Source organism: Ptychodera flava, unplaced genomic scaffold (assembly GCF_041260155.1).
Source record: "Ptychodera flava strain L36383 unplaced genomic scaffold, AS_Pfla_20210202 Scaffold_28__1_contigs__length_4768798_pilon, whole genome shotgun sequence".
Taxonomy (NCBI): domain Eukaryota; kingdom Metazoa; phylum Hemichordata; class Enteropneusta; family Ptychoderidae; genus Ptychodera; species Ptychodera flava.
This window is the reverse complement of record NW_027248350.1, coordinates 2,137,252-2,241,447: the sequence shown is the minus strand read 5'-3', so window position 1 is coordinate 2,241,447 and position 104,196 is coordinate 2,137,252. Positions and strand designations below refer to the sequence as shown.

The 104,196-nt window shown below is 36.9% G+C and overlaps 3 protein-coding genes across 4 annotated transcripts in view; all 3 read right to left on the bottom strand.

The window, feature by feature from the left end:
* Window positions 1-18,997: 18,997 nt before the first annotated feature.
* Window positions 18,998-58,636, bottom strand: LOC139127064 (uncharacterized). Its single transcript, XM_070692989.1, has 9 exons — window positions 58,502-58,636; window positions 48,791-48,896; window positions 47,071-48,332; window positions 46,524-46,619; window positions 45,782-45,871; window positions 45,185-45,298; window positions 44,119-44,502; window positions 43,173-43,853; window positions 18,998-21,800 (listed from the first exon to the last, which is right to left on the bottom strand). The coding sequence occupies exons 2-9, from the start codon at window positions 48,823-48,825 to the stop codon at window positions 21,448-21,450; spliced, it is 3,015 nt and encodes a 1,004-aa protein (XP_070549090.1). The 5' UTR covers window positions 48,826-48,896; window positions 58,502-58,636; the 3' UTR covers window positions 18,998-21,447.
* A 4,842-nt stretch (window positions 58,637-63,478) lies between these two features.
* On the bottom strand, window positions 63,479-86,567 carry LOC139127063 (tripartite motif-containing protein 2-like). 2 transcript variants are annotated; one of them, XM_070692988.1, is made up of 7 exons: window positions 86,301-86,567; window positions 76,506-76,608; window positions 74,805-76,060; window positions 73,525-73,614; window positions 69,177-69,560; window positions 68,236-68,916; window positions 63,479-66,503 (listed from the first exon to the last, which is right to left on the bottom strand). In XM_070692988.1, exons 3-6 carry the CDS (start codon window positions 74,932-74,934, stop codon window positions 68,672-68,674), a joined length of 849 nt encoding a protein of 282 aa, XP_070549089.1. In that variant the 5' UTR covers window positions 74,935-76,060; window positions 76,506-76,608; window positions 86,301-86,567; the 3' UTR covers window positions 63,479-66,503; window positions 68,236-68,671. The 2 variants fall into 2 exon arrangements, with proteins under 2 accessions (XP_070549089.1, XP_070549088.1); XM_070692987.1 differs by lacking the exons at window positions 69,177-69,560; window positions 73,525-73,614; window positions 74,805-76,060; window positions 76,506-76,608; window positions 86,301-86,567 and having other exon boundaries at window positions 65,600-66,503; window positions 68,236-68,685.
* A 7,812-nt stretch (window positions 86,568-94,379) lies between these two features.
* Window positions 94,380-104,196, bottom strand: part of LOC139127030 (tropomyosin-1, isoforms 9A/A/B-like) — a 109,220-nt gene continuing 99,403 nt past the window's right edge. The window contains exons 6-12 of the mRNA XM_070692957.1: window positions 104,148-104,196; window positions 103,034-103,207; window positions 102,111-102,236; window positions 99,540-99,706; window positions 97,950-98,040; window positions 97,347-97,571; window positions 94,380-95,767 (exon numbers count right to left, since the gene is read on the bottom strand). The exon at window positions 104,148-104,196 is cut by the window's right edge and continues 129 nt beyond it. Coding sequence (XP_070549058.1) covers window positions 97,443-97,571; window positions 97,950-98,040; window positions 99,540-99,706; window positions 102,111-102,236; window positions 103,034-103,207; window positions 104,148-104,196 — 736 coding nt within the window. The 3' untranslated portion in view covers window positions 94,380-95,767; window positions 97,347-97,442. The remainder of the gene's footprint in view (window positions 95,768-97,346; window positions 97,572-97,949; window positions 98,041-99,539; window positions 99,707-102,110; window positions 102,237-103,033; window positions 103,208-104,147) is intronic.

Genomic DNA, 104,196 nt, shown 5'->3' with positions numbered 1-104,196 from the left:
ATAGCCCTTTTCATATCTTCAGTACCCGGTTGGATAGGAGACAGACTGCTAATTAGGCCACAGGCGAACTGGAAATAGATAGTCTAAATATGATATTATTTTCATAATTATTAAAATAATAAATTGCAATTATGAAACATTGATATCACTAAAACCGCGCTAGTATGTCATCCGGGTTGAGCTACTATGACGCCCTGGCCGGCCGCCGGACGGCCGTCTATGTCATACACAACTCATACACATACAGCGTTTTTATCGAGTGCTGCTCCTCAGGTAAGGAACTCAACCCGGATGAAATAATAACGCGATTTTAGTGATATCAATGTTTCATAATTGCGATTTATTATTTTTAATAACTATGAAAATAATATCATATTTAGACTATTTATTTCCAGTTCCCCTGTAATTAGACTACATATTGTACTGTCTTACCAAATTGGCTCTACCATATGTAAGCAGGACTCGGATGCTTTCGTTGCTGACAGTACTTTAATTAATTTCAAGAGTGCGGCATGTTTTCAGTGCATAACAATAATAATACTTTGTTTGGCACAGCGTCATTGTACAGACGCTTACAACTTTATTTTGTTTTCTGAACTTTGATTGTTTGAAATAGTAGAAGGCGGAAACAGATGACAACAGTTTCATTGTTTTTCGTGAGTAGTCGTGTCAGGTTGTCGCACGTGTGTATAAAACTGCGCATGCGCTCTATTTCCAATATGACCTGATCGGATATAGAGAGGGCGATATTTTCATCCCTCTGCTTGTTCTTTGCAGTTTGTATTCACTGACATTCGCCTCATTACATCTGATCAACTGACATAGTTAACATCCCATTTTGCACTTTTTATGAGCCAATTTGTTGTTTCAAACGAGATATGCGTGTTAGTAGATGTGATATAGCAGTTTCTGTTGTTTTCTTTTTACTTTTCACACCAGCTAATGTATTTTGGGTTTTTGCCGTTTTAGTCCTCGGTCATTTAACGTCGAACTTTGATTAAAAAGAAAATTAATGTAAAATAAAGTTTTCCAGGTATATTTTCCTGATTTATTGGTAGGAGTACCCGTACTGTAATATATTTTATTGCAATATATTTTATTGTTTTCCTCTAATAATCACTAATTTTGACTGTGATAACTCGGCAAAAATTAATTGAGCAAAACCCAAAATACATGAGGGGTGGTTTTAACACAGGCGGCGTGAAACCCAGTCTTGTGTAATCTGACGTTGTTCACATTTGTGACTTTGCCAGACACCTTGCAGTTAAAATTTATGAACTATTCATGCGTAATTGCCCATGCACCAGTCTCCCGGGAATTCCAGAATCTGCTTAATGGACTGTTGTGAAAAAAACTTGTAATTAGTGTAAGGATTTATTTGCCATTCTAAACGGTATCTATGCGGTTTAACGTTGAAAATCCCATTTTGCACTTTGCATGAGCCAATTAGGTTGTTTGAAACAAGATTCGCGTGTTAGATGTGATATAACAGTTTCCGTTGGTTTCTTTTACTTTTAACACCAGCTAATGCATTTTGGGTTTCGTGCGGCTGTAAAAAAGATGTTGAATCTCTGTCCAATTTGCTGTTAGGGTTAGGTTTAGGGTTGATTTTCACGAGTGAATTTCGTTTACTGAGCCAATGTGACATTCTGAGACGGGGCTTGGTATTATGGGCCAGGGAAGCTATACTACGCATAACGGAACTCATTTCGTTTATTTTATAAGGAAGGGTCTACTTCTATTTAGACATCGTGTGTAAATAATTCGCGCGAACACGGTGTCAGCCAGTGAAATCGTGTGCAGGGAAATTGTGTAGCATTCGATCGCTTTCCAGAAGTTATTTTCAAATTTGTTCTTTAAATATAAACACAGTTTAAACGGCTTACGAACTATTTCTGCAATATACTCTGTTGAAATCATAGACTATAGTTTCGCCATAAGATTTTCAACCTTTCTAACCTTTCTTGTTTATGAATGGGAAGGGGGAGGGTTTACGTCAAAATCATGGAATTTCGTTTACATTTTGCTTATCGTGATTACCCTCGGTGCCTAACGCCTATCACAGGCGAATGAGGAGTGTGCTGGATTTTCAAACAATATGAAATAATAAAATAATAGCTCATATAATAATGACAACTATTGCCGTTACTGTTATCATTTGCTATACCTTTGAGTGGCCGTAATATATCTCCATGGCCAGCGTGTTTCCAGGCACCTACTTGACATGTCTATAATGCTATCCAGCACATACATGAATTATAGTATTAACACCGTTAATGTAAAAATATGTTGCATATTTTACAGACAAAACGTCGAAATGTCGAAATCAAGTGTTATAAAAATGGGTCATTTTGTCAAGCCCCATGCAGTGTAGAGACGATCAGATGTAGTTCTGTGATTATTCTCATCACTTTACACTATATACATACACATGCACACTTATCATGCATATGACATACCTTCATATATTTATATAATGTACAATTGCATAAATGAGACACACTTTTATAAACATCGAGCTATTTCTGTATTTGATATTTTAAGTTAGCAATGTATTCAATAAAATCATAAAATATGACACCATCAAAACAGGAAGAATTCAAATAGTATTTACTTTTCACTTTGCCTTATCCTATCACGCCATTATCGTATGTTGCACGATCTCATGAATCATAAAAGCTTTTCCCGTTTATTTGATTGACACTTGTGCGCAAACAATTCGAACAACGGGAAAACCAAAAAATGGTTGGATTAACTGATTCGATCAGCAGGACAAACTACTGTGACGGCGAAGTAAGTGGAACGTGTAGTTGTTGTAGGTTGTGAAAGCAATGACTTGTTCTCAGGATTAACAACGTTCGTAACGTGTACATGGATGATGGCAAATCTGGTCGATCTTATTACGGAAGTAGACACGCAGATACTTGATTGGTCGCTTCTGGTCCATTTGGTTGGATATGGGTTTATAAATGCTGAAAATATTGATTGAATGTGGAGTGTGCAAATTGCAGTGTCATTTTGTACAACGTCACTTGTAGATCAGAGGTGTAGTATGAGACCCTGTCTAAGCCCTAGACTTGGTTCAAGTCTGTGATTTTTAAATGTGTAAGTAGGGTTAAGGAGATGATTTGAGTTCTGTTTTGATATGAAACATATGAGAGGCGTGAACGCAACACATGGGAATTTCATAGTGGGTTAACGCGATACAAAATCCGTCAGAAACTAACTCACTACAGCGCAGACTCAAAGGTATCGCGTTCATTCGCTAGGAAAATCTGACCAGGGCTGCTAAATTTCAATGTTTGCATAAGATAAAAGAAACACAAGAGAAACTGGTGCTAATAATTTTTAAAACTTCACTGACTTGATCCAAGTCTATAAAGTTCCCGCTCGTTATACAAAGTCAGAATCACACATGAATTTTCAGGCCATTCCTTTGTTTCGTCGTTAGGCTTCGTTAGGCTTCTGCTTAGTTTTCCCTTTTCTTTATTGAACTCGTCCACATTACCATGTATTCGGCCTACTCCAAAAAGACCAAAAAATGGCCAAAACGGTAAAAAAGTAAATGCTGGCCCACACATGACGTCACTCTTTGAAGGTCTTTGAAATCCCGATGACAACGCGGGTAACGGAAAGTGTTCAAAATTTGCATGTCCATTCCAGCGTCTCCTTTTCCTAGCCAACATCTAAGATCTCCAAAGGTAGTGACGAGTCCAAAATTTCAGGTAAATCCACAGAAATGCACAATTTCAAACAATCATTTGAAAGTCCTCATACTATTAATGTCTTTCAACAGTATTTTCTTACACTGTCTCAGAAGCTTTAGGTGTCTCAAGGGGAACAATCAAGTCTGAAAAATATTTATCTTGTTTATTCAAGAAAAATTCAATTTTGAAACTTAATTAGCAGTTATGTTTATATTAATTGACAGTCATCGCTTTATGGCTTTGATGGGGAAATTGCGGAAGTGAAAGTAAAATTAGATAGTTCCCAAACAGGAATTTCCGTTCGTGATCTTTTCTATGGCAGACTTCTTACAATTTATCAGATTGCTTTTCTAACATCAGTCACCTATACCAGATGTGTAGCCAGATCCCGCTTATTCTATCAAAAAGAACACTGCGTCTAGGTCAGTTTTCATTTTGTTATTACGGAGCCATATTTGGAACATTTTTCCAGTTACTATTGAAAAACATAGAAAATAGAAATCAGTTTACGCAAGTTCTTAAATCTTGAATTTTAAATCACAATGATTGTTGTTTTCTGTCATATTATCCTCCGCCCTCGTATAATTTAGATATTCTGTTTATTTAATTCTCAGTTACCAGGCACCAGGAGCTAGGCATTTATTAACTATGCATTAGCTATTTTCTAGCTCCTATACACATTCATTACTCTTTTGTAAAGAGAATAAATATCTCATGAGCATTGTGTAATCTGACGTTGTTCACATTTGTGACTTTGCCAGACACCTTGCAGTTGAAATTTATAAACTATTCACTCGTAATTGCCTATGCCAGTCTCCCGGGAATCTGCTTAATGGACTGTTGTGAAAAAAATCGTGTATTAGTGTAAGTGTTTATTTGCCATTCTAAACGGTATTTATGTGGTTTAACGTTGAAAATAATAAGTGGGACTGTAAAAAGGGGTTTAATCTGTTTCCGATTTGCTGTTCTGGCCGATGCATGACATTTGAAAAAGGATTGTGTTAACTTACTTTTTAACATTTTACGATGGGTAGTTTGTTTCTCATTAAATGTCAATCATACCTCATTAGATTGACAGCGTTCATATTACTCTAATGCTATACATCCAAATTGTCACGTTCTTTGTACTTATGCGGCATAAAAACTTTGGAGTTAGGCTTGATTTTCATGAGCCAATTTCGTTTACTGAGCAACTGTGACATTCTGAGGCGGGTCTTGGTATTATGGGCCAGGGAAATTATACTACCCATAATGGAACTCATTTCGTTTACTTATAATTAAGGGTCTACCCCCTCCTCTTTGAGGAAGGGAGCCTAGAGAGCGTCCTCTAGGGACGAATCTTTCAGTCCAGGGACTTGCTGGCCAGGGAAAATTATACTACGAATGACGGAACTCATTTCGTTTATTTTATAAGGGAGGGTCTTCCTCTATTTAGACATCTTGTGTAAATAATTCGCGCGAACACGGTGTCAGCCAGTCGTGTGCATGTAAATTGTGTTGCATTCGATCGCTTTCCAGAAGTTATTTTCAATTTTTGTTCTTTAAAATATACCAGTTTAAACAACTTACGAATTATTCATGCAATATATCCTGTTCGGTTGAAGATAAAATCATAAGATTTTCATTTCAAAATTTCAACATTTCTAACATTTCCGTTTTTGATGAATGGGAAGGGTGAGGGTTTACGTCAAAATCATGGAATTTCGTTAACATTTTACATGTCTTGATCACCCTAAGTCTCTAACTTCTACCATAGGCGGGTAAGGAGCTCGTTGTGCTATATTTTCAAACAATATGAATAATTCATGTAGTGTTGACAGTTATTGCCGTTACTGTTATCATTTGCTATACCTTTGAGTGGCCGTAATATATCTCCATGGCCAGCGTGTTTCCAGGCACCTACTTGATATGTCTGTAATGCTATCCAACACATACATGAATTATAGTATTTACACAGTTAATGTAAAAGTATGTTGCATATTTTACTGAAAGCAAGTGCTTTAAAATGGGACATTTTGTCAAGCCTCTTTCAGTGTAGAGACGATGTGATGTAGTTTTGTGGTTTTCTCATCACTTTATACTGTTTATATATATATATATATATATATATATATATATATATATATATATATATATATATATATATTGAAGATTGGAGGAATATATACATATATATATATATATATATATATATATATATATATATATATATATATATATATATATATATTCCTCCAATCTTCAGACAGAAGTAAAAGATTTGATGATAATATTTGTTTGGTTGCGACATTTTGAAACAAACTCAGAGTTTTTGTTTAACAGCATAATTTATTAGTTAGCATTGATAATGTGCAGCTTTTCTGATAAACAAACATATAAATGAGAGTGTAGAGATAAAAAAGTTTGTATATCAGAAAAGCTAACTAACAAACAATTCGAACAACGGGAAACCAAAAACTAGTAGGATTAGCTGATTCGATTAACAGGACAAACAATTGTGACGACGAAGTTAGTGGAACGTGTAATTGTTGTAGGCTGCGAAAGCAATGACTTGTTCTCAGGATTAACAACGTCCTTAACATGTACAGGGATGATTGCAAATCTGGTCGATCTTATTACGGAAGTAGACACGCATATACTTGATTGGTCGCTTCTGGTCTATTTGGTTGGATATGGGTTTATAAATGCTGAAAATATTGATTGAATGTGGAGTGTGCAAATTGCAGTGTGATTTTGTACAACGTCGCTTGTAGGTCAGAGGTGTCGTATGAGACCACTGTCTAAGCCCTAGACTTGGTTCAAGTCTGTGATTTATAAATGTGTAAGTAGGATGAATGCAATGATTTGTGTTCTGTTTTGATATGAGACATATGAGTGGGATGAACGCAATACAAGAGAATTTCACCTGGGGTTAATGCGATGCAGAATCCGGCAGAAACTAACTCACTACTGCGCAGACTCCAAGGTAACGCGTTCGGTCGCTAGGAAAATCTGACCCGGGCTGCCGAATTTCAAGGTTTGCATAAGATAAAAGAGATATAAGAGAAACTGCTGCAATTTTTTTTAATTCACTGACTTGAACCAAGTGTTTAAAGTTCCCTAGTTTTATACAAAGTCAGAATCATACATGAATTTTCAGGCCATTCCATTGTTTAGTCTTTAGGCTTCTGCTTAGTTTTCCCTTTTCTTTATTGAACTCGTCCACATTACCATGTACTCGGCCTACGAAAAAAGTTCAATAAATAGCCAGAACGGTAAAGATGTAAATGCTAGACCATACATGACGTCACACTTTGAAGGTCTTTGAAATCCTGATGACACCACGTTTACGGAAAGTGTACAAAATTTGCATGCCGAGTTTTTGTCTCCTTTTCCATGCTCACATCAGATCTACAAAGGTAGCGACGAGTTCAAAATATTAGTTAAGTCCGCAGAGCTGCAGAATTTTTAACCATGGTTTGAAAGTCCTCGTACTATAGCTGTCTTTCAACATTATTTTCGTACATGTCGCAGAAGCTTTAGGTGTCTCAAGGGGAACAACAAAGTCTGAGAAATATTAATCTTGTTTATTCAACAAAAATGGAATTTTGAAACTAGCATTTATGTTTATATTTATCGGCACTGGTATCGCTTGATTGCTTGGATGTTGACTTTTCGGAAGTGAAAGTAAAATTAGATAGTTTCCAGACAGGAATTTCCATTCATTATCTTTTCTATGGCAGACTTCTCACAATGTCTCAGATTACTTTTCTAACATTAGTCACCAGTACTATACCAGATATGTAGCTAGGTCCCACTTATTCTATTTAAAAGAACTCTGCGTCTAGGCTGGTTTTCATTTAGTTGTTACGGGGCCAAATTTTCGAACAGTTTTCCAGCTACAGTTGAAAACATAGAAAACAGACATCAGTTTTACGCTGGCTCTTGAATCTTGAATTTTAAATTACCAGTGATTGTTTTTCTGCAATATTATGGTATAATTCAGATAGTTTGTTTATTTAATTCCCAATTACAACCCATCTGAAGCTGCACACTCATTAACTCTGCATGAGCTATTTTCTAGCTCCTATTCACATTCATTCCTCTTTTAAAAAGAGAATAACTTCCTCAACAAAGTTGCGCTTTGTAACATCATTTATTCATCTTTTGATTTATTGATAAATCTATCTATATACTCACTGAGGATTTTCGAATTCCCTAGTATTAACTTTTGTAAGTCAACTACACAGTAGGTGTTTATAACGTTAGGTCTTTATACTTCAAAAGAACAGCAGCCTTTATAACTTGAAACCATAAACCGCGATACAATTGCACTTCTTGTGATTATGGAAATGAATGAATGAATGAATGAATGAATGAATGAATGAATGGATGAATGAATGAATGAATGAATAAAGTAAACTGACCCATTAGGCATTTTGTTCGTGGAAAATACACTATAGACATGATTATCTATTAATATCAAACGTTAGAATAACTGGTTGTTGATTGTCTATGACCATTGTGCATCACGCCCACCACATCATTTCCATGCTGAGCAAAAATGTGCCATTATTTATATTTGCCATGGCGTTGGACACGCATTCCGTATATGAGTATATGCCTTGATACCAAAGACATAAAAGCTGATCAGAAATGTAATCATCATTTTTTCTTGCTCTGTCTATCTTTGATGAGATTAATTATTCCATCGTTTTTGGTACTGCTTTTTTCATATTATTACTTTGAGAGTCTGTTTTGGTTTCTGTTTATTAACTTCCTCATTTGTTTTTAAGCTTTTTTTCCATTCAGAGGGAAGTTGTGTGTAATCTGTGTTTTAAAATACTGAAGTGAAGTTAATTTTAGGACTTTTTCTCTAGAACTTCGCTTATTTTGATGATCCCAAAAGACGAATTAAATGCTTTCATTTCTCTCCGACATTCCATGGGTCACTACTTTTCTGAACAGTTCAAACATTGACGAAGATGTAGAACTTTTCTATGATATTTTACAATCGGCTATAGATGACACTATTCCTAAAGTCCGCATAAAAGAAGGACGTTACCCAGTGGTTCGATACTGACCTGGTTTCCCTTGTTAGGGAGAAGGAAATCGCGAGACGCCAGTACAAACGTACTAAGTCTCGTACCTACTAGTCTGTTTCCTCGCGTTTGCGTGCGCAACTTAACCTAGCCAAGGACGTACGTTATCGGGAATATCTCTCAGATGTCCGGGCCTTAATCCACGATAACAGCAAACGCTTCTTCTGAGGTTATGTGAAATCAAAACGTAAATTGACCCTGAACTCTTTGAACTTTGACTTTAACGGTAAGCATTCTGACTCGAGCTCTGAGGCTGTTCAAGTGTTTGCGGATTTTTTTTGCCTCTATGTTCACTGAAGACAATAATGCTAATCTACCTAAGATTAATTATCCATGCTGTGGACAATTATCGCAGGTTAATATCAGTCCGCACAGTATTTTGATAGTCATCGCTTCTCTTGACTTGAACAAAGCGAGAGGCCCGGACGGTATCTCCGCCTGTGTCATTAAACACTGTACTGCGTTTTGTTCTCCCTCTCAAAATTTTATTTCAAAAATCCATGTGTCTTGGTCAGTTTCCTGCTCAGTTTAAACAGGCCAATGTTGCCCCTGTGTTTAAATCTGGTCGTCAATCAGTTGTTGACAATAACCGACCCATCTCCTTGTTGCTTCTTTTTGCTAAAATATTCGAAGTACTTATTTTTCCTCATATCTATTAACATATCAAACCAAATATATCCATCGATCAGCACGGATTTGTTAAAAACAGATCCATATATACAACTAACGTAGTAGATTACACAGATTTCATCTCTGTTTCACTGAACAGTAAACAACTGGTAGATTCAATTTACATTGACTTTAGCAAGGCTTTTGATAGTGTCTGTCACACACTTCTCCTGTACAAAGCCGCCAAATTTGGTATATGTGGCAGTCTGCATACTAGTTGGCTAGCTTCTTATCTCCATCTTAGACGATATAGGGCATTGTTTGGCAGTTACTCGTCAAACTGGTTCACTGCTACGTAAGGTGTACCCCATGGTTCACTTAGAGCCACTGCTATTTGTTATTATAATTAACGATAATTCACTGTTAGACATTTCTTGCAAAGCTCAGCCAGTATGCCGACGACGCTAAGATTTATCTTACCATCGAATCCTTCGCTGAGTGTGTCATGTTACAGCAAGGCATTGACAAATTTGCTCAGTGGTGTTACAACTGGAAGCTGTCACCTAATATCAGTGAATGTAAATTTATCAGTTTGATTACTCCATCAATGGTATATATATATATATATATATATATATATATATATATATATATATATATATATATATATATATATATATATATTACTTTACAAGTTTGCACTTCGCGTACTTTGATGATCCCAAAAGATGAATTAAACTGCTGTTATTTTCCTGCAAAATTCGCTGGGTCACTTCAAAACATAGCAATATCACAAGATACAGTCGCAAAGTACACACCATGATGTTAAGGCAGTTCTATGGGGAAGAACGTAGAGTCAATCTTGTTTTGATTGAAGCCCAATCAAGTGATTACAAATCTTTCTGTGGTAAAAAAACGACTGTTCGGTATTTTACCTAACAGGTTTCATCGTACCAGTATGTATAAATGATGAAGGGGACAAATCCGAATGCATTAATTAATGCAAAATTAAAAACAAAACTTGTTGCCCAAATTGGAAATATAAAAGAGAGACAATTGTAATCAGTTCAAGCCCCCTATCTTCATACCAACCATCGGTTTGATATTTTTACCTGCCCTCGCCGAGAGAGCCTGCCTTACCCTTGTGTCTTCAGATAAAATACGGGAGCGTTCCGGGAAAGGGGCATGCTAGCTGAACAACATATAGCCCCTAGGTGGATTTACCAACATGTGAGCACCTATCTAAAACCTACCTTGACTCTCCTCAACAATCAACAGGAAAGTTTGTGACTTATTTATGTGTGTGATTGGATTTGGTGCATGAAATGATATTCACTTTTTGTGACGATGATGATGATTATGATGCTGACGGTAGTGGTGGTAATGGTGACGTAGACGACTAGGCCATTGATAATAAAATAGAGGAAGCAATTATCAAATGCATCTGACAGTGAGTACTCAAACCATGAAGAGTAGATATACACCAATTAAACGATGCACATTCATTTTTGCTTATTTCATGGAAGACTTTAATCGCAATCATAGATATCGTTCGATACGTATGTCGAATATATTGTATGAGTATTTGCCTTGACACCAAAGATATCAAAACTGTTAATCTGAGTTTAAAATATTGAAGTGAAGTTAATTTTAGTACTCATTTCTGTCAGCACTTCGGTTATTTTGACGAGCCAAAAGGTGAATTAAATGCTTTCATTTCTCCCAAACATTCCTTGGGTCACAGCAAAACAGCAATATCACAAGTTACAGTCACAACGTGCACAGCATGTTGCGGAGACAGCTCTTTTGGGAAGGACAGATGGTCGTTCTTGTTTCGATTTCAAATCACATGAAATACAAACCGTTCTGTGTTAATTAATAAAAATATAAAATGTGCTTTTTCCGCATACCAGTATGTATAAATGACGAAGGTGACATTTCGGTCAACCTGCCATGTCAAATCCGAATACATTAATTAATGCAAAATCAATATAAAAACTTGTTACCTAAAACGGAAACATGAAAGAGAGACATCAGCAATCAGTTCTTGTACCGTGTCATCATAGCATCGGCAGATATTTCTACTATCGTTGTCGAGAAAGTCTTCCTTGCCTGTCTTCAAAGAGCATGTTAGCTTAGCAACATATAACCTCCTAGGTGGATTTTCCAACATGCGAGCCCCTATCTAAAACCTGGTTTGACTCTCCTCAAAAATCAATGTTTGTGATGATGATGATGATGATGATGATGATGATGATGATGATGATTAGTGTGGATGTGGTGGTGATGACGACGAACTAGGCCATTGCTGATAATATAGAGGAAGCATTATTGGGCATCTGACCGTGGGAACTCAAACCGTTTGTTGAAGAGTAAATATTCACAGAATAAACGATGCACATTTAAGTTTTTGCTTTGTTCAAGGAAGACTCTTATCGCAATCACCAATCTTCGTCTGTGTCTTTGAATTCCCACTTGTGAAATACATGAAAGTCTTGCTGTATATGGTCATAGTGTTTTCATACTCTCGCCGTACACAAAAGTCAAAAGTCTTATTCTTTTAACAAATGCTGCATTTTCCAAACATCATTGGCTATTATAATATATTGTGTATGGTAAGTTTTTGTATGATTGATTATTCATATAATACAATTTACGCGAAAATGTAACTGAAGGTTATTTGCAATGCAATGTGTTCCAAAACTGTGCGAGCTTACTTGAAGCACGGCCTTGGTGGTGAGAGTTGTTGATTTATGGCAGTGTCAACTCTCACATGCCTTGATAGTCTCCTGTTTACGGTATGACGTTTTGTTTCGTGTAGTCATTGCGTCTGTACAATGACGAACGGTTCGATCACGTGAAATAACAAGAAGTTCAGAGGTTGATCTGTCTTGGTGTGGTGTGATACTAAAAATGAGGAACACGTGGTCTAGAGTTCAATTATGTGTTTATTGCACCAGGCATCTGGACCGAAGTTGCACATTCTGGCCCCCGGGTTACTACCAATATTTTCATACGGGGGTGTGCCGACTAAGTTTAAAATGTCTTCCATGAATGTTCAAGAATATGACCCATTGTTAGAGATATTCTTGACAAATTTGAGTGACTTTGTACCGTTACTCTGCTACATGTGAAGGTTTCATTGAAGTATGGCAATATTTCCCTTGTTACTGACTCAAATTTAGAGAGTTTTCATGAAAAGTGTCCCAAGTTAAGCAATTTTTTCGTGAAAAGGCGCCCCCTTCGGGAGACACGTGCCGCACTCCTTCGTATGGGAGTAACACCCCCCCCCCTCGAGCGCTGGCCTGGTGGCTATAATATATAACGTGGTACGAGGAATAAAAAAATCAAATGTCCAATTGTGAAGATGTCGCACGTGTAAACTTTTTAAATAATTCCTAGCTTAGGGTGTATTAAGGAAGCTGCAAAGTTTATAATAGTGTAACGTTGAGGATACTTCAACGTTACGCTCTTGTAAACTTCTCAGCTTCCTCAATACACCCTAAGCATTATTTAAAAAGTTTATAATAGTGTAACGTTGAATTAGCCGCATCACTATACACCTGTCCCTGTGAGATATATGCTACAATTCTTTTATTTTAAGAAGGAAGCCAAGCTCCGCGAAATATGACAGTCGGTTCTGGTACAATTAAATTAATTACTGAGTGGACTTTTAAATATGTGAAAAAGTAACGCGATGTTGATGATACTGTGCTGGTATTTCGCGGCGTCATTATAGTCGCAATCAAGTGGAAATGGACTTGATATTGCTTCCAAGGACGCTAGTTAAACTAGAAATATCGAAATTTGTTGACTTGGAACCTGTTTTAATTAACCAAAACGACACGAAAATTTTCAACCGTAATAACACAATTTCTTTTTCACAAGCATGCGAGATATCAAAATTATTGTCAATTTGGACAAATTACCTTATTTGGTCATGTGCTATTGTGAAGACATCAATTTGACAAAAATATATATTTATTCAATAGCAACTCTAAATTATCAGCAAAACTACGATTAACTTGAAGAGAGTAACGACAAAAACAGCAGTGAACATACATCAACTTTTCCAAAGAAATCACCAACAGAAAATAGGCAAATGTAACATACAAGGGACTCTGCTACCAGCGTTATTTTACAAATACATTGATACGGAACTTAATGCAAAGTCATTTACATTGTGTAATGCAGCCATTTTATTTTGTAGTGGAAACAAACACCAAAACAAAAGGACTAAGGGGCATAAGAACTTTTGCATTTAATAGAAATCGAAGCTCGTTATCGCCTTTGGTGCAGCCAGTGATTATCACTCTGTACGTAAAACGTCGGGTATGTTTCACTTTCGCTGCAATTGAACGCTATTCAATGAATGATAATCCACTTTCTCTGATGAAAATGTGAAATGAAACACAGTCGCTCTTACGTGGCATTTAACTTCAGTTGAAGATCCCAACTTGTATACCATCTATTTTTCCTATCGATTAAATAACTCACTTTTGTCAGACATGCAGTTTGTTACGGCAGAGTCTTCCCGTCGTTTCCTTGTTTAATACAACTTGACGCCGACGAAAATTTCCTTATTTCCATTATGGGTGGAAAGTACACGTTAAATTCAGCAAACGATTATTGCTTCCAATGATTTTACTTTATATAAAAATTTCACTCAAGCTCTTCTCACCTACACAAACCTCCAATGGTGAGTTTAGCACAGCAACTACACTCATCGCGTACCCTCGACGCTCTTCTTCTTGTGTTCAAGGAAAGACAGCCTTCAACCTGAGTGCGCCCTCTATCACGCCGATGGTGTAGTCTGTTCCAGAGTCTGTTCCTCGTCAAATTCACTACCACTTGCCGCGCGCTCACGAAAATATGGACTCTTTACGGTGAATGCGCAGCCTGCAGCGGAATGTGGCGTCGAGCCTCACCAGACTGTCAGTCATTCCTGCGGGCCCGCAAGCCATACTTAGAAGCTTCAGTCAAAAGAAACAATTTTCTAATATACCACTTGTAGGGGTTCATTTTAAAGCTCTTGGTGTAAGAAAACTTTTCACCAGCTTAGTTTTTCGAAATTCGAAAATTTTATTTTTCTCTATAGAGTTAACACTGGGATGGCGGCCATTTTGAATTTTCGATATCAGTAAATCTTGGGTTATTTGCTTCTCTGGTTCCAAAATTTGCACGGTGACCCCTGATTTTTATTCTTGGTTTTGAAAGAGAATGGTTAAAAGATTCCTTTTGGGAAGTTCGAGCAAAAGTTTAAGTCTTTCACTTTCGAGGTGCATACTACCTTAATTCCAAACACTAATACACCTACGTAACAGATAAGACATCCCCAGCAAAGTTGTGTGATAAGCCTGGGAGTAAAGGAGATTAAAATAATGATGCAAGTGAATTTGTAGTGAATTTTCGGGTCCCGTGAGATTTGATGGGTAAGGACTGGACATAAATTACAGGGGGGGGGGGGGGGCCGGTGTTTTTCGAAAAACCGCTGCGTAAAAAATAGTGACCCTTCAAAAGTTCATGCACAAAAATTAGTGACCCTCCCCTTATCCGTGCATGAAAATAAGTGACCCTCCCCTGTTACTCAATACCCCCCAAAAAGCCCGCAATGTGTTAAAGACCCCCTTCTGACTTGCTATACTTTTTAAGTCGCCCTCCCGAAAGGAAGGCAAAATGTGGCCGATATAACGCGTTGTCCAAAAATATCAAATCATATGTGTGTTATTCATGTAAATGTACTTTGCTTGAAGTGGCAGGTAAAAGTGCATGCCTGTACAAAAAAATGTAATTTTTAGATTTTATCGATAATGTTGATTCACTATACATGTAGTCGACTATAAGAAAACTACGAACGTGTATTTTCCAGTATAAAACTAGCTATATCTGTTCATATACAGATGTTTAATAACTGATATAGATATACTTGATTAGCATGGGTTGTTTACAAGTGCACATGTGAACAAGATATTTGATTTTGGAATTTCTGTCAAAATGTTGATCCACTATACATGGGATTCTATGACAAAACTATACATGGAGTCTATGACAAAACTGTCAAAAATTTTCAGAATTAAAATTTGCACTATTTGTGCATATATGGACCCTGAATAATTGACATAATTGTGCTTGATTAGAAGAGGGTGGTAAAATGTGCATCTGTGTACAATAACTTTGTTTTTGGAATTTCGCATAAAATGTTGATCCACTATACATGGGAGTCTATGACAAAACTGTAAAAAAAAATTTTCAGAATTAAAAATATGCACTATTTGTGAATATATGACCCTGAATAATTGACATAATTGTGCTTGATTAGAAGAGGGTGGTAACACGTGCATCTGTGTACAATAACTTTGTTTTTGGAATTTCACATGAAATGTGGATCCATTATACATTGTAGTCTATGAAGAAACTATGAATAATTTTTTTTAAATACAAAACTTGGCAAATCTGTGTATTTATGTATGCTTGATTATTGATATTTATGTTCTTGATTAGACTAGAGTGGTTACAAGTCCAGTGTGTGCAAGAAATTTTATTTGGAATTTCACCGAAACGTTGATTCACTATACATGGCAGTCTATGGTGAAACCCTATGAATAATTTTTTTCCAATACAAAAATAGGTAAATCTGTGCATTTATGTACACTCAATTATTGGTACTAATGTTCATGATTAGACTAGAGTGGTTTCAAGTCAATGGTTGTGCAAGAAATTTGATTTGGCATATCACTTAAATGTCGATTTACTATACATGGCAGTCTATGATGAAACTATGAATAATTTTTTTCCAATACAAAAATAGGAAAATCTGTGCATTTATGTACACTTGATTATTGGTATTAATGTTCATGATTAGACTAGAGTAGTTGCAAGTCAATGGGTGTGCAAGAAATTTGATTTTGGAATTTCACTGAAATGTCCATTCACTATACATGGCAGTCTATGATGAAACTATGAATAATTTTTTTCCAATACAAAACTTGGTAAACCTGTGCATTTATGTACACCTAATTATTAGTATTAATATTCATGATTAGACTAGAGTGGTTTCAGTCCATGGTTGTGTAAGAAATTTGATTTTGGAATTTCACCAAAATGTTGATTCACTATACATTGTAGGCTATGAGGAAACTACAAATAACTCATAGGTTATCTGATCCTAAATTGTTATTCAAAAGTTGTTCGACCTGAAGCTTCCAGTTGTTATTGATGACACTATGCACTATTCTGAACAGTTTGTATTCTGTCAATGTCCTCAAAAATTAAAAAATGTACATACAGCGACATGAACATTTGACACCGACCTATACCCAATGTATTGTCAATGGGAGAATGATGTCAAATAAGTAATCTCCCAAATTGTTATTGAAAGAGTAATTATAGGGGACAGTTATGTACAATAGTGTTGAATAAGTAGAAATCATGACAACTTAAATCAATGTGGCTGCTTGGATCATCAATACATTGTTTCTATACCTGAAATTTGCGCCCGAAGGGCGCGCCGAAAATGGTAATGGCAGAAAATGAAAGTGCCAGGAGGTATTTTTCTTTTTTCAGTATTCCATAACGTGCACATGCAATTTCAGCTTTGATGCATGAAAAAAGGTGACCCTCCCCCATAGGCTTGCACAAAATTTATGACCCTTCAAAAATGCTTGCGCGAAAATGGCGACCCACCCCCAAAAAACACCGGCCCACCCCCCCTGTAATTTGTGTCCAGTCCCTTAAGGATGCGCCTTGAACTCATTTCACTGTAACCATGGCAAAAAGTCATCAGGAACATAGAATGGTTAATAATGGGAGATCAGTAAGCTCAAATCTACTGTTGATTATAATACTCTTGCTGAAGGGATCGATAATTATTGGTCGCGGAAAGTAATCGTGAAAATCTTCCATTCAGATCTGTGTGGTTATATTAGAGGACGGGAAAATTGTGATAACATTGTCTTCATAAAGATCAACAAGTTTCACTCAAAAATCACTGAACCTTTAATTGCTATCGGTCTAGCCCTAAACGGAAGCTTTCGATAGATCAAATGGAGAATCCCTTGAAAAAAACCCACATTAACTTCACCTCGTTGACTACACATCGGCGTGGCGTTGTCACATGACAGGCAAGACATGCTGGTGAAAGAAAGACATTTATAGACTCGTGTCTTCTTGAAGTTGCTACTGATGATGAACGAATGTTTTAAATTACTCCGATTCAATTGATCATTATCTTGTGATTTACACTGAGGATGTTAAATTAACTGTTGTTTTACTTTCTCGATAATTGTAGAACAGAACCCTGGAATGCGGAGATCTCGTCATCACTGTGCTCAGAAACCAGGGCGGCATGATTACGCCCGCTACCGCTCGACCGATCGCGACCGTGCGTTTTTTCTTCAGTGAGGGCGCCCCAGCAGCGTGAAGAGCAGTAGACAGCACTGCGGCCGGCGGCCGACACTATTTGCTGAGATCTGGAACAAGCCTCTACAACCTGTGTTAGGTATACTAGTCTCGGCTGAAATATACATGTGCTTGTACCAAACACGTTAGTTATCGTTTTCTAAGACTTTTTGGGCATCGTGAGAAAAATATTTGCCAATTTTGAGCCAGTTTTGAGGAAAGTAAAAATAAAACTGCTTTTTCACGGACCGTTATCATGATCAACTGACGGCTTATTTGAAGGAACATGAAAATCCACATAGACATGTTTCACGCGAAGAGTATTGCTATTGGAATTCAAGAAATAGCTTTGCAGACTGTCAAATATTCCTGTACAAACTGAACACCTATATTTGTGTAATTTGCAAACTTTGAAACTGAAACGAACATCGATGGCAGCAACCGTGGGGCTACGGCGCCTCATCTCTCGTGAGAATAATTATCAGGCTTAAGCTTACATGACCGTTCTCTCCGACACAGGAAGGCAACCATATTTGATATCGATGCAAAAACTCTCTAATGAATTTCTCTGCCGCTGATTTTGTTTTCTTTAAGACGATGTGACGACTTATTTTTAAAATTAATGTGCACTCAGTAGAGCTGGCAAAGTCACGCTGTGCGGTGAACTAGAGACACTAGTCGCTGGACGATGGTACATGCTGACAATATTTCAAATCTTAGAGCAAGTCACATGTTTATTTATCACGACCACTTCACCGTTAAATTCACTTATTTTTAGTCAAGAATTCTTTTAAATAGAAGGACAGGAAGAAACTTAGATAGAAAGAAATGGTGACCATTATTGCCCCTGAAGTAAAAGAGCGATAACACATACTCTCTCTCTCTCTCTCTCTCTCTCTCTCTCTCTCTCTCTCTCTCTCTCTCTCAGACCATGCCTTCTCCTAAGCTTTTTACTAGGGATGAGTACAGCCACTGGACCATGGAATTAAAACAAAACCGGGTGGGGAGGGGGGGGGGGTGAGCGGCGATATCGACGATTGGCGCTGCAAACCTTGGGCTTTACCAAACTCCCATAAAGTGCAACCTCGGAAGATATTTGTACGGTCCAGTGTTAACACTATTAAAGCTTACTCCGTGTCCTTCCTGTCTGAGTCGTGCCAGCAATCTTATCATCAAAATTATCATGAGGGTCATCATGCTTAATTAACGTTTAATTAATTCATTTATTCTTCAAACTAATGAGCAAGTCAACATACAGATCTAAAATAAAACGACAAAAAAGGGACAAAACACACATGCGGATAAAAACACAACCATACCCACGACAAAATCTCCTATAAAAGAGAAAAAGTAAAATGAATGAAAATTGATATTCCTGATAAAAAAGAAATAAAACTGTACAAGGAAGAGAATGTGTCAACATCATGGGAAAAATGTCGTTGAAAGCTGACATTATTTCTGATACAAACTAGTTTCTTCTCAAATCGACTGTGCTACAAACTTGTTTGCATATGCAACAATCCTGAACACATCAGTTTGTGAAATTATATCGTCTGATATACAGTACAAAGTCAGTTTTACAAACAAATTATTGACAAACAAAACAATATACATGTCTGGTTAAGTATAGCATATATATCAATGAAAATTAACATTTCTCAGTCGACAAAGTAAGACCAATATTATCAAAATGTATCTGTTCACAGGAGACGAAGTTACAGTAATAATATCACAACATCGCTGAAAGGAAGAGGCAATAAACTACAAAACTGAATGTCCAATACCTAAAACCTAAAATACAGCTCCTCTCAACGGCAAAACCAAAATACATTCACACAATCGTTATATCTTTTTTATTTTCTCATCAATGTAGCTATCCTAGAAGTTGTACCTAACTTGTTGTCTTCAAGTGAATGGTATGCTTGAATTTATTAATTTCCTGAATGAATATCTGTAATTTTATTGGTTTTTGTTTTTGTACACTAGTGACAAAAATAACACGTCGATATGTGATAGGACTTTTCCGAATACAATAGCTGCTGTGTCGCCTAGCAACCAGCTGATCCATGGACGTCGGGCGGTGAGGGTGCAGACAGGTTCAGTGACCTGGCGGACTAATTTGACAAAGTTTACAAATTGCCGTACAGCTGTATTCACGATCAACACAATCTGGGGAGTGATTTTGTATTAATTGATTGGTGTACAAAAGTATTGCACATTTCGGTTACAAACATAGCTTACATGGACAGAGCAACATTTTTCATGTGCACTATTTTTTCACGGCGGATGCAGTCCGTCAGGCCGAAGTACACACCTCACGCCAAAACATGGCATCAGTACTGGCGACTCGATCACATTGTGATCTCCCTGGAAATCGTAAAATCTGGATATATTACTGACTTTAGAAGAACGATTTTGACAGATTCAAGCGTGGTACACTTTAAAGAATCTACAGGTAAAGTTTGAACATTGTATCTATTGATTTGCAGCAAATATGACAAGATTTGACAGCGATGCTTTGATCAATGGTTTCAATGAATACAACTGTCAATGCAATCATGTATAAAATTATCAAAACACAACTTGTAAAAAATATGAAAATTTCAAAAAGCTTTGATTTTCACTTTCTCAGCTTCATTACATTCTGACGTGAAATTCTAACCCTAACATGCCATGGAAAATTTCAAGCATTTCCAAGAAAAACCATGATAATGTTTACATTTTGCAATGCAATCATCTCAAACCATTGAATACAAACAATACCTTCATCAATTTTCAAAAATATTCTTTTAAACAAATATAAAATTTCAACTGATCATTAAAATTTCCACTTTCCCAGATCAATTACATCAAGACGTAAAATTCTAACCCAAACATGGCAGGGAAAATATCAACAATTCTCAGAAAAATGAGAATATTTGTATTCTTGCATTCATTACAATTGCTCTTCAACAAACCAGAATACAATTTCTTGACAGTTGTACAAAAATTACTCTTTTAAAAAAGTACAAAATTTCAAGCAGTGACTTCAATTTCACTCAGCGTCTTTTCTTTACGTCCTAACGTAAAATTCTAGCCCAAACTTGGCTGAGAAATATTGAGAGTTTTGGTGAAAAAAGAGGAATTTTCACTTTGGATGGTGTTGTTGTGTTGTAGAGTTGTATTTGCTGCAATACTTGCATAAACTGTCTTCTCATATTTCTTACGTGTAAATTACACGCACAGTGTCATCACTGTAATCTGTATAAACTATTCTACCGTCTGCAAACACTGCAATGAACCCAGGCTTTCCATCTACAGTTACATCTGTCAGGTATTCACCCTGTGCACTAAAGATCTTTACTTTATTCTCATCTGCTACATAAATATTTTCTCCAATTGCATCAACACTGACTCCACGTGGCTCTACTAAGTGTTCATGTCCAAATGTGTGCAATGTGTTGAGATTACTGTCCAAAACATAGATACAATGTTCATCATTACATGACACTATGAGTTGATATTTGCTATTCATGGTAATGCAGGGTCCTCTGAGTTGTTTACTTGAAATCATTTCACCAGCCTTGCTGTATTTGATCACACGGCCACTATTATCGTCTGCTATTGATACAAACACTGTGTTGTCTGGACCAAGACATATCACAAAACCTTCTTCAGTTGTCACCAATATCTATTATTTGTTTCAATCTACTCTTTGCATCGCACACTAGAATGCATTTGTTGCCATGGTCGGCAATGTAATACAAATTGTTTTTAGACATTTTCACATCTGTTGGTCTGAAAATATTTGGCAAGCCATGAAAAGTGATTGTTGATATGATCTGTGCAGTGTCTGCTGTTACTGTCTTCACACTGCCAGGCTGCTCATCATCATCATCGTCATCTCCATAGTCACTGACAACTACTTGTTCATTCTGGTTTATTGTCAATCCATATGGCCTCCAGACTTCTCCTGGTCCATTGCCTTGCCTTGACAATCTTCTGACTGTGTCTTTGGGAACAATACCTGCCATTACAAATGTAGGTCAAAGGTCATCACAGCAGACTACCTTCACAAAAGCTATTTTTTGTAATCAAAACATGACCTTGACCAAAATTTGTTACCATGGCAATGACAGAACATGACTCTCAACCCATAAAGTAATAATTTAAACCCCAGTAACCATGGCAACATAATGAAAACAATATTTTCATTTTCTTTTTTGTAAAAATAATGCCAATGTCCTTGCATTTGAAAGAAAATGAGAATAAATTCAAACAGTTGATTAGAAAGAACTGGTTGGTTAGAAATAAAATGTTCACTTGCAGTTGTGTTTCTCTTGAACAGAGGGATTGTTTTAATTATGCAATGAACAATTACATTTTTTGATAAGTTCAGTACTCCTTTATTTTTGAATGAATTTCAACCAAATTTCACACAGTTGATGTTCAGTGATATGTTTACACAATGAAGATGATTTTCTGCCTGGACTTGTAATTTTATGCAAATAAGCTGATGAATTAGGAGAATAATGGAAAAGGCCACAACTGTTTCATGTTTGGCTGAATTCCAACCAAATCTGATACAGTTAATGTTCATTTGGATATTTACACTGAATTTGATTTTCGTGACAATTTTTGAATTTTTATGCAAAAACTGATTAATTAGTGTGAATATTAGAAAGGCCACAAGTGCTTCATTTTCTGATGAATTTCAACCAAATCTGGCACAATTGATCTTTTTATTTATGTAAACTGGCTAATTAATTAGGATTAAAATGGAGAGGGTTGCTTCTCGTTCGGTTTTTGATTGATTTCAATCAAAGTTGACACAGTGGATCTTTGTTGAGACCCTTTATGATGTCCTAATCAATTTTTTATTTGTGCAAATAAGCTGAGTAATTAGCAGAAATTAAAATTTATGCAAATCAGCTAATTAATTGAGACAGGTTGAGACAGATATCACTTTTCAGAGTTTGGATGGATTTTTAACCATGTATATTTACTGTTGTTTGATCAAACAGTGCACAAAGCATTGCAATTATTGATATCAGGTAGGATGGCCATCAACAGGGATAACACTTTTGTCCTTTTGAACAGATTTTGATTATAGCTTCAGCGGTGCGAGTACAGGGTACTTCTATTTTTTATTTTGCAGTGTTCAAGTTATCTTATTTGATGGGTGAAAATTACATCCTTTTGAATGAATATTATGAAGTGTTGTCCACTTTGTCTCCTCTCATATTTTAGGTTTTGCACTTTTTGAATTATCACTCTGTTGCTTTAATGCCACTCAGCTGATTGATGTCAATAATTTGTCAAAAATGGTACTCTACCAATATTTTAGGTCTTGCTGGACATTTACACAGTTGTAAGCTAGCGGTAACTTTTAATGATTTTTTTCACTATCACGTGTTTTGCATATCAATTGCAAGTTCTTGTTCTACTCCCCTCAATAACGTTTAAGCATCAAAATCAATGTTTTTGTTTACAGTAATTCTAAACCAGAATTCACTTGTCAACAATACCAATGCAGTTTACACATGTACAGGCTGAGTTGACAAACTGCAAGCAAAGTATCTCAACATCCTTCTTGAAGCTTAGCTACTGGCCCATTCAAATAGCAACTGAGTGTTTTGATATTATACTTGATGCAATACTAACCAACTATCCATGATATTGTTAGTTTTTCATATTGCAAGGTTTTCCTGTTCTTAAATCAGGCTAATAATTGCGCCATGGTGATTTATTTTGTGGGCTGGTGATTATTTAAGTCCTATGAAGTGTGTCCAGTTGTGAGAACATAAACTGTTAACAATTTTCAGCAAATGTAGAATTGAAATATCAATTGACATATCAAAATCACTCCCACATAGGCAACCAACTTCCTGTAAACAGCTGTTCACAAGAGGTTCAGTGGTGGAAGGGCATTTATTTCATTCTATTAGTTGGATGGGAAGAGGACAGATCTCTTTCATAAATTCTAACAGTAGGCGGGGAAAATGTTTTTATTTTTATTTTCAGCGGACTTTAGCAAGAAGGAAAAACTCAATGACATGTGTTTATGTGAACGTAGGGGAACTTATGTCATGTGTAGAGGGCAATGGGATGTTCTTGTGATGGGGAGAGGGGCACAGTCGCACTGGAAAATTTGGTTATGGGGAGGAGAGTGAGAAAAAAGTGTGGTTGAGCTCCAAACCCTAATTTGTGGAGAGTATCAATCAGCTTCCTTTCTCCCTCCAATTTATTTTGCCTAAAATTCTTTTAAATTCTTGAACTAAACTTTGAAAAGCTGAAAACAAATTTTAGCAATTTCTTGAAAAGGCTTGGCTGCCCCTGTCAACAGATACATGGTGCATGATTTGCCATTGAACGCAATCTAGGCTATGCAGGGATCATGTAACGGAACACATTTCACAGAAGTGTTTCCAGCTGACATGAGGTCAGGCATGGGTCATTGAATGGGACATGTTTCACAGAGTTTGCAAAATGTACAAAATCAAACAGCTGCAGCCAGTTTCGTAAAAGACCAAGAGTTTTGAAGAAAACGATCAGACATGTTGATTATTTTTTTAATTTGGCCATTTAGAAGTTAGTCATCATTCTTCCAGGAAAAAAAGTTGGGTATTGTATTTGGTCAACCAAACAAAGTATTTATGCAAGGAAATATTGAAGTAACAATATTGTGTAATTCTTTGACTACAACCAACACAGTTGGCTCAAGAGTGCGCCCAAGGTGACCCACAGTACAAGAGAATGAGGGACAACAGGTTCCGTCTTGTCGCAAGAGCGTGTCCTGGCTGCAAGATTGCCGTTGTCTTTAATATTAGACTTGGTAAAATTTGTCTGTTCTTTGTCAATGTTGACAGTTTGCTGGTGCTTTTATGTTGAAATATAAGGAGTTCTTGCAATGTTAAATCTCACTAACGTTTCTTTTTACATATTGGAAGTCGGAATGTTCAGGGTTTATCTAATAAGTGTTCTGACACTGACTTTGCAAGAGTTATTATCAATTTTGATATTGCATTTATTAAAGAGACTTGGCTTTCCAGTTCTCATGATCTGAATTTATAAGGTTACAGTTATTTTCGTTTGGACCGTAATACTTGACACAGGTGTAGTAAGAGAGCTACTGGGGAATATTATTTTCTTTAAATCTAGTCTCAAAAAGGGTGTTCATAAACTTGGTTCAAAAATTTCTGATTTATTTTGGATAAAGGTAAATAAGAATATTTCTGTTTGAAAAAAGATATTTTCATTTTTTGTGTTTATATTCCTCCACAAGGGTCTGTTATGCACACTGGAAATGACTATTTTGAGACCCTGCAGTCTGAATTGTTGTATTCCCTTTTAGGAGATGTTATTTATTGGATGGCTTTAATGCAAGAACAGGTAAACTGCAGGATTTTATCAAGTATGGTGACATTATTGTACTGTCATAAAGAATTTCATAAATTTTATTCAATATTTTAGAGTGTTTGATTTTATACATATCTTTCTGATCACTGTCCTATCAGCGTTGTGTCAACAATGAGAGGGTCGATGACCTTCAAAAGTGCTGGCAATGGAGTATGTCCAATCTAGGCAATATAAAAATTGATCAGATACCGTGTAGCTCAGGTGTTTTCTTACTGGTAATTTAAAACACATTCTTTGAGTTCACTGTACTGGCTTTTTATTGGTGTCCATGCTCAGCAGTAAATGACATTAACTCTGAAACTTGAGTATTTAAGGGGAGACAGAAATTTACCTTTTCTGAATTAAGGAAAATACTCTGATCTGAGAATGGATTAAACATTGGATGGCCCATCCTCCTGTGATAGAAATGTTGTCAATTAAATGCCATAAAGATATATCATTGTGAAATTCTGAACAATCATGTAACAATTTTGCCCTAAAACAATCCAAACCAAAGGCGAAATGGTCAAAGAGAAAAAAATTAGCCTACCGATACTAAGGTCAGATTCATTGAATTAAAGAATAATACAAAGATAATAATAATGCATTTTGTTTCTGTCATTGACTTCAAAATGTTATATTTGTGAACATCGATGATTGCTTTTGAGCTGAGAAGTTTGAATGTTTGGTGAGTGCATTCAATTGTTTGAGTCATAAATGATAATTTTGGTAATTAATAGAACTATACTGTAATGTATAGTTTCCAGGCCAGTCAGTTCTTCATTTGCCAAGGATGTAAATGTGTTATTGAGCCAAAACCTGTACATTTTTTCACATTGTGCAATATTAGGTGATTAAATCATGTTTACATTTTTTTCAAGGGCATTCAAATGTTCATGTTTCTGTCTAAATCAGGATATGGGATAAGAAATGCCATGCCTCACTCTTTTTTGACCAACCTGATCATGGTGACACCAGGAGCTATGTAGAGTAAGGGTAAAAGGCATATTCCCTTCAATTTTTGATGAAACACACCCTAGCAAGCACATTGTGCATAATGTACAATATGTAATACTATTGATGATCACCTAAACTAAAATGTGACCTAGTGTTATTGGATTATGGATTGGTATGATTGCGATTATTTTTTTATCCAGTATTCAACAATCACATGAGACAGGACATACAGGCTGCCATCATGAGTTGACAACTTAAATCATGGGCAGGTTAACACAAATAGGGGAAAACAAGACAATGCATTTTACCAACTGAACAAAAAATTCAAATGTTTTTCAGACACAAAGAAAGCAAGATAAATTAGATGACAGAAAAATATATTGTAGAATGGGATCTGAAAATCATATAAAACTCCATCAGAATTACACGTAACTGTCGTTATATTTTGAAATGCTGTGCTTTGTTTTGTATTATTCATTGCATTTGCAAAAATTGTCATGACTGCCCGGTGAAAAAATATTTCTCAAGGTAAAAAGTAACTTGCATGATTGTTTTGTGCTTGTGGGAGGGCGCTGTTCATAGATTTGCATCAAGTGTATGTATGGTGAGACAGGATCAGTCTAAACACTGCCTATCACTACTGTTTGCAATAAATATCTGCATGCTAGGGTAGCCAAACTCATTAGTATGTTATCACTCCAAAAGATTCCAAATTGGGATGCAGCAACAAGAGGCATGGCAAACCTTACAGTTTTGTTATGTAGAATAAATGAAACTTCAAGTTATGTGATTAAACTCAGAGTTGACACACACACACACACACACACACACACACACCACACACACACACATATATATATATATATATATATATATATATATATATATATCTGTGTGCATGTACACAGTTATTGTAAATGCCATCCCAGGCAAGACAGTGCAAGATACAGCTCTCTCATACACACACACACACACACACACACACACACACACACATATATATATATATATATATATATATATATATATATATATATATATATATATATATATATATATATATCTGTGTGTGTGCATGTACACAGTTATTGTAAATGCCATCCCAGGCAAGACAGTGCAAGATACAGCTCTCTCATACACACACACACACACACACACACATATATATATATATATATATATATATATATATATATATATATATATATATATATATATATATATATATATATATATATATATATATATATATATTATATATATATATATATCTTGTGTGTGTACACAGTTATTGTAAATGCCATCCCAGGCAAGACAGTGCAAGATACAGCTCTCTCATACACACCACACACACACACACACACACACACACACACACACATATATATATATATATATATATATATATATATATATATATATATATATATATATATATATATATATATATATATATATATATATATATATATCTGTGTGTGTGTACACAGTTATTGTAAATGCCATCCCAGGCAAGACAGTGCAAGATACAGCTCTCTCATACACACACACACACACACACACATATATATATATATATATATATATATATATATATATATATATATATATATATATATATATATATATATATATATATATATATATATCTGTGTGTGTGTACACAGTTATTGTAAATGCCATCCCAGGCAAGACAGTGCAAGATACAGCTCTCTCATCACAATTGTTCCCTTAACTCCCGTTCGAAAAGGCCCGGGATCGGGATTAACACGGGTGTGAAGAAGATTATGAGGCATTTCTGTCTTTTGTCTTCTATTGAAATTGCAATTTTTATATATTATATATGCTTCTACATTTTTGGATTAAGTCTGCACGGGGATTTGAGGTTCAATATGTCAGATGAACTTGATTGATTTTACTTGCACCTTTGCTTTTATAATTTACAAATTAAACAAGATTGTTACAACCGCACTTATAAAACAGTTGTCAAAAGTTGAGCTATTTATGGTCATTAATGAACAAATCTGTCCTCAAAGTAGTTTTAAATATGTAGCTTCATGGTATAATTCATTAATCAACCCAAGAGCCCATTCTGTTAAATTGTCAGGTGTCGGAATTTCCGCCCACATTAAATTTAATATATCTAATGGTTGATTGTGCTGCGAAGTTCACATATCCTGCATTTTGATGTGGCTGAAGGAGCAGCGCCCTCTGTAGGCTGACATGCACTGTAGTTTGAATGTAGGTTACTTTCCAAGTGACAATAGAGTTGCATGCTCTCCGTTGATTAACTTTCTCATAGTTACTGCTTAAACATAATGAAATTAAATTATAAGACAGTGAACCAATGTATATGTTTTTCTACTTGATTAATTGTGTTGCCTATTTTTCTGACACTTTCAAGGTCATTGTAAACAGGAGTTATTGTACAACTTCAACTATTTAGTTTCATGCAATGAATTTGTAAAACATCTCAATTGTGAACATGACATTCTCAAAGAAATGAGTTTTCAAACTTCAGAATATTATTTGGAATAGAGCAGGTGACATATTCAGATCAAAAAATTTTTGCAAGAGATTATGATCTGCACCATCATAAATAATGGAGATATACTCAGCGTTACCTTTTGTAAATAGTGGTTAATTAGGTGACATTCAATGAGTATGTAGTGAGGTTTGCCTTTGCTGGCTTCAGCTTTCTTCGTCGTCTTCTTCAATTTTTTTTCTGGATATTCTTAGCCCTCTTTGAAAAAAAGCTCTTGCATGTAACTATTTCAAACTTTCAGGGCTTGTTGGGCCATATGAATACTCATGCACGTGACTCTTTCATTTATTCATTCATTCAAGGATCATGCAACTTGCATGAAATCATGTATTTAAATTTGGTATGCCACCTCATTTGAATAAAAATTGACCAATCATAATATAACACTCTTTTTGGGCCACAACACTAAGATACCACATGCCCAATGTTAAGGTCATTTATCCTATGTTTATTGAAAAGAAGGTTTACAAAATACTTAATTAAAAAGCATAATAAATCTATCTAAGCAACTACAGTGGCTAAAGGTTTGATCCCAGTGCTTATGAATTGATTGGATAAATATTTCTTTTGGTAATTTTCGGCTGACAAAGTTGAATTTTTCTCTGCAAATATCGGGACAATATAGGTTTGATTCATTAGGAATATTGGTAAGTGTGGGACCACATAGTATATTCCAAACATTTTTGATGACCTTGGATGACCTTAGATGAACTATAGGGGCTACAGGTCCTGTTTATTGGACATCAGTAAAAGCATGAGCAAAATATTTTCCAAATTTTTTTTTGGATGACCTTGGATGACGTTTGGCTGACTTCTGTACTTCCCAGTAACTACAGGGTCTACAGGGTTTTTTCTGTGACCAAGTGGTAAAAAGGGGCAATTTTCCCCAAAACCTTGTGGATGGCCTTGGATGACCTTTAGCTTACTTCTTTGCTTCTTAGCAACTAAGGGGTCTACAGGTCGTGTTTCTGTTTCAAACTTTATGTATAAATGTTCAAGAAATTTTGATGACCTTTGGTGCCCTTTGACCTACCGGGTATTTGATATATTTCAGTAAGAAATTCCAAAATTCCAAAAAGAAGGACTAAAATATTTTCCTGACTTTTTAGATGACCTTGAACGACCTTTGACCTTCTTTTACACTAGCTAAACTACTACAGAATCAAGATGTTTTGTTTCTGTTACATACACTTGGAAAAAGTATTTTTCCCAAACTTTTTAGATGACCATAGGTGACCTTTTACCACCTTTTGCATGGCAACAGACTTGTTTGTTATACGTCAAACTGGTGGCAGTGTAGTAAAAAAGTGCTGAAAGAAAGAACAGTGAAAAATATTGCAAACATACAACTGGTGGCCCTTTAATTGTGTATAAATCAAATTTTAAGCTACCCAATAGGGTTGAAATATTTTTCTTGCATATAGACAAGTCTTTAGTGGGATCAAAGTTTCTTCTCAGGTTTCTTCATGACCTTTGACATCTTTCGCATATCTCTGCAACCATATTAGATGCAGGACTAGTGAACAAGCATGAGGCATCTCATGGATATCCTCTTGAATGACCTGTTTACATCATTATTTTTACACATGTCGGATTGTAGGTTAAGTATCAGGCAAAGAGGTTTGTGTTGTTTTTTTGCACTTGGAAGAGGGTTTGACTAAAGTTTTAGATGATGGTTGATGACCGTAGCGCACATCCGCGTATTAAGAGGCATATAATATCCAAGCATACAAAGATTATTTTTTACTTTCAGATGATGTTTTGACCTGCATTGTGCCTTAAGTTTTGTTGAACACAATGCTAAACAAATTTTTGCTCCAGATAGAGCTGTTTTTGTACGTTGATCATTTTTAGATACGGGTTTGGTTTATTACTACTTCAATCAACAAAGTTTTGTGGAGAAAATCAATGTAAAATATTAAATCCTTTTTAATGGACAGTTTCCAATGTGCACATCGGTTGACATATATGTTCATATTATGATGAAACCTGCACTACATACCAGTACGGGTACCTGTAGAATAGAGGTAACCAAAATCAGGAAGAAAATGATCTCAATATATCTTCTGTAACAGTATGGATATAACCAGTGATTGTCTTGTATTCAAACAGGATTAAACTTTTAATATTCAAAAGTTAGATTTACCGGAGGCTTGAGTTTGTAACTTTTCATGGAGAGGTTGTGTAATGATATGAAACTTAACTGATGATAAGGCCATATATCATACTTTATTTTGCATGGATTGTTTAGAGGGCATGGACATCTACAGGTTGTTGTTTTTGCAAATGTCATTACATCAATGATATGATAAATACCATCAATCAGCATATTTGTGAAAAGTCACAGGTCCAATTTTTCACTACTGCGCTCTCATTGCGACACAAGTAAATGTATCTTTCTTTCTGTAATGTGTGTTTTTCCACATCTAATTTTTGCAGACAAGATGCAGCTAAAGCTACAAGGGTGATGCCAACTTGATTGAAAGGCATAATTGTGGACTGGTAGCAGTATGATGAAATGTTTGTAGCTGAGATTCCTCAGAAGATAGATATGGATCCGATTGTGCTGGTCACATTGGTAATGGGTCTGGAGTCATTTTAACTCGCTAAAAATGATTCATTCCACTGGCTGTCATTTCGACACAATAGGTTCAGTAGGCTGCACCATCTTTTCGTCTCCAGGAATGTGATGAATGCGGCAGGAAATCTTCATCAATTGCTAAAGTTATAGTAATTTATGTTGATGCCATAACTTAATTTAAGCAACCTGCATCCTGACAGTCATGCCAAAACTAGGCTCTATGGGCATCTGGAGATCATATTTTAGGGATTAATTGATAGTTCCTTGTGTAATACTTCCACCAAAAACATGCCAAATTGATAAATGTTATATTCATGTGCCAAGTAAATGTTATGTTCATGTTCCAAGTAAATGTTATAGTGTCTATTTATAGAAGAATGTATTTAAATCTTGAACACAATATATCATTTGATAGAAATATGCATCCACTGAAATGACTCTGTTGTAGAACATATACGTCATCATACTGACATCTGTAAATATCCTAGCCTATATAAACCATGCTCATGTGACATTTCAATTACGACTAGACATCAAGTGTCACTCTTTGAATGAGAACATCAAAAAAATTTTTATGAAGCTTGGGTACTTATAGTTTACGTCTTTTATGAAATTTGATTTTTTGCATATTGGTCACTTGTATTTTATGTAGGGAACAATAAAACCTTTAATATAGGTGTGTATGCACAGTGTAAGGTGTATCTACTGCAAAGCCTGATGCAGTGAATTATGTGGAAATAAGAGAATATTAAACTTGAGTACCGAATTACGCTGACTGTTGGCATATATGCTAATGCACTCACCAAAGAGGACTAGTCAATAGAGGGATATATGTATGTGAAGCACATTAAATCTGGTAATGCTGATGTTCCTCAACATTCCATCATCATAAATTTGGTAAAATGGCATGTCATTCAGATAACTAGAATGTAATATTTGGCTTGCGATTTTAAATTTTAACTCGTATGACCACACAATGAGCTATTGTAGTACAAATGTCTGCCTGTCTATCTGCCTGTGTGTGTCTGATGGTGTGATCTCGAGAAAATCATGGGATTGGAATCTAATCTGGTAAGGAGATCCTTTTTGCAAATGGCAGAACTGGTTTACATTTTGTAGAAGTTGCTTGCACAGTTGATAATCATTGTTTTACATAGCTCTTTTTTATAAATGATATTCTCAGAATGATAGCGTCATATCTGATAAATCTTTTAGATGCAATAAATGAATAATTGCACATGACAAAGTGATGCCAACATAGCAGTTTTATGACATCTTGGCATTGCTCATTTGCATATTAGACAAACATTATTCATTAGGAATATGTCTATGGTTTGGCTTGACTTAAGTTATTGAAACTTGCTACAGATATTAATGATACTATGATATAACGTCAAAGAAAGTGAGGTAGCATTTGTATCTGCATAATTACTAATAAGTGAGCGATTTAGCATTTGTACTTCATCTTATTACTTTAACATATACAGTATATATATATATATATATATATATATATATATATATATATATATATATATATATATATATATATATATATATATATATACCAAAACTTGTTTGTATCTTCTCAGAGGGGTAAAGTGCTCGATGCAGGGATGTAGAGCAATATTACAATAAAAATGAGAACACATCAAGTATGTTTGGTACCTATTACTCGAGTTTCACGCATACACGCGATCGTCAGATAGTTAAATTTTATTGTGTGAAATTGCTTCAGGTGCTTACATATAAGTATCAGGTTGGGTCAAACATTTGGTGTTGTGGGTTGGATTGAAATTTGACAAGTAAAATTTGTTTTCGTGTCGGCACTTGGAGACCAACTCGGAACGCTTGTTTAAAAGGCTAGATTTATCTTCATTGATTATGAATAGCTTCTCTGTAAGGCAAAGGTTGCATTTCTTTGACACATTTGAGTAACTGCTTGCTTTTGATAGGATTGACCATGATATTAAATGGTTTGCCCTGAGATTTCAAGTGGCAATTCGGCTATTTATAACTCATGCTAATTAGTCCCCATGGACACCGCCCGGGGGGGGGGGACTTATAGGTTTTGTCATGTCCGTGCGTGCGTGCGTGCGTGCGTGCGTGCGTCCCATGTATAAGACCAAGTAAAATAAAAATTTAGTTTCTCATCGTATTCATATCGCAAAAAGGATGCAGTGACACAGTTTTTAGCCGCAAGGATGAAGTCCAGGGGGCTTATAGATTGGGTCATGTCCCTCTGTTCACGCAGATATCTCAGATATTTTTACAAAATGTCACGTGACCTCAGTGACCTTTGACCTCAAATATACATATTTGTCCATAACTCAGTAACCACAAGTGCTACACCCTTCATATATGGTATGATGGGACACCTTATGACGCCACATATTGTACCTCATTAATTATGCACATATCTAATTTTGAGCGAGCCAATAGAGCTAGAGGTCTGATTTTTGGTATATAGGGATAACTTAGCAATACAATTTTTTTGACAAAATGTCACGTGATCTCGATGACCTATGACCTCAAATATACATATTTGTCCATAACTCAGTAACCACAAGTGCTACACCCTTCATATATGGTATGATGGGACACCTTACGACGCCACATATTGTACCTCATTAATTATGTGCTTATCTAATTTTGAGCGAGCCAATAAAGCTAGAGGACTGATTTTTGGTATATAGGGATAACTTAGCAACACAATATTTTTGACAAAATATCACGTGACCTCAGTGACCTTTGACCTTAAATATACATATTTGTCCATAACTCAGTAACCACAAGTGCTACACCCTTCATGTATAGTATGATGGGACACCTTATGACGCCACATATTGTACCTCATTAATTATGCGCATATCTAATTTTGAGCGAGCCAATAGAGCTAGAGGTCTGATTTTTGGTATATAGGGATAACTTAGCAATACAATTTTTTTGACAAATGTCACGTGACCTCAATGACCTTTGACCTGAAATATACATATTTGTCCATAACTCAGTAACCACAAGTGCTACACCCTTCATATTTGGTATGATGGAAGACCTTATGACGCCACATACTGTACCTCATTAATTATGCACATATCTAATTCTGAGCAAGTCAATAGAGCTGGATGTCTGATTTTTGGTATATAGGGATAACTATAGGAAAGAAATTTTTTGACCAAATGTCATGTGACCTCTATGACCTTTTACCTAAAATATACGTTTATGTCAATAAATAAGTAACCACAAGTGCTATGTCCTTTATATTTAGTAGGATGGGAGACCTTATGACAACACACGCTTTACCTCATTAATTATGCATATATCTAAGTCTGGGCAAGTGAATAGAGCTGGAGGTCTGATTTTTGGCATATAGGGATTAAAGGTATACTATCACCTGTTCCATTTTGCCACAGTTACCATGGAAAGAGAAAATCTAACCAATCACAGATTTTAAGCGGGTGGCCGCTTCTTAAAAACAGTGCCCTCACATGGACATTTTGAATACCAAGGAACGCCCCTTTGACCATATATGGGCATATTTAGATTACAGGTGACTGTATACCTTTAATTAGCAATACAATTTTTTTTAAATGTCACGTGACCTTGATGACCTTTGACCTTGATTATACATATATATGCATAACTCAGTAACCACAAGTTCTATACCCTCCAATTTTGATAGAATATTAGACCTTAAGATGTCACATCTTGTACCTCATTTATTATGCACGTATGTATTTCTTGGCTAGCAAATACAGCTAGAGGTCTGATCTTTTATCCCGATTTAGAACCATAACTTGGACATGCCTCAAATGTTTCAAATTGGGAACAACAACATAGACCTATGTGCCCATAGATCTCAACATATACACTCCAGTGATACTTCTTAATGACCACATTTCCCTGCCCCATCAAGACTAATACTCCTATTACAAGTAGGGGACTATGTCATTGTCAGTGACTTGTTTTCACAAAAACAGAGAAAAATAGTGGCAAATGTTGCATTACATGACGTCATCAACTCAATGTCTTTTGACTCATGAGAAAAAAGTGCCAAGCTTGGCGCTTTCATCACAGGATATGGCATGGACCGTCTTCCGATGGGTATGACTTTGTCATTGACAATCACAAAAGGTTGTGCGTATTTCATAACTATTATTTATGTTACACAAATATGCACAGCCTGGCGTGAAGTTGAGTGAGTGGACAATGCCATATTTGGTGTGATTGAGGGAGGCGGTCAATTGGGAACTTTACCAAGCATAATTTGATTGGTCATTTGACTGTATGGCAATAGTGTATTTCAATTAATGCATACATCACTTCTTCTCTGGAGCATTTAAAGCTTTGATTTTGCAGAAAATCGCGAGCAAGCCACATCTCCATTTGAATTTAACATAGCCGCATTATCTTACGGTAATTTAAGAAGATTGTGAAAGTGGCTTCTATGTCCAGTAAATATTAAACAACGTAAACAATTCTATTCATCACTTGTGATATTGTGTTGCAAATGTCATAAGTCAAAAACTTAAACATTTGCTCATTGCATATATTTATCACATGTTTTTACGGGAATCAAAACATCTTGGAAAAAGTCAAATACTATTCAAAAGTCCTAAGAACTAACACATCTCATGAAGTTTAATATTTGCATCATCGCTGGTCACCTGAAGTGTTTTGAGGTTGGGACAGCATTTGAGTTTGTCTTGAAGTTTGATGGGCATATTGTAATTTACCAAAATGTAAATCTCAGGAGCAACAGTTTACATGCATTTTCTTACTAAGGTCAATGGTTGATGAGAAACATTAAACTCTGGAAACATATGACAGCTGTATTTCAAATTAGACTTCCTTGATTTATGAGCTAATTTAATTTGAGATTACCTAAAAATGCTCAAAAAGTGCAATGTTTTGTAAATAAGGTAGTCTTTGATTAAACTGTTTCAGCCTTGTGTGTGGAATAGAGGCTCTATTACTACGACACTCCTGCCCTTTGCAAATGGGATTTGTACAGAGTCCTGTATTCAGATTTTTTATTTGATGTCTATGATAATCCTATTTTTTTGTTTTCGAAGCCTTAGGGTAATATGTCCTTTTTAGGTCGCTTGTGCTCCTATTGTGTTTCCTGCAGTTCTGCTTTCTACCTCATCTTCTTCTGTTAATGCTTTGCCCTTGTTGAATTAAAAATCCGTGACTAGCAACAGTGGCAAGCAACTGTCTCAAACTTGCAGCGCTTTTTAGGCCTGATGTTTACTCGTAAATATGACTATTTCAATAAAGTTGGTCACGTGACTTTGCTAGCCTAATGTTTTGAATTTCACATTTTGCCGAATATGCAACGACTTTTTTCTTTTTCTCATTAACAAAAGGGTCAATGGCATTGAAATGTAGAATATAACATCTTGGTACTGTGGCCTAGAAAATTTGCTTACAGATTTTTGATTGTCACGTGACTTTTCCAGCCTAATGTTTTGAATTTCACATTCTGCCGAATATGCGTCGATCGTAACCAATAAAAAATCTGTAAGAAAATTTTCTAGGCCACAGTACCAAGATGTTATATTCTACATTTCAAGGCCATTGACCCTTTTGTTAATGAGAAAAAGAAAAAAAAGGTAATTAAATTAAAACCTTCCATTTATTACGTAAAATAAGTGTATTTCAGCAACTTAAGGGTTTACAGATTTCGACGCTGTTGCTTATGAGTCAGTGTATGACAAAAATTGTTTTCGACAATTTTTGGATAACTTTCAATAACCTTTGACCTCCTTAAATCTACAAGGGCTATAGAATTTATTCGTTTGTACAGATGTAAGTGTGACCATTAACCTTTTCAACATTTTTAAATGAACTTTTAAGTAAACCACGAGTTACAGGTTTCATTTCTATTGCGTATGATTTAGTGTTGGACGTAAATATTATATTCAGAATTTTTGGATGACACTTACCTTCTTTAATGTATCTCAGCAAATCTAGAGCAACCAGTTTCTTCTTATTGAACACTGGTAAGTATTTGACTGTTAAATTATTTAAACATTTTGGATGACCTTTGCCTGCTTAAATATATGTTAGCTGATAAACAGGCTACAGGTTTTGTTCCTTTTGATTATGGCCCATCAAGTCATCCTATCTTTTAATCTTATGATCCCGGATGAACTTTGAGCTACTTTAACGCATATCATTAACTCCAGGGATAATGTTTCGTTTTATTTTGCCTAATATAAGACTAAGAAAATAAATATTTTCTAAATGTATTGGATGACCTCACATGCCCTTTTTTGTCTCCTTATTGCATGTCAAAAACTTCAGGGACTACAAGTTTTGTTTCTACTGTTGAATGGTATGCGTAAAACCGTTTTTTTTCCAACCATTTTCTTGACCTTGAATGACATTGCCCGACTCCAGTGTATCTTAGGTACTTAAGCGACAAAAGGCGTCTCTCTGGTTCCTTTTGCCTTGCTTGCGGCTTTAATGTTATAAATTGCTTTGGACAAGAAAAATAAGCATACAAAATATACAGACTAATGGGCTAGAAAAACACTTGTATACATGATTAAGGGACCGTTCAGTTTTTACGGCCGGGGGGCCGGCAAAATCCAGGGGGGGGGGAGGGTCATCGTAATTTTGGAATCCGCAAAGGGGGGGTCATCGCTTTTTCACTGGTAGGAAAGGGGGGTCACCACATTTTCAAAAACATTATACCAACAATAAAGTTCACTTTATGCCATGGCCATGATCGACCCTCTTTACCGGCGGGCCGCCTTCGGTGGCCCACTACAATAAATATACATTATGTATTACCCATGACCCTCTTAACGGGCAGACGCCTTTGGCGGCCCACTCCATTAGGTTTACTTCATGCAATGGCCATGATCCGACCCTCTTTACCGGCGGGCCGCCTCTGGCGGCCCACTACAATAAATTGACTTTATGTAATACCCCACGGCAATCTTACTGTAAAATTCCCAATTGAAGCCGCGGCTTGTACATTTTTGAGGGACCCCTGGGATCACGCACTGAATAATGGTAATGGCCGCGCGCCTTCAGCGGCCCTGTCCAGTAAAGTCTACTTTATGCAATAGCCATGATCGACCCTCTTTACCGGCGGGCCACCTTTGGTGGCCCACTAGAATAAAGTTGACTTTACGTAATGGCCCATGACCCTCTTAACCGGAGGGCTGCCTTTGGCGAACTACTCCAATAAAGTTTACTTTATACAATGTCCATGGACATGAGTTGTCTATGGAAATGAAGTTAAAAATTGCCTTACAGTCGTCCTAATAACAGACGTTTCAATGGATGTGGCTGAGAAGGGAATGTGGCATCTCTGCTACACGAATAAAGTAAAGGAGTTCAAATCCAAACCATGCGGGTAAATTTGACATATGGGTTTTGGTTATTTTTCAGGGGGGGGGGGGTCATCAATTTTTTTCGTCTGACAAAGGGGGGGGTCATCTTTTTTTCACAAAAATGCAGGGGGGTCTATATTTTTTTGAACACCGGCGACAAGATTTTGCCGGCCCCCCCCCGGGCCGTAAAAACTGAACACTCCCTAACTGGTTATTAATCTCACTCTGTGATGGTGTACTTGAATAAACTGTACATTTACAATGAGTAACTTTTTTATTTCGAATTTCCTTTGGATGCAATATCCAACAAAATAGTAAGTGGTGCATAAAAGAAAAGGAAGATAAAAAGCGTTATGTCTTCCATCAGATCCATACTCTTTTATTGCAAACAAATCTTAATCCCTACCGACTTAAACACTTTTCTAGTGTACTGCCACATGGCTAGTCAGGAAATGGCTACTGTATTCAAAGCCCGTGTAATATACGATTGACTGAACCAATGCTGTATTTATTACCAAAATTAAGGCGTCGTTAAAAACATATTACTGTTGGGGAACATATCTTCACCGTTACCAACTAAATCGGTATGATGTTGTTTAGATGCGGTCAATAATCGTCAACTTGCTAATCAGACAGAAGAAATATGAACTTATGTTTATGGAAGAATATCATTGATACAATTAACAGGTAAGCAGAAGATACACGAGCAGTACCAGCTAACGAAACAGGCCTGTCACTTTGTTTGGGAGGAGAAAAGACAAAGCAAGAATTGAAAGAACTGCTAAATGAAAGTACCACCTGTAAATATCATGCTTCAAAAGATTCTACCCCGATACACGTAACAATAGCGTCAATGTTACAGTATGCAGACAAGGGAGGATGGATTTAAAAGAGCATTGGAAGCTTATCCAATCGAATAAATGTTATCAACTTAATGATCTGCGTAAGGTCCATAAACGTGACTTTCCCCTTGGTAGATAGTCAACAGTGTCAACATTATGACATTAAAATTGCCAAATTTCTGTAGGAATAGACCACACACAGTGTCATTAAATTCCTGCATTTTTCTGACAATATGAAGAATACGTGTACTAGGGAATATCGAATGAGGTATTCTGAGGCAGATGCTCTGTTTACAATGTATCCTGTTTACAAAGCCCAATACAGTATTTGACTTTAATGACAATGATTACAATACACCTCCGCCTGTAACCTATCGTACAGTAAGTTTCGGCATCAGAGGGCTCGTAGTCCAACAACACTGGCGCAGAATACAATATCTTGGGGTTTTATTGAATGCTCTTTGGCCATTGTCCTCATAAGTTTTATATAAACACAAAGATAAGAAGTAGACAATAGTGGTCGACCCCATTCCTGATTTTGAAATTATATTGCCGAAGTACAATTTCTAGCACGTGCACTGCGCTGTGTGGGTCGAACTTTCGTTCTGTGCGCTTTATGAACGCGCTGAACACGGTTCCAGTCTGCTCGTGATCGCGCGACGCAGTGTGTGACAGGGTATTCTCAAACACTAGACTTTAGGCTATTTCACTTAAATTCGACAAGAAAAGGTGTATAACAATAAATTATTTGCAAAATACTCGGTTTTTTGTCCCCATACATCCACTATAGGGAAAAGGTGCGTGACCAGAGCGCCGTTCGGAGTCTTTATGATTCTCGCCAATGAACGGCGAGTCTTGATGATTCTCGCCAGTGAATTTCAATTCTCGCTGTACTTAGTGAGAATTTCCATTCTCACCAGTGAGAATTTGTTCTCACACTTGATTCTCGCCAAGGAGTGCATTTCTCACCAATCTCCAGTGGAGATTAAAATTTTCTCACCGACAGCGGTGAGAATAAGAACAGATTCTCACCGATTGCGAGAAAGCATCAGTTTCTCGCTCTAGTCACGCACTTTTTCCCTATAGTGATCTTACACTTTGGTATTGTCCTAGACTCAACGTATCACGTGCAATGTACTTCGACATAAATTACGATTTACTAGGACATAAATCTCGATGCTTTGTGAATAACTTCATATTATTAGGCCAGACTTGATGTTATTTATCAGAAGTCGGACAGTGATATGAAACATAAAATTTGCCTTACAGCAAGAAATATTATCAAAAGGTTGCATACAGGTATGTGTTAGTTGCACGTATTTCACGATCAGCACCGGCTTGGAAAATGCTTTGAGCGGCAATAGGTTCTCCTGCGTCGCCCCTTGTATGAAATGTAAATGTGAACCATCCAGTAAGTACAGATGTCTACACATAAATCATTCCTCAAATATGATTGTGCAGTATATTACAAATATGCATGTATGCTAAAATTTAAAAGTGCTATGCTAATAAAGTGATAGCCCCTCTCAATTTCCTTGCTTCCTATAAAATTTATGACAGGACATGTTCAGAGAATATAAGTCCCTTACATTCATGGATAGAGCGTAAAAGTTATCGAACATGGGTATTTTAGCTTTCCTTCCGAACGGTCATTACAACATAAATTTGAAGTAGCACAAAGTCTGTTTCTTCCAGCTGATCATGTTATTTTACCGATCAAACTGACGTCAAAGCTGCGAAATACCGCGTAAATTTTGATAGACAAAGGATGGGAGTGTCATGCATTTGCAACAGGACATATTTGGTGGAAGGAACACACACACAGACAGACAGAGACAGAGACAGACACGCTCACACACACACACACACACACACACACACACACACACACACACACACATATATATATATATATATATATATATATATATATATATATATATGTATGTATGTATGTATGTATGTATGTATGTATGTATGTATGTATGTATGTATATATGAACTTGCCCGTATCTCTACATGTGTGACGTACACCAGCACAGATAAGAAATCCATATTACCCCTGTAGTACGTCATCAACCGGAACTTTTTTCCTGCATGGTACCGTTCATACATGAACGTCGCGACACAGACGATTTGTCATGATCGCCATGCCGTGCTCTTATGACATTGTTACAAAAAGGTGACCCGATAAATCCAGACATGGAAACATAGAAGGCATGTCCAACGAAATTTCGAGTCGCTAAAACTATAGCTATTCCCGAGAATCGAATGGGGATACCGTCGATTGCTTTATTTTAATGGCTCAGTAACGTCGCGGCTCCAGTCGAGTCGTAAGGCTCAATGTGGACGTCGTACCTGGCGATCCCGGTTGGCGATAAACCCGAAATCTACACCTTAACGTAAGTTCAACTGAAGAATTGAGTACCGTATTATCTTTGGGAAAGCAACATAAGAGGCACAAGCATAAAGTCATTCGATTAACAACGATAAATTCCCTTCATCACACAAAAAGCTCCGTAAATTCTCGCTTGGAATCACACCTGCAGTATAAGGCTTTAGCGAAGACATACTGTAAGCTGCAGTACAGCGCTGTGGAATCCGACATATTTCGAAAGTTGACTCACACAACACTCACAACAGAACATAAGCTTAGTGTCCGTCAAGTAACAAAATTAGGAAGTATCTACGGCGAGATATGTGTCACTGCAAAAACCTAAGTCCGTTAGACGAAAACATAGACCACCTAGATCGGGATTGACGAGTTGACACCGGCGGAGACCGGTGACGGCAGCGTTGTGGCCACAAACATGGGGGCGACTCGCAGCGATTTCGAAGCTGTTATCCAATTGGGTGGCTGAATCTTACCAATATAATGAAAACAATACAAATAGACTCCCTAAGTGGCTGTGAATAGTGACAATCGACCAATCAGATATAACCTTGCAAACACGCTGCGAGTCAGCCACAAACATGCAGTGTGGTACTATGTGTGTCATCAAACCGAATCTTTCGCGCTCGCCAAGGTCGAAACTTGTGTGATATTTTCAAAAGCCACGGCATCTCTAAGAATGAAAAGTACTTTTTCGATCGTGTCGTTGCATTTACTTCAGAAATCTATTTGTAAATATTCTAAATAACTCTGAATACTAAGACTATCTGCCGCTAGCGCGATAAAAGCTATGTCCGTCGATGGCTGACTTACCTTGGCATCGGTACAGCACAAGACAATGATTGACACGTTCACGTGACCGAATTCGTATGTCTGATTGGTGGAGATACCATTCAATGTATCAAAATTTCAACTTGATGAGATTTATGTATGAAAGTATCTCCTGGGTGACAGGCCGCTTTACCCGTTAAATGAAAGTAATCCGCATAAATAAAATACAAATCTCAACGAAATTCATGCAATTTGTTACAATAATTTCGATCCATCTACGTCAAAAAAAATAAGAAGACTGTTCATATGATAAATATATAATCCCATGAATTTTTTTCTGTTTGACGTCATCGTATACAGGTGTTTTTCGAGGAGCCGTACAACTTCGAGGCTTGGGCTCAAAGTTGTACGTCTCCGCGAAAAACACTCGTATACGATGACGTCAAATAGGGAAAATAATATGCGATGATATATATATATATATATATATATATATATATATATATATATATATATATATATATATATAATACATGCAATTTTTCCCATTGCAGGTCAACAAACCTTGATTGATTTGGCTAAGACTCAGTATTAGCTCATCGATTTCTGCAGTCTTTGCAATCCTCTCGTTGACAAGTGAGACGTCTTCTGTCAGCTTCTTTTGCAGCTCACTTAGTCTCTTCATTTCATCGTTGAACCAGTCCGTGTGTGAAGTCAGCTCCTTCTTCACGTCACCAATCTGATCAGTCACTGTCTTCCTTGTAGCCACATCACTGTCTTCCAAGAGTGAAAGTTCCCTGGTAAGTTCATCAAGCTTAGTTGATAGCATCTCTTTTGTAGTCAAGCTCTGCTCTTCCATGACCGATATTTCCTTCTTAACCCCCTCAATCTGACCACCTAGTTTCTGCTTTTGTGCGTCCGCCTTCTCCTTTATTAATGCCAGTTCCCGTTCTAGCTCATCCCTCTGTGCGTCAAGCTTCTGGCGTATTTCCAATTGCTTTATTGTACTAGAATGTCGTGATCGGACCTTCAGATTGAGCCATTCATCTAAGGTTTTACTCCCGGTGTCATAGAGGACTTTACCTTCCTCGATGAAAGTTGTGTATACGCGCCTTTTTTCAGTCTGCCGCTGCGTATTGTGACGCTGTTTCGTAATGGCCTTTACTTTGATATGCTTTACATCACGGTCCAGTATTTCTCTTTGATTGCTCAGCAACGTGACATCTGGTGCTCCTGTAGCTGCCTCTAAATAAGAAAATGATAATTCAATATACAGTGAATAAATATACATATGAAATCTGATGTATATAAAATATACCAATATATGAAGTATTTATTTGTATGAAATATTTATTTAAGTGCATGAAAGCAATCTACAAGTAGGAAGTTGTTTGTAGTTATTGTACAAAGGAAAACCATCATTCTCATGCATCACAAATTGATTGGACATTGGTACGATTTTACGTAGGTTAGGTACGTTTCGTTTTGGTCCGTGCCATGGTAGACTTACCTGTCTCTTTGATATCCTGTTTGCACAGCAAGTATTCTTGATAATCTATGAATGTTTCCAAGGACAACATCCTAGCACCGATATCATCAAGAATTGGTATAGACAGAAAGGTTTTATCGGCCATTCTATCTAACCGTCCACTGCTATAGGCATCCCACAAGGCATCAGCTGCATCCGATGAACCACATCTTACAATGAAATTTAGACTTCCTTCCCGAACTTCTTGTCCCCGAATATCGGAATGAATGCTAGTAAGTCCATCCATATAGTCATGTACATTTGTCTGAGTGCTTGCATGCCTGAATAGGTCAGCCTCTATTTCAGATATTGGTTTGTCATTCTCTGGTGCACCATCTCTGACACCCAAACGTACAACCATGTGACCTGGCAAATGTCATGATAGGAACGAATTGATTAGACAGTGAAATTATAATATTTTCTGATAAAAGATTCACCAGCAAATTTTGCCACCAACCTCTTACAATGCAAATTATTCTAACAATATACACCCAAAAATGTTATACAGTTGGTTCAAGTAAATTGCACTTGATTTGGTGCATTTCTAAGAGCATGTCAAAATGTTAACAATTTGAACCATTGCCTCATAATTGTTTTCAAAATGTTAGTCAAAAACCATGCCAAAATGTGATATCAATGAAAACAATCAAATCATTTATCGTGAAAGGAGAAAACGACTTAATATCTAAAATGGCCGACACAAGTATCCATTGATTTGTGTCGGGGAAGTACTTTTCACTTATGAAAAAGGTTTCACTATCGACATTTTTATTACGACGTCGCCAAGAGACGACTGAGCCAAATCTGCTATATGGCACTTTACCCGAAGGTGCCTTCAGTGGTGAATATATACAACCACACCCTGCAAGACAACTGTGAATTGCAGTACAGACTAGAACTAGGACAGTACTCTTGATTCTGCTCGTGTGTTGCGTTTTGTTTATTCAATAGTTGAGCTTCATGGGTGGGAATAATTAACAGCATGGTCATAACCTAGTTGACTTCAACATAACTACTGAACCAACGATTTGGTGATTGTGATACCTACATTGTCTATGTTGAAATTGATTTTTACTTTCAGGAGGGAATCCATTGTCATCGCCTCTACTGTTGACTATATTAGATGACTCATGACCATGTTTTCCACCTTGTGTATTCCCATCTAAAAATATGACATGTCCAATAACGTTAATAAAAATGACAAATCTAAGGTCCTTTTTTGTCATAACCACAAATAATAATAGATTTTTGATTCGTTGCCGTTTTTTGTTTTGTCATTTTACAATAAGAAATCATTTCTCTAAGAGACTCGAGACTTTACGAGAATCATAAAGATTGTTTTTCCTGTAACAGTCCTTCGTAGCAAACTTTATTACAAAGCTTCGATGGAATAGAATAGCATTTAAGAAACATTTACCATTCCAATAATACCTGGGACGAAAATAAAAACTCCTTTTAATATTTGCTGAACAGGAACAGTCAACAACAACCGTATGTAAATAATATATAAATAAGAGCATCGCGAATGCCTAATCACTGTACTTTGCCGCTTGATAATACGTTATTTCATTACTGCACAAAGATGGCCTGAAAGTCCTTCCACTATCTTGCAAGCGGCTTGAACGGAAATACATATTATTCTTACCACTTTTAACTTTGCGTCTTTTACTGCCTTGGTGACTTTCAGATTGACTTTGATTTGATCCGTTGTTTTCATCTCGTGCAGAGGCTTCACCTGGATACAGATTCAAAGAGTGAATTGTAAAAGGTGAATGCCTCACTAAAACAGTTAAAGTGCTGGCAAGCATATGGTGAGTGTTAATAGCCATACAACGCCATGTCGCTAATAAATCTCCATTTGTATGTCATTATTCAATGACCGATTTAATACAATAGGTGCTAACACACAAGATCTGTTACATATCTCTGGATCTGAACCGTTTTGGTAATATTAATCATAGTTGTGTACTGTACAATCTCACTGAGAATACATTTATAGTTTTATTAAAGTTCAAATCAAAAATTGACAAATTAAAAGAGGATCCCGAAGGCCAAAAGAGATGGTCGTTTACAACTACTAGGGGAAGTTTCAGGATACATACTGAGCACATGCCTAAAGGCTACTTGTTCCTGTTAATTACTCCTTGTCAGGACTCGGAGTTAAATTAGGGAACCAAATACAAGTGCAACTTTCAGTGGAGGTACATTGTGATCCGCGAAATGTCCGTAATTATGTTTGAACACATATTAGAGACTAGCTCTTTTTTGATCAATGCAACGTTATACGTACATAAGTTTGTACCAAGGAGTTTACATGATGATAAGCTATCTCTCACCGAAGGTTATTCCCGAGTATGTCTTCATACAATCGAATACTCTGTACTTACGAGGTTTTTCCTGACAGTCAAGATCAGCTGAAAGGATTGCAGGACTTGTATTTGGCGTAACGTCTGCTTGTGAATCATCCACTTCTGGTCGATTGTCTAAAATTGAGTAATTCAAACGTTCAATGGCAACAATCTACAAAGCAGTCCAATGTGGAGGAATGTCACCTTTTCCCATCGTATATTTCTCCAAACTTTCTCCCTATTTGATGCACAATTTTCAGCTTCGAGTTGCGGTTTATAAAATGGCGTAGAAAAACTAAGGGTATTAGGTATGTCGTTATCTATGAGTGCACATTTTACTGCCAACTTTGGTTACTTGTGTTCTGTTTTGGAATAACCACATTTAAAAGTGGTATTTTATTATTGACAGGAGGAGCAAATTCTAACGCTATAAAATGAATGTTAAGAAAATTAACACCACTGAGAAGGAAGAAAATGAAGGTGGAATGATTGATAAAGGCGATTCATTGCATGGTAATCAAACAATATAAAATATACAATGATAACTTACGCGTTTGTAGGAAACACTGAGATGATCCTTGCTTACCTAGTGCAACAGAAGTTACTTTCGATTGGTCTGCCTGCTCGATACCTTGACCCTGACAAACCAGCTCAGCCAACATCACTTTCATGTCCCGTGCTACCTCATCGGCCTTTACGTGTAGCTTATGCCTCATTTCTGAAGCTCTCTTAAGGAATGCAGGATAATTATTCACCACATCTATTATTTTATTACCGAGGATGGTGTGGCTACTCTTCATATCGACTGCTAAATCTGTCTGGTCTAGGTATGGTAAGTATTCAATAACTGTCTTATGACTCGGAGAATATTGTGGTACAAGAAGAGGGGTTCCGGTCGCGATTATAGAGAGTGACAGATTAATGGAGTTGATGGAAGATGGAGGAACAAGGGCAAGATGTGATTGCTGCAGAAGAGTGATGACTTCGGAGGCTTTGAATGATTTGTAGACAATTTTAAGCTGGGAATGCGGGTCAAGGCGGTTCTTTATATCATTCTCGCGTCCTTTTGAGAGGGACACAATGATCCATTTCGGAGGTTCTTGGGACAAATTGTGAAACGATTCAGCCACATGATTCATAGCTTTTGCTACTACAGAATCGTGTGACAACTTTTCTATGTCATTGTCGTCAACGAACATCAAAATTTGAAAATTGCCACTTTTCGGTTTTATGGATGGGCGCTTAACTTTGAAAAGGTTGTCAGCTGGCGCAAGTTTTAATGAACGATGATTTACGACTGTGTCCAAACATTGATAGTATGTCTCAAAATATTCAAATATTTCAGAGCCGACGGAAAACACAGCTTTTGCATTCTTACTATCTCGCATTGTTAAATCTTTCCAGACTTCGCGCTGGTGTTCATCATATCCAAGGACACCTAAAGGAGTGTCGAGCTTATACGGGTTTATAAGGTAGAACGACGCATCACGAAAGGCCGTGTCTCTAATGGCTACAGCTGGGTACGATGTTACCATACTGAAACCAAAAACCACTTTCACCCTCTGAATTTTGCCTATGTCCGGAAAGCATAACTCGTGCTTATGAAGCCAGCTAATATCTTCCTTGAAGAGACGATATAATTCCGGCGGATCCGGATAAATGACCTTAACATCAAATTCGCGAAATTCATTTTGATCTTCGTTTTTTACTTTGAAAGCAGTGCAATAAATTGCATATCCTGCAGCGTGTAAGAAATAAATCAGTTGCCAAATAGCAGCAGCCACACCACCAAAGATTGGCCAGCCTAGGTACGAGCAGACGACCAATGCAGCTGGGCGTTCATTGTCGCTGAAATGTGCAAGTAAATGACAAGTATCAAAATGTGATTTATGTGATTTGTAGGGTGGTAATGTTGGTTAGTTTCATACGAAATGTTGTTTGATTGCACTGAAGAACAGGTCGAAAGGGAGCGACTCAAAAGTTTCATGTATTTGGGAGATTAAAGCTTCTCTTTGTGAAGTTGTGTTCATGATTTCAAGATACCTGCGGCATTTAGTTTTTACATAGTGTCTTCCTAAGCATAGCAAAAACTTAATTTGGGGAAGGCTACAATCTCACAAATAAATTATTCCCTATTCTTCAGCAGACATCTGTTATTTACCATTCGCAATTAAAGTCTTAACATGCAAAGCAACAGAGGCTGACGAAACATAGCGAACATATGGACCAGTGATACAGATTAGTAAAACTTTGGCATATTGTTTCAACATTTTCAACATTATAGGTGTACTTGCAGATGTACTTACCTTGTACTTTGAGACGCTTTGTCTTTAGAGGACATTCTAGAAACGATATCACCTCGAGAACAATTGAAATTGAGCAATATGTCTTACTTTGGTCATCAACTGTGACCTATATTAAAGCAAGTAAAAAAAGGTGGTTTAGCTTAACAAACCACACCCTTCTTAAGTTCTACGCTATATATGTTGCATGAAAACCTTTTGGAACGAGTAAGAATTTGAAGGCATTCATCTACCTTTTCTAAATTGTTTGTGTACAACAATATGTATTAAATGTATAGTCGTCTGTACACACCTGCATGCATGCATACACGTATGTATGTATGTATGTATGTATGTATGTATGTATGTATGTATGTATGTATGTATGTATGTATGTATGTATGTATGTATGTATGTATGTATGTATGTATGTATGTGTGTGTGTGTGTGTGTGTGTGTGTGTGTGTGTGTGTGTAGGTGTGTGTGTGTGTGTGTGTGTATGTATGTATGTATGTATGTATGTATGTATGTAGGTATGTATGTATGTATGTATGTATGTATGTATGTATGTATGTATGTATGTATGTATGTATTTATGTATGTGTGTGTATGTATGTATATGTATGTATGTATGTATGTATGTATGTATGTATGTATGTATGTATGTATGTATGTATGTATGTATGTGTGTGTGGTGTGTGTGTGTTGTGTGTGTATGTGTGTGTGTGTGTGTGTGTGTGTGTATGTATGTATGTATGTATGTATGTATGTATGTATGTATGTATGTATGTATGTATGTATGTATGTATGTATGTGTGTGTGTGTGTGTGTGTGTGTGTGTGTGTGTGTGTGGTATGTATGTTGTATGTATGTATGTATGTATGTATGTATGTGTTTAGGTATGTATGTATGTATGTATGTATGTATGTATGTAGTGTGTGTGTGTGTATGTATGTATGTATGTATGTATGTATGTATGTATGTATGTATGTATGTATGTATGTATGTTTGTATGTATGTATGTATGTATGTATGTATGTATGTATGTATGTATGTATGTATGTATGTAGGTAGGTAGGTAGGTAGGTAGGTAGGTAGGTAGTAGGTAGGTATGTATGTATGTATGTATGTATGTATGTATGTATGTATGTGTGTGTGTGTGTGTGTGTGTGTGTGTGTGTATGTATGTATGTATGTATGTATGTGTATGTGTGTATGTATGTATGTATGTATGTATGTATGTATGTATGTGTGTATGTATGTATGTGTGTGTGTGTATGTATGTATTGCATGTATTGTATGGATGGATGGATGGATATTCTAACGATACAGATATTTTGGCCTTCTAAAATGGATAAGCTAACTACTATGTGGCACTACCTTGCGACTGACTCCAAGTATCCTACTTGGGCCAAAAATGTTTTCAAGAAAAGGAAAATATAAATCGCCATGTTCAAGAAAATGCACAATTGATAAAGTTGAATGTCACCTTGGGTTTTGGGAACGCACCACAACTTTTCTAAAGAGCTATTCAAATTATGTGTGAATAAAAATATTGACTACCATGATATTCGGAGGGGCCCCTTCAGTCAAGTAAGTGGAGTGAAAGAGGGCAGTTGATGACCAAAGCCAAGCAACTCACCATAGGCTATAATCCACCCTGCGATGCCGAAAGTGTGGGAACTGGCAGAATTCCCGAAGAATCTGAAGAATGGGGGACAGGATGGAATCCAATACCAAAGCGATGAAAGAATAACCGAATGTACCCCGGAGAGAGGGAATGTGTGGCGATAAGCAGGGTGACAGGTTCTGATGTTGAAAGGTATTTTTCCAATGCGAGGAATGATAGAAGAAAGATGCAGGTTGGGAGTGTTTAGTCGGGGGACCAGGGCATGAGAAGACAAAATGTGATAAGCATGACAATCCGGGGGGGGGGGGGGGAGGGGGTAAACTGTGCGAGCCCAGATGGAAATATGATATGATGAAAATAGAATGTCGGTCCAGGGGTCCATATGCGATATGATTCGAGCCTGTGGAGAGGGACTCAAGATGACTGTGAGAGCCAAGGTGGAAGCATAAAATGAAATACACAGGCAAGCTGGAGCCCAGGGGATCAAAGGTGTTATGATACGAGCCAGGGAAAGCAAATTCCTGGGGCACAGATCGACTGTGCGAATCCGGGCAGAGACATGAAGTAACGAGACAAGTACTGGGAAACTCAATCCCAGGAGATCATAGGGATCATAGCAAATATAGAGCCCGTCAAGAACTTACAAATCGATACTAAGGATCAGGAATCAAATACAAAGTTTCCTAAAGTACTTTCTCCTGGTCAAATTGGATTTCTTCCCTACCATAGCAACTTTTCAATGTTGAAAGGACCGGCCTCCTTGAATCCTCTACACCTACGTCGTACCATGCTTAAGTGGCATGAGTTGTTATAGCAAATATAAGTTACCGCCCCGCCAAATGTAAAGAATTTATGGAATGGGCTGCTGAATCAAAATGTTATGCACATGCGTTTTTCGCAAGGAAAGTCTGCAGTCTTCCGAGATAACCATAGTCATGCTAATTATAGAAATCTGCCGTTGCAACGTGATCGTTATAAACAAATACCGATGAATCAGCCGTTTATAGGCATACTTGTTGACGCGGGTAGAAGTCGCATGCAGTTCAGCCTGCATTCGTGCCTGGACTTTGCAAATTTAAATATTTGCGACCTCATGAGGACCAATCACCTATGTAATGCAGGTATGTGTTATTATACAAGTTTGCCTGTATGATTTTCATCCTTAAATTGAGGAAAGGAGTTTTGACAGTGTGTGCATATAACTATTATTTCACAGCACTGTGTAATAATTGTCGTTTTTCATTTTCATATACCGTATGCATGACTTATTTTTATGGGCAAGCATGTCTTTATTGAATTTCATTACACTATGCACTCGAAAGTTTACACAAGCGATTCACAAATGAGTGAAATCAATGTAATGTGTAACACACTAGATTAGACAGAAGTTCATGACACAAGGAGTTGATTGAATCGGTCACCAAGTTATTCGGGCAAGTAATATTACCAACTTAATACTCCATTCACCTTTTTGCTTGTATTTCAAGCAGTTGTCCCGCCCATAGGTCATTTAAGGTAATTAATAACGAAATACATTGGTACCTGCCACTTATTGGATTTCTCATTGCGGCTCCAGGTACAAGCTATTCAAAGTGACATTGTTTTGGTTTTTATCCATTTACAAACAGGCAAGTCATAAATACTATTACTGTCGGGCGGTTATCATTCAAAGTAAAGTGAAGTCGGGGAATATGTAGAATATGAACCATCAATCAACTACATTGAATTATTAGAAAGGTCAGCGGGTTCATGTATGCCTAAGAGTGTGCAGTATTGGCGGCAAATTAAGGACATACTTTAGACGCAATTCAAAAGCTTTTGACTGCAATCGTATTAGATCCGTAATTCCCTCCAGTAAGTTTACATTTGAAATTTCAATACTGTCACATTATCATATGCTAGTCACATCATCTGTCAAATCAGCTGATGCATGGTTTACTCAGCAGTTTAATCAAACCTTGTACAGTCTGACTGATAAAGTTAGAGTAATGTTGACTCATGCACGCCCCTAGGAGTACAGGATCCCACGTGCTAACTCGGTCATCTGTAACCTATGCCGGCTTGATCATAAAAAAATTAATTTGTTTTTTATGTTTGGGCTGTGCTTACAAATCTTAGATGAAGGATAACAGGGCTACTTTGTTTTGAAATATGTTAAGAAAACATTATAACCATTTTCACCCACCCTTTCAGCATCAAAAGTGCTTTTGTCATAATCATGTATCAGTTAAGCGATGACTGAACTTTTCTTCTAATCATCAGAGGTGCAGTGTATCACATCAACACCTGTGCCGTATTTCTAGAGACTCTTCGGCGTGTTCTAACGAACATCCTACTGTAGGAAATTATCGCTAAAAAGAGAGAGTTTGTCCTTTCAAGGCGTTGGCGAAGAATTCAACCGACTTAGTGACGATCTTTGACATTCGAATTCCTATGAAAACATGAATGTTAAGATATAACATGGGAAAGCCACAGTTCTTTATCCGAATAAGTTCCGTGTAATATTTGCTATTTACACAGTGCTTGGAAGTCGAGTCATTATATCACAACATACTGTACAGAACATCGGAGTAAGGATTTCGACGATAATGTCACTTAAAGCGTTCCACAAATGTCCACCTTGCACCTGTATCAAAATATAACTACATCGCCGTGTAAAATCATAAAACCAATAAAAATCCAACTATGCGGTTGTTGTGGTATGGTTTGTTAATTTATGACAGTAGTAGCCTTAGGTCATTGAGAACATTGTAACCACTCTACCAACCACGCACATTGCAGAGCATGCAGAGAGTGCTGACAGGAATTGGATGTTCTGTTGACGGGCCATTCTCAGTGTTGCATAGTTGACCGTACCTAGCAATGCCGAACACCTCAATACGCTCTATTCAAGGGGATCGAATACATGCTGATAAGATCTTTTAAATGGCTATAGGTTGACATTTCCTGTAATAAGGGATCGTCGACAATGAAAACTACAACACAACCAATATAATCCCATCGTTCAGGTGATTCCCTCCCTCCCCCCCCCCCGAACGAAGTACATATGCGCAATCTAAATATCAATGGCGGCAGCGATGTCTCTTTTTACGAGCACAGATAATCCTATACATCTTTGATCATGAACAAGTCCAAAAACACAAAAATACCGTAAACAAACATTAATCCAATCCACCTCATGATAAATTTGCTTTTTCAAAAATGATAGAATCATTTAATATCTTTCAGGCTTGACAGCTCAACAGAGCAAAATCGTGTCAGTTCTCACCTCACGTTTATGTACACTTGGTAGTTCTATTCAATTTGTCTTCGTATTTTGTGGGCTTTCACTTCTAGTTGAACTCAAAGATTGTAGATGGTATCAACGTAAATCAAATAATACGTTCATGTACTAATTCTATTTGTAATAAATATATGCTATAACTCATTTTTGTCACTCCCTGGCTTAAGTAAGTATATTGCCACGCAAACCGAAACCCAAAAGCCAAACTACACCCCCCAAAATGAGCTCTTACGTTCTACACAAGGGAATTGCGCAAGTCTTACGTCTGCATTTATTGTCGACGGCCCCTGAACGAGTTATGTGCCTTTCAATTCACCCAATAAAGATCAACCTGCGTAGTAGCCTTTTAGTGACATTTCACCCCAGTGATGACTTGACATAAGGGGTACATTGGTGAGGTTTCAGAAGGATCTCTGGATCAGCTGATACAGCGATAGCAATCTTGAAATTCTGGTCTTGCCATGTTCAGCGGAAATTAATTACTCTTCACATACTCATAAAGTATAGTTTGCGCCTTCACTGAATTTATCGAAATATCTTTAAAAACATCAATTTCAGTGGAAATATTTTACCAGTAAATAATCCCAGTCTATACCAGGCTTCTTGGTCTTGTCTACTTTCGGTTTAAGAAAGAATGCGCCGAGAAAGTGGAAAGTCTTAGCCTGTTGATCGAACTTTAACCAAAGAACTTTTTGAGCATTCTCTTTCACAATCAAGGATAAAAATCATAGTCGCTGTGCTTATTTAGGTACAGCAGAAGCACATATAAGCTTCAATTTATTGATATTTCATGTGTTAGCCGTACTGAAAAGATGACATTTTGTTAATTTTTTGCCTATTGTAAATAAGATATCTGACTTGCTACAATTATTGAATGTAAAACCGAGTCGGACAAATAGTCTTCCTTTAAAAGCTAAGGATATTGAAGCATCATTTATACAGTTCATTGATATTACTAATGAGCACGTACTGTACAGAAATATTTCAAATACTTGAGCTACAGCACTTATTTGGTGATCTTATTATACTTGGCATGTACATTTTGCAAGTCAGCCTATATGTTATATACAAGCAGATTATAAAAAGATGTCTATGTATTTCCTTTCAACAGATCGATATTTTCGTCAACATATTCAGCTTTTTACAACATTTGCAGTGTTATTTTGAAAATAATATAATGTAGCGTGTAACACTTTGAAGTGTCTCTTCGACAAATACGATTGTAATCATTTCCCATTGTGTTTATCCGTCTGAAATAGTATTCCTGATTTTAAAAGAACGGTTTGAATTCATTGCTCAGTTAGTAAAATAACGGAGCTGGTATAATATCACAATGACGTTCATTTATCTATGAGAAGTTGCCAGCGCAGTAAAAGCAGAAAGGTAATCACGAGGGCTTATCGTTAAATTAACTTATGTCCCAAAAATTGTGTCTGTGCATTTCTACATGACATGCAACCTATACGAAGTTGTGAAATTCTTTTCCACCGCCATGGATAATGAATCACCAAAACTATAAATACACTAGCAAGCCCTGTTTCTGTGATTTATAGTTTCAGTATCACGGCAAATATATAAACCACGCTCTGCGATGTTGTTCACATTTGCAGCAATGCGCAACATAAATCTACCACTGCCATCTGCCACCTAACTGCAATTATTATCCAAAGGCTTCTTCATATTAGCTGACGTCAAATGGTACTTGGAAAACCGTTCCACCGAGATATGTCCACCATTGTATATTGATGTTGAATTTACAAAGTGTTGATATTGACTTCCATGATTAAAGCCTATTTTTTTAAGTTCACAGCGTTTGTTTGCCCCTGTACTCACAATAAGACTGTAAAAGAACGGTTTGAATTCATTGCTCAGTTAGTAAAATAACGGAGCTGGTATAATAACCGGCTTATATATCACTTATGATCTATATAATGTAAGTATGAAGTCTTGCCCTGGGAAACATTATTTAAATAATCCTGACCTGATGGTATGTCTTTGGCAAATTAACTGCTGGGTGTAAGGTGTTGTGACTACAGCACCGTGTGTACTGAATAAAACGTTGCGTTGCCAAACTTAGACGGATTTAACGGAGACGTGTATTCCGAATAATGGGTAAAGCTTGTGAACGAAACACGTCAATAGGGAGTAGTGTATCACAGCTATGTAAACAAATGGTGATTACTTAGCTGAAAAATAAACGCTGGACAAGTTTCGGGGTCATAAGGTCACTGAATATGTGAAAAGTTGTCGGAATATACTGCACGAATTAGTATTCAATTGACATATTTTGTTTTCCAGTCAACATTTACTATTTATAGCACAATTTTCAAGCTGCTTTTCATGCAGCTTCAAGCAAGATTAAGAATTTTTATTTTTTCCGCCAAAATGACACCATCCATAATTGTGCTTTTATCTAAACCAGTCGTCCTAACTACAGTGTATTTCATTAATGATTAAAGAATGGTACTTGTCAGCTATGGTAACAGAGACGTGCGACCTATTTCTCACAGTGCGTACGTCTGTCGGTCATGTTATAAGGTGCATGCAATCCAAAATGACATTGTTTAGGGTTTTACTCGAACAACATTATGATATTTTTGCAAAGAGGCACGTTATGGAGATTGATTAGAGTAGGGTGGTTGCCACTCCCTAACAGTTAAGAGCTGCCAGGTTGGCGAATAACAAAAAATGTGTTGTTGTCGGTCTGACCGAAAAATAACAACTTGGTTCTCAATTTTCATCGTTTCAATCAATTTAGCGTATCCAAAAATGGCTGAACTCGTCGAACTCCAAGGGAAGTGTGATAGCATTGCCTGTTCAAATAAAGCAGTCAAACTGACAAAATGTCTGCGAACTCGTAAAATACGAACCATCAATCATATTAGTCGACGAACTAAAGAGGTCAGCGTGTACGTGCTTTCCTAAGCTGACATTAATGGAGGCAAACCGAGGGTAAATTGGATCTTTACACGCGATATAAGAGTTTGAGTTTTCCAATAAAGCTCTAGATCTGCGACTTCCCTAAAATACCCTTGCCTTCACAATTTCAATATAGCCACATTCGTATATCCATCAACTGATTGATAATTTATTTTAATGAAGTTTATCCATACTGGCTGATAAAGTCGGTGTACTTTTCATGCATGCACGCCCCTTAGAGCACAGTAGGGCCTTGCATGCCAACTATGTCATTTGGAATCTATGCCGACTGGATCAAAATAACCGGAATTTTAAATTCAGGCCAGGTAGTTCGTGCCTCCACTAAAATTTATCCAAATATCATTAAACCATCCATTGCGGTTGAAATATTGTAACAGTCAGTGGAAAGTGTTGAAATGTAATTAATCCCAGTCTATACCAGGCTTCTGGGTGTTGTCTAGTTTCGGTTTCTGGGTTGAAGGCGCTTAGAAAGTGAAACGTCTTGGCTTTTTTATCAAACTAAAACAAAAAACATTTAAGGCATTCTTTTTTAAAATCAAGGATAAAAATTAGAGTCATTGTGAACACCTAGGCAACGAAAACACATAAGCTTAAATTTATTGATATTTGATCGTCAAAAAAGAAACACCCGTCCATTTGTTAACTATACTGAAAAATTAACATTTTAGATGTTTACAAAAATAAGACCATGTTCATTCTTTGTTTAATGTACCTGATGTAAGCTTATCTGATTTGAAATAATATTGATAGGCCTACTTTAACGCTATTATCATATATGGACTGTCAAAACCACGTGGGACAAAAGGCTTTTCTCAAAACGCCGAGAATGTTGAAATCCATGTATACAGTTCAATTGATTTTGCTAATGAGCATTGACTGTAAAGATTATTTCACATACTTGAGTTAAAAAAATTAGTTGGCGATCTTGTATGAGACTTGGCATGTACATTTTTCAAATTAGCCTCTATGTTGTATACACGCAGATAATAAAATATTGTATTTATATATATATATATATATATATATATATATATATATATATATATATATATATATATATATTTCATCAGACCGATATTTTCGTGAAAATTCTCGAGTTTTTCATTGCAGTGTTATTTTCAAAATAATATTATGCAGCGTGTAACACTTTGAAGTGTCTCTTCAGCAAATATGATAATTTTAATCATTCCTCATTTAGTTTATCACTCTGAAAATAGTATTCCTGTTTCACAATGCCGTTCATTTATCTAGGAGAAGTTGCCAGCAGTAAAACAGAAAGGTCATCACAAGGGCATATCGTTAAATTAACTTATCTCCCATAAAATTGTGTCTGCGCATTTCTACATGCAACCTATACGAAGTTGTGAAATTCTTTTACACCGCCATGGATAATGAATCACCAAAAGTACAAATATTCTAGCAAACCCTTTTTCTGTGATTTATAGTCTCAGTATCACAACCAATTTTATATATACCACGCTCTGCCATGTTGTTCACATTCGCGCCAGTGTGGTACATTAATCTACTACTGCCATCTGCCACTTAACTGCAATTATTATCTAGAGGCTTTGACATATTAGCTGACGTCAAATGGTACTTGAAAAACCGTTCAACCGAGAGATGTCCACCATTGTATATTGATGTTGAATTTACAAAGTGTTGATATTGACTTCCATGATTCAAGCCTATCGAACACTTTTTTAAGTTCACGGTGTTTGACTGCCTCTCTACTCACCATATGATTGTAAAACAATGGTTTGAATTCATTGCTTAGTTAGTAAAATAAACGAGCTGGCATAATTACCGGCTTATACACCACTTATGAACAATAAAATGTAAGTATGAAGTCTTGTCCTCGCAAAAATTACAAAAAAATTCTCACCTGATGGTACGTCTTTTGGCAAAGTAACTGCTGGTTGTAAGGTGTTGTGGTGACTATAAGCACCGTGTGTCCTAAAATAGAAGGTTGCGTTGACAAACGCAGACGGGTTTAACGGAGACGTGTATTCCGAATTATGGTTATAAAGGTTGTGAACGAAAACAAGTCAACACGGTTTTGTATCGCAGCTATGTAAACAAATGGTGATTACTTTGCAGAAAAAAAAAACGGCGGACAGGTTTCGGGGTCATAAGTTCATTCAACATGTGAAAAATTGTCTACAGAAACTGCGCGAATTAGTATTCAAATGACATATTTTGTTTTCCAGTCAACATTTACTATTTCTAGCACAATTTTCAAGCTGGTTATCATGGAGCTTCAAGCAAGATTAACAATTTCAATTTGTTTCCATTAAATTGACATCGTCCACAATTGTGCTTGTATCTAAACCAGTCGTCCAATCTAAAGTGTGTTTCATTCATGATTAAAGAATGGTCCTCGTCAGCTATGGTAACAGAGACGTGTGACCTATTTCTCACAGTGCGTACGTCTGTCGGTCATGTTATAAGGTGCATGCAATCCAAAATGACATTGTTTAGGGTTTTACTCGAACAACATTATAATATTTTTGCAAAGATGCACGTCATGGAGACTGATTAGAGTAGGGTGGTTGCCACTCCCTAAAAAATAATGTTGTTTTTTCACCAGTTCTTTGTTGTCGGTCTGACAGAAAAACTAACAACTTGGTTCTCATTTTCCATTGTTACAATCAATTTAGCGTATCCTAAAATGGCTGCACTCGATGAACTCCAAGGGAAGTGTGATAACATAGCCTGTTCAAATAAAGCAGTCAAACTGACCAAAATGTCTGCGAACTCGTAAAATATGAACCATTAATCATCTCCATAGACGAACTAAAGAGGTCAGCGTGTACGTGCATGCCTAAGCTGACATTTATGGAGGCAAACCGTGGGTATCTTGGATCTTTACACGCGATATAAGAGTTTGAGTTTTCAAATAAAGCTCTCGATCTGTGACTTCCATTTCAATATAGCCACATTAGTATATCCATCAACTGATTGATAATTCATTTTTCAGAAGTTTATCCACCCTGGCTGATAAAGTCGGTGAATTTTTAATACATGCACACCCCTTAGAGTACAGTAGGGCTTGCATGCCAACCAAGTCATTTTGAATCTATGCCGACTGGATCAAAATATCCGAAATTTTAAATTGGGCCAGTAATTTAATCATGAGCTCTGTATCACGATCCTTTGCTTGAGGATATCATAAATTTCCTGATATTGTCAAGACTTTATTTTATCCTCTCTGTACCACCTTTGCCACGGTCAAGTATCAGTTACAGCGATGAGTGATGTTTTTTCTCTGTGAAATCATGTGACATGCAGTGTCAGTATCACACCAACACTTATATCCAGTTTCTTAATACACACACCCTCTGCGTGTTCTAAATTCGGGCAACTATAATATAAATCTTAAAATACAACATAATTATCACACAAACAGAATCTTTCATCTTCGAGAAATTGGCAAAACAATCCAACCGACTGAGTTATGAATTCTTTGGACACTGTTATCCACAAAACCATTCATTTTCGTGATCTCATTTTGAAAAGCCACCGTCAGTCGTCCCAATTAAAACATGGTGACGACCACTATGTATACTGTGCTATAGTCATTTGAAATTTGTGGAACTTTTATCAAGACAATCGCTCTGCTTTGCAATAAAAGTGATAAACTGCTTGTACGTGAAGCGAACGGACGGTAGCTCAGGTGTACAGATGAGCTGTTGATATTTCTAAAACCTGTGAGGTCAAAATTGCAAATGATATATCAATGTACTCCAATACTAAATTTCATCAACATTCGCTGAAACTCGAGACATTATTTCGCAGTATACACGTACAGGGCATAGGATATAGGTTTAGACAAAAGCGTCAGTGAACGACCATCCCGCAAATATTCACCTTGCAATGTTGTTCAAGTCTGACTAAAACTGAATAATTTGTTGAAGTATAACTGAGCTTACAATGGAGGGTAAAATCTTATTTACAACAAGACATTTTTAAATTCCAGTTTTTTGCGGTTGTGGTATGGATGATACAGCTCTATCAACTAGTGGTCTGAGAAAAAAATACGAGGAAAGTCATACTCAAAGCGCAAATTTCCAAATGATTATATTTAGTGCACTACCACCACTGTAACAAACACGCTAGTCGCACAGCATGCAGAGATTGCCCGCATGCATACAATTGGAGGCTTAATACGTGCCATTCTTAGTGTGTCAAAGTTCACCGTACCTGGCCATGCTGAATACATGAATACGCTCTATTCATGGCGATCGGATACACGCTGATAAGACTTGTTTACCGTCACATGTTGACATTCTGTATATGAGGGGTCGTCGAAAGAAGCAGCCGCACGGCCAATGGCATTCCATTGTTAAGTTGAGATTTCTTCCCTCCACCTTCAGACGAAAGTTTTTACGCGCAATGTAAAGTCAATGACGTCAGTTTCATGCATTTACGTACAGGAATAGAAGCTTCGACTGATCCCGAATACTAAACAACACACATACACACACACCGCAAATAAACACCAGTGTAACTTAGCTCACAATAAATTCACTTTTCAAGATATTGAAACGTTTTGATATATTTCTTGCTTTCAGAATGCTTGACATATGTAAATTTCCACTTCACATGATCTTTCGTTACTTTTGTCTCCTTTGGTCGTCTCATTTTGTGGCCGTCAACTTGTCGATGAACTTGAAGATCGCATATTGTATAAATTTCAATCGAAAGACAAAGTCAAGACATAATTTTCTTTGTGGTTAATATTTGACAACTCATTTTGGTTTCTCCTCAAACCATCAGGTTTGGGTGTACATGTCTTTCAATACTCTCAAACGGTCTGGTTCTAGAAAACGATACGAAAATCCCTAAATGAATTATGACATTTTCCCTTAAACGAGAAAATTACGTTGGCCGTGCGTTTGTATTCATTATCAGTGGCTCATAAATTACCAGTGTGCCATTCAGTTCGCTAAATAAATATCAGGCTATTCATTTATTAAGCTTTTCTACGGACAGTTTGACCTCATTTATTTGATAACTTTACGTGAGGAGTTCAGAGGTGCCTGTTTTGTGAAAAGATATGTGAATAGCTGATAGCAGAGAGCTGGCAGTCTTAACATTCTTGTATTGACATGTTCAGTAGAAGTGATTTACGCTTCGTTGCCCAATAAAAGAAAGTTGTTACTTCGTGCCGTCACTAAATTCACATTAATTTTATAACCTAACCGTTTCAGCGGAAAGGTTTTAACAGTTAATAATCCGTGTTATACAAGGCTGTTGTAATGATAGCGCTGAGGACTCTCAATACAACACCACAGGGCTGATGGATGTGTCTCTGCAGTGTTGACTGTTGTGTGGACACCGTGGAGTTTCGAGCGAGACAAAAAGACCTTTACACCAATATATACGCATTCAGCACCTGGTGACACAAGCGTGAATCAAAGGAATTCTCTTATGTAACGAATAGATAGTAATTATATGCTAATCTTCGAAACGCATATAGTTGTTCAGTGTTTGCCGAGATGTGGAACAAGCCTCTGCGACCTTTGTTAGGTATACTAGTCTCGGCTGAAATATACATGTGCTTGTACCAATCACGTTAGTTATTTTTTGTTAGACTTTTTGGGCATCGCGAGAAAAATATTTACCAATTTTTAGCCAGTTTGAGGAAAGTAAAAAAAACTCTGCTCACTGTTATTTAACTTTCATCAATTAACTTTCATCGGTAATTGTAGAACAGAACCCTGGGATGCGGAGATCTTGTCATCACTGTGCTCATAAACCAGGGCGGCATGATTACGCTCGCTACCGACCGACCGATCGCGAACGACCGTTATCAAGATCAACGGAAGAAACATGAAATCCTACAACTTGTTTCACGCGAAGAGTATCGCTATTTGAATTTAAGAAATAGCTCTGCAGGCTCTCAAATATTCCTGTACAAACTGAACACCTATATTTGTGTAATTTGCAAACTTTGAAACTGAAACGAACATCTATGGCAGCGACCGCCGTCATCTCTCGAAAAAAAGAACCAGGCCCAAGCTTACACGACCGTTCTCTCCGACACAGGAACGCCACCGTATTTGATATCGATGCAAAAACTCTCTACTGAATTATTCTGCCGCTGATTGTTTTCTTTAAGACGATGTGACGACTTGTTTTTAAAATTGATGTGCATCTGTACAGCTGGCAAAGTCACGCTGTGTGGTGAACTGGAGACACTAGTCGCTGGTACCTACTGGCATTATTTCAAATCTTAAAGCAAGTCACATGTTTGTTTATCACGACCACTTCACCGTTAAATTCACTTACTTTAAGTCTGGAATTCTTTTTAAAAAGGGCAGGAAGAAACTTTGATGGAAAGAAATGGCAATCATTATTGCCCCTGAAGTAAAAGAACGACAGTGTTCATCATTATTGTACGAAGAAATCTGATTGCCATTATCTGGGAAAATTTTCCTGTATATTTCTTTCGCTCCTGTCTGTCACACACACACACACACACACACACACACGCGCGCACACACACACACACACACACACACACTCTCTCTCTCTCTCTCTCTCTCTCTCTTCTCTCTCTCTCTCTCTAAGACCATGCCTTACTTTTTACTAGGGATGAGTACAGCCACTGGACCATGGAATTAAAACAATAACGGAGGGGGCGGTGAGCGGAGATATCGATGATTGGCGCTGCAAACCTTGGGCTCTATCAAACTAACTACCAATAAAGTGCAACCTCTGCCGATATTTGTACGGTCCAGAAGTGGAAATTGTTCTCAGAGGGCTACTTCGTGTTAGCACTATTAGAACTTACCCCGTGTCCTTCCTGTCTGAGTCGTGCCAGCAATCTTATCATCCACATTATCATGAGGGTAGTCACGTTTAATTCACGTTTAATTAATTCATTTATTCCTCAAACTGATGACCAAATCAACATAACAGATCTACAATAAAACTACAAAAAGGGACAAAAGACACGCGCAAATAAAAAAGAACCATAAAAAGAGAAAAAGTAAAATTGAAAATAACTATTCCTGATAAAAAAGAAATTAAAATGTACAAGGAGGAGAATGTGTGAACATCATGGAAAAAGATGTCGTTTAAAGCGGTTATTATTTCTCATACAAGCTAGCTTCTTCTCAAATTCACTGTGCTATAAACTTGTTTGCGTATACAACAATCATGAATAAATCAGTTTGTGAGATCATATCGTCTGATATACAATACAAAGTCAGTTGTACAAATAAATTATTGACAACAATCCAATACACATGTCTGGTTAAGTATAGCAGATATATCAATGACAATTAACATATCTCAGTCGACAAAGTATACGTAAGACCAATATTATCAAATTGTACCTGTTCTCAGGAGACAAATTTACAGTTGTAATACTATCACAACATCGATGAAGGGGAAAGGCAAAAAACTACAAAACTGAATGTTTTATACCTCAAACCTTAAATACAGCTCTTCTTATCGGCAAAACCAAAACACCTTCAAAAAATCGTTACAAGCTTATCTTTTTTATTTTCTCATATCGTAGAAGTTGTGCCTAACTTGTTGTCTACAACTGAATGGTATGCTTGAATTATCAATTTCCTGCGGAGATATTTGTTATTTTATTGGTTTTTTGTATTAGGACTTTTCCGAATACAACAGCTGCTGTGTCGCCTAGCAAACAGCTGTTCCATGGACGTCGGACAGCGTGGGTGCAGACAGGTTCAGTGTCCTAGCGGACTAATTTGACAAAATTTACAAACTGCCGTGCAGCTGTATTCACGGTCACCACAATCTGGGAAATGATATTGTATTAATTGATTGGTGTACAAAAGTATTGCACATTTCGGTCACAAACATAGCTTACATAGACAGAGAAACATTTTTCATATGCACTATTTTTCACGGCGGATGCAGTCCGTCAGGCCGAAGTACACACCTCACGCCAAAGCATGGCATCACGACTCGATCACGTTGTGATCTTCCTGGAACTCGTAAAATCTGGATATATGTACTGACTTAAGAAGAACAATTTTGACTGACGCAAGCTTGGTACACTGTAAAGAATCTACAGGTAAAGTTTGAACATCGTATCTATTGATTTGCAGCAAATATGACAAGATTTGACAGCGATGCTTTGATCAATAGTTTCAATGAATACAATTGTCAATACAATCATGTATAAAATTATCAAAACACAACTTGTAAAAATTATGAAAATTTCAACCGATCGCTTTGATTTTCACTTTCTCAGCTTCATTACATTCTGACGTGAAATTCTAACCCTAACATGAAATGAAAATTTCAAGCATTTCCAAGAAAAAAAAAACATGATAATGTTTACATTTTGCAATGCAATCATCTCAAACCAATAGCTCTGATATCGCAACGGTACTTGAGGGGTATATCTAACGCGCTCGGGTCATTGGGGTCATGGCCACAGTTCCGCTGCGAGCCAACGCACTGGCTTTTTTGGCAGTTTACTTGTGGCATATATAGAGCACGCTCGGGTCAAGGGTCATCGCCACCTAGTAAACTGCAAAAAAAGCCCATGCGTCGGCTCGCAGCGGAACTGTGGCGATGATCCTTGACCCGAGCGTGCTCGATATACGCCACAAGTACCGCTGCAATATCACACTACTCAAACCATTGAATACAAACAATACCTTCATCAATTTTCAGAAATATTCTTTTAAGCAAATATCAAATTTCAATTGATCATTAAAATTTCCACTTTCCCATATCTATTACATCAAGACGTAAAATTCTAACCCAATCATGGCAGGGAAAATATCAACAATTCTCAGAAAAATGAGAATATTTGTATTCTTGCATTCATTACAATTGCTCTTCAACAAACCAGAATATAATTTCTTGACAGTTGTACAAAAAATTACTCTAAAAAAACTACAAAATTTCAACCAATGACTTCAATTTCACTTGGAGTGATTTCTTTACATCTAAACGTAAAATTCTAACTCAAACTTGGCTAGGAAATATTGAGAGTTTTGGTTGAAAAAGAACAATTTTCACTTTTGATGGTGTTGTTATGTTGTTGAGTTGTATTTGCTGCAATACTTGCATAAACTGCATGTCTTCTCATATTACTTTCGTGTAAATTACACGCACAGTGACATCACTGAGATCACTGATATCACTGACTGTATAAACTATTCTACCGTCTGCAAATACTGCAATGAAGTCAGGGCTTCCATCCACAGTTACATCTGTCAGGTATTCACCCTGTGCACTAAAGATCTTTACTTTATTCTTATCTGCTACATTAATATTTTCGCCAATCGCATCAACACTGACTCCACATGGCTCTACTAAGTGTTCATGTCCAAATGTGTGCAATGTGTTGAGATTACTGTCCAAAACATCGATACAATGTTCATCAGGACATGACACTATGAGTTGATATTTGCTATTCATGGTAATGTAGGGGTATTGGAGTTGTTTACTCGAAATCATTTCACCAGCCCTGCTGTATTTTATCACACGGCCATTGTAGTCTGCTACAAAAACAGTGTTGTCTGGACCAAGACATATCTGAGGTGATTCAACTTCACCAATATCAATTATTTGTTTTAATCTACTCTTTGCATCACACACTAGAATGCAACTGTTGCCATCATCAGCAATGTAATACAAATTGTTTTTAGACATTTTTACATCTGTTGGTCTGAAAGTATTTGGCAAGCCATGAAAAGTGATTGTTGATATGATCTGTGCTGTGTCTGCTGTTACTGTTTTTACACTGCCATGCTTGTTACCAGGTCCATAGTCACTGACAACCACTTGTTCATTCTGGTTTACTGTCAATCCCTGTGGACCCCAGACTTCTCCTGGTCCATTGCCATGCCTTGACAATCTTCTGACTGTGTCTTCAGGAACAATACCTGCCATTACAAATGTAGGTCCAATGTCATCAAAGCGAACAACCTTCACAAAAGCTATTTTATGTAAGCATAACATGACCTTGACCAAATTTTGTTACCAAGGCAATAACAGAATATGACTCTCAACCCATAAGGTGATAATTTAAAACCAGTAACCATGGAAACATAATGAAAACAATATTTTTATTTTCTTTTTTTGTAAAAATAATGCTAGTGTCCGTGCATTTGAAAGAAAATGAAGATAAATTCGAACAGTTGATTAGAAAGAACGGGTTGGTTAGAAAGAAAAAATGTTCACTTGCAGTTGGGTTTTTCTATAACGAAGGGCTTGTTTTAATTATGCAAATGAGCCATTACACTTTTGAAGAAGTTCAGTACCCCTTTTTGAATGAATTAGAACCAAATTTTACACAAGTGATGTTAATTGATATCTTTACATGATGAGGATAATTTTCTGCCTCAGTGGACGTTTATCTTTATGCAAATTAGCTCATTAATTAGGAGAATAATTGAAACAAGGCCACAACTGTTTCATGCCATTTCAACCAAATGATTTTCATTTACACTATGAATTTCATTTTCATGACAATTTTGAATTTGTATGCGAAATAATAACTAATCAGTGTGAATATTAAAAAGGCCACAAGTGCTTCATTTTTTGATGATTTTCAACCAAATCAGGCACCATGGAACTTGGTACAGATTTCACAGTGTTATAATAGCATGCAAAGACATTTAGTGATATCATGTCGATTAAATGGTGATTTGCTTATTAATGAATTTTGATTAAGATGATATTTCTAAAAATAATGCAGCAAATTCAATGAAACTTGTTATAGATTCTGAACACACAGTGCTTTAAAAGTTTGCAAAGACATTTAGCTGTCTCATGTCAAATAATTGCAAACTTGCATTTTACTGAAATTTCCAATCATGTGATATATATATATATATATATATATATATATATATATATATATATATATATATATATATATATATATAATGAATGTTGTTCTGGATTTTGTAAGATGATATGACATTAATAAAGGTATTTTTACAGTGCATTTCACCGAGGTACCGCAACTCAGCGTATGAGACAAACACAATCCACATACAAAACACATGATTAGCTTATGTTCACGGACACTTTTCAAAGCCACCGACTCGTTTATTATTACCGTAAACCAGCATGGGGCAGCCGCTGTCTGGACTGAGAGATAAACAGTTGACTAGACTTGATCTACAATGTAACTGTTTCTTTCAAAATTTCAGCTAAGAGTGCAAGAGGTGAAGGTCTTCTCAACAGAAACTAACTAAAAAGCCACACATTGTAGATCAAGTGTATCTATCTGTTTAGCCAAGCGGCTGCCCCATGCTGGTTTACTGTAATTAATCAATGAGTAGGGACTTTCAAATGTGTCGTAATACCCGAGCTTATCGTTTGTGTTGAAGGTGAAATGTGTCTGTCTCATACGCCGAGTTGCGGTACCAAGGTGAAACACACTGTAATTTCTTTTTCATCAGTTGATCACTAATCGATGTATTATACTTTCCTAATGAACAACATAAAACTGGAAGGAATTCACAAGTTGATTAAATCTGCTATCTTTGTGGATAATGTAAAATGCCAGAAGTAAGGTATTATCTTACCAGCATATGTTTTTTTTACATTTCATTAACCTGTGAAAGAGGGTACATAATAATTTATCCTAATTAAAGGTTGACAAACCTTGATTAATTCTGTCAACACTGAGTATGAGCTCATCAATTTCTGCAGTCTTTGCAATCACGTCATTGATAACTGAGCGGTCTTCAGTCAGCTTCGTTTGCAGCTCTCCTAGCCTCTTCATTTCATCTTTGCACCAATCAGCATGTGAAGTTAGCTCCTTTTGTACCTCACAAATCTGATCAGTTAATGCCTTCCTTGCAATGTCATCACTTTCTTCCAAGAGTGAAAGTTCCGTGGTAAGTTCATCGACCTTTGTTGATAACATCTCCTTCCTGGACACACTGCGCTCTTCAAAGGCTGATATTTCCTTTTTGACTTCCTCGAACTGATTGTCAAGTTTCTGTCTCTGTGCATCCATCTTCTCTTTTACTAATTCTCGCTCTAGCTTTAGCTCATCCCTTTAGCGCGTCAATCTTATGATTTGCTACCAATTGCTTCATTGTACTGAAAGATCCTGATCTGGCCGACAGATTGAGCCATCATTGAACATTCTGCTCCAGGTTGCATTGAAGGCTTCACTTTCCTTGATGCAGGTTAAGTGTAAACTATCTCTGCTCACCTTCTTCTGCATAATATGTTGCTCTTTTGTATTCACTGAGATTAAGGTTTGCTCCACTTCACCATCCAGCGTTTCCGTTTCTTGTGTTAATGACGTCACATTAGGTGCTTCTGTAGCTGCCTCTGAATACAAAAAATGTACAATATATATATATATATATATATATATATATATATATATATATATATATATATATATATAATCTCAACTCAATAATTATGATAAACAGTAATTAAAGATTGTAATGTTAAGAGTGTAATACAAAGGCGATCAAATCCGTTTGTTGCAAATTGCTTGCATTTGGTAAGATTTTACATTTGATAAGGTGTATTATTGTTTGTTGTGTACACTGGTAGACGATATCAGCAAAGTTATTCCCTACCTTTGTCTTTAATATCCTGCTTGCACTGCACATATTCCTGGTAATCTATGAATGTTTCCAAGGACAACATTCTGGCACCGATATCATCTAGAAGAGGTATAGACAAAAAGGCCTTATCTGCCATTCTATCTAACCGTCCACTGCTATAGGCATTCCACAAGGCGTCAGCTGCATCTGAAGAATCACATCTTACGACAAAGTTTGGACTGTCTTTTTCGATGTCTTCTCCATGAAGTTCAGGATGGACCCTGGTAACCATGTCCATAAAGTCATGGGCATTGGTCTGGGTGCTTGCATGACTGAATAGATCATTCTCAATTTCGGACACAGGTTTGTCATTCTGAGGCGCAGCATCTTTGACAACCATATTCACGCTCATGTGACCTGGCAAAAGTCAATTTAAAGATCATACAGCAAAAGTATGTGAAGACCTGATAAATTTGCATTAGCAAATGCTACCACCACTCATCGACGATGCAAAATATAGTAAAAAAAGTACGCCAACAAAATATTTTAATCATTTGTTCAAGAAAAATGCACTCGGTTGCGTTTGTTTCTCACAGCGTGTTAAAGTTTAACAATGTTAAATCATTACCTTACTGAAAAGTAATGAGAGAAAATGTAAATATAACCGAAAACTTACATGATAGAAGAATATATCCAAAAGTTAAAACGATCGAAAAAGTTTCTATGGACGTACAACATTTGGTAAGTAATAAACCTCTGACAAATTTCAAAGATGATATCTCGTATGTGGGCACAAAACGGTAGTGTTCTGTGGCATTTTACACGGAGGTGCCTTCAACGGTAGATAAAAATATCCTGCAGGATAATAATTGACTGCACTCTAGATGAGCTCATATTTAATCCCGTCGTGTGCGCGGATGTATTCGTTTGAAGCACGGAGGTTCATCGATGATGGATTATTAACAGCATGGCAATTAAGCAAGGATTGGACGGCAGTGATACCTACAGTTTGTATGTTGATCCCGATTTTTTGTTAAAAACAGTTAATACACTGATCTAATGCTAGGAGGCAACAGATAGGACAAACAATATCTAAAAAATGGAATTTTAAGATATTTATTTTAAAAGGTAATTTAATTTGGAGACAAAAAAATAAAGGCCGCTGAAAAATAAAGACTTGTGGTAGCCTAAAGACCGACCCATCTCTACACCAGATTGCAGAGCAACTTTCAGCGTCTTCGGTCAGGTCCTTCCAGTTTATGTTCCTAACTTGAATTGTTCAATACTTCGCAAATTATGAAAATCCTGACATTAAAAAGGCAAAATGTCTTTCATGATCATTGATCATGCAAATAAGTATAAAAATGCAAGCCACTTCCAGCGAAAGCTAATCAGTTCTCGCCATTCCGAAATGCAATCTATGTACCAAACTTGATTTAGATCTGATAAGGCATTGTTGAGATGTTGCACCCATGGACCAACAGAGAGATCGACAGGCAGACAGACGGATATCAGTGCGACATATGTATTTTATTTGTGAACACGTGAACTGACATGTAGAAACAAACAATCAAGTCAAATAGAATGAAGGTATCAGGATAGTGTGAAACAAATGGAGGAGTACAAAAACAGATCATGGGAAGGACAGGAGAGGGCGGCGAATTTCATTCTAATAAGACCTAGTACCGGCGTACCGAGCTTACTTATGAAATCCTGCTGATATCTTCATCTGAGTATATATGCGCATTAGGCTTCAAGTCTTCAGATTCACGCTGTACGGTCATGTTCACTTTGTGATACCGACAATGTTGTAACGAGTTCTTCCAATTTTCACAATTTTATGAATTCTCTCCGTATGTTCGTATCAAAATGATAGTATTGATCTTGCAGAACTTGACCAATTGAAGAACATTTTTTGTCATCCGATACTTCTAATGGTAGTAATAATCAAACATTAATCTGTCACTATTTTGTTCAATTCATGATTTTTTAAAATTCTAAATGTTTGAATGCCATTGAATTTAAACACGAAAAAACAAAAAGGATGAGGGACATAAGCTGAATCATTGGCAAAACGCCACGGCAGTCAGGATGAAATGAATGGACGCAATTAGATTCCCTGTTTGGTGAGAGGGGACCCTCGTTTTGTTATTACCTCTGCGGAATGAGTAGCCATGAAAACGGGCTTAATGACTATTAAACCACCGATAACGTTTTAATGTAAACGATAAAAAGTGTCCTTATCCCTTTTAACATATAATTCGAGGTTGAAGGAAAACCGTTGTATGTGTATAGCTACGGATTAAGCTGCAACCGTTGATAATGTTTTCAATACGTTTATGCAATGTGTCAAATACAGTTTCTTGTTGTCGCCCTTAAATATGCTGAAATTTACAATAATCAGTTTGTCAGCAAAGCCTGTATATGGAAACACTACTGGTGATAATTCAATTAGAGTCAAGACTGGAAGTCATTTGTCAATAATGCAAATGCAGAGTACTTGTACGCAGGCTGTTGGTAAGGTGTATACTGAACAGTTCAACAGAATGTACACAAGAATGCAGCTGTACACACTGAGCAAACATATTGTCAAAATTATCAAATTTAAGGCCCCAGTACTGCTAACTTTGGATGACTTTTTTTTCATTATTTTTTATTTTATATTATCAAATGCAACTTCTTATTCCACTCACCAAGCATGTTTAAACACCTGCTATTAAGCTTCTCAACGTATCGTTCAAAGGTATAAAATGCGTTTTTATTGATGACATTTGAGTTGTAGTCCGGACCAGAAGTCATTTTCAACAAGAACAAGGTACTATACAACCATAATGGCTGAGTTGACAAGTATAATATTGTGTATATCAACATTCTTTTTGGAGAAGAAAAAGGAATTATGGTTCACGTTCAAAATAAAAATGGTGAAATTATCATCAAAATTAGCATTACCGGGGCTTTAAGATAGCTAATATCCTGCCACTGCCTACGGACAGGGTCACTATTACTTCATACTAGCAGTGACAGTTACATCAAAGGCACTGATGTTCATTTGGTATGTCAAACTTAAATAATTTTAACATAGTATTGTGTATCAAAATCTTTTATTTGTTGGTAGTTTTGTTATCATGTTGAAATAAAGTTCTTCACACAGCCTGAGTATGAATATGCAGCAGTCTTATGGTATATTGGCATTTCGATGTAAATGAAATGCAACTGACATCAACATATGTTGTACATTCAAAATATGTAAATTTGTTCACAGACTGAATAACAAATATTTAAACATGATATAATATACTGAAAACATCTTCATTTTATGTAAGTTATATTGTTTGATTAAGGATGTACGATAAGAAAAAAATGTAATACTATCGTTATAAATCACTATTTGTTCGCAAAATAACTTAAAATCAAGAAACCATTCATTTCAAGTTCACGCAGTCAATAAAATGTCAAAATTCCCTTCGTACAACAACACAAATTGAAAACTTTGGACATTAAAGATTCCAATTAAAATAAAAAAATGTGTTCAATGACATTTTTATATCTGGAACGAACTTGCCATAATTACACACAGTGATTGAGAGTTTTATTTGATGGCATACCCTAACCTTCCAGTATTGCCAATCATATAAACTGTTAAAAGTGTTAGCATCTAGGTTATATGTCTCATGATCACCATTTTGGGCACTCTTCAGCGGGTTAAAGTGACCTGCCTTTTTTGAATGCAGCCTTTTGGGTTCCATTACCTTTTTCATTGACTACATACTGTGAATAACTATTCGTTAAAATTATAGCAAATTTCTGCAATCTACGTCTGTCACTGGCCCATGATCAGTTCTTTATCTCTCATTAGTTAATCTATTCTGTCATTCTCCTTCATTTCAAAATCATTCGTAACTCGTTCCATTTTTATAAACAATATACATTTATTCCTTCCGTCTGTCCAACACACTTTAAAATCATTCTTTATCGCTCTGCTTCTGGTATTTTTATTCAGTTGTTTACGTTCTCAATTAATAAATATCTCAATAAGAAGGAAATAATACCGATACTCTCAACGACGACATGATCAAGATCTCATGTTGTAAAGATTATTTGTAAAAGTTTTAAGGGAACATATCTAGGAGAGGGAGTCTCACAAAAAAACTATTTACTATCGCATACTATCAAAGGGGAATTTCACAACTCATTCTGAAAAGTTACTGACCAGTGACTGAGGACACTCAACATAAACCACTTGTAATAGTTCATTTTGAAGGCCTGGTCATTTTGCATCGCTACTTTATTATGTGTAGTTTTATAATTGCACAAAGATCACTTCACAGGTCACTCTTATGCCCTGCAAACCCCTTCAATGTAAATTGAAATGTAAGCTTACCGTTCTTTAGTTTAAGCCTTTTGCTGCTTTGATTAGTTTCAGATTGATTTGGATCGGATCTGTCGTATTCATTAGAAGTAGAAGATTCATCTGAAAACAGGTTCAAAGAAAGAGTTGTTAGCAAACCGGAATTATATTATTGATCAACCGATTGTCATACTAAGAACATGCAAAATGATGTAAGGCATACATAGTGAGCGTTAACTGATATGTAGCAACATTTGGTCTCGGGTCCTTTTTTAACCACACATAGAAATTGATTATGCAATAAGATATATAGCAATACTTGTCACTTGAAACGGCAGTTTATCCACTCATCCATTAACAATAATGTATTACAATGATTGGTAACACCTTTGTCCTGTCTTGTATTTGCATGTCAACGGAGCTTGGGCGGTATTAATCAAACACTTGTTCATTTGCCATATGTATCATCTTAAGTTGAAATCATTATCTCAGCCGAGAAATTGAGGCTGTCGAAGGCCAAGGTGAATTTCTTACTAGTGAATGTTTCAGGACACATATGACTTCCAGCCTCATTCTCAAGACTGCTGGTTCTGTTAACTACTCTGGTCAGGACATCGAATAACATGAACGACAATGTTCGGATGAATTAAGGCCCAGGAAATCTTAGGGAGCATTCAGTTATTACGGCTCGGGTCGGGCCGGCAAAATCCAGGGGGGTCACCTTAAATTTGAAAACTGCAAGGTGGGATCCATGTATTTTTCAAACAGCTCAGAGAGGGGTCACTTAATTTTCATAAGTATCTGTCCCGTCAAAAGCAGTTTCCGTGTTCAGAAAGATTCTGGGAGATAAAAATGATTCGCTGAATGATTCCATTCTCTGAAGTCATTTGATTCTAAACCTGACACAAAAGTTAATTTATCTATCAAATGAACTCTTGCCTTGGAAACTCTAGTGCTCGTCCTATTTTAAATCGAGCTCACTGTGAGGGCAATGAACAATTCTTCACTTACATATTACAGATATAAATTGTCGCTTGTTCAGTTTCCAAGTTGTTGTGTTTTAGAAGCAGCAGTGTTCGGTTCATGTGCAAAAGGCAATATTAAACAATCATGTTAATTAGGGTTTATTGTATTGCTAACAGACGAATGTTAACAAATGAAGACCATTGGGAAGAAGAAAAACCTCTTCGTTTCCTATAGCTGCTGACGCTGGAATGCATGCTACGAATATGTATTATGTCAGCCCTATATCTAAACAATGACTGTGGCAAGGAAGACGTTTTTATGACATAATTCAAATGGTATCTGCTTACCAGGTCCAACAGAAGTAACGTCCGACTGATGATTCTGGCTGGGATCTTCATGCTGGTATATCAGTTCGACCAACATCATTTTCGTGTCCTCTGCTACCTGGTTGGTCTTTACATTTAGTTCTAGTCTCATTTGTGCGGCTCTCTGAGGTATGCAGGATAATCTAGGACCACGCTTCGATTTTATCACCGAGAATGGTGTGGCTGCCCTTCATATCGACTGCTAAATCTGCAGGATCTAAATCGGGTAAATATTCCATAATGGTCTCATGACTCGGGGAATACTGTGGTACTAGAAGGGGAGTTCCTATCGCGATTGTACCCAGTGACAGGCTAGTCGAGTTGACGGAAGACGGGGGTACGAGAACTAAATGCGCTTGCTGCAGCTGAGTGACGATTTGTGAAGCTTTGAACGACTTGTAGATAATTTGAAGATGAGGGTGCGGGACCAAAGCACCTTTTATATCGTCCTCACGGCCTTTGGTAACAGAAACAATTACCCACTTTGGAGGTTCTCGCGAAGTTTATGAAAACAATTGGCCAAGTAATTCATAGCTTTAGCCACAACAGATTCACGTGATAACTCTTTGATATCGTTTTCGTCAACAAACATCAATATCTGAAAGTTGCCACTTTCCGGAATATTTAATGAGCGCTTAGCTTTGAAAGCTCATCTGCAGGCGTCAGATTCAACTTAAGGTGATTTACCTCCCGTCGAAGCATTGGTAATAGGACTCAAAAGTTTAAATATTTCAGAGCCAATTGAGAATACTGCCTTTGCGTCCTTACTACCCTGCTTTGTTAATTTTTCCCAAACCGCACGCTGGCTTTCATTATAACCAAGAATACTCAATGGAGTGTCAAGCTTATACGGATTGACGAGATAGAATGGGACGTCAGGAAATGTTTCATCTCTGATAGTTAAAGCTGGGTATGATGTTACCATGCTGAAACCGAAGACCATTTTCACCTTTTCGAGTTTGCTGATGTCCGGGAAGTATAGATTATGCTTATGCAGCCAGCTAATATCTTCCTGGGAGAGACGATATAATTCTGGGGATCCGGATAGATGAGCTTGACATCAAAATCGCGAAATTCGTTTTGTTCGCCATTTTTTACTTTGAAGGCAGTGCAATAAATTGCGTATCCTGCAGCGTGTAAGAAATAAATAAGTTGCCGAATAGCAGCAGCCACACCACCGATGATTGGCCAGCCTAGGTAAGAGCAGACGACCAATGCAGCCGGGACGTTCTTTGTCACTGAAAAATGGAAATGATGACAAACATTAAAACATGATTGTTCGAGTAGCAATGGAGGACAAATTAATCAACGATGTTCATATGCAAAGTACAAAAAGGCCTTTTGGTAGTAATGAATCAACTCTTTCATCTCTACCGCAGTGGGAATAAAAGGTTTCTTCTTTGAATTTATGTTGAATGTCAAAGCCATTCAGTGATACGATAAAACCGAAGATTTCTAAGTATGACTGAAACTTAACAGGTATAGGCTAAAGATTAGCAACCATAATTCTATTGCCCTGAAGTGTTGCAGATGTATATATTTCATCAACCAAAGTGGCTGTTAATATTTAACGCAACATAAATGGCCTTAACAAGAAACATACGCCAAAGACAAACGTCACAGATCAGTAGGTGTAAAACTTAGCTGTATTTACCAACATCACAGATTCGCAGATGTGCTTACCTTTATTTCGAGCAGCACTGTCCTTGGAAGACATTCTAACACGTTCCGTCCAGTGAGCAACTGAATGTAAACAAAATACCTAGCTTTGGTCTCCAATTATGACCTAAGGTAAAAACAAAGAATATGATATCTACATAAGTAAAACACATTCATTCATTGCACTCTTTATATTCCGTATATATGTATGAGCATAATCAGGAATAGTGGTATTGGAGTAAACCTTTGTAGGTCTGCTTCCACGCATGCAAGAATGCATGCATGCATGCCTTTATGTATGTATGTATGTATGTATGTATGTATGTATGTATGTATTCATTGACATGTGTCTTGACCCCCTTATGTCATTCGATTTTTTTCATTGTAAATAAGTACTAGTACTTTGTAACGCAATGGTTATATTAAGCTTGCGCACACGAGAGAAATTAGCTGAGCAAAATTTCATTCGAGGTCGTTTGCTCAGCTATTTACCCTCGTGTGCGGTCGATTTTTCGAGGAGTTTTTGTCCGCGCGAGGCGTTTAGCAAACTATCCAACCTGTTTGATATTGTTTTGCCTCGCGAGGCAAATTCCTCACCGTGTGCGCCGGGAAAGTCATTTTCCTCGCGTCTTTTTGAATAAGCGCGCGTGTGGAGATCACATGACAGTGCAAAATGACCGCCCGTAGCTGGCACGCTAACATTGAAAGCAGTCGCGTGTGGTTCAATACACGGCGATGTCTGCTGTACGCATTAGAAGGACAGGTCAATCTTTCCTTTTTGTCATGTATTTTGACGGCATTCGGAACATCATCATGTTCGCGAAGCATCATGTGAGGTGGTGATAGGGTACATAGGTGTGACTTCAAGTCTTATTTTCGCAAGTGAGGATAAAAATGTATGTATGTATACTGTAAACGCAAATGTATGTAATTATAGTCGAGGTGTCTTCTGGAACATTTTGACAACTGATTTTATCGTGAGTGCTTTTTAGTAAGGACCGTTCAGTTTTTACGGCATGGGGGCGGCAAAATCTTGTCGCCCGTGTTTAAAAATAGAGATCCCCTGCATTTTTCGTGAAAAAAAAGATGACCCCCCCCTTTGTCAGACAAAAAAATGATGACTCCCCGCCCAGCTGAAAAATAACCAAAACCCATATGTCAAATTTAACCACACGGTTTGGATTTGAACTCCGGTACGCGGCGCACTTTATTCATGTAGCAAGATGCCTCTGCACAAACTTGTCAGCCACATCCATTTGAAACGTTTGTTAATTAGGACAACTGTAAGGCAATTTGTAACTTCATTTCCATAGACAACTTATGTCCATGGACATTGTATAAAGTGAACTTTATTGGAGTGGTTCGCCAAAGGCAGCCCTCCAGTTAAGAGGGTCATGGGCCATTACGTAAAGTCAACTTTTATTCTAGTGGGCCACCAAAGGTAGCCCGCCAGTAAAGAGGGTCGATCATGGCCGCTGAAGGCGTCCGGCCATTAAGATTGTCATGGGGTATTACATAAAGTCAATTTATTGTAGTGTAAAGAGGGTCGATCATGGCCATTGCACGAAGTAAACCTAATTGGAGTGGGCTGCCAAAGTCGTCTGCCCGTTAAGAGGGTCATGGGTAATACATAAAGTATATTTATTGAAGTGGGCCGCCAAGGCGGCCCGAGAGGGTCGATCATGGCCATGGCATAAAGTGAACTTTATTGTTGGTATTATGTTTTTGAAAATTGGAGACCCCCCTTTCATACCAGTGAAAAAGCGATGACCCCCCTCCTTCGCGGATTCCAAAATTACGATGACCCCCCCGGATTTTGCCGCCCCCCCCCGGCCGTAAGAAGTGAACGGTCCCTAATTATGTTATCTTTGTTATTAACTCTTGGTTCTTTCGTGTACTTAGTGGAATGCCGACGGACGATCAAGCAAAGATGGATCGACATCTCCGTCACCAAGTTATTGTCCTTGACCTTACATGACCTGTGCAAGAGAAAAAGGTTCACTTTCAATTTGTTCTAATCTTACCGACGATCTACGCATTTTTCCAGACTTCCTGCTGATATAATGTGGTGTTGGAAAAGTCATAGAAATTAGAACTCTATTGTGTAAGGATAAGGTAAGAGTTTGGCCGTGCTCAATCACATGGCTTCTTGCATTGTGTACAAAAACGGCCAGTCATCAGATCACAGTGCCAGGCCAACTGAAACAAATTTGAATTGAATAGATGAGATGCACAGATGACGTTGAGGTGAGGACGAATTCGTTTTTGCAGAGTCGGTTTCCGCCGGGTTAGTTTCACGCGCATTTCTTATTGTGTGAATGGTCCAGCTACAGGCAAAGCGTATTTGAGCAATTTGAGGTCAGTCAGAGTTGACTCAAGTACCATCTTTTGCGACCTTGTCGAAATAATTTCAGAGACAGCAAGGTCATAATGTAAATTTGCCTGAAGTCTGTCTGTGTGTACAATGCATTAAAGCTGAACGTACACGTGCTCAGGTGATGTGACCCACACATTTTTTGTTTAAAAACGGTCGAAGAACGCGTGGAGTGGTTAGACGATATATACATAAATATACCCAAAACTACAAGGATGGTAGACTTTCTGCACAAGCAAATGTTTCTGTTACTCCAGCATTCCTTGTGTTTTAGCCTCATACAAGAACTTAATATATTTCCCATTAAATTGCATTCTCCGTTCCTTAGGATACTACCAGTCGTCTAATTTACTGATTATAAATATGAGTCCTCTTTTGATTCGCTGGTGATGTTAGCGCCAGGGTAAGTAACTATGGCATTTGTTTGTGGACAGTGCTACCCTGGCCGGTAATTGTGTTGCTCCTAGCCAAGCTATCTGCTTTACTGACAATGTAACAACAATGTGTAAAATACAGATTACTTCAAGTACAAAGTAATGAAATCTATTACTTAAGTTTCATGCATCTTGCAATCCTCAGATAGAAGTCCTCTATCTGAGGATTGCAAGATGCATGAAACTTAAGTAATAGATTTCATTACTTTGTACTTGAAGTATCTGTTTATTTATAACGCTCTGCTTTAGCATTGAGCACCGTAATTTCCCACGAGGACATCTGTATACTTCGATATATATATATATATATATATAATATATATATATATATATATATATATATATATATATATACACATATATATATACATTATATATATATATATATATATATTATAAATACATTATATATAGTGCTTTGTCTATTTGTCTAAAATTAACGTGATTTTGATCGCAAATGTTAAAGATAAACTTATGTACACGCCCTGTAATACGACGACAACTTTTCTCGAAGTTACGTCGTCCTGATCGTAAATTACACGGTTATGGACTCAATACTATTTCTAAGTAAAATTGCTTATCACATTGAAAATTAGTGATAATTATATTTAAAACACTCTAAGGTAAAGTTCTACCAAGTTAATCTGAACAACTGGTAACAGTATAGTGGACGTACGATGTATCTGGTAAATAGTACAGTGAGTGCAAGCGTGCCTTTCGTAACAATATCAAACAAAATGGTCAGATTTGTACATGTCATAGCTAGAAGATAATGAATCATTGTTTTATCACTCTAAATTATCAATATCATAAGAGCGGTGTAAGTGTTGTATTAGTGTACAATTTCTTTAAATAAAAGTGAAACATTTTGTCCGACTCTATCATGGACATTTTAGAACATGAGCAGTTAAATTTTATTTATAAATTGGAACACTTTTCGTTTGATATGTTTTTTTGTGGAAAATAAACGAATGTAGTGTGTTATATTTATTACTGGCCTTTCGACGAATATGATTGTAATCACCGTCTTGTGTTTTTTACAGTTCCGGAAAAAAACAATTCGATCACGGTGCTTGCGCTAATTTCTGTGCGTATTTGTCAGAAGAAGCATGCTTAGTATCTATACAAAATAGGCGAATATAAAATGTGGTGTGCTGTGTGGAATATGACCAGGTCTGAGAAAGCAGTCGGGAGACGAAGTCGTCTAATACTATAAATGACTACTTTATTCCATACTAATAATAGACAGTGGCTAATACAGTGAAGCATAACACTTGGGTGAGAGACCGTGCATAGAGTCCAGTGACGTGAAGTGTCTCTGTTGAGGATGGAAAGGTCTCTGATTAGGGAAGGCGAGGTTTCCATAGATAAAGCACTTTTGGCGGGAAAAGTGTCTATGAGTCACGAGAAAGGCACATGATGGATTAGACATATTGTCTTAGCGATGAATCTGTGGTTGGTAAAATAAACAGTGATAGGAAGCGGTGCCTCAAAGCTTAGTCTTAGGAGGAATGCTACCAGAGTACCTATAGTAAGACACTGTACTAATAATGGCGTAATACAAGAATATGTTTCTTGACAGCGCATTGCCATTTGCTCTATCTGATGACTTTGAGATTTGATTCAGAGTGCGGTTAGAGAGTAGTTTACCGAAGAATGTGTAAGGCATTGCAATTGGCACTTTTGTACTGGAAAGAAAGCTGTAGGGCGTAAACACAGAGGTGTTTTGATTATGCGACATTATATTGGGACGGGAGTAGATTTTTTAAAAATAGCGACTGACCGCAGATGCGTAAAGTTCTTATTTTCCCCATGGAATGGAATTTTGTTAAAATACCTTAGAATAGTATATAAACATATAGCAATACCTCGGAGTACGAATTATCACTGTACAATGTATTGTTTGCTCCCCAAGCCAATTACGCACTCTTACCGGATATGTGAAGTATGTAGAATGTATTTGAATGATAATGGAAATCGGAGAGACATTAACCATATCTATTTACCATTGATGGTATTGTTATGAAAACGGCGATGAATACATGGCTAGTAGATTGCTAATGTATGGTGCCATTGCGTTGCTATGATGACTGGTGCGAAGGATGTCTGGAAAGGTTCTGGAATGGGAATTTTCCATCACATACTATATCCAGAATAACGATGATGTCATAGTTTAATGCCAATGAGAAATAGGTTCTGGAGTCATGTGATTTGCCGGAAATTACTCGAAGAAGGAGGCGTGTTCTGAGTTTGTCAGGGTTTCGGCCGTCGTTGAATAACCCGCTGTCCACAGCTACAGATATTGTATATTTCTTTGGTCTCAATGTTCCTCGTTTGAGTGCAAGGCGAAGGGACCTAATTTTTATACATCATAATAGAGTCGACGTTACAAAGAGAGGGTTAATTGGTCGCATTTTTAATCTTTCTCTCATATGTTTCTTGTATGTAGTTTCTTCATTTTCAATTTTGTTTTTAATAGATTAATTTTTTATATTTCAGTTTTAGACTTATCTGTAAATGGCTGCCATCTGGCGCTGTTGACGAGAATAAAATAAAATAAAATAAAATGAAAAATGAAATAAGGAATGACTGCATACAAATTGATAAGATTTGTTACCAATGTCGATCACACCCAGAATATCAGTCGAGGGACGAAAAAGATATTGCTAATAAAATAAATGGAATTTTTCGGTTGAACGCAAATAATGCCATTTTACTTATAATCAGAACTCTGTTCGTCACCAGCGGCGCCCTCTTAAATATATTTCGTTTTTGATAATCCGCAGTAGTTAGGTTTTGTTGCTCACGATCTTTAAACGAGTGGCATATCCGTCTACATGGACTGATAAAGAAAGTGTGGCAAGCTTTCGAAACATAGCATTATTTACGGATCGTAATGTAGCACGTAGTCTCTAAACTCCGGAGTACAGACTGGAGTGACACGCAGATTAGAGCTGTCTCGCTGTGCATGATCGGTTCTATACACAATATAGCCCAACATCAGGCCGAGTATGACGACAGTGTTCGGCTTTGGCCATTCCACTTAGGAGGCGACATTGCCAAAGCCGAACACTTTCGCCCTACTCGTAGGGCTATTAACACACGACAGCGAAACATGAAAGTACGCACTGCCATAAAGTAAATGCAAAAAGCCAAGATATAAATTATGTATGGAGTTGCCTTTTTGAAAAAGAAACTCACACAGTGCTTGGCATATTATCCACAGCTGAAGTTACGTCCCGGCGTCCCCTCGTTCAATACCATTTTGTCGTAAAAATTGCCAAATTCCCGAACAGAAGAATTTGCATATAGAAGGTTGAAGACATGGCGGACGATAATAAATTACAATGAAACCTATTATTAACATGCAGCTTTTAAAATGAGCGCGATAAACATTGTCTCGGAAACGATATGCGAGAAAACTGAATATCATCATATCAGGGATGTTTAACAGCCAAACAAAGATATTTTATGAACTTGAAATTTTATTGCAACCCGCAACCCGCAGCACACACAATACTACTTTAAGTTCTTACATTTCAGTCAATCATGGGCATTTTCAGGTGATCTAGACGGTTTGAACCACATGAATGATACGGTCGACTCAGAGATCGATGGTTGTCATTGTCTTCTTGCCCTAGCCTGTTGCCTGTATTTGTGCAAGTGAATCTCTTAACTGTATTTATCGTGCTTAAGGTTTATAGTCCTTTTTGTTTTATTTGTATTCGGAACATTATGACCCTTGTAATGACGTTCATGATTTACAAATGGGATTTATCAGTGTTGATGCCTATTAAAACTCGTGCTTTGCTTTGTGATGAAGGACATATTTTGATTCGGGTTACACGCACTCAATCTGTATGTCTATACTTCATTGGTTCGAGTAATGATCTGCGCAGGAGGTAATATGTCCTATTCTCACCATCCGAATGGTTACAGGTTGAGTGCACCAGGTATGCCACAAAGACGCTTATTCATTGCGGCGTTGTCAGTCTGTGACACACAAAAAGCGCAATGCGGCAGCACCATATTCAGCGGGAAGTCGATATCCTTTCTTCTTAGTGAGGTCATCTTGGGGTCAATAGCCTGACATAGAGTGAGCTATTTTATTGTCCCTCACACAGCAAATGTTTTAGTGTGTGTACATACTGTGTAGTGACTTTTCATGCTGTAAGAAAACTATTCTAATCTAGGTTATGCTAACTGATATCAAACATAAAGCTTGTTGGGAGGTTTCTGATAATGCTTTGTGCCGTTGTTTTAGTTTTAGTCGGAAGAGGGGAAGTTGGGAAAGTATTCAAAGAGGGTAGTGAGGTGATGAAAAACTAATGCATGAAAGGGAATAATTTTGCAATCGAAGTCTGGTGCGAACAGCTACATTGTATTATTCACCAAGGAAATTTTTAACTTGTTGATAAATATGCTATCATGATAGCCTAAGCATACAACACCTCTGGTTACAATTCTCAAAGTTACTGTATAATAACTTGCCAGTGCGTTGTCTTTATGAGAATGAGTGAATGATAAAACGTTCACTGCTTTGGTTCGTCATCATGTGGAATCTTCTCGTTGAGTCAAACTTTTGTGTCATGTCATCCTGCTTACGTAATACCAACAATTCGCTGGAAGGCTACACACTAGCCGGGTTGCAGTTGCTATGTGTGATAGCCTGTCATCAGAGGTCACTCAGGTGAATTCGCTGAAGACGCACGGCATCTAACAGCAATATCCAGTCATACAACACCGTCAAGAGATATTTGTATAGACACACAATGCCAGTTACAGCTCAGCTGTACTTGAACTTTACATGTCATTCATGTTTCTGAATTGTGATCTGTATGCAATATGTCATTAAGGTTTTTATGTGACCCCACGTGGCAAACCAGTATAAAAAAATCGAAATGTTCTCATAGTTTCTCAATTTTCCTAGCGGAAAATAAGCCTACTGGTGTCTGGTTTTAGGAGATGACACATTAAAGAATTGCTTCCGGATTTTTTACATTTAAAAGGTGTCAGAAGGAACTGGTTTTAGTGATAACTGTAGAAGATTAAATCTTCACTTTTGGCCATTTAGTGTGAAACCCAGCATACCTGATTTTCCATGGCATTCTGAATGGTCGCTAAAACACTTAATTTCCGTATTGTCCAGCATGTGCTACAAAGCTTATTGCCTTAGCGTTTATGGCAACAATTGATAAACTAAATCCAATTTGATTTTAATGTTGCAAAAGATGACATGCCATTAAAATAATTTCTTTTCAAATACCTCTCGCACATTTATTGTTTATTGTCATTCCAGATTTCCTTTTTTCTTTTTATGCTCCATGAAATAACAATTTTTTTATATCAGGAGAGAAACACGACGCAAAAAGAGACTGTCATCTATTACTCTCTTCATCCTTGCATACACGACGGTAGCAGAGCATGACACTCTATGGTCGTTCGTAGGGTGAGCTGAACTCTATTTGGAGGTGTTGTGTAGCACGAAACTGACAGTTATTGATAGAGAGACGTCCGACTCAATGGTAGTCTTGTGTTTATGTGACCTGCATTATGGGTGACAGTTATTTTTAGCCCCTTTGGTTTTATTTCATGTTTTCCATTAGCACTTTTGCCTCCCTTTCACCATCACAAGCAGTTCATTAGTCGATTTAAGGCTTTATTAACTTTGTATCAAGGTCTTGCATTAATTAATGGAATTTCTGTGTGAAATTTGTACACTTGCCTTTTGGGATTGGCGTGTAATTTCTTTCTGCTTTCAAGCCCTCAGTCTGGAAAGAGTCTAAATGCCACCATGGTTCGAGAATGGCACTGGGAAGGAAAGCAATATGTGCCAATATCACTGGAGAATTAGAAGGCAGCCAGGTATACCGACCCTGCCAAAAAGCATCGTATTAATTGAAGCTTTTTATTTTGTCGCACAAACAAAAAACACAATTCTGAAGCCGCACAGTGGAATACCGACGTGATGTCACCTTGGTTAGGTCATCCCAGGGTCGAGCCCGTTACAGATGGCCAGCTTGCAATCACCTAACCTGGAAACGTTGCATATTTATGATATTTATTGTTTCCCCTGTCACAATGCTTTATGTGTGTACATATTGAACACAGGCGGCCCAGACACTATTAATAAGCTTATTATTGAGTTTTTCTCACTGTTTTCTCTATCAGTTCCTCTCCTTTTCTTCATCACAGTCCCTCTATGGATATAGGGATTATTCTTCATGCTCTGACTGATCGGAGTAAATAAAATAAATAGTTATATAACCTAACTAGCCTCGTGACTCTTTATTCATTTAACACCCAATTACAAGACGTTTATCTCTCATATACACATATTGTAATTAATTAGTCAACACAACTGATTATGATAATCCGTGGACTTATCAAGGGTTGGTCAACATTGGAAAGATAGAGATGTAAATGAAAAAGGAGTTTTAGTAACCTTTCCTATCTTTCGCGATGTTGACCACCACATACACTGAATCCCCGATAAGTCCACGGATTAGCATAATTAGTTGTGTTGCCTATTTAATTACAAGATGTGTAGTGTATATGAGAGATAAATGTCCTTGTAATGGGGTGTAAAATAAATAAAGAGTCAAGAGGCTAGGTTAGGCTATATAGTCATTTAATTTATTTACTACGATCAGTCAGAGCATGAAGAAAAGATGATGAACTGATAGAGAAAACTGAGAAAACTCAATAATAAGCTCATTAATAGTTTCTGGGCCGCCTATGATATTGAATGGCGGGTTTTTGCTGCCAGAAAAATATCCCGTTGACGTCAACGTTTGCATTCATGGCGACTGCGCGTGAGAGCTTAGTTGCAGAAGTTGTGTAGTATGGGACCTGGTATAATTGCAAGTTTGTCAGGTAGTTGAGAGGATTGATGCTACATGGCTACCAATATGCTACAGAAGTCAAATTAGTGACAGTTTCATTGTCCCAAACGGACACAGCAACATTTATAAATGCCGAACAACTCTCAGAGTGCTTAACTTCCCTTACCTTGTGTACAGTCAAGGCTTTCTTGTTTCAGAACTTCCGCGAAGCGTCGGAGATTTCAGCTAGTGTTCAAAATGTCGTAGTTGGTGGTGGATTGCTACCCACAGCTGCTCAGTTTGAAAGCGACAAGGAAGTGACAACAAACGATTGTACTTGAACAGACCTCACAAGATTTAGTATGACGGAACCCGAATGAAGAATGTTCGGTTAAATGTTACACTAGATGACAAGCAAACGCTTGGTGTCTTGTACATGCTTAATATTCTTGGCAAGTTCTCAGCACACGGCGGTACAGAGTACGTGACGGCTGAGTGATTTGTCATGCGTATTTAGTATAAAGAGGATAGAAGGAATGTCGCCTTTGTTCATCTCGATAACTTGTATATGTCAGGTAAGTTCTCACAAATCACATGACGAGCGAATAAAGGTAGGGAAGGTCGTACCTTGTCTGGATACCGATATTGTAAAAATAGGTGTCATCAAATTCGTGACATTTGTGCGCGAACAGCTATGTTGGCAATCCATACACAAAATTTCAATTTCTGCAACTACGCAGCTATTGCCAGGCAGGCTTGGGGGGCTGCGCGTATGTCTCTCCGACTACGTTTAGCAGTTCCTTACATGTAGGTTACAGTTGGGGCATACATTTTCTCTTGTCAAGGTATATGGCTGGGCAGCTTGATGCTCCCAGAAAACAAACCCTAGATGGCAGAACGAGTGGTCAGATCTTGTGTTTTAAAATGAATAGCCTTCGTTACTACCAGTGTTTCAAAGAGGTAACACATGTCTTATCTGTTTAGAGTTTGACCGGCAGTCAAAAGAAAGCAGTAACCAAATTTTATTATTGCAACGATGTCAACTGAAATAAGTAGAGCTGGATGTTGCAAACCTTTATGCATCGATTACTTTTCGTTGGGTAAGACTAATTCAAGCGCCGCGGGTCACGTGCCGTAAGCCACGGCATGCAAAATTCACGATTCACAATTTGCAGTTTAAGCTAGAAATAAATGCATTTTCATTCACTTTATCGATTCATCAACACTGTTAAATCTCCATTACACGCCTTCTATATGTATGAAGTGGTGAACTGCGATAAGTGTGTTCAGGAGGTCAACATAGGCTGGCTAGAAAGGGACTTGGAAAAATTATAGGAAGAGAGGGGAAGTTTTTCAAATAATGCTGCGCTAAACGTGACCGTTCAAAAGTATTTGCAAGAAAATAGCGACCCTTCCCAAATTATTATGCCCAACAAACATTGACCGTCCCTTTACGGCTCATAGTAAACATCAATGATATCTTATTTAACAAATAATTACTAATTCATAATTTGACGCCTCGTCCCGCCACATATGAAGGCTGTTTCACTTATAACTACTAATTTACTGACAAAGATGTTAAATTGAGGTCAAAGGTCATCCTAGTCACTTTATATTTCTGCTGTAAACTTTCCTTCCATGATGGCTGTCCAGCGACAATCTGACCGCTAGCCATATTGGCTATCCGTGAATTAGGTATGTGCATAATTAAAACAATACAGGATGTGGCGCCATTGCTTGACTCTTGTCCATAGATATCAATGGTGTAGAACATGTAGTTACTGATTTATAGGAGTATTCGTAAAATCGAGGTCAAAGGTCATCCTGGTCGCTTGACATTTTAGCAAAAAACTGAACTGATATAATCATCCTCGTCCACCAAACTTCAGGCCTCTACCTCTTTGGCTAGCCTATAATTATATATTGATGTGGATAATTGGTGAGGCACAGGATAATTTGAGGGTCAAAGGTCGGTGGCCCATAGCAGTCACAGTTCAATAGACACCAGTCGTCTTTGACTCTTATGTAAGTTTAGCTTCAGAGGTAGAGGGCAGTTCAAAGGTCATAGAAATTCTCAAAACTAATATTGTAAAAATCTTGTCAATGTTAACAAGGCTTAAGACCTAGATATTTTAAATATAGCAACCTTACAATTGGCTGTGGTCCATAGCTGTGGTGTTTTCAGACGGGATTCCTGTAGTCCGTGGGCTGGAGGGGCCCACCCTACACCCCCACATCCCTACTACATGGGTATTTTTTTGTTCTTTAGGACCTGCTGAACAAGAAAAAAGATGTTAACATTGGATATTTTGGGATGCAAAAACCTATCTGGGCTGGTTTTGATTTGCATGTACCGCAAAAACTGGCGAAAAATGGGTAGGGGTAGAGGGTACTATATCCTCCCCTACATTAAGTAAACTAGCATGAAATAGCACAAACCATACATTTTTGGAAAGCTCAGATTCTGCTCTTTATGAGCAACACCGATATTAGCAAATTTTTTTTGTGTATATAGAATAGGACGACTTTAAAATGAATTGTTTTGACAATTTTGAAATTTTTTACCCAAAATACCATGTAACAATTGTGATTTACTTTTTATTAAGCAAAATGTTGACAGCTTTTGCGTTTGAATTATTCATTCCCCTATATTAAAGAAGAAAAAAGTGTTAACATTAGATATTTTACTATACACTACTTCTCTGGAGTCATTTTGAATTGCGTGCATCCATGTGGGGTGTGCAAAAGCTAGGGGTAGGGTACAACATTCTTTCCTTGATGAAGTAAACTGGCTTGAAATGCCATATAGTTTTAGAAAGCTTAGATACTGGTCTTTCTAAATGCATAAGGTTTAAGTAAAGAATGATGACGTCATAAAATTGGATAGCTTTAAATTCAGTATTTTTAACCGGAAGAAAATACGATAACTATTGTTTCCTCCTTCTGAAGCAAATCAATCAGTTTTATAAATGTTATTTACAAATTGCAATGTGCTGAAGAAGAAAATAAATGTCAAAATTGGGTATTACCATGCATTATTGTCTCTAGTCACTAAAATAGCAAATTTTGCTATATTGGTATATCGTGAATGGGCATTTTATTGTTATGCAATGAACTAATGCACAGCCTTAAAAAGAAGACTTTAATTTAATTTTTAAATATTTTTCTATATTAAAAAATTTTTTGATAAGACGTATTTGGAAAATTGTCTATGCCTCCTTGTCTTACTTATACAGCAAGCATTACTGACAATCTATTAGACCGAGGCTAGAGGGGGTGTCTACGTGCACCTTCCCCCCTCACCCCACAGGATAACAAACCTGTAATTTAAAGTTAATACACAGCATTGCCTTTTGTATTATGTATAGGTAAATAATTGGTGGAATTTAGATTAGTGTTGACAGTGATTTGATACATAAAACTTTGGGGTATGGGGTAAATTATGGCCCTATTTCATGAAAACTGTAGAAGATATTGCATATTGCTATATACCAATTTCAAAAAGAATAAATCACCTTTCTAATGATACCCCATAATCTAGGTTATGTTAAACAGTAAGCTCAGCAGATCACGAACAAGAAGACAGGTTAGACAAAAATCCATTTGGGTCACAAAATGGTGATTTTGTGGTACCCTTCAAAACATAACCGTAACAGCTATTGAGTCCCTATATTTTGTCTGTTAAAATCCCATTTCTTATTCTATGGATCCCAAGGTTTCTGAAAATTACAGGTTTGTTATCCTGTGGGGTGAGGGGGGAAGGTGCACGCAGGACGCCCCCTCTAGCCTCGGCCTAATAGATTGTCAGTAATGCTTGCTGTATAAGTAAGACAAGGAGGCATAGACAATTTTCCAAATACGTCTTATCAAAATTATTTTATAGAAAAATATTTAAAACTTAAATTATAAAAAAAACAGTCTTCAATAATCTATTTACTTGAAGGAGAAATGGCAATATGACTATGTGTGCACGTTTTAAAGTCTTCTTTTTAAGGCTGTGCATTAGTTCATTGCATAACAATAAAATGCCCATTCAACATATACCAATGTAGCAAAACTTGCTATTTTAGTGACTAGAGACAATAATGCATGGTAAATACCAAATTTTGACATTTATTTTCTTCTTCAGCACATTGCAATTAGTAAATAACATTTATAAATCTGTTGATTTGCTTCATAAGGAGGAAACAATAGTTATCGTATTTTGTTCCGGTTAAAAATACTGAATTACCAGAAAAATCGATTTAAAGCTATCCAATTCTATGACGTAAAATTTTTTACTAAAACCTTATGCATTTTAGAAAGACCAGTATCTAAGCTTGCTAAAACTATAAGGTATATGGCATTTCAAGGCAGTTTACTTCATCAAGGAAAGAATGTTGTACCCCTACCCCTAGCTTTGCACACCCCACATGGATGCACGCAATTCAAAATTGACTCCAGAGAAGTAGTGTATAGTTAAATATCTAATGTTAACACTTTTTTCTTGTTTAATATAGGGGAATGAATAATTCAAACACAAAAAGCTGTCAAAATTTTGCTTAATAAAAAGTAAATCACAATTGTTACATGGTATTTTGGGTGAAAATTCAAAATTGTCAAAACAATTCATTTTAAAGTCGTCCCATTCTATATACACAAATTAATTTTGCTAAAATTGGTGTTGCTCATAAAGAGCAGAATCTGAGCTTTCAAAAATGTATGATTTGTGCTATTTCATGCTAGCTTACTTAATGTAGGGGAGGATATAGTACCCTCTACCCCTGCCCATTTTTCGCCAGTTTTTGCGGTACATGCAAATCAAAAACCAGCCCAGATAGGTTTTTGTATCCCAAAATATCCAATGTTAACATCTTTTTCCTTGTTCAGCAGGTCCTAAAGAACAAAAAAATACCCATGTAGTAGGGATGTGGGGGGGTGCAGGGTGGGCCCCTCCAGCCCACGGACTACTGCTTTTTAAGGGCTGGTTTTGACTTTTACGATTTTAACCCCGCCACCACAGCTATGGGATATTCAATAGACTAGCGTCCATGATCCGCCGCAAGCACCCTTGCGCAAGTTTGTTTGACGATATTTCGAACAATTTTCCATCCAAATTACACATTGCCAACACTCATTGACAGCTTGGTTATTTGGGACTCACCAGACCAGAAATCCGATAAAATTCACTGAAATATCGCCTTTTTCTAGGTTTGCCCTACATGACACGGAGACCGCCAAATTGCTAGCGTAAACTGTTGGTCCAGGATCCCTGCAGCACGTCACTACAGTGACGTAGGCGGTGACCTCTCAACTTCTAAACACAAACTGAGAGATTCATCGTGTGATATCAATGACCATCGTTCGTCTTATGGACATTCCCAGTCTCACAAAACTGAAATCAAACTTTTACTTGGGGGAAAAAGTTCAGTCCTAGGATCTGTGATTATTCGTGGCGCGCGGATGCTGGCCATAATCTCTTAGTTTGTGTTTAGAAGTTGAGAGGTCACCGCATACGTCACTTAAAAGGCAGGAATCCCGTCTGAAAACACCACAGCTATGGACCCACAGCTACCTTACCAAATGGTCTCCAAAATTAATATACAGAATTTTGATTGATCAATTTTTAATGTCACAATTTTACGCGCAGTGTGATTTTGAAAAATTCTTGCCCCCTTCCTATAATTTCTTTCCAGTCCCTCTCGACATGCCCATTGATGTAAAATTCGTAACAAACACTCGCTGGTCACCAGTTCATATATTTAAAGGGCGACGTTGAAGTATGTTGATTTATCCATGAAAATGAATCACTGAATTGAATTGGAGTGAAAATGCATCTATTTCTAGCATAACCTGCTGATTGTGAATCGTGAAATTTGGCTCGCGGCACGTGGCCCGTGGCGCTTGAATTAGGCTTACCTCTTTGCGTTACCAGTCCAAAATGCAGTCCTTAGTAGTACCCCGATCCTATCTCGTAAATGAGGGAACAAGTTTCATAATTACGTCGTTTTCCCTGTCTGCAACATACATCGGTCAGTCTTGAACCCATCAAACTTTGAACCATGGTGGTATTTTACTCATATCTTATCTCTACGACATAATTTGTTTCCGGATCAGCGGCGATGAGTTAACCAACAAGCTTACTAAATATTGTCAGTAATGTTATCCTCTCGCACTCTCACTCTTAGGGTGGCCTATGTTATTTTCAAACAGTTTTACTGAGTACAAAACAAATTGAAAACACCTCTTAGATTGCACCATTACACACAAAAGTTTCTAAAAAATTTCGACGAGTGACAGGACACCTCCTCTTTCGCTCTCATTTCATGCGTTATTCCATTTACTTTCAAAGTCTCCCTGTCAGTTGTCCCAGTGAAAAATTCTGCATATTCACCTTCTTGAGTTAATATAGCAGTAAGTATGTGCAATATTGTCGTATACAGTATCATGTGACATGATCATAATTATTTTAAAAATATGATTGGTTACTTCTAGTAGTTAGCCGTTCATTGAATTATTACAGTGGTACTTTGAAATAAAACATTTCGGTCCTTTTCGGGATTTTTACAAGATTTACGGGAAATATATTTAAAATTAATCTTATGACAGACAAGTATTCTAAAGACAACTATTGTTGTTATTTTGACACCTGGTTTCGTTATGCTTGTAGAGCACGATTGGGACTAATTTGGGAGAATTGGATTTTCATATTTTGCAAATTTCTCAAGAGTGTCAGGCGCCATATAGCTGAATGTTGCAATATCGTTAATTATTAATAAAAATAAGTGTGTATATGAAAAGAAAAGCAGATGAAATAACATTTGTAGATTAAATTGACATTACTTCACCATCCAATATCCCAAATTAGTTCCAATCGTATTGTAGTTGAAATCCTTAACTATTGATCTGATTTTGGCTTGAAATCCTTATTAACGGGTCAGCTGTTGGAGTTAGCACGCGGGCCGCGCACCTCCGTATGAAAATATGGGGAGTATCCCCAACGGGGTTAAAGCGTAGAAGCAGGTGACTCTGACTAGAGAAATCGAATGTACACTGATACTATTGCTTGTGATTGTCACTGCTATTATGGCCGAAATCTCACATAAATGGGGAGATTACGAGCCGTACTTTTTTTAAGCACTCGTGCTAACAATTGCTTGCTCCGTTTCATTTTCTTTACCGAGCAAATCAAAATTACGTTATCACTAACTCTTTATCCTTGATTTATTATGCTCAGAACCCGCAACTCAAAACCCGAGAGCAGGATTTGAACGCTACGGATGAAAGGTCGAACACTGCGATTTGACAATTCTCGGAACAGAAAATAAAAAGTCAATCCTGAAAGCAAAAGTTACAGCCTACAGATCCAAAGAAGCTTCACGTTTGTACGTGATGTAAATGTACAATTATTGCTATTTTTTGAAAACACTAGTTTAGCATGAATTTGTTTATTTCACACTTTTCTTGGCAAGGAATTCAATGCTGTTACGACAGTTTTTGTACGGCATCATATCAAAGGCTCTCTCTCGAGCGGGTACTTGGTTCGGATTGAAACAGATTACTACCGCCGGGGCTCTTCAAACTACAAACTCTACAACATTCTTTTAAATTTAATACCATACGCTGGACTGGTATCGCATTCTTTTTTGCAGAATATCTTCTGAATCTGGTAAGAGAGAGAGAGAGAGAGAGAGAGAGAGAGAGAGGAGAGAGAGGAGAGAGAGAGAGAGAAAGAGAGAGAGAGGCGCGGAGGGAGAGGGCAGAGAGGAGAGAGGAAGGGAGACAGTCAGCGGTACTATTTTTTAGTCACCGGACTTTTACTTATACACATTTTGGTGCAATGGGAAGCCGACAATCAGCTATATCTTAACTGAAGCTTCTTTCCCCGTCCGAACCAAGTCACTTTGCTTTATTACTACATTATTGTCAAGTAAAGAGCAAACGCCAGTACTGAGAAGTGAAGAAATATTCTACATAAAAAACAAGAGGCAGGCAGAGGGACAAATTTTGTCTGCAAGAAGACAAAGGTGAGAAGAGTAATATCCCATATCAGTCGAGTCACATTGTGGCTATATGAGAGCAAAACTCACGGGTTACTTTTCTATTGAGTGTGTACTTTGAAGTGATCAAAGTACTCGTTTACAAGTTAAAAGGCATTAATTCAACTGTTGGAAGTCAAGTCATTTTCAGTTCATCTGTCATGTCTGAATTTATTGATCTGGACAGTTAACTCACTGTTGAGAGGTACGTCGAGATCTTGGAAAGAGTACATACTCGCAAAGTATTTGGATGTCAATCGATGGTGGTTTATTGCTGAAGTGTAAGGTTTACACATCAGAGATGCCCAGCTGAAGATAATGGGTGATCATCCATTTTTAAAAGAAATTATAGCATCATTAGTAGATTTAATTAGTTAAGACTCCAATCACTAATCAGATAGGATTTCTTGATTGGCTGAGAACGATTAAAATATTGTTCCTTTGAAAAAAACATTTCTTAACTTCCTCTGATTGGGCATCGATCATATAAAATTTTACATAATCTGCATCTGTTACATCATTTTTATATAAAATACTCCTCATGTGATCGTCCAATGGTCCTGTCTGGGATTTAGTTGCTAATGACACAGATTAACTTTCTACTACCTTGACAAGTGGATATCACTGACGCGTATTGGCTTTTTATATCCATGGTAATTTGCTACCAATGACGCAGACGCATTTGATGTCGCTGACAACGAAGCTATAACCCAAATGAAGAAAAATTCGTAACGTTCATTCACCTTTACATAGACTCGGATAGTTCAGTTTTGTCGTTCACTGACATTTGTACAGATTCCGAAATTACAGAACAACATCAAAAAAGAAAATCAAAATTTAGTCTGAAACACATCCATAGTTAAGCGATCTCACTTCTCTTTCCCGAAGTGGGGCAAGAATGCTGTAATTCAATGTCATACTGTAGAGCCTGAAACATGATAACGATCCTTATATGCCAGTTAAACATAACATAATACAATATAGTTCAAAAATCATTAATGAAAACTTCATACATTACAAAAAGAATCCCCGTTTAGTTTTTATTCAGCTAAATATGGCAAACAGTCAAACCATTTATTGTGTGCAAATTAACGATCTCTCTCTCCCTCCCTCCCCCCTCTCTCTCTCCACGTTTCAGATAAAATCAAACTACAACCAGTCAGTGAACTTGGCTTATTGACTCTAAAGATTCAAGGTGATAGGTATATAAAGCCTACGAAAACATCCTGTATATGAAACATTTATTAATTGGTCACTATTCCTCATTTAATTTGAACTATAAAAGTGTTTTGGAGTATAAACTTTTTTCCAAAATATAGATATGTTATATTTTTTCATCACATTCGTTTTGTCACGACACACGGTATCTTAAATCTGAAAATTAGAAATAAGAATTATCATAATATCTCAAAACTTCAAACATTCGTCCATAAGACGTGAAGCAACGTCATTATCATGAACTCCTTGTATTTAATATTTAAAACGAGTATACAAGACAAATAAAGTCAGCTAAACAAAAGCTATTGTTGATTTTAACAATTAAGTGTTCAACATACTAGACAATCACAACTATTTAAGACTTTGAGAGTGCGGATGTGCCTTATTCTTCTCCATTAAAAATATGGACGTCATCATACTGTATGTTAAACAAAGAAATAATAATGTAAATTGATGGTAAATGTTATATATATATATATATATATATATATATATATATATATATATATATATATATATATATATATATATATATATATTATATATTATATATGGTTGCATCGATTCTACAACATTGTTTCGTGAGCCGCGACACTCACTCGTCGGGACACCTATCTGGTGAAATTGTAAAATCATTTCTCCTGCAACCTTTACAGATCTTGCACTATTTTTGTATTGAACACTTTGTGTGTTACCTGTTACTGGCATAAGTCAAGTGTACATTTACTAAATTTGACATTATTGACTTATATCGATCCCGCAGTAATTCTTGCACAAATTGCATGATTTTGCATGAATATGCCCTTTAATTTCTTAGAAAGTAGTTAATATCATAATGTACTTAAGGCAGCAAGGCAGAGAAGATAACGGAAGAAAACATAGAGGTATTTCATGACCTTGGTCTGAAAATTACAATTGAGACAAACCAGTAAACACAAAACATGTTGGATGTGACACTTAATCTTAATGGCGGCAAGTTCTGTCGGTCTCATAGACCCTACGACCATTTAGCAGTGTAATCATCCAACAACTATAATTAAAAAACATGCCTGGTACAATAAGTAAGCGCATCTCAACAATATCACGTGATAAGGGCGTATTGAGAAAGCAAAATGTCACTACCACACAGAGTCGAATTTTAATGGTTACATAGACTGAATTCATAATGTTAAGACCAACCAATCAGAGAGAGAAGAATAACAGGAAAGGTTACATCACTTGAATCACCCATTTCAGTGAAACGTGCACGTGGAAACTAATATTATCAAGACATTTTTTTCAATATGTTCATCAACACTCCCCCAAATGTTCTAAGCTGAGATCTTCAACAAATCAGTAGCTCTTTCAACAAAATGAGCTAAAGTTTCATAAAGAATGTGGCCTGTGTAATAAAGTCATATAACCTGAGTGTATTGGTCGGAACCGTCATAAAATACAACGGCTGTTTTTATTGCCGGCATGTCATGGAGGTGACTTTCAAGCCAGGGGTGCAATTTACAAGGCCACAGTCTCAACAGGAGATAATTAAGAAAAGGTATCCGTATATCTCATTGCTAACGCCATATATATATATATATATATATATATATATATATATATATATATATATATATATATATATATATATATATATATATATATATATATTCTACTAAAGCTCAATGGTTGCTAATATTGGCATTAAAGAACAATGCCTCTGTACATGACGAGTTATTTTAATGAATTAAGAAAGTGTTAGTCATTTATCTCACATAAACTAAGTTGTTGTCAGTGGAAATGTTTCACCCTCGGGTCTTTCATTTCGTTGTTCACGAGAAGAAGTGTTGTGTGGTTGAACAGTGCCTACAAGTTGGTGTCAACTCGTAGGATTGGTTTTGACACATAACTAATAATTATTCATATCGGCCAATTTAAATCGGAGAAGGTAGAGACGCACGTTTTTATATTCTCAATACCTGGAATCATGGTGCATTCTACCTTTGAATATCAATACGCACCGGTTCGCTATCTTTATCATCGTCCACTTTCTGAAGTTGGACATCTTTAAGGCAATCCATATCCTGCCAAAGAAATTCAACGTCGTCCATTGCATATCACTCACTTCGGTCTGCCCATATTCGCATGGTGCTTCCGCCTTTCAGAACGTGTCCCCTATTGAATTTGTAGACCATGGATCTCCCGCGGCAGACACCTTGCAATACGTACTCGTCTACGGCAACATCCTGAGAGAGAGAGAGAGAGAGAGAGAGAGAGAGAGAGAGAGAGAGAGAGAGAGAGAGAGAGATTGGTGCTACCTATTATTAAGGATAGGTTTTATACTAAAAAGTGAACAGAAACTTTTCTGTTGAAAGGTAGAAACACATGCGTTTCCCTGTCTTGCGGTGTGTCATCTGGCAAAAAATGTCCGTCCGATATATTTCATGATACGGGTGGCTGCAAAATTTAGAAGCTGCTTTGGTACCATTGATACGATTGACGAATTTGCAAATCTCCCATTTGTCGTTTTCAAACTTGACGGCGAAATATTGTTAGCAAATACTTTCTCCAGTAATGGTAGTCTATTCTTTGTGACTGCCAAGTTTAGAAAGTCAATAGCTTACTTTCTCTTGTTTGTACTTGATGTCTAGCCATTTGCCCTCTTCTTCCAATTCCAGATCAAAATAAAAGTCGTCTGGAATATGCCAGAATCCTCTGTGGAGAAAAAGAAGAACACTCAAAATGCAACTGATATACTAGCATAGAGATATTGAATTCAGATGTAGAGATGGCGACGTTTCCATTTCTGCTTATTCTGTGCTTTTCACATCAGCTGTTTATCGCCTTACTACATCTGACCAACTCCTACAGAAGATGGTATTCACATCTGGGGCGTCGTCCAGAACAGCCGAGGAATCAGAACGATATAGCCCGCTCTGACATTTTAGATAATGTAGATAATAGGTTTTGATTTGTAACTGAATACTATTTTGAAATCAGCAGAAAAGTATGATTATAGGACTACTAGAAATGTTGTTTTTTTCTGGATCAGAAAGAGTCAACAGATGATCAATGGCATAGATCAGTACCGGCTGTGATTATTGACGGCGTACATATTTGGTGATGCACTAGTACTGGCAATTAATCATAGCTCAGCCGTCTAAACGTACGTATTGTTTGACCTTTACCACCAAACAAACCCCCCAAAAATACAACAAACATAGCAATCGAACGAGCAGCTTCAGAACAACAGATTTAAACAAACCAAGAAAATAAACCCAGAAATACGAAAATGCCATGGCAATTTTACTACCATTTGAATAAACGTGACTGAGGTCAAGATAAGGTAACTGCACACCATTTAAATTTTATCGAGCCAAGGATCTGTGTAACGCCATTGGCAAAATCTCGTCACATTATTGTAATTATTTTACTTATGCCATGGAACGTCTTGCCCAAATATGGGCAATAATCACGTGTCACTTCAGCTCTAGCTTTATTATGATTTCTACGTTAGCTGCTACCTGCAGATGTTCCATCATGCTAATCAGCATAACGAGCTCTCGACAGACAACGGCGGACAACTACAATTCTGATATGCTCTGTGTCCTAAACAGCAGAGCTAAAAGCAGCCATGTTAGATCTTCCAAAGCGTGAGCCTCTACGGAATAAAATACATTTAAAATAAGGAAGCATACATACATACATACATACATGCATACATACATACATACATACATACATACATACATGCATGCATGCATGCATGCATATACATACATACATACATACATACATACATACATACATACATACATACATACATACATACATACATACATACATACATACATACATACATACATACATACATACATACATACATACATACATACATACATACATACATACATACACACATTCATACATACATACATACATACATACATACATACATACATACATATACATACATACACACACACACACACACACATACATACATACATACATACATACATACATACATACATACATACATACATACATACATAGCTGATACATACTTTACAACAATTGTTTAAAATTAGAAACAAGACATCTATTGGTCAGAGAGGTAGTTACTCCAATCAACACAACTCTCCTCAGTGATCGTTACCGACTACAAGAAGTAACCTGAAGTTGGTAAATTTCACACGAAAGAAAAAACATACCTCGTAAGTAGTCTTTCATAAGAATGAATTCGCATCTCCAGGAGCCGAGTGTATTCACTAAAGGCAGATTCACATCTGAGAAATTTTTCGCGAAATACAAACAGATCCGAAATCTCACTCCTCAGTTCAGCAACCCGTTCACTGAAAGCCAGTTCATTCAGTTTCATCTATCAATGGTGATGGGAAAGAAAAGAAGTCCATGCGAGAAACATAAAGTATAAAAGTAAACAGAAAGTATCAAAGTTAAATTTGCCTTTCATAGCCTCATGATCTGTGATTGTATTTTGACAACTAAATACAAATAAATCCTTAAACTTGATGGGACAACAGAAGCACAGAAAGGAGCACACATTACTTGACAGCTTGATCAGAAAGTCTATAATTGCATGACATTGTATAAAACTGAATAACATTTTCACAAGAACACGCGAAATAATTCATTACAATGCATCTTGTCGCATTAGAATATTATAAAGAAGTAGGTTCATGGGCATATTGTGTTCGTAGAATTGCGTATCTCCCTAGGCAAACACACTTAGTCTATCAAAGGAGGGCTTTATATATATGAAGTCGAACTGACAGCAAAAATGCGTCTCATTAATTCTAAATGAAAAACGTTCAACAAAGATATTGTTTATCAAATAGCGAGCTGATAAACTATCACACAAAACAAGTACTTCAACGATGGTTTTTATCTCTTGATGGAGAATCTTATCATCTAAATTGGTTGAACAGTAAAAATCAACCTTCTTGCTTTTGAAAAAAAATCTCCTGTCATAGCAAGTCAATCTAACAGACGGAATATGCCATATCCTCATTATGGCTTCTGATTCTCCTTATAACATGCTGAAGAAGTAATTTCGCCAATCAGTTCGCTTTTCGACTTTTATAGTCAAATGCATTTAATTTGAGATGTTGCAAGTGACAATAATACACTTGAATAAGAGAGCGGGATAATTTTAGAGGTCTCCACGTTTGTAGTTGAAAATGACTTGAAAGAAGTTGCCTATTTTGTGGGTATAGAGTCCATGTGAAAAAACAAATAAACTTTTATAATCTATTGATTTGCCATCTACTGGGACCACATTATCTATTGCTGTCTTGCATGCGGTAATCTGATCAGAAAATCAGCATATTTTTATCATTCATGATATTAAGATTGAAAAATAAATGTAAGAGCATGTTTCTCAGTGGAAAAAATATTCTACTCAGCTAACTAGAAAAACTGCTGGATATAGTGTCAAGGCCGTTCACAACTGTCAGTTTGATCACCATCTATTGACATTAACATCGTCTGTGTCTATACAAAAGAAAACTCAGTATTACATTGGTCAGTACTTCTAGCATGGTCTTTGTAGCGTAAAGGCGGTAATTTAACATATCCTTCTCAGTCGAAGTACATCTGTAGTAACAATTCAGAAAAACACATAAACATATCCGCAACCAAATACCCGAGCGCACCGTTTATAACCTCATTATAATATGCTAAAGTTTAAAAACAAGTGGGCAATTTCGTTATTAGGGCCGAAATGGAACGAGAGTTCAGGAGCGCCCAGCCTCATACAAACTCTAAAAAAGAACGTTTCAGAACGCGCGCGCGTGCACAGTTGAATTCATAAAATACGATTTACGCAACGCATCGATATCGCGATTAGACATCGAACTTGAATAATTTTACTTAAAAAATGCTCAAAAAACTTTAAAAACTCATGTTGTTGTTACATAGCCTCCGCTCCTTACAGAAACTCTTCATTTGTTTGTTCGTCAAGCTGCACTAGACTAAAATTTAACAATAAAAATCGATCTGAAGCCATAGACTTGTTCGACATTATGGCGCGTCGAGCTCTCATGTTGGCGTTCGAAATTTGCGCGAGCTCAAAAATGTACGCGGCGCGCAGGTCTTCTTGTTGAGAATATAACCCCGGCTCCAGCCAATCAGATTGCCGGATTCCAGCTAAGCATAATATCTATTCGAAAATTACTGTAAGAGCATGTTTCTCGTTCAGGCAATCAACATGATTGTGATCCTTGTCTCTCACTTGTAAATTTAACTGTCAAAAGCAGTGGGTATTGGTATTATCTATTATCTATTATCTCGATTCATATCAGATTTATCTCGATGCTGATATCACATACTTTGTTTCTAGGACGATAATTGTCCCTAAAATAGCAAACTTGATTAAATCTACTAATCAAGGTAAGATTTTAATAGCCTCTGAGTTCTATGGTAGTAATTATGAAAAGAATATAACAGCGCACAGTCCTATAGAGGGACTGTGAACAGTGTAACAAACAATAAATTTTTGTCGCTAACCAGTCAAAGTTTTTTTACAGATCAAACTGGAACAGACTTATTTTGAATTATATCACTATAACTAAAAATGTGTTCAGCAAAACGTAGTGAGCCAAAAGAATCTTTTAAACTACACTTTGTTATAGGTAACTTTCTTAACTTCCTTATCAATATATGCATGTGATAAAATGGCAGCTAGTAAGCAAAAATAACCAAGATGTAGCTATAATTTAAGCCGTGTTACCATATGTTATATCAACCGATTGTATCATACATACAGCCCTTTCTAGATCACTTCGGAGAATCTTCTCTCTCTCATAATAACCGCTCAAATTCCTATGTTTCTCAAACAGATCGTTGTACTTTATGTGGTTCTCTCGAAGCTCGTTATTCATCTCGGCAATCTATGAATAGAAAATGGAATGACACAAATGTTCATTTCCCTTTTTTATTCTGTTGGTAGGTTCAAAAAATCTAAAAATATCTCGACATGAAATTGTTACCTGCAAAACAGCATCACACGATTGGCGAAGGTGATGAAGCAAGTCATATTACCATTGTTCAAGCACATTTATTATCATATGCACAAGCCAAGCTTGTCATATCTTGTCAAGAGTTTTCGTCCAGTGAATTCTTTGTTACCATAACCCGCATGTGTGTCATAAATCTTGGTGCATCAGAAAGTTTTGTGTCGACCTTTCATCATGTGTTCGTCAAAGTAAGTAAACAACACGAAACTTTAACAAATGTTTTACATTGATATGAGTTTTGTAGAGGCTACTGAAATTCCTAAGGGATACAAACATTAAGTAAAATCATTTGTAGTTCGGAAGTGGTGGTTTTTCTAGATTTATCGTTGTTTATAGCACAGATCGCAAAGGACGTCATTTTGAATTCATTTGTATGCAAAATCAAATATTTTTCAGCATTTTCCGCAAGTACGACGGAAATAAAACCTGTTAGTGTTACAAATTTAAGTATACTATAAGTCACGCTACTTGATGTCGTAGATTACAAGCCGAAACAACGGCCAAACATACAACAATGAAATTTGTCCGAATTGCAAGCAGTAGTGTACGATGTCGCTCGTCTGCTGCTGTATTTAGCAACAAACTTGAAATCGCTACTATAGGATGAATTGGTATTTGCCACATATCGATATCTTTTCAACATTTTTATACACGTTTGATTTCTAACTTACCTGAGTGACCGAAATATATCTGACACGTTCTTCATGTTTGCGTAGTTCTGTCTCAAACTTCTGGTTGTATTCATGCAGAAGCGCCCTCAACATTGCCAGAACATCTTCTCCGCCTTCTTCCCGTTTCAATACTTCTTTCTTGATCAGTATCTTAAACTCCTCCAGTTCGTATCGCTGTATGAGAATTAAAAAATGGCCAAACATTTATTTCAAATTTGGTGTAATTGGTGCTATTATTTCTGCTTTCAATCTCACAAAGTCGAATGTGCTACATGTCCGTGTTTGAAAAGTAACTGAATAATAATGAAGGTGCGATATTCGAAGAGTAACAATTTTCCAATGTTTACTAGATTAGCTTATCTTTAGAGAGCGATCGAAGCTATATAGCCTGTCATACTGGAACTGTCGCAAAGGCATAGCGGCTAGAAAGCAATTATCGTTTGGTACTGTGACATAATGATACTAAATATAGTCTTTTGATAAGACTTTTGTGGAAGAATATTTCTTCATATCGAGATATTAGAATGCACTTCATTCCAATTTTAATAGCTATTTACATGGTATATTTCACCTTTCTAAGATTCTTTTACATGAATTATGAAATAATAACTTCACATCAGTTTGATTATCAATCAGAGAACTCAGACTGCCAAGAGAGAAAAGAAACTCAACAAAATATATATATTATGTGACTCATAACTTGTGGTGTGGCTTAGTCCGTAAATTAGTATGGAAGAAACTTTCCTGACAGAATATTTCAATCATTCTCTTTCAAAATCAAGAATACAAATCGGGCCGTCACCGTGCACATTTTGGAACTAGAGAAACAAATTACATAAGATTTACTGATATTTGAAATTCAAAATGGCTGCCATCCCTCTGTTAACTCATATAAAGAAAAAATAAAATTTCGATTTTCGAAAAACTAAGCCGGTTGAAAGCTTTCTTGCACCAAGAGCTTTAAAATGAATCCTCACAAGAGGTAGATCAGGAAAGAAATGAAAAAAATTGAGTCTAAATATCTGTCCTCGAGGCGCGTTCTACCTTAAAGTACAAAAGTTGTGAACATGAATTATGCTCTATGAGGAAAAATGTGAGACGACGAGTTACCAACCTGTTTTTTGAACAAAACACTGATATCGGTGGTTTCACGATGAACATTG

Excerpts from the sequence above, each read along its gene's own strand:
- LOC139127064 (XM_070692989.1), bottom strand. The coding sequence starts at position 48,825 with ATGTCCTCTAAAGACAAAGCGTCTCAAAGTACAAG. Across the intron at positions 46,620-47,070 it reads AGTAACTTCTGTTGCACTAG|ACAATCGACCAGAAGTGGAT; the intron begins GTAAGCAAGGAT and ends ACTCAATTTTAG. Across the intron at positions 45,872-46,523 it reads TGACTGTCAGGAAAAACCTC|GTGAAGCCTCTGCACGAGAT; the intron begins GTAAGTACAGAG and ends ATCTGTATCCAG.
- LOC139127063 (XM_070692987.1), bottom strand. The coding sequence starts at position 68,593 with ATGGATGCACAGAGACAGAAACTTGACAATCAGTTCGAGGAAGTCAAA. Across the intron at positions 66,504-68,235 it reads TGTTGACAGAATTAATCAAG|GTATTGTTCCTGAAGACACA; the intron begins GTTTGTCAACCT and ends TTGTAATGGCAG.